Source organism: Oncorhynchus mykiss, chromosome 5, assembly GCF_013265735.2.
Source record: "Oncorhynchus mykiss isolate Arlee chromosome 5, USDA_OmykA_1.1, whole genome shotgun sequence".
Taxonomy (NCBI): Eukaryota; Metazoa; Chordata; class Actinopteri; order Salmoniformes; family Salmonidae; genus Oncorhynchus; species Oncorhynchus mykiss.
Window position 1 is genome coordinate 59,349,126 of NC_048569.1, and position 119,333 is coordinate 59,468,458.

Consider the following 119,333-nt stretch of genomic DNA (forward strand, 5'->3'; position numbering starts at 1 on the left):
AAAGCTTTAATATTTAAGAATTTTAGCCCCCCAAACTCATATTCGTTATATCAATAGGCATGTATAATTTTGTCTGGTGTAGCATTCCAAATAAAATGAAATATTTTTTGCTCCCTAGATTTAAAAAACTAGTCATCTGGAGTGCCATTAGTAAGTAAGTAAACTGGGATAAGACCAGTTAATCAATGTGATTTTTCCATAAATAGACAAGTATTTACCTCTCCATGGTTGCAGAATCTTATCTATTTTTGCCAACTTTCTATTGAAATTAGTTGTGGTAAATTCATTTACATTTTTTGAGATGTGAATACCAAGTATGTCTACTTCACCATCCACCCTTTTTATTGGTAAACTACAAGGTAGTGTAAACACTTTTTTTAATGATCCAATACATAATATGGTACACTTGTCATAATTAGGTTTTAATCCAGAGAGGCTAGAAAAGTGGTCAAGATCTTCAATGAGACTGTGCAGAGATTCCGATTGGGGATTTAAGAAAACAAATAGAGTCATCGGCATACTTTGACACTTGTTTTGTTTTTATCCCCTGGATTCCTAACCCCTTGATATTCTTGTTGGATCTAATTTTAATAGCAAGCATTTCAATGTCCACAATAAATAGATATGGAGACAATGGACAGCCTTGTTTTACTCCTATTTAAAATCTCAATACTTTCTGAGAAGTAACCATTATTTACTATTTTACATCTGGGGTTGCTGTACATACTTTAACGTGAAGTGTTAGAGGCCTCCAGTTTTTTTTAAATGGACTGGATCTTTATACTTACCACCTGGGTCCTGTTTTAATAGTAATGAAATCAGACCTTTTTGTTGAGTACCTGAAAGTCTACCATTTGTATAAGAGTAATTAAAACATGTTTATAATGGATCTATGAGTACATCAAAAAAGGTCTGAAATACCTCTACTGGTATACCATCAAGCTCTGGTGTTTTTCCAGACTGAAAAGATTTTATTGCCTCAAAAAGTTCCACTTCTGTAAATTGGCCTTCCTCTTCCTCTTCTGTTTGTTCCTTTATTAATTTAGTCTGTAAACTGTGATTGACTACACTCCAGTATAGTAGGTGGCGGCATGCACCTCAACGTTTGTTTGCGGACCGCCATAATATCATAGAAGTAGAGGCAGAAGCTAGCGTGGTACTCCTTACTAGCTAACAGTAGCGTCACAGATAGAACAATGAGACAGATATTTCACCGGATGTTTAAATGTGAAGCATCCGCGTGGCATTTCCACTCACTACCAATTATGGATTTTGGCCGATTTTTTGCCAATTTTCTCACCGATGAAACATTTGACCTCAATATAGTTTTCTGTTCCCAAAACTAAACTGTGTTATGAGTTTATTTATTTTTTTATTTAAACAACGCGATTTTCAACGGGTAAAGTGTACAAAACGTAGTAGACTTTACCCGTTGAAAATCGCGTTGTTTAAATAAAAAATAAAATAAACTTATATAGACAATAAAAAAAATAAAGAAACATGTATTTCTTATAAGGAGTGCAAAGGCGAATTGAGTTATTGCATATGTGCACTTCAGAGGTGGCGTTCCGTAACGGAAATATGCAGATGTCCGCTAGAAAGTGCCAATTATCACATCTCGCCAGCTCGTGCTTGGCTCTGCCCAATATGACTCAATTGTTCCCGTTTGAAACGAAAGGCTGTGGTCTATCTTGGTTTAGATATATGCATCTTTGGTAGCGTGCTAATGGCCGTGGGAATTCAATTGTGTAGCATTAGCTAGTGGAAATGATTGTTGTTTGCTTGCTTGACTGCACAATTATATGTTACGTTCTTTAGATGCTAAATTAGTTGGGTTGTTACATCTAGCTAGACGTCTGTGCGTTTCAAATTAACATCTAGTCGTGGAAAATGACGAACGTTATTCAGGTGACAAATGTCTCTCCGAGTACCACCTCCGAACAGATGAGAACTCTCTTCGGGTTTCTTGGAAATATTGAAGAACTGAAGTTATTTCCACCAGAGTGAGTATTATGAATATTAAACAATTAGCTAGCTAGTAGCGACGTACATTTTCCATGAAAATTCTGCCAAATCTGGCCATCACATAGGTTGGGGCCTGTGCGGCCTCAGTCCACCCCTAGCTAGTAGTAATTAGTTAGCACACGCAAGTGTGCGTTTGCTCATGCAACTGATACAGAGGAGCCAAACTCGCGCCTACATGGCTGTGAGCTCGCAATTTAGCTAGATGGTTAACTTGATGGCTAGCTAGTGAACACTGCTTACTGCAAGCTCACGGAGTAGGATATCTGCGAACTCTTGTCCCTCAGTGCCTATATGAAACATCCTAACGTTAACCAGCTAACTGTACTGAGAAACAACTGGCTAGTAAGTTATCTTGTGATATCGAGAAATAAATCAGTCCTGCAGTCAGTAATATAGTAACTAGTTGACAAAACATTCTGTCGCGAATCAAACTGTTTTGAATTACAATGATACTGTGAAAACAAATGGCTCCTTTGAATAACAGGGCAGGGTAGTAGGAGCTAATTAATCTGTTCTGTGCTTTGCTGTTTTTCACCTGTCGAATTACACCTGGCTGCACTGCAGTTAAGGTAGGAATTACAAGACGTCTTGATCATCCCTCTGAAGCTCTCATGGCAAAGACAAGAAAAGACTACAAGAGATGCAACGTTCTTTCATTGCTCTCTCTTCCCAATTGTAACTAAACCAGACATAAAATATGTTTAATTAGAATAGTGAGCATATATGTTTTCAGGAAGAAAGTATACTAACAGTGTCAGTACCATGTTTCTTCTACCATATGTCGAGAATCTTTGTATTTCTTGCACAACAAATGTGTATTTTCTTCCAGTGAATCTTCCTTGCCTGTGACTTCACGTGTCTGTTTTGTAAAGTTCCTTGAACCTGAGTCGGTTGGAGTGTCCCAGCATCTGACCAACACTGTCTTTGTGGACAGAGCCCTGATTGTTGTCCCATTCGCAGAAGGTTGGTCGTCTTTGTCCTATTTCTAATGTTTTCCAACATACAACAAAGCTCAATCAAACCCCATTGATTATCAATATTTTACTTCAAGTAAGATTTAGTACAAAAGTCTTACCAGAGATTGACAATATAATAAGGGGTAAACGGGAATACATGTGTAATTTTGCAGGTCTAGTATAGCCTATTAATACAAAATAATTGTATCTGTAATTTGTGTGTTGTGGTTTTCGAAATGGACAAGGCATCTGCTGAGCCCCTTCCTTGCAGACTGAACAAGGTCCTGAACAAGGTCCTCCATAGCCATCAAGAGATTAGACACACAAATGGCTGCTCGGCTCCTGAGCCCCTTCCCACTGTTGTTCTGCTGCAGAGAAAGAGTTTATTTATATCTCTTTTCATTATAAGGATAATCACTCAATGAACCATAGCAATAGCAGGGGCCAAGGGCCCTCCCTATCCCTCATGTCAACAATCTTAATTCTGGAAACGAGATTAAAGTAATCCAAGTTTAAAGGCCACAATCAGTAGTAGGTATGCGTCTAATAAACTAAAGGAAGCATACAAAAGTAAATTAACTGATTGCGGCATTGCATGCCAGAGTAGATTTGTATAGTACTCGGCCGACATCCATTTAGCTACTTTCAGCTACTGGCCTGAAATTCTGAACATCATTTTAGTTATGATTTACATGCTTATCTGTTGTTTGGACTTAACCCACCCAATTTGAATAGCTTTGTTTCGCAGTCCTTTTATACATATGTGCATTTCCGTCCCCATATATTTTCACTGACTGCAGGTAAAAGTAGGACTGGTTGTTGTAGTGAAATGCTTTATAATGATCCTCTCCACTTGACTCTGAACGGGTTTAGTAAGTCACACATTTAATGGAGGCTTTTGTTGTTGTTTTTCCAGTTGTTTTTCCTGGTTCAGCCCTATACACCAGGCCCTGCTGAAAATACCACCCAACAGTTTTGTCTTCTGCAGCTTATCCTGTTTCTCAAGTGTCTTTATTTATTTTTTTTTTTTTTTTAGAAAAGATGAAACCTGTTTGATTTTAAATTATCTTAATTTTAGATTGCACCCCCATGGACCATCTCATAAGATTTTCGTTTTTATTTCACTATTGTATGTTTTTTTTCTTCAGCATTGGGCACATAGTTGACCTTTTCTGTTTGGGCTTTTGCTGGCATTTTCCCTTTTTTGTCAGAGCCTACTCAATACTCTTTGGCAGGTAGCTTCGAGGTTAGAGTTTGGGCCAGTTCGAATACCAGAGCCGACAAGGTGAAGAAAGAAAATGTTGCTTTGCCCTTGAGCAAGGCACTTAATCGTAATTGCTCCAGGGGTGCTGTACAATTGCGACCCTGACCGTGACCCCACTCTGCAGGTCCTCGGGGAATTGGGATATTTAGAAAAATAAACACATTTCAATTACACACTTGTGAGTAACAGGATAAAATATAAACAACCCCCAAATTATTATATATTATTCTTTCTGCAAGTTAAATTTTACAACACTTTACATGAGTGGTATCCTACGAAGCGCATTTGAGGAGTTGTCAAAGTAACTTTGGTCAACTCAGGATAACCAGTCACAAGAAAGTGGCTCGCCTTTTAGCCAGGTACATTTCTATGGCAACAGATCCTAACCAGCTCCAGGGCAGGTTAACTCCACTTACCCTGAATGAAATGACTGAGCAACGAGTTGAGGACCAATTCAATCAGATTCCCACCCTCTTGCAAAGATTGCATCATCCGCTTCATTTGAGGAAGACAATTGTTTCAGTATTTTGTTAAGGAAATGTTTTTGTGTTAGAAATAGTTATGTTAAAATGTATCACATTACACATTTAGTCATGACAGGATGCACTTAAAAAAAACGTTCAGCGTTTGCTTAGCCATGTGCGACATAAACGCAGATATAGGCCTGCTAGAGTTGGAGGCAGGCTGAAGGGCAATATCCACCGTTGTAGTATGGATGAAGCCGGAGGTGAAATGTGAAACTAACTAATGCTGGTTAGCTGTAGAAAACCCTGAGTAGATCTAGCTTGCTTCGTAGTATACCCCCCTGGTGAATATATTAGCCAATCAACAGTGCTCTAGGCTCTTTGGAAGGAAGAAAAGCCACCAACAAAAGCCCAGAAAACAGAATTTGGTTGAGCCTTTTTCTGTTTGTTTTGTAATGGTAAGTGTTTTTAGGCAAAAGTAGTTACCTTTTCCCTGAACTTTTTTGTGTGTGTGTCTTGATGTTTTTGTGTGCTTTGTAGCGAAGCAGCCGTCACGAGTCGCTTGTTCATAAAACATCTAATGACACTTGAGAGCACATCCCTCTGGACAACCGGCTGTGCTTGCTTACGTTTGGTTCATGACTTAAAAAAACAAGTACAGGTGATACAATCTTGGCAGTGTTGACCATAGTGTGTATTGTGACTTTATTCTCGTAGTAGTATTCTGAAATCATACTTAGCAAATCAGGGACCAACATTTTCCGCCAACACAAAATGGAATGTATGTCTTACTACATATCTATTGTGGTAAGACTAGTTAGGTTGACGTGGTTTGTTTGAGGCTCTGTTTGAGTGTGGGGGTTGTTTGCAAAGACCTGAACTGATTCTGTTGTGTTTTTCTCCAGGAGTGATTCCTGATGAGTCTAAAGCTCTATCACTGCTGGCACCAGCGAACGCCGTGGCAGGATGCATGCCTGGAGGAGGCCTTCTCCCCACTCCGAATCCTTTGGCGTCCGTAAGTGTTATCAATTGGTGTCGAAATGAGACCTATCAACTGTGTAACCAAAGGCCCCATTTTGACAACAAAAAAAAGTAGCTGGAAGGAAGATTTGTCTGACTTGTGTCCCTTGTCCTTGCAGATGGGAGGCGTGCCTCTTTCAGCTCTCGGAAATCCGAACATGGATCACATGGCTGCCATGGGCATGTCTGGCAACATCAACCCCCAGGTTGGACATGGCTACTTTCTATTTCACAACTCTGTACTTTAAAACGGGTGTAGGTTAGAGTTTTAACCTGTATGTAACATAATAAAAAATCCCTGTCTCAATCTGTCAGTTTAAGCTAGACATGTCTGTTTTTTGCATGGGCTGCGTCTCAATCCACCGCATCCGACTATGGCGGCCTTCCGCATCTGGTGGAAAGTGGCCGAGCTACAGTGGTCTTTGTCAGACCATGAGACAAAAATCGGTCTTCTCACAAAGCTTCCGAACTGTTTGGTCTACAAACAAATAATTTTTCCACTCTATGGAATGACTACGAACACGATGGTGTTTTGCACTACGACTGCAGTCGGTAACGGTGATGTGCCAACTTCTGTCTGTAGCATCCAAATTGTTTGGGCTACAAACTAATGACCCCATTGTGGAAAGGGGAGACTCATGAACCCAATTGTGTTCTCCATTTTGCGCTACGCCCCCACAAGTGTCACAGGACCTGGCTAATACAAATGAATGGAAGCATGTGGGTAGTTTTGTGGCAACAAAAATAAGGTGTTAAACGTGTCCAAAAAAAAAAAACATTTCCTGAGCTTTCTTATCTCCTAGATATAGGACAGACACTTCAAAACTATATTCCTTTTGATTTATTTTGTGATTCTTTTTTTTTGCCATTACTGAATGTTATTCAATGCGTTTCTATGAGCTATAGTAGTAAAGGCAAATCATTTTGTAATTAACATGTTTGATTTTTAATTTTTTTTATCTTAAAACAATTGCATATGTTAGCTTAGTAGAACCCCCCCAAACAATAACCTTTTGATCTACTTCTCACATTATAAATGTATATAGCTATGCATTTTCATGTTCCCCTTTTCAGGCCCTCTCTGCTGACTTTCTGAAGCTTATGCAGTCCATGGATCCTACTAAGTAAGTATCACCTCCTATTCTGGCCGGTCTATAAAGAATATCTTAACTATTATTGTGTATGTGGAAAAGTCATCTAATTTTTCTGGGTGACTAACTGGGGTTTGACCATTGCAGGATGAATCCAATGGCTGCTGGTATGATGATTAATCCTGGTATGAAGAATGACTCCAACAAGGAGATAGAGGAGGCCATGAAGAGGGTCAGAGAGGCCCAGTCACTCATATCTGCCGCTATCGAGCCAGGAAGTGAGTTATCACTAATTTAGACCACATTTGCAGTATTACACTTTGTATTATGACTGAATTACTCATTCCTCTTCTATGGCGCTCTTCCTCATGTCTTCAGACATTGACGGCTGTCATGTTAGTCAGTTCGCACAGATTTGTTACGTTGGAGTTTCCCGAGCTTTCGTTCTTCCTCTTTGCAGATAAGAAAGACGACAAGCGCAAACATTCCCGCTCCAGGTCCCGGTCGAGGCGGAGGAGGTCCAGGTCTCGTCACAGGTACGCCGCTGATGAGAAACTGCATACCTTCATTAAATCAGCAGTTTTGGATGTGCTGAAGGTTAGCCCCACTTTACATGCATGTTGGAAAACATCAGCAAATCAGTCACGATGCATCTTGAGTGGTTTGAGTGCATGGATTAGTTGGGACAGCTCTGAGTTCTGGTTTAAAAAAAAAAAACTGTCTAATCTCATTGCAGGCGATCAAAGAGCAGGTCTCGACGGAGGTCCCACTCGAGGAGTAGGAGGCGGTCGAAGAGCCCCCGCAGACGGAAGTCTCACTCCAGAGAGAGGGGTAGACGCAGCAAATCCAGGTGGGTGGCCATCTACAGTGTTATATTCACAGCGGGGATCAGGGGAAATGTGGTGCGTGATGTACCTCTTTCAGGATTCCTTCAAGTCATTGTTTGCCTTCATTGTTTTTCCTGCTTGTAGGGATAGGAGGAAAGAAGATAAATCCAAAAAGCGCTCCAAGACGCCGCCTAAGAGCTACAGCAGCACCAGGAGGTCTCGAAGCATCAATCGGTGAGTGGTTTAAATAAAGGAGGAGTCTAGTTAGCTTGACCAAAATGCATTGATTCTGCTTGATGTTCTAGACCTTTCAGGAACCCGAAGACAACGAGTGGAATGTAGGGTTAAAGGTTTCCCTCCCATCTATAATATCTTGTCTTCAACAGGAGACGTAGAAGAAGCCGCAGCGCCTCTAGGTCACCAAAAAAGTCCAGGTCCCCAAAGAGGAAACTGTCCAGGTCCCCTTCCCCTAGAAGGTGAGTGTGGTCCAAAAGAGGGTCCTCCTAGTTCAGAACCACACTGGGCTTCACAGTGCAGTAGAAGCCGCAGCGCCTCTAGGTAGGTGTACCTGTCTGTATTTAAACTATATTTTTTGTTCCCACAGGCACAAGAAGGACAAAAAGAAAGACAAAGAGCGAGAGAAGGACCGTGACAGGGGGAGGAAAGACGTCAGAGATCGGAGCCAAGACGAAAGAGAACGCTCCACTAGTAAGAAGAGCAAAGACAAGGATAAGGACCGAGACCACAAATCTGACAGTGAGAAAGGAGATGTCAAGGTGCGCAACCACTGACTTTCCCCACATTAACGGCTCATTCTAATCGTATCTGTTAAATGTCCATCTAAATAGCTTTTTAGCCATGACTAGGCTTAATCTGTACAGCGACACTGACCCTGAATGTCTTCATGTCCCGAGTTTGACCTGTTTCATGTGTCATTTATTCCTTTGTTGCTCAGAATGCTTTGCTCTTGAAGGTGACCAGGGATTACGATGAGGAGGAGCAAGGCTATGACAGTGGAAAAGAGGTAGAGGACGAAGAGGAGAGGAAGAGCGACTCTGATTCTGCGTCTCCCCCGAAGCCCCAGGAGTCTGACGAGAAGCTTGCAGGGGAGAGCGGCAAGAAGTCCAAACAGAACGGAGATGACCACCATGATGAGGAAGACATGGAGATGAGCGACTGAGTACACCCAGGGAAACCCAGCCAGATGATGTCACTGAAAACCGACAGGCTCCATTCCCTACCGTTCTCTTTTTAAAGGCGTCTAGATAACGTGTCTGATCTTTTAAATGAATACTTGTGGGAATCTGGTGGGTTGTAGTCCTATTGGGGAGATGTACAGTTTTTAGAGGTATAGAGACACTTTCCATCTCTAGACTGGTTAGGGGAAATATTGTTCCTGTTTGAAATAGCCAGTTTATTTCTGCCTGTGTCTGGTGAGCATGTGTAGGAAATCAAAATATAAAATGTCAAATTGCTGTACTTTTATGTTGAAGGGCCTGTTGAATGTGAGGGATTTTGAAAGTGATTTCCTTTTTGGGCCTCAACGATTTTATTCATCTTGAACATATAGGAACTGTTTTCTCCTAAATGACTCACTGAACTTATGTATACTTAAACCTTTTACAGGACAGGGGTTGGCCCCTCAACTACTCAGACTGTTAAATTGTTTTTAGCCTGGTACCATTCTGGTTTCGGTGTAGCTTTCTATTCTTTGTTGTAATCTTGCCAAATTGACTCAATCTGTAAAGCACTTAATACTGTTGTAGACATACCCTTCCACCCGTGACGATATACTGTAGATCCAAATCAGTGTTTGGATTATTATGATGGAACACCCTGTACTGTCTACATGTTTTACAAAGGAAAGTCTATAATAAAACGTGGTCAAAGTAACTATGGTTTTGTGGTGGGATATGTTTGATAGCCTGCACCATTTTTGAAATGCATGATAAACAAATGGTACACAATTTCATTATGTGTGGACATTTTAGTAAAAAATGTTTTTCATTTGAAAATAGTGTTAGGCTTATACAAGGTTTTGTGTACAACTGGCATGTAGATGAGTGAACTTGTTTACATCAGCTCCTGGCAGCTAAAGCCATGGTAAGGAGTAAAGCAACATTCAGCCCACAACAAAAAGTGAAGAAAACACATTCCCATTTGCAGCACTAACCAGTAGTGTGGCATGGAAGCATGATGGGAAGGTTTATAACTACCGGAGGGGTCAATAGGACCCTGATCAATGTACAAAGGAAATTAGTCGGGAGTACAAAGCATTCTGCTATTTCTATTGCTGCTGGTGCAGTATTGATCACACTGCAGCTCAGCAAACCCTCCCTGTTGTACACAGTACCCAGCAGAACCAAATGAGCACCACTTCAGAGAAGTCCTATTTCATTCCTGAAGCAAGGCATAGCTAAGCTTATTGGATTTGACCTTTTCCTTGAACGTAAAGCTTTGTTTATACCTGGTGCTAACGTGTCATTTGTCCTGATCTTGTCCACATTGATTGCCCACATTTTCAGAAATATGTCTACACGTCATTAAAATGTGTTTAATATCCATCCTTTGTATCTGCATTGTGACCAGAGTTCCAGGTCCCTCCCTATAATATGCAAATGATTTGACAGCTATTCTTTCAAAATATTATTGATTTGTTTTAAGACACATATTGATGCCATAATTCAATGGTGCCACCTGTCAGTGATTTTAGAAGGGATAATGATTTAAATGGTTTCACTGTCCAGAACTGTCTACACTTGTAAGATATCCTACCTCCGGAGGTGGTCAGAAAGATCTGATCACATTGAGTCTTTTAATCGTTTACACTGTCTGAAAATGTGGGCACAATCAGAATGTGAACAAAATCAGGACAAGGATGGATGTTGGAACCAGGTATAAACGGGGCAACATTTTGCAATGTTCAGGAGCAATCGGGACTCAACTGAAACTGTTCTTCTGAAGATGGAAACTCTGCTGAATAACCCAGTCCTTGTAAAACCCAAGGATGTAAGACCCCACAGTGCTTTGTACACTTGGCTCATACATAGGTCTGTAGGGGAGAAGCCAACAAAGAGTTGACATAAGTGTGACAATGAAGACAAAAAACAAAGAAGAATTGGAGACTTTTAACCAGCACAATATTATATGTACAAAAATATCAATTTCCACCACGATACAAACCAATTACCTCTTTGGGTGAACTCACATCAACTAGGCTTGGCATCAAACTTCAGAAACCCTTCTTGTCATAGAAGACATCTACACCCATATTAACACAAAGAAAGTGAGAAAAAAAACACACAAAATAAAACAAACATAAAAGCAGCGGTATTTACACCTTGCGCAAAGGAAAAGGCCTGGTTTTTGCTAGCTTTAAAAATTGCATTTAGGGCTCGATTCAATCCATACCGCTGAAGTTGAACTCTATAGCGTGATTGAAATGTAAAGGTCATTTTGCGATTGAGCCGACATATGCAGTGTTTACCGTGAACACAGTCTCTGCTAACGCGGGCACGTTGACTTTACACTTCTATTTCGCAGTGGCGCTGAACCTCCGTGACTTGGAACGTAATCGAGCCCTTTACGTTGTACTTGAATCGTACCTAATCATCTACAGACAACTTTCACTCCTGGTTCATTTCCATTAACTGAATTGTACAGTTTGTTACATAGTTACAAAAAAAAATGGTAGGATATGAAAGCAATTCTTATATGTAATACTTATAATGCCACACTTTGCTGCCAGTCAAATAGGGTAAGACAACTTCGCTCGGGTACAATTCAATTTCTTAGCATGTCTATCATTGCTTCCAGGTGGAGTACCACAGAGTTGAGTAATCGACTGGCGCAGTAGGTCCTCCCCTCTGCTGCCAAGGCCAACTCAGCCCAGTACTGACTGGCTGTAGTGCATCTAACCAGTGCCCAACGTTCAGTGCAGCTACTCCAAACAAAACGCTGGAGAGTAGCTACATCTTTTCACGTCCATTTTAAAACATTACACATACAATTTCCTTTTCTTGTCTTCTTCTCCTATGACAACTTGATGAAACATCAATGCCCTTTCATAGGTGACCCCTTTCTGGTGTCCACCCAACGGGGTTAAAGGTCAGGGAAGCGGCTGGGGTCCTCGTTGTACTCATTGGGGATGGTGAAGATGGACTCCTCAAACTCGTCGTAGCGCAACTCTTGAAATGTCACCGTGGCCGTAATGGTTGGAAAGACGGGGATATCTTTGTGGAGAGACGACAAATGTAAACATGTTATAACATCAGGGAATATAGCTGGTCAGCCAGTCAGCAGGCGTCCAACTGGATCTCTTATATTTTAGAATATGTTTCCCACTAAGCAGTATACTATACATAGTAATACTATACATAGTACTTACCCAGTTTGACAGGGAAACCAGGAGGGAGTTTCATTTGAACAAACTCTCTGAGTTTATTAAAGTGCTTGAAGGGTGCTATCACCTCCAGAACGTTTAATAACCTGAAAATAAACAACAACAAAAATAACAGTCTTTTATTCTCACTCAATGAAGAATGGATTGCATGCATCACTTCATGCCAGAGAGCACAGCAGGTTACAGTCACTAGCACATTCAATTAGCGATGGGGATAATCGCGAGAAAACGAGGCCTCTGCACACCACAAAAGTGAGGGTTAACATTTTTGTTGTTGGTGTGATTACTGATCAATTAACTTATACATTTATAATTAGTAGGTGTTGTTTGTTTTAACAAACCTTTTTATTTTTTTGTACTTATGTCTTGTATATTTTTTCTGTTGTGTTGTGGTTTTCATGTCAGCCCTTGGGCTTCCAACCACACCTGCACACCGTTTTTTTTAGTATTCATTTGTTTTTTATCTGTATTGTTGTCTATCGTGTGTTTTCTTTGGTGCAAATAAATAAATGCACCGTGTCCACCAACCTCTTAAGCCCATTCATTCACACAAACGTCATCTCAGATTTCAATACTTTATGAAGAAGAAAGAAAATACATTATTAAAATGTATCCCGCCTGGCAACTACTTGTGTCAGTCTAGACTTCCAAGTTCATCTGGGCGTAATAGAAGAGGATGCTTACGATTCAATGCTCAGAGGGAAGTCTTGACTCATGGCTACGGTCGCTTTGAAGTTCTTCTTGCTCTCTTTGCATACCAGGTCTCTTCCTAGATGAGGCGCTCTGAAGGAGGGGAAGAGGGAGAATGCCCAGTCACAAAATGAGGTGAAATTACTTTTTTGAAGGAAAAGAAAGGAAAGAAAGAATCCCCCCTGGGGAGGAGAGCAAGGTGGAGCAAGTTAGAGCAAGGTAGAACAAGTTAGAGCAAGGTAGAGCATGGTAGAGCAAGGTAGAGCAAGGTCTGACTAACTGTGATCCTGAAAGTAAATAACTGATGGGAGAGAGTGAATAGATAGTGGATGATAGGGAGAAATGTGTTGTAATAATGGTATGGAGATGATGCATTTGGGTAATTTTTAAAATAATTTGTCTTACAATAGAATACACATTTTCTGTGAGGAACCACTCACTACTAGGTGGTAGAAGTGGGAAGCAGTAACCAGTTGCTACTGACACCGCATACCCATCAAGTCGATGGGTCAAGTTTCTCCAACAGGAAGTAGAACAGCTCTCCACAGCTTTAATTGATGAGGTAAGAGGGAATCCACCCTGTCACAACTGTACATAAGTGATCTATCAGTCTGTCCATCAATCCCCCTGGCAAGATGGCACTGCAGTGGATAGCAGCCGTCTTACGGGCTCCTGACCTATTTTGAGTGTTTTTTTACGCTGATCGTAACTTTTTTGTACATAATGTTTCCAGCATAATTTCCTATGATGGAAAACAGCTTCAGGGCATCAGAATGGATGGATAATGTTTCCAGCATCATTTCCTATGACCGAAAACAGCTTCAGGGCATCAGAATGGATGAACATTCCAACTTAAACGAGATGGCACCTCTGGACATTCTGCTTCCTCCGGACCAGGAACTAATCCCCGGGACTCAAAAGCGGAAGCGGCAGCGAAAGAGAGACAGGCGAGGCGGCAACCTGACGAGAGTACATTGGCGAGCAAATAGACCACCATTGCCCTCTGTTGTATTGACGAACATGCAGTCACTCGAGAACAAACTGGAAGAGCTCCGCATCCTCTCAACGGTACCTGAAAAACTGTAATATCCTATGTTTCTCAGAGTCTTAGCTGAACAGGGGGAGGAGAGGTGTGTCTCTTTGTTAACAACAGTTGATGCGCAATCTCCAATGTCAAGGAAGTCTCAAGTTAGAATACCTCATGATAAGCTGCAGACCATACTAATTAATCTACATTTTTCGTAGCTGTCTAGTTACCACCACAAACCAATGCTGGCACTAAGACCGCCCTGCCTTTGGAAAATCAGACTGACTAAACTCAGCAAAAAAAGAAACGTCCTCTCTCTGTCAACTGTGATTCTTTTCAGCAAACTTAACATGTGTTTGCATGAACAAATATTTGTATGAACATAAGATTCAACAACTGAGACATAAACTGATCAAGTTCCACAGACATGTGACTAACAGAAATTGAATAATGTGTCCCTGAACAAAGGGGGGGGGGGGGGGGGGGGGGTCAAAATCAAAAGTAACAGTCAGTATCTGGTGTGGCCACCAGCTGCATTAAGTACTGCAGTGCATCTCTTCCTCATGGACTGCACCAGATTTGCCAGTTCTTGCTGTGAGATGTTACCCCACTCTTCCACCAGGGCACCTGCAAGTTCCCGGACATTTCTGGGAGGGGGAACAGTGAGAGGATGTTTTTTTTATCTGTGACCAACAGATGCATATCTGTATTCCCAGTCATGTGAAACACATTGATTAGGGCACAATGCATTTATTTAAATTGTCAGATTTTCTTGTATGAACTGTATCTTAGTAAAATCTTTGAAACTGTTGCATGTTGTGTTTATATTTGTGTTCAATGTAAAAGAGCATATTTTCCATAACCAGTAGGTAGGTAGGTAAGAAGGCAGGAAGGAAGTTAGGTCTGAACATAACCTGTAGGGAAAACAATATATGATCTATACCTGGCATGTAGGTTTGTCACTATATGGAGGAGGGGAATGGGCAAGGTATATGCAAATGAAATACTGTAGTATTTACTACAGTTTTTTGTAAATGTAGTTTTTTTTGTGGACTGTAGAGTTTTTACGGACATTACTGTAGCATTTACTACAGTTATTTTGTGGATAATACTGTAGTATTTACTATAGTAATCTACAGTACACTACCGTTTACTACATAATTCTATAGTACGTACTGTAGTATTCTACAGTAAACCATAGTCTTTTTTCATGTGGGCTGTGACATGCTTAATAGTTGTCAGATGAAGCGAATGCTAAGATACAGGACAGTTTCGTTCCAGCACAGACTGGAATATGTTCTGGGATTCATAGGATATTATTGAGGAGTTTACCACCGTCTTCATTGATAAGTATATTGACGATGTCCTCCCCACAGTGGCCGTACGTACATACCCCAACCAGAATCCATGGATTACAGGCAACAACCCAATGAACTAAAGGCTATAGCTGCCGCTTTCAAGTAGCGGGATACTAATTTAAGGGATGCTTATAAAAAACCCGCCACGACCTCTGACGAGCCATCAAACAGCCAAAGCATCAATAGAGGACTAAGATCGAATTTTACTATGCTGACACTTGACAGATGTATCAAGGCTTGCAAACTATCACAGATTACATAGGGAAACCAAGCCGCGAACTTCCCAGAAATGCAAGCCTACCAGACGAGCTAAATAACCTCTATGCTCGCTTCAAGGCAAGCAACACTGAACCATGTATGAGAGCAATCAGACAACTATGTGATCTCACTCTCCGTAGCCGATGTAAGACCATTAAACAGGTTATTAGCATTTGCAAGGCCGCAGGGCCAGACGGAATACCAGGATGCATACTCACAGCATGCGCTGACAGCTTGCAAGTTTCTTCACCAACATTTTCAACCTATCCCTGAACCGGTCTGTAATACCAACTTGTTTCAACGGCAAGGTAACCTGCCAAGAACGGCAAGGTAACCTGCCTTTATGACTATCGCTCCGTAGCACTCACATCTACAGTATAGCCATGAAATGCTTTGAAAGTCTGATCGTGGCTCACATCAACACCATCATCCCAGACCTACTCCAGTTCGCATACCACTCCAAAAGAATCACATATGACGTATTGTATGAATGCTGTTAATTGACGGCAGCTCATTATTCAACACCATATTCCCCTCCAAGCTCATCACCAAGCTCAGGACCCTAGGACTGAACACCTCTGCAACTGGATCCTGGACTTCCTGACGGGCTGGCCCTAGGCGGTGACTTTGGCAACAAAACATCCGCAATGCTGACCATCAGCATTGTGTGCTTAGTCCCTTACTGTATTCCCTGTTCACCCATGACTGCGTGGCCACGCACGACTGCAACACCATCATCAAGTTTGCTGACAACACGACGGTGGTAGGACTGATCACCGAATACGGTGAGGTAGTCTATAGGGAAGAGGTCAGAGACCCGGCAGTGTGGTGCCAGGACAACAACCTTCCCTGAACGTCAGCAAGATAAAGGAGCTGTTCGTGGACTACAGGAAAAGGAGGGGTGAGCACGCCCCCATCTACATCGATGGGGCTGGCTGTAGTGGAGTGGGTTGAGAGCTTCAAGTTCCTCGGTGTCCACATCACTAAGGAATTAACATGGTCTACGCACACCCACACAGTTGTGAAGAGGGGATGACAATGCCTCTTCCCCCTCAGGAGGCTGAAAAGATTTGGCATAGGCCTCAGATTCTCAAAACTTTTCACAGCTTGGTACGGCAACTACAAGGCGCCACAGAGGGTGGTGAGTACGGCCCAATACATCACTGGGGCCGAGCTCCCTGCCATCCAGGACCTCTATACCAGGCTGTGTCAGAGGAAGGCCCAAAACATTTTCACAGACTCCAGCCACCCAAGCCATAGACTGTTTTTCCTGCTACCGCACGGCAAGCAGTGCTACTTACACTGACAACCCAACTCACACATACACTGTATACGCCCACACACACATAACACGCGCACACATGCATACTGACGCCACACACACACACATACACACACTCTTTCACAGTCACCACATACGCTGCTGCTGCTACTGTCTTATCTATTCTGTTACCTAGTCACTTTACCCCTACCTATATGTGCATAGGTACCTCAATTACCTCATAATATCTCTTCCTTGTTCACATGACTGCCCTTAACCAACACAAAAACATCCTATGGCGTTCTGCATTAGCATCGAACAGCCCCCGTGATATGCAGCTGTTCAGGGAAGCTAGAAACCATTATACACAGGCAGTTAGAAAAGCCAAGGCTAGCTTTTTCAAGCAGAAATTTGCTTCTTGCAACACTAACTCAAAAAAGTTCTGGGACACTGTAAAGTCCATGGAGAATAAGAACACCTCCTCCCAGCTGCCCACTGCACTGAAGATAGGAAACACTGTCACCACTGATAAATCCACCATAATTGAGAATTTCAATAAGCATTTTTCTACGGCTGGCCATGCTTTCCACCTGGCTACTCCTACCCCTGTCAACAGCACTGCACCCCCAACAGCAACTCGCCCAAGCCTTCCCCATTTCTCCTTCTCCCAAATCCATTCAGCTGATGTTCTGAAAGAGCTGCAAAATCTGGACCCCTACAAATCAGCCGGGCTAGACAATCTGGACCATTTCTTTCTAAAATTATCTGCCGAAATTGTTGCCACCCCTATTACTAGCCTGTTCAACCTCTCTTTCGTGTCGTCTGAGATTCCCAAAGATTGGAAAGCAGCTGCGGTCATCCCCCTCTTCAAAGGGGGGGACACTCTTGACCCAAACTGCTACAGACCTATATCTATCCTATCATGCCTTTCTAAGGTCTTCGAAAGCCAAGTCAACAAACAGATTACCGACCATTTCGAATCTCACCATACCTTCTCTGCTATGCAATCTGGTTTCAGAGCTGGTCATGGGTGCACCTCAGCCACGCTCAAGGTCCTAAACGATATCTTAACCGCCATCGATAAGAAACATTACTGTGCAGCCGTATTCATTGATCTGGCCAAGTCTTTCGACTCTGTCAATCACCACATCCTCATCGGCAGACTCAACAGCCTTGGTTTCTCAAATGATTGCCTCGCCTGGTTCACCAACTACTTCTCTGATAGAGTTCAGTGTGTCAAATCGGACGGTCTGTTGTCCGGACCTCTGGCAGTCTCTATGGGGGTGCCACAGGGTTCAATTCTTGGACCGACTCTCTTCTCTGTATACATCAATGAGGTCGCTCTTGCTGCTGGTGAGTCTCTGATCCACCTCTACGCAGACGACACCATTCTGTATACTTCCGGCCCTTCTTTGGACACTGTGTTAACAACCCTCCAGGCAAGCTTCAATGCCATACAACTCTCCTTCCGTGGCCTCCAATTGCTCTTAAATACAAGTAAAACTAAATGCATGCTCTTCAACCGATCGCTACCTGCACCTACCCGCCTGTCCAACATCACTACTCTGACGGCTCTGACTGAGAATACGTGGACAACTTCAAATACTTAGGTGTCTGGTTAGACTGTAAACTCTCCTTCCAGACCCATATCAAACATCTCCAATCCAAAGTTAAATCTAGAATTGGCTTTCTATTTCGCAACAAAGCATCCTTCACTCATGCTGCCAAACATACCCTTGTAAAACTGACCATCCTACCAATCCTCGACTTTGGCGATGTCATTTACAAAATAGCCTCCAATACCCTACTCAACAAATTGGATGCAGTCTATCACAGTGCAATCCGTTTTGTCACCAAAGCCCCATATACTACCCACCATTGCGACCTGTACGATCTCGTTGGCTGGCCCTCGCTTCATACTCGTCGCCAAACCCACTGGCTCCATGTCATCTACAAGACCCTGCTAGGTAAAGTCCCCCCTTATCTCAGCTCGCTGGTCACCATAGCATCTCCCACCTGTAGCACACGCTCCAGCAGGTATATCTCTCTAGTCACCCCCAAAACCAATTATTTCTTTGCCCGCCTCTCTTTCCAGTTCTCTGCTGCCAATGACTGGAACGAACTACAAAAATCTCTGAAACTGGAAACACTTATCTCCCTCACTAGCTTTAAGCACCAACTGTCAGAGCAACTCACAGATTACTGCACCTGTACATAGCCCACCTATAATTTAGCCCAAACAACTACCTCTTTCCCAACTGTATTTAATTTATTTATTTATTTTGCTCCTTTGCACCCCATTATTTTTATTTCTACTTTGCACATTCTTCCATTGCAAAACTACCATTTCAGTGTTTTACTTGCTATATTGTATTTACCTTGCCACCATGGCCTTTTTTGCCTTTACCTCCCTTCTCACCTCATTTGCTCACATTGTATATAGACTTGTTTATACTGTATTATTGACTGTATGTTTGTTTTACTCCATGTGTAACTCTGTGTCGTTGTATCTGTCGAACTGCTTTGCTTTATCTTGGCCAGGTCGCAATTGTAAATGAGAACTTGTTCTCAACTTGCCTACCTGGTTAAATAAAGGTGAAATAAATAAATAAATAAAAACATGCATTGACTCCCGATTCGCCAGTCTCTAATTAACTATGCCCGCTTCTTAAGTAGGTGTCTTCTTAATTTGTTTGTACAGTACTGATGAAGGCATAAGGACTCCATTCCTTGTTTTTTTATAGCACCTTGCACTTCTTTCGAGCGTGGATTCAATGAATGATATTATTTCTGCATCTCGGGCCCCCTTGGGGTTTTCCTCTTCATGGTTTTGAGTGTGTTGAGTACTTTTTCCGAACACTACAGATATTTTCTCTCCCACACACCGGACGCGGTTCATTCTAGCCTGAGCGCTAACCCTCATACTGGCTTTCCCCCTCCCTGTCTATACCCATGTCGTTTTGACTCTTTATTGTTATTCACTGTGTATTTATTCCCTGTGTCACTATATCACATTTGTAACTCTGCACTGTTGGACCTTTAAGTGTGCATTTCACTGTTTGTCTACACCTGTTGTTTACGAAGCGTGTGACAAATAACATTGGATTTGATTCGATGTAACCTTGTATGTAGTCATTTGAGACTAAAGGAAGTGTGTAAGAAGTGTACTTGTGAGAAGGTGATGGTCACACTTACTTTCCGTTTTCTGCGTTGATGTATTCCTCCCAGGAGATATTGTTGGGTGAAGGGGCAGTTAATGACTGTCGCCTCACAGGCTAAAGAGAGAGTGGACATACATATGAGTGGCAAGAACAGACACCTGGCAATAGAAATCTACACCGAGCAAAGTCAATCATCAAACTGAGCACAGAGTACACAAATCTCATAAACAAAGTCACAAAAAAAACAAAAACACATTCAGACATAACAAACAGCACACTAAAAGCATAAAAATCCCAAGCTAATCACTTCAATAAGGATTTCTTTTGCTGAGTTGTTTGTAAGATTTTGCCTACAATCGTGGCCAAAAGTTTTGAGAATGACACAAATATTAATTTCCACAAAGTTTTCTGCTTCAGTGTCTTTAGATATTTTTGTCAGATGTTACTATGGAATACTGAAGTATAATTACAAGCATTTCATAAGTGTCAAATGCTTTTATTGACAATTATATGAAGTTGATGCAAAGAGTCAATATTTGCAGTGTTGACCCTTCTTTTTCAAGACCTCTGCAATCCGCCCTGGAATGCTGTCAATTTACTTCTGGGCCACACACTGATGGCAGCCCATTCTTGCATAATCAAAGCTTGGAGTTTGTCAGAATTTGTGGGGTTTTGTTTGTCCACCCGCCTCTTGAGGATTGACCACAAGTTCTCAATGGGATTAAGGCCTGGGGAGTTTCCTGGCCATAGACCCAAAATATCAATGTTTTGTTCCCCGAGCTACTTAGTTATCACTTTTGCCTTATGGAAAGGTTCTCCATCATGCTGGAAAAGGCATTGTTCGTCACCAAACTGTTCCTGGATGGTTGGGAGAAGTTGCCTGTGAAGCCCTTTTTTTTGCAAAGCAATGATAACGGCCAGTGTTTCCTTGCAGGTAACCATGGTTGACAGAGGAAGAACAATGATTCCAAGCACCACCCTCCTTTTGAAGCTTCCAGTCTGTTATTCAAACTCAATCAGCATGGCAGAGTGATCTCCAGCCTTGTCCTCGTCAACACTCACACCTGTGTTAACGAGAGAATCACTGACATGATGTCAGCTGGTCCTTTTGTGGCAGGGCTGAAATGCAGTGGAAATGTTTTTTTGGGGGGGGATTCCATTAATTTAAATGGCAAAGAGGGACTTTGCAATTAATCTGATCACGCTTCATAACATTCTGGAGTATATGCAAATTGCCATCATACAAACTTAGGCAGCAGACTTTGTGAAAATTAATATTTGTGTCATTCTCAAAACTTTTGGCCACAACTGTATATCCACCTGAGGTGAATGAAATGTAGGATGCACAACCACGTTTGGGTCACTAGAGGGCCCAAATACATCACTAATGCTGAGAGCGGGATTGACCACATGAACAACACAGTGCCAGTGGTAAAACCAACTTGATGATTTTACAGCTGCACACAAACTGCATGAATGAAAATGGGTCATTTCAATACAGCACAGACTCAGTCGTTAATTCTCGACACGTGCCTCGTTACCAGCACCTTGACCTTAGGTTATCATCTCTCTGGACATCAAAGTAGCAACGGCTATCGAAATTGTTAAAAGGTTTTAATAAACGCAACAGTCAGACAATGGACAAAGATACTCCAAACGTTTTGAATTTGTATAATCGATCAGATATTGACTGAGTTATAGCACATAAACGTTTTTACTGGCACGGACAAATAACAAATGGAATTCAGGGACTTTTGTGGGATCTATTGAAACATTCATATTTTTTTCTCTTAGAATACACTCATATATACATTTTCTTACTGTATCAGCAAATCGTTTTTATTCACTGTTAAAATAAAGAAAATGACGTGTCCCTCATTTGCATAATCACCCAAGGTGTGTTTGTATATATGCATACATTACCATAAAGGGGAGGAACAGAGCTGCAACCACCAAACACTTTCTTTGTCTACCCTACCTGCACTCACCTGCTCTGTCCACCCTACCTGCACTCACCAGCTCGGTCTATCCTACCTGCACTCACCAGCATTGTTTACCCTACCTGCACTCACCAGGGCTGTCTACCCTACCTGCACTCACCAGCTCTGTTTACCCTACCTGCACTCACCAGGGCTGTCTACCCTACCTGCACTCACCTGCTCTGTCTACCCTACCTGCACTCACCAGGGCTGTCTACCCTACCTGCATTCACCAGGGCTGTCTACCCTACCTGCACTCACCTGCTCTGTCTACCCTACCTGCACTCACCAGGGCTGTCTACCCTACCTGCACTCACCAGCTCTGTCTACCCTACCTGCACTCACCAGCTCTATCTACCCTACCTGCACTCACCAGCTCTGTCTACCCCACCTGCATTCACCAGGGCTGTCTACCCTACCTGCACTCACCAGCTCTGTGTACCCTACCTGCACTCACCAGGGCTGTCTACCCTAGCAGCACTCACCTGCTCTGTCTACCCTACCTGCACTCACCAGCTCTGTCAACCCTCCTGCACTCACCAGCTCTGTCTACCCTACCTGCACTCACCTGCTCTGTCTACCCTACCTGCCCTCACCAGCTCTGTCTACCCTACCTGCACTCACCTCCTCTGTCTACCCTACCTGCACTCACCAGCTCTGTCTACCCTACCTGCACTTACCTGCTCTATCTACCCTACCTGCACTCACCTGCTCTGTCTACCCTACCTGCACTCACCAGCTCTGTGTACCCTACCTGCACTCACCAGCTCTGTGGACCCTACCTGCACTCACCAGCTCTGTCTACCCTACCTGCACTCACCAGCTCCGTCGAACCTACCTGCACTCACCAGGGCTGTCTACCCTACCTGCACTCACCAGGGCTGTCTACCCTACCTGCACTCACCTGCTCTATCTACCCTACCTGCACTCACGTGCTCTGTCTACCCTACCTGCACTCACCTGCACTATCAACCCTACCTGCACTCACCTGCTCTATCTACCCTACCTCCACTCACCTTCTCTGTCTACCGTACCTGCACTCACCAGCTCTGTCTACCCTACCTGCACTCACCAGGGCTGTCTACCCTACCTGCACTCACCGGGGCTGTCTACCCTACGTGCAGTCACCAGCTCTGTCCACCCTAACTGCACTCACCAGCTCTGTCTACCCTACCAGCACTCACCAGCTCTGTCTACCCTACCTGCACTCACCAGGGCTGTCTACCCTACCTGCACTCACCTGCTCTGTCTACCCTACCTGCACTCACCTGCTCTATCTACCCTACCTGCACTCACCAGCTCTGTCTACCCTACCTGCACTCACCTGCTCTATCTACCCTACCTGCACTCACCAGCTCTGTCTACCCTACCTGCACTCAACAGCTAGGTCTACCCTACCTGCACTCACCTGCTCTATCTACCCTACCTTCACTCACCTGCTCTGTCTACCCTACCTGCACTCACCAGCTCTGTCTACCCTACCTGCACTCACCAGGGCTGTCTACCCTACCTGCACTCACCAGGGCTGTCTAACCTACATGCAGTCACCAGCTCTGTCCACCCTAACTGCACTCACCAGCTCTGTTTACTCTACCTGCACTCACCTGCTCTATCTACCCTACCTGCACTCACCAGCTCTGTCTACCCTACCTGCACTCACCAGCTCTGTCTACCCTACCTGCACACACCTGTTCTGTCTACCCTACCTGCACTCACCAGCTCTGTCTACCCGACCTGCACTTACCTGCTCTATCTACCCTACCTGCACTCATCTGCTCTGTCTACCCTACCTGCACACACCTGCTCTGTCTACCCTACCTGCACTCACCAGCTCTGTCTAACCTACCTGCACTCACCAGCTCTGTTGACCCTACCTGCACTCACCAGGGCTGTCTACCCTACCTGCACTCACCTGCTCTATCTACCCTACCTGCACTCACCTGCTCTGTCTACCCTACCTGCACTCACCTGCTCTATCTACCCTACCTGCACTCACCAGCTCTGTCTACCCTACCTGCACTCACCTGCTCTATCTACCCTACCTCCACTCACCTTCTCTGTCTACCCTACCTGCACTCACCAGCTCTGTCTACACTACCTGCACTCACCAGGGCTGTCTACCCTACCTGCACTCACCAGGGCTGTCTACCCTACCTGCACTCACCAGGGCTGTCTACCCTATGTGCAGTCACCAGCTCTGTCCACCCTAACTGCACTCACCAGCTCTGTTTACCCTACCTGCACTCACCAGCTCTGTCTACCCTACCTGCACTCACCAGCTCTGTCTACCCTACCTGCACTCACCAGGGCTGTCTACCCTACCTGCACTCACCATCTCTGTCTATCCTATCTGCACTCACCAGGGCTGTCTACCCTACCTGCACTAACCAGCTCTGTCGACCCTACCTGCACTAACCAGCTCTGTATACCCTACCTGCACTCACCAGCTCTGTCTACCCTACCTGCACTCACCAGCTCTGTCGACCCTACCTGCACTCACCAGCTCTGTGTACCCTACCTGCACTCACCTGCTCTATCTACCCTACCTGCACTCACCAGCTGTGTCTACCCTACCTGCACTCACCTGCTCTGTCTACCCTACCTGCACTCACCAGGTCTGTCTACCCTACCTGCACTCACCAGCTCTGTCTACCCTACCTGCACTCACCAGGGCTGTCTACCCTACCTGCACTCACCTGCTCTATCTACCCTACCTGCACTCACCAGCTCTGTCTACCCTACCTGCACTCACCTGCTCTATCTACCCTACCTGCACTCACCAGCTCTGTCTACCCTACCTGCACTCACCAGCTCTGTCTACCCTACCTGCACTCACCTGCTCTATCTACCCTACCTCCACTCACCTGCTCTGTATACCCTACCTGCACTCACCAGCTCTGTCTACCCTACCTGCACTCACCTGTTCTGTCTACCCTACCTGCACTCACCAGGTCTGTCTACCCTATCTGCACTCACCAGCTCTGTCTACCCTACCTGCACTCACCAGCTCTGTCTACCCTACCTGCACTCACCTGTTCTGTCTACCCTACCTGCACTCACCTGCTCTGTCTACCCTACCTGCACTCACCAGAGCTGTCTACCCTACCTGCACTCACCAGCTCTGTCTACCCTACCTGCACTCACCAGCTCTGTCTACCCTACCTGTACTCACCTGCTCTGTCTACCCTACCTGTACTCACCAGCTCTGTCTACCCTACCTGCACTCACCTGCTCTGTCGACCCTACCTGCACTCACCTGTCTGTCTACCCTACCTGTACTCACCAGCTCTGTCTACCCTACCTGCACTCACCAGGGCTGCATTCTGTAATTTTTTACGTTCTGTAACGTTGAATTGAACGGAAATTATGCTGTGCTGAACGACCAGTTGAAAAACAAGGTGGGTTGGTTGTGGGTTGGAGAACGCTGTCAGCATGGCCACTGCCCTTTAAAAAATGTCACTCATTGCTTCAAGCCACACCTCGCCACGCCCACCAAACAGAAGCAAACATGCCTCAAAGTCTGTTCAAAAACGTTTTGGGGAAATGTGTCGTTCAGTACAAACTGTTCTGCAACGTAGCAAAGGTTCAATCAAATGGAATGTTTTTATGTTCTGGAGAGTCGAAATGCTGAAATGTGACCAGTACGTTTTTACATTCTCAAACATTAAATTGAACGGAAAAGGTGCTGTACTGAATGAACAGTTGAAAAACGGGGAGGCGTTGGGTTGTGGGTTGGGGAACGCTGTCAGCATGGCAACTGCCCTTTAAAAACGTCACTCATTGCTTCAAGCCACACCTCGTCACACGGGAGAAAACGTACCTCAAAGTCTGTTCAAGAATGTACAAGAACATTTTGGGGAAACGTGTCATTGAACTGAACGCACCTCTGCACTGCTTCATTAATGACTGATGTTGTCACGTTCTCTTGCAACTAGGGTGTCAACAACGGGATACCCTCGGATTAAAAATCAAAACGCTTGGCTCTAGATTACACCTATCTAAACATACTTTACATTGTTTGCGAGATCAAACAATAATGTGATTACAATCCGTGTTCATTTATCAAAAGTTGCTTTCATTTTTCAGCGCATCTAATTTGTAAACATTTCAACTGCATTAAATGGTTACTTTTTCAAATTCCTTCTCTTTCTTGTGATGTAGGTGTCGAAACGGTGTGTTAAAATTCCCAACAAAGCTTTAAAGTTCTTCCAGATTCAACGGAAAGACAGTCTTTTCCATTGAGCCCATTCCAGCCATTACCGGCGTGTTTGACAGGTCATTACAAATGTTAACGGGGGGAAAAAACACTACAGGCACAAGCAAGAGTATGAAAGAGTCACAGGAGTCAAATGAAAGCAATCAATCCAGCCAGATTTATTAAGTGACAAGTGGATTTTGCGCGTTGCTAGCGACTGACCCACCACACAGGCTTACTACCTCACATTGGCCAGGACAACTGGCTCCTCAACAGTAGGCTACTGCCAACACTGAAGACTTGGCAACATCGAGGATACCAATCGACGCACGTCCACAAATACGCACGTATGCACAAAAACACAAGCACACCCACACCAATACTGAACTCTCTCTAACTGACCCCTCACTATGAATGGCTGTGTTTTCTGAGACGTGGATTGAGAAGCATCCACTATAATGTACCTATGGCCTACTTCAAGAGAAGAAAGACGGAACTGGCACCAGATGATACCGTCTGTACCTCATCATTCAAACGTAGGGTTCCCTTTACTTCAAACTGGACAACGTTATTATCCCTATGTGACCCTGAGCGGTGGTGGATCACGGTGTTTTGATGCATTTGCCGCCGCCCCTGTTGTTGTGACGGGGGCAGAGTACACACAGCCTCCAGCCAGTGATCTCCTGGTATGCCAGTCCGTCTGTCGGCCAGTGCCACCCGTCGCTCCGTGGCACCAGGGGTTTTAGCCTTCATCCACCCAATCAATAGTACAGAGCCCTGCTTTAAACCCCCTGCTATCTGTGTCCCCAGGCGCCGCGCTGACCCGCTCTGCTATGCCGCCACCGCCGGGAGTAAACAGAGGGGGACGTCAGTGCTGGGACGAACTTGGAATGTTATTTTTCCCCTCAACCTACTTCTGCGAAACAGTTTACACTGAGCAGGGAAGCACTTATACAAACATGGATGGATGGATGCACAGCGAACTGTGTAAGCAGTTTTTCCCGTTCAATACTGTGCTGACCTGACCTTGACCTCTATGCTCACAGGTTTTAATACCGGTTAAATGCACAGTAAAAAATCTACTTTGGGCAACAGATGAAAAATGCTTAAAAGCATTTACCGTCACAGTACAAGGACAACAATACCACAAGAAGTAAATACCATAGGACACATCGACAACACAAAACCCAGTTCCTGACAGGACAGGACTAACGAAAACAACAGAGCCGTTAAAAAGCATCTATTGAGCATTGTGAGGCAGTGACTTCCCTGTGTGGCAGCTTTATGTACAGTACATAGACAGGGGCTCCCAAAGCAAACTCTCGAATGAGCTAGAGGCCGAAAGAGAGGGAAAGCACTGTTACTGTGTGTAAAGTTCAGCTGTGAGCTTCCATCACTAGAGGGGGGTGTTGTGCCTGATATATTTGCGCAAAGGTGGAGGAAAGGGGTCGGAATGCCACAGACGAGGATTAGGGGGGCGGTTTTCATTCCGACAGACGGTATGTCCATATAAAACTACAAAGAAACCCAAGAGGGGTGTGGAGTCCAATTGAAGTATTTCCAAATAAACCATGCAGACGTGTTTCACATCAAAAGAGCCCGATGCTAAGGGGAAAAATATGACGCTCTCGTGGTCCATGTAGCATTGACATGTTTTGGTAGGAGTGACTGGAGGTGAGAGGAGATCCCATAGGATGGTGATAGGAGAGTGGCAAGCAGTGAGGTCAGAGGGCGTACCCCGAGAGTTTCCGGACTGGACTCGCACTTAGGCTGCAGGTACAAGCAAACAGTATCTTCACTTAACACATAGCAGCCAGCTCACACCCGCAACAGGGGACATCATACCAGTAGGCCCCAGCAGAACGTTCTGGATATGAAAATATGGTTAAGAGTTGGGTGCATGTTTACATTGTGGCCATATTCCCGTCCTCTGCAGCCAGAGGACCTCAACAGCAGAGCTCACCTCGTAGTTCTGCTCAATGAGGTTCCCTCCTTTGCTCAGGCTCTCCATGATGGCCTTGTTCCTCAGGATGTCCTCCTCGCTCAGGTGCTCCCGACGCTTCCGTGACTCCAGCACCAGCCCGTTCACCGAATAGAAATCCGCCAGGAAATTTCCCACGCGCTCCTGGAGCCACAAAGGACAAGAAAATAAAACCTCTGAGTCACCAATTTCCCTTCAATACACCTCAAAGGACCGAGACAGACAGCAATACCCCCCCCCCCCCACACACACACACATGAACTCTCCCCTCAGGTGAACACCTGTGGCTCTCCCAGGAGGCTTATCAAACACGACCACTATGTTTTGGTTACTCTGTAGCCCCTGAACTTTGAGGTGTGAGAAGGACATGGGCGTCCTGTACTGCATGGAATAACAAGGCCATACTGTAGATCAGCAAAGGTCACATTTGGAGATGGAGAGGTAGTATTCGACAAAAGAGATGTATAAAAACCAACCGTTTTGTCCTCTCGGAACAGCCAGCCGGTCTGGGCTCTGGAGAAGGTGATGGACTTGGTGGAGAGAGTGGCAGAGTAAACATCGCTGCTCATAAGGATGTCCACCTCTTCCTCGGTCTCCATCTCTGACTCCTGCAACACAGGGAACACAGCCCTCTGACACACACACACACACTTCACAGACACCGGGGATCATTTTGAAAGGCAAAATACTGAGACATCGAGCGTCACTAGCTCGACCTGCAAGCAGAAATGCACAACGGTATGTTTGCGTGCGCGCGCGTGCGTATTTGTGCGTCTGAGAGCGTGGGTGTATGCGCACGTGTGTTTGTGTGTGCGCGTGCATGTGTCTCACCTCATGGTGTATCCGCTGGTACACCTTCTGTTCATTGTCCAGCACCGCAAAAGACTCAGAGGGGATGGCGTCGCCATTAAAGATGAAACTAAGGTCACCACGCTGGCACTTCATATCTGTGAAGTCTATTAGGGTGGTGTCCAGTCTATGACCAATCAGAAAGAAAGGGAAGGAGGGATAGAATTGAAATTCAAACCACTTCATGAGCCAACATAATGTCAATAGCATCAGCAACAGCACATTAAAACAGCACATATTGCCTCTAGTTCATGTCTACACTAATTGCTTCATCACATCTACATAATCCCTCCACACCCATCAAAAACCAAAAGAAGACTGAAAGAAGCAAGGAGAAATGGAGAAAGAGAGAGTCACAGTGAGGGACACACACACACACACACACACACACACGGAGTATAAGTACACGTTCTTGTTACCAAGCAACATACAGCGTAAAAGTAAAGGTTTTTTCAATAAAACTAAAGAACTCAAACTTGGTCTCTAAAAGCTCGGAGACAGCTTTTGTGTTAATAGTTGCCGTGGGCGACAACCCATTTCTATGTTTTCCGACAAAAGCTAGTTCATTGGAGTCGTGGAGGAATGAGGTGTGACAACAAAGAATATAACGGAACTACTTTATGGGCTGCACATAGACACAAAGTGGAGAGTGAGAGGTATGACAGAGCTGAGAATTTCAACTATTGGAATGTAAATTAAGTTATGCCTAGGTCGGTTTCTTTCCCACCTCGGGAATATCAAACAGACATTATGAAAGTCTATTAGACAGCTTTCAACCCTGGTAAATAAATGACAACCTACGCCCTCACTTCACCACTTTCTCACCACCACACACACACACAGTTTGATATGCCTGAGAATGATTTGCCCTGAATCTCCAGTGTTGGATAGATTCAGAGCATGGTAGAGGGGGTGGGGAGGAGGGGGGCAATTTGTGAGGCAGGTAACCTAGCAACACTTTAAAACTCTTTCATTTGTCTGTGTGTGTGTGTGTGTCATTGCTGAGTGGGGTAAAATAGAGGCCCTTTGAAGAACAAAACAGCCTAAACCTGGCTTCTCACTGAACACTGAAACTCAGCAGATCAACATACATTAACCAGGCTGCTAGCACATCAAAGCCAGACAAGCAAATTGTTTTTCGTTCTTGTTTTTTTTTTCTGTTTGTATTTGACCCTCTTGCCTCATCGCTGCAACTCCCCAACGGACTCGGGAGGCGAAAGTCGAGTCATGCGTCCTCCAAAACATGACCCGCCAAACCACACTTCTTAACACCCGCCCGCTTAACCCAGAAGCCAGCCACACCAATGTGTCGGCGGAAACAACGTTCAACTGACGACCAGGGTCAGCCTGCAGGTGCCCGGCCCGCCACAAGGAGTCGCTATAGCGCGATAAGCCAAGTAAAGCCCTTTTCTGCCAAACCCTCCCCTAACCCGGACAACGCTGGGCCAATTGTGCGCCGCCCTATGTGACCCCCGATCAGGGCCGGTTGTGATACAGCCTGGGATGGAACCTGGGTCTGTAGTGATGCCTCTAGCACTCAGACAAGCAATTCTAACCACACTGTGTATTCAAACTGTGAATAGTGAATCTTGTTTTGTTACTGGATGGGACTACTCGGCGCTGGTTCAATTATAATGGAGCCGGTAGGGGGGTAAAGTTAAGGCAAACGTACGTGCTGATTCTCTCTATCTACGTGTAATTATTTGGAGAGGGGCGCAGAGGTAATAGATCTGCAAACAGATGCCGTGTTACTCAGTCACAGCAGTGCGAGAACGGATTTCACACTCTAGTTAACCAAGCTTGTCGTTAGCCGCCGTGCTGGGGCTGGCACTACAGCTTCCCCTAAGCTGGGAGAGGGTGTAGTGTTCAAAGCCAGGGTTTTCTAATCAACTGAAAAGGGGCCCTAAAAGCCTGAAAGTGCTTCAAAAAAGGGCTTTGTCGAGGCATATTGACTTTTATTATCGTGGGTTTTTACCATATCACATTGTCCTTTTCAGTATAATACGGAAGGCTATGGATATATCACTCCGTAGAGGCGCCTGTCTAGTAAATGTTGTTGGCATGTCAATAGGGCAAGCATCAGTACCTGACACTTTCCCCATCCAATAAGACTGCATCTCTGCTCTGCCAAGACTCTGAACCAGATGGCTGGGGCAGAAACAGACTGGCACACAACCAGGACTAAAGATTGGTGATGATCAGTGTATCAACTCAGCTGAGGAGAACAAGCAACATTGTGTACTGTGTGTGTGTGTGTGTGTGTGTTGTGTGTGTGTGTGTGTGTGTGGGCAAGCTGTACATAGGCTGTAACAGCTGAGAAAAGTCCAGACAGAATGATCTGTCCAAGGCATAGCCAAGGGGTCCGTCGGTGACACTGTGTCGATACTTACGTGTGTGGTTATCTCTCTGACACGCTTATTTCTTACAATGATCTCACCTTACCGGCTTCGCGCTAATTATCGCTTGTTACAACTTCATGAAAACGAGGGGTTATTAAAAAGGATTACTTGACTTACCTGATGTTGATGCCCTGTTTGTAGATCTTACACACGTCAGAGGGCAGGATTCGGGAGAGCAAAGGCACTGCAACATGGGGGGAAAAGACATGGGGATAATCGATAGGCCTAGGCATTGAAACTCCACTTAATAATGAAAATCACCAACCGCTTCAAAGCCCATGCCAGCAACAGAATATGTGGTTCTGCAGTTGAATATGTAATGCTCTTTTTACAAGTACGGTATGAGGGAGGCCAATTCAAACCCTTGGAGGGCACCATCCATGTTCCAATCACCACACTAACATGCTATAATATATTGCTAAATTCTAATGTACAGTATATGTCGGTATGCTAGTGTGGATATTGGAACAGAGCCCGTGAATGCCATGTGTGCACTCAGTGCACCTCTCTGATAGGAAATCTAGTACAGACTGGACAATGTGTCTGTTTTGAGACTGTTCTACCCCCAGCATATTGAATAGGGCTGGTGGAGCCCTGGCTTCTCTCAATGTGAGTGCAGTGCATAACACTTGGGTTGTATTCTGGGAGGTGAAACGTTCAGAACATTGCAGATAGAAATGGAATGAATAGAGCTGGCACAATTCCCTATTATATCTGCTCTGCACTATACATTTCTATGTGAACGTTCTGTAACGTTTCACCCTCCCGAACAGTCCTAATAGAAAGGCATCTATCTCCCAATACAATCTTTGGATTTGAGCCCTTGCCACTCAGGGGCACTACAACCCCTGTCAAATACTACCAAACTAACACTTACACAATCAGCAATCCTTTCTTTACTGGGAAATGTTTAACGAGAAATGTTGACACACTGTTAGCATGCTCTCTGGAGTCCACTAGACATTTAGCCAAAGAAATGTGGGACATTTGTAACAGCATTTCTTCTCTAATTAATTCAGTGAAACGGTAAGAAGTTCAATGGATCTAAAAGATAAGCTTAATTGAAGTAGGCATTCATAGGCCTTAGTAATGCTGGTGGTGTGACATTGTAATTACGTGTAGCCACCACCAGGGGGAGGGTCTGCCTGTGTGGGGAGGCGAGGCCACTCCCTACAGAGGATTACCTCAGTGTTGTAAACAATCTCTCAGTATCACTCTGTCCCCAACCAGCCGGGCAGAGAGCCCTTACTGACACCCACATAATTGGGCTCTCAGAGATGCTACCACCTCTCTCTCTCTCTCTCTCTCTCTCTCACACACACACACACACACACACACAGCGTAACAACACCAACCATTCTGGTAATTCTAAATCAACTTTAATCTGGTTAAATGCACTTTGTGTAGTTGAAAATTGCAAAGAAACTGAACCGTTGTAGTGAGTTGACCTGATCATATACTCATCGTATACCTGTATAGATGCAAAGCAAACTCACCCCAACTTTGAAAGTCCCAGTGAAGCTCAAGATAAAAGTCTCCCAGCTGGAGAAAAAAAGAAGAAGAATTACAATAGGATTAGCAATCAAAATATACCAGAGAGAGTAAACGGGAGGAAAAGTACATAAACATCTCTGTATCAAACATAGATTTTCTCGAATGAGTTTAGGATCCAATATGTAGTTCAAATGCTCTGAAATTACACAACTGGCCCACCTAATCCCAGGGTACTACTGACCGGAAACCAAAAACCTCCAGTGACGTAATATGAATGATTGCGCATCTCTGAGGAGATATAATCCCCTGGAGTCAGGAGAAAAACTATCGGGGACATCTACGCCTGCTTCGTCACAAGAGTTACAGTTAAGAATTCTCGTTGTCTAACACACGACAGGCTCCAAGGCCTAAAGCGGATCTTATTTCCCTTTCATCTCCTTCCTCTTATCGCTCCCCTCGGGGAGTCACAGTTAACCTGGCTGTGGCCTATGCCCAGAGCACCAGATGTTTATGCCCACAGAGAACCCTCAATAACATCATGCCGGCTGCAGCACTGCAATGCTCCCCAAAGCCCAGACTATCAACTGTGTGTGTACATGTGTGTGCGCACATGCGTTCGTGCGCATGCGCGTGTATGTGTGTGGAGTGGAAAGCATCTGCCTTCCCCGGTGTCATGCCATCCAGGGAGGTTTGTGAGAATGTCACCGCTCCTGCAGGTTGACCCTTCCTCCCTCCCCCCCGGAGCCCATGTTGCTGTCTGTTTGCATATTCCTTGAGCGTAGGCCTGGGGGAATACTTACTGCATGCCGAGAGCTGTGCTATGGTGCCGCTTTGTTGTGATGACCATAGATAGTGTGTGACTGAGTGACTGAGAGAGGGTCTGTATGTATGTGTCTGTGTGCGTGCCGGAGAGTGGCATTTCTGACGGGGAGGACTCTGCTGGCAGATGTGGAGTGAGTACACAGCCTGCCCCGCAGCGCATTGGATCATGCTTCATTTTGGGAGAGGAGTAAGATAGGGAGGGGAGAGGTGGAGAGGGTAGAGACGAGGTGGGAATACACAATATATCAGCCTTCATATCGGTTTCAGATATGAGAGATCAGGGATATGAAACTAGAGGAAGGAGGGAGAGAGAGAGAGAGAATGTACCGTACCTCTTTGAGGGCATTCAGTAGCTTTGGCCTCTTGTCCTCCACACTCTCTCTGGACTGCTGTTTGAGCTTCCTTAGCAGCGCTGTGACTGACAGAGAGAAGAGAGGAGGGAGGGAGGGGTGAGACCACAACAACTACATACAATAACATCAAGCATCATTACTGGAATCTCTACACTCTTAGAAAAAAAGGTATGGTTAGGGTACAGTATTGTTCTTGGGGGTACACAAAATGGAAAATGCACATAATGGTTAATATATACACTAGATGACTGACAGGGGTGCTGCTTTGAAGCCACCGCAAATCCATCTTGGTACTCCCCCATCATTGTAAAACATATTTTGTATGAATTCCGTTCATTCCTATGGAGAACTGCTTCTTCTGAGGAGTGCCTATATGGCCAACCGGTGGCTTCAAAGGCTCTTATTGGCCAATAGATAGCATAAGCAAAGGTTTATAGACATCATTGCACAATGCTGTTTGGTACCTTTAAGGGTGTGGATAATTTTTTTTATATAAATGCACAACCATCACAATCTCATACCTCTTCATTATCATATTTCCCAGCATGCCCTATTGCAGGTAGATAAAAAAAAAATGTTTCAATATATGTGTTTTTGCATATACATTGATTAATTGATCTTATGCTACACAAAGATAAATAACATACATCTTTCTAAACTGTTAGTAGTTGGATTTATTGCACCCATTACTGAGATGGTTGTTCCCATTTAGATAGTTTAGGTGGTCTCATTTATCAATTTTCCCTGCCTTGGCAATCATTCTAAGTACAGGTTGCACATGATTAAAAGTAGGATTTACTGTACATATCACTTTGCAAGCCAGCATAATGTTACTTGCCTGATGTGACCTGCAAATCAGGAGTTTCAGACCACTGTATTGGGGTAAAAACTAGGCTGTCAAAGTAGTAGCTTATGATATACAGTGGGGTCTGAAATGATAGAAAATGACTGTATAAAATAAATAATTCAAATACTGAGCTATATTGTATAGGGAAATTGTATGGGGAAATTATATTATTTTATGCTAGTATTCAACTATTCTGCCTTATTATTATTCGACCATGCTGGTCATTTATGAACATTTGAACATCTTGACCATGTTTTGTTATAATCTCCACCCGGCACAGCCAGAAGAGGACTGGCCACCCCACATAGCCTGGTTCCTCTCTAGGTTTCTTCCTAGGTTTTGGCCTTTCTAGGGAGTTTTTCCTAGCCACCGTGCTTCTTCACCTGCATTGCTTGCTGTTTGGGGTTTTAGGCTGGGTTTCTGTACAGCACTTTGAGATATCAGCTGATGTACGAAGGGCTATATAAAATAAATTTGATTGATTGATAGTAGAATTGCTCAGACAAAGATTTTGTGTTTAAAAAGTAATTAAAAAAAATCTCAAATAGGTAGGATTCAAAATGATTGACAAACCTATTTTAAATACTTTTCATTACCTCACCTTGTGAGGATAACGGCACTGCGCCTTTTTCTTGAATGTTTTATGAGTTTGAGAACACATTGGGAGAGATCTTAGACCATTCCTCCATACAGAATCCTTCCAGATCCTTGATGTCCTTCGTCTGCTCTTATCGAATGGCCTCTTCAATTCAAACCACAGGTTTTCAATGGGTTTCAAGTCCGGAGACTGAGATGGCCATTGCAAAATTATGATTTTGCAACCAAATAACAATTTCTTTGTGGATTTTGATGTGTGCTTGGGGTTATTGTCTTGCTGGAAGATCCACTTGCGGCCAAGTTCCAGCCTCCTGGCAGAGGCAACCAGGTTTTTAGGCTAAAATGTCCTGTTACCGGGTAAAGTTCATGATGCTGTTGACCTTAACAAAGGGTCTCAGGACTAGTGTAAGCAAAATAGCCCCATAACATTAAAGATCCACCACAAATATTTTACAGAAGGTATGGGTTTCTTTTCGGCAAATGCATCTTGATGGAAGAAATAAATGAAAGAGTATAGTTTCGATAATAAAATATTCACTTAGGCACTCACTTGGTTTAGGCTACAGGACTGAAAGCCTTTGAATGCAACAACCAACTAGCAAACACAGTCATGGGTGGTATTGGTAACTCAATTCACTTGAAAGGCACCCTGGGAAACATGCAAACAAGGTTTCACACCCTACAGTGTTAAAACAACATCCAAAAACCTTTTTAGAGATACATTTCTGGCACTTAAAGGGAACAAACGGCTTTCTCACAGCGGTGGTTCCCTAAAAAGGCAATTTTTGACCTTTTCCAAAGGTCAGCTTTGTACCTGTACTATCTTGTCCCCTAAGGCAGGTACACTATTGGCTCTTTTAAGGTACGAACTGCAAGGGTACAATTACGTACCTATAACTAAAAGGTACAAAGGACTAAAGGGTACCACTACAGTAAACAGTTTGTACCCCTTTAAGAACAAATCTAAACCTTTATTTCTGAGAGTGTAGGTAAAAGTAATCAAGATAAAGTATCCAATCAACTGCATTGCGTATTGCTAAACAGAGGACCACATTTCACCATGCAACCCCACCTTATACTTTACGTGTGGAAGCTTAGTTGAGATGACTGAATCATTTGGCCGCCGGGTAACTAAATATCACATCATGCAAAACTTGATCACACAGTAGAGTATTCTACAATATTAAAGCACATACAGGACTGTCAATGAATTTCAATAATGGGAGAGGCTCGCCTAGCGTGGTGAGACTGGTATTTCTAGTTCCTTGGCTTCCCGTGGTGAAATGGCATAACAGGACCCCGCCCACTACACCGCCGCTAGGATCACATATTTACCAGGAAGTTCAAAGAGGGGAAGCGTCTGGGAGTAAACAACAAAGTTGACCGTTAATGAGATATGTCTGTAAGCGCTGACGGCCCAGCTTTCCTGACTGGCTGGCTAATACGAGCTCGCTTGTTTTCAAACAAATAAGACCGAGCTGAAACAGCCACGGCTAACTAACGTTTACCCATGTTTTTTTTGAGAGAGGTGGGAACAACAGCTAATTGCAGTTCTGGAGGTGTCAGGGGAATAAACGACAGTGGGGTGATCCGCCTGTAATATGCTTTTAGAAGAAAACACAGCATTTCATTACATCAAAACAACAAACCTGTAATACAAAGTATGGAATTATGACTGATTGTCACAGATCAATCCTAGTGTTTGATATGGTCACTTCAAATGCAGGGGCTGAAGTAGGCCTAACCTACTGTAGCTATTCAATCATACAGGATGTTTTCCTATCACACATACATGCACAATACATCCCACAATAATGAGCTAACTGTAGGCCTACACTGGTAACCTTAATCCTGTGTACCCCCAGTCCACGAACCCAAAGAGGCACACAAAGGGAGCTGGGACCTTGGTGCTGCTAATGAAACTAGGCCACGGAGGACCAGGCTGGGGCCAAACACACACACACAAATGCACAAACAAAGGCTGGGCTGGGCTCCATTCCTTACACACGCTGGGCTATGTTTTGGTGTTTTGGGGGCCAGGCGTCTCTCTCCCTCTCAGGCCTGGCTGTCTAATGAGATTTGACAGCCTCCTGATCCTTACCACCCATCGGCGGGGGAGAACAGAGGGGGAGAGGAGGGAGGACTAACTCACCATCTGCCCACGGACCACCCACCGTATACGGGTGGCCCACCCACCGGACCTCCCCTCGCTACTTAGACTTGGGCCTATTCACCCTCATTCACACATCATGGCTATTTTGCTGCCATAACATTCAGAAAGTGGTCTGAGGAGGCACATACAGTGCATTCTGAAAGTATTCAGACCCCTTGACTTTTTCCACATTTTGTTACTTTACAGCATTACTCTAAAATGTATTAAATATTTTTTTTCCCTCATCAATCTTCACACCCTACCCCATAATAACAAAGCAAAAACATGTTTTTAGACATTTTTGCAAATGTATTAAAAAACTAAACTGATATATTACATTGACATAAGTATTCAGACCCTTTACTCAGTACTTTGTTAAAGCACCTTTGGCAGCGATTACAGCCTTCAGTCTTCTTGGGTATGAGTCTACAAGCTTGGCACACTTGTATTTGGCAAGTTTCTCCCATTCTTCTTTGCAGATCCTCTCAAGCTCTGTCAGGTTGGAGAAGGAGCGTAGCTGTACAGCTATTTTCAGGTCTCTTCAGAGATGTTCGATTGGGTTCAAGTCCGGGCTCTGGCTGGGTCACTCAAGGACATTCAGAGACTTGTCCCGAAGCCACTCCTGCGTTGTCTTGGCTGTGTGCTTAGGGTTGTTGTCCTGTTGGAAGGTGAACCTTCGCCCCAGTCTGAGATCCTGAGCGCTCTGGAGCAGGTTTTCATCCAGGATCTCTCTGTACTTTCCTCCGTTCATCTTTCCCTTGATCTTGTAGATCCACTGAAAAACATGATGCTGCCACCACCATGCTTCACCGTAGGGATGGTGCCAGGTTCCTTCCAGACGTGACACTCAGCACTCAGGCCAAAGAGTTCAATCTTGGTTTCATCAGACCATGTTTCTCAAAATATACATTTGCAAAAATTTCTAAAAACCTGTTTTAGCTTTGTCATTATGGAGTATTGCGTGTAGACTGATGATTTTTTTAAAAGTATTTAATCCATTTTAGAATAAGACTGTGATGTAACAAAATGTGGAACAAGGGGTCTGAATACTTTCCGAATGTACTGTAGATGTAATAGAAGCAATAGAATAGCAACATGTCCTGTCTGAAAGGGGTCTGGAGTGTTAATAATATTAAATCATGTATAATTAATGCTAAATATCACCCACATAACGAAGACATGAAACAGGCAAAAGACCTGCGGCAATATTCTTTATCTAACACTCCTCCAACCCCCACTGGTGAAAAATGTACTACAGCTACCAGCCAGCTTCCGAGTAGCAGAGATAGGACAGTAAATATTGACACAGTGTAGGCAGCACCAGGCTTCACTGCGGGCCAAGGGCCTACTCATTATTGGTTACACAACTGCTAAGATGACAGCTAGCTAGATTACCTCCCAGACCAAGCTAAGCTAGCAGTCAGTCACAGACAGAGCAGGCCAAGGCAGGCCAGGGACCTCCAGTTTTCCAATTCAGCTGCCACATCAGAGGCTATGGGACAAATCCCTTCCATCTCTACTGGGCTTTGATGGATAAAGTCCCCTGTTGGTCTCATCAAAGCACCCAGCAGGGCACCCAGCAGGGCACTGGACAGTAAAATCCCTATAGACAATTAGCCACCATAGACCCCCACCCCGGGGACCAGAGGCTGCTTTTGAAGTATTTCATAGGCTACATGGCGATTGATGTGAGCACAATGTGAGTCATTAACTAACGACTTTCATGCAATTACCATGAGCGGGAACATTATGTTTTGTTAATTATATATTTTTTTCACTTATTAGCAGGACTAAGGGGGCATTTGAAATCAGCAAGGGGGGCACAATTAATTTGAGGACATAGGCTACAAGATAGATAGGGTAATTAACCTATTACAAACAGCCTATGGGAATGAGGCCGTTCACACAGCTGTCTTACCAAAATAATGCAAACTAAATGCTGAAGGTAGTTATGATGAAATATGATGAAACATACCGATACATGGCTATACCCATGGGCACTATTTGAGTTCCTGCATTGGAATTAGATTGAATTCTGCGTGCATCACACTATACCACAATAAACATAAAATGTCCAATGCTGAGACCATTTAGGGCTTTTGAAGAGACAGGTTGGCGCTAAATCTGTATCTCGGCTTGGTTGTATCAGCACCATGGAAAGGGTGTAGTACTGCCTACTCTACTGCTCATAGGCAGGGTGTAGTACTGTCTACTAGAGGTCGACCGATTAATCGGATGGACACACAGATGGACATACTTCTCACCCTGGACCAGGCCCTGATCCCTGAGACTCGGAAGAGGAAAAGACGACGTACAACACTCCGTTCTATTGGTGAACATACAATCACTGGAGAACAAACTGGACAAGCTCCGTTCAAGACTATCCTTTCAGGCCTCCCGGGTGGCGCAGTGGTCTAAGGCACTGCATCGCAGTGCTAGCTGTGCCACCAGAGATTCTGGGTTTGAGCCCAGGCTCTGTCGCACAATTGGCCCAGCGTTGTCCAGGTTAGGGAGGGTTTGGCCAGCAGGGATATCCTTGACTCATCGCGCACTAGAGACTCCTGTGGTGGGCCGGGCACAGTGCACGCTGACCAGGTCGCCAGGTGTAAGATGTTTCCTCCGACACATTGGTGCGGCTGGCTTCCGGGTTGGATGTGCATTGTATCAAGAAGCAGTGCGGGTTGGTTGGGTTGTGTTTCGGAGGACGCATGGCTCTCGACCTTCGCCTCTCCCGTGTCCGTACAGGAGTTGCAGCGATGAGACAAGACTGTAACTACTACCAATTGGATACCACGAAATTGGGGAGAAAAAAGGGGTAAGATTTTTTATATTTTTTAAAGACTATCCTTTCAACGGGACCTGAATAACTATGTTTCTCAGAGTCAAGGCTGAACAAGAACATGGATAATATACATCTAGATGTTTTTTCGACACATCGTCAAGACCATACGACATCGTCGGGTAAGGTTAGGGGGGGAGGGGTGTGTCTCTTTGTTAACAACAGTAACAATCTATGTTAAGGAAGTCTCAAGGTTCCGCTCGCCTGAGTTAGAAGACCTCAAAGTAAGCTGTAGACCATATTATTTAACAAGAGAGTTTTCATCTATATTTTTTGTGACTGTCTATTTACCACCACAAACCAACGCTGGCTCTAAGACAGCACTCAACGAGCTGTGTATGCGTTCAATCTCGGCTTGGATGTCCGGGTTAGTTGTCCCCCCCCCCTCCCCTCAAGTTACCTGTGCAACTACTGTAGAGGAGACAAAACTCTAGATCACCTTTACTCCAAACACAGAATGACATACAAAGCTCTTCCTTGCCCTGCACTGCACACTTCCCTATACCATCTGGACAAGAGGAATACCTCTGTAAGAATGCTATTCATCGACTACAGCTCAGCCTTCAACACCATGGTACCCTCCAAGCTCATCATTAAGCTCGGGGCTGTCGGTCTGAACCCCGCGCTGTGCAGCTGGGTCCTGGACTTCCTGTTTTCCGACCCCAGGTGGTGAAAGTAGGCAACCACACCTCCACAACGCTGATCCTCAACACTGGGGCCCCTCAGGGGTGCGTGCTCAGCCCCATCCTGTACTCCGTTTACCCATGAAGGCGTGGCCAAGTACGTCTCCAACTCAATCATCAAGTTTGCAGACAACACAAGAGTGGTAAGCCCTGATTACCAACAACAACGAGACAGTCTACAGGGAGGAAGTGAGGGCCCTGGCAGAGTGGTGCCAGGAAAATAACCTCTCCCTCAATGTCAACAAAATGACGGCGCTGATTGTGGACTTCAGAAGACAGCAGAGGGAGCACGCCCCCATTCACATCGACAGGGGAGAAGGTAAAAAGCTTCAAGTTCCTCAGTGTGCACATCACTGACAATCTGATATGGTCCACTCACATAGACAGTGTGGTGAAGAAGGCACAACAGCGCCTCTTCAACCTGAGGAGCTGAAAGAATTCAGCTTGGCCAAGACCCTCACAAACTTCTACAGATGCCCAATTGAGAGCATCCTGTTGGGCTGCACCATCCGCAACATCTACAGAACACGGTGTCACAGGAAGGCCAAGAAGATTATTAAGGACATCGGCCACCCGAGCTACGGCCTGCCCACCCCGCTACCATCCAGAAGGTGAGGTCAGAACAAGTGCATCAAAGCTGGGACCAAGAGACTGAAAAACAAAAAGGCTTCTACCTCAAGGCCATCAAACTGTTAAATAGTACCATGCCCTGAACGTTAGTCACTGTCACTAGTTGGTAACCACCCAGTTACTCTACTGTGCACCTTAGAGGCTGCTGCCCTATGTTGTTAGATTTGGAACACTGGCCACTTTAATAATGGAACACTGGTAACTTTAATAATGTTTATATAGTGTTTTACCAACTTCACAAGTACAGTACCAATCAAAGGTTTGGACACACCTACTCATTCAAGGGGTTTTCTTTATTTTTACTATTTTAAACATTGTAGAATAATAGTGAAGACATCAAAACTAGGAAATAACAGGGAAACTGGAGGTGTGTTTGGTCATTGTCCTGTTTGAAAAATATATATATTACCACAAAGCGCAAACCAGATGGGATGGGGTATTTCTGCAGAATGCTGTGGTAGCCATACTGGTTAAGTGTGCCTTGAATTCTAAATATATCACAGTCAGTGTCAGCAGCAAAGCACCATCACACCTCCTCCTCCATGCTTCACTGTGGGAACCACAGATGCGGAGATCATCCGTTCGCCTACTCTGCGTCTCACAAAGACACAGAGGTTAGAACCAACATTTCAAATTTGGACTCATCAGACCAAAGGACAGATTTTCACCGGTCTAATGTCCATTGTTCGTGTTTCTTGGCCCAAGCAAGTCTCTTCTTCTTATTGCTGTCCTTTAGTAGTGGTTTCTTTGCAGCAATTCGACCATGAAGGCCTGATTCACGCAGTCTCCTCTGAACAGTTTATGTTGAGATGTGTCTGTTACTTGAACTCTGTGAAGCATTTATTTGGGCTGCAATTTCTGAGGCTGGTAACTCGAATGAACTTATCCTCTGCAGCAGAGGTAACTCTGGATCTTCCTATGGCAGTCCTCATGAGAGCCAGTTTCATCATAGCGCTTGATGGTTTTTGCGACTGCACTTGAAGAAACTTTCAAAGTTCTTGCAAATGTCCATATTCTCTTGAGCTGTTCTTGCCATAATATGGACTTGGTCTTTTCCCAAATAGGGCTATCTTCTGTATACTAACCTTACCTTGTCACAACACAACTGATTGACTCAAATGCATTAAGAAGGAAAGAAATTCCACAAATGAACTTTTAACAAGGCACACCTGTTAATTGAAATGCATTCCAGGTGTCTACCTCATGATTCTGGTTGAGAGAATGCCAAGAGTGTGCAAAGCTGTCATCAAGGCAAAGGGTAGCTACTTTGAAGAAAATATATTAACTTTTGGCCAGGTAGCAGTTGCAAATGAGAACTTGTTCTCAACTAGCCTACCTGGTTAAATAAAGGTGAAATTAAAAAATTAAAAATTTAAATTTGTGTATTGTTACTGTTGTGCATTGTGCACTGTTGGAGCTAGGAACACAAGCATATGGGTATGCAACCAATAACATTTGATTTGATTTGAAGGCAAAATGCAGTAACTACGCCAACAGTGAAACTGAGAAAAATGGCTTTACATTTTTGGGGTTTGCCAGACAAATATGTTGTAGGTAGACAAGTGATAATTCACTGATGTATCATCTTATTATAAAGTCATTTGTATGCATATAAACCATAAGCACTGATTTAACCTATGGCCCCTAAAATGCAAATACTGCACCTTTTTATGACCTTAAACAACTATATGGGTAATACAAAGGCAAAGTGCAGTATCTACAATCTAAATGTGTTTTTTCAACTGTCTTGTTACTGTCTTGTTGTTTTTCTGTTTGCTGGAAACAGTTTGACAGTTCTAACTATATTCCAACTGTATTTAATGGTTTTATGTAGTTATGTTTTCATGTTTTTATGTTATATTGTAGAAACCCTTAAGCATTTTTCGCCATAAGGTAAGGACTATTTCATGACATAGAATGTTTATACTTATACTACTTTGTGCAGTATTTACAATCTTAATATGTTTTCCCAATTTTCTTGTGTTTTTCTGTTTCACTTATTTATTTTTTTACCTTTATTTAACTAGGCAAATCAGTTAAGAACAAATTCTTATTAACAATGATGGCCTAACCTGGCCAAACACTAATCCAGACGACGCTGGGCCAATTGTACACCGCCCTATGGGATTCCCAATCACGGCCAGTTGTGATACAGCCTGGAATGGTAATTTATTCACTTAGAGGTCAAAGGTCAAATAAGTAGTCATTGTTGATATGCATAAAAATTTACTTCATAATAAGATAATACATCAGTGCATTATCACTTATCTACTTACAACATATTTGGCTGGACAGCTAGTAAACTTTAAATACATTTTTCTCAGTTTCACTGTTTGTGTAGTTACTGCTCATTGCCTTTGTATGGCAGAGCGGATAACGAATTACTTGGATTTTGAAGCTACTGCACATTTTACACTATATTTTCACTGAAACTGAGCATAATTGAACAAGGACACTTTTTCACAAGATAAAACATATACTATAAAGCCTGATATCAGTCTGAAAAATGTAGTTACTGCGTTTTGCCTTTGTAGGGCAGAGTACTGGTCTTGTCTATTTAGAAATCAGAAAGGGCACATTGAATACGGGATTTTAGAACCTCTATAAAGACCAGACCAGTACTTCCTGGAAAAGTGTGATATCAGCATCTTTCAGCGGCCTCATTCACTCAGATGTTTCCATCCTCACACAGACAGCTCCCACTTCCCTACCAGATCCAGAAAAGTGCTGAACCTGCTAATGTTTCAGAAACACTGAGCAGTGCTTTCTTGGCGAACCATGTTAACTACCGACTCCATTTTATATTACTGAATAGGGAAAGCAGCCACTGTTTCCTTCAGTGCTACTCTCCTACCAGGTCATATCACAGGGCCAGCATTATGAGCTACTGTAATCATTTACAATGTGTAACATTCCCAGGAGTCAACTGCCAGGAATGAAAGTGATTCATTTAAGCGAGGATATCAGTGTGATAACAATGCCCCACGATGCCTTGAAAATAGATTGTTAGTGAGTCAGAAGGTGGTGTAAATGAACTAAGTAAAAAATACTTTGAAGTACTACTTAAGTAGTTTTATTTGGGTATCTATACTTTACTATTTATATTTTTTACAACTTTTACTCCACTACATTTCTAAAGAAAATATGTACTTTTTACTCACATACATTCTTCCTGACACCCAAAAGTACTAGTTAAACTTTGAATGCCTAGGCAGGACAGCAATATGGTCAGAAATACGCACCTATCAATATAACGTGTTGTCATCCCTACTGCCTCTGATCTCACTAAACACAAATACTGCGTTTGTAAATGATATCTGAGTGTTGGAGTGTGCCCTGGATGTCCGTAAATAAAAATATCATGCCATCTGGTTTGCGTAACATATGGAATTTGATGTATAGCATTTACTTTAACTTTTCACTTCTACTCAAGTATGACAATGGATGACTTTTTCCACCACTCTACTTAAGTACATTTAAAACCAGATACTTTTAGACTTTTACTCAGGTAGTATTTTACTGGGGGACCTTAACTTTTACTTGAGTCACTTTCTATTAAGGTATCTTTACTTTTAAGTATGACAATTGAGTACTTTTTCCACCACTGGTAGGTGCGTGCATCGACCAACACAAGTCAAAGTGTAGCCGAACATCATAGTAATTTCGAAAAAGATGTGCATTTCTTGCTCCTTTCAAAACTGGTGGACCTAGTTGATTATTTAATTCTAGAATTTATTAAAAAAGTATCCGTTTTTAAAATGAATGAGAGTGCCTCTCCTTTGAAACAGTTACTAAGTCACACAGACCAAATGGATGCTGGGTAGCCATGTTAAATACAGACTACAGAGGTCAGCCATGGTGTACCCTGGTTCATACCACAGGGCATTGGCTGCAGCGCAACCAAAGACCCAAATAAATCCATAAAAGCACACTCCTCCTCTCATAGTTGTACAGTCAGGATCCATGGGGGAAAAAAGAGGGAGAAGTATACAAAACCTCTGGCTTCTTACACACCCAAAAGACATCAAAGCCGGCCATTGAGGGTGTGTTCTTGAAGAGTTAGAAAGGTCAGTCAGAGAGTAAATTGATGCTTCTGCTAACTCAGCTATCATTATTCTGACAAGCAAAAGTTCACAAGGCTAGAGAGACAGTGATGGACAGCCAAATGAAATAAGGGGAAGAAAGAGGAACACCTTCTAAAAGATACATCATTCTAGTCCCTTTTTGAGTGCAATGTTCCATTATGGCCACCTGCCTCTGTCTCTCACTCGCTTTAACACTTCAAAAGCTCCCTTTGTGCTGAGTACGGTCCATAACAGTGGCTGGCGGTTGGCCTCGGTCAGAGTGACAGAATACGGTCAAAGTGACAGAATGCAGTCCCAATCTGTGTCACCCGTGTGAAGCTGAATCAGTTTGGAGAAAGAAAAAAACACTAGTTTTCCCCAGTTTTCCTATTCCCACAGCCAACATGACCAGGGGTGTAAAAGACCTCTTCAAAATGGAAGACCAGTTCAGTTCCTCTCCCCATATAAAGGAATCTACTTTGATTCACAAGCCAAGAGTAGGGCCAGGGTGACAACATGGGGACTTCACTGCTTTGCAACTGGACAGAGGTTAGAAATAAAAATACAAATATGGGGTCAGGATGATGAGACAGAAATATCTCTACAAGCTTGGGGGATTGGCATACAGTGCCATTAGAAAGTATTCACACTTGACTTTTTTAGAAACGCTGTTGGTTTACAACCTGAATTTGAAAATGTATAAAAGTGGGACTTTTGGTCACTGGCCTACCCACAATACCCCATTATGTCAAAGTGGAATTATGTTAAGAAATGAAAAGCGGAAATGTCTCGATTCAAGTTTTCAACCCCTTTGAAAATATGCAAGCCTAAATAAACAAGTTCAGGAGTAAAAATGTGCTTAACAAATCACATAATAAGTTGTATGGACTCACTCTATGTGCAATAATAGTGTTTAACATGATTTTTGAATGACTACCTCATCTCTGTACCCCACAAATACAATTACAGTATGTATAAGAACCCTCAACCGAGCAGTGAATTTCAAAAACAGATTCAACCACAAAGACCAGAGAGGTTTCCCAATGCCTCGTAAAGAAAGGCTCCTATTGGTAGATGGGTAAAAAGTAAAACATACATTGAATATCCCTTTGAGCATGGTGAAGTTATTAATTACACTTTGGATGGTGCAGCCATACACCCAGTCACTACGACGATACAGGCGTCCTTCCTAACTCAGTTGCCGGAGAGGAAGGAAACCACTTAGGGATTTCACCATGAGGCCAATGGTGACTTTAAAACAGTTACAGAGTTTAATGGCTGTGATAGGAGAAAACTGAGAACTGATCAAAAACATTGTAATTACTCCACAACACTAGCCTAATTGACAGAGTGAAAAGAAGGAAGCCTATGGAGAATAGAAAAGTCCCAAAACATGTATCCTGTTTGCAACAAGGCTCTAAAGTAGTACTGCAAAAAATATGGCAAAGCAATTAACTTTTGGTCCTGAATACAAAGTGTTATGTTTGGAGCAAATCCACTTCTAGTCTAGTGGTGGCTGCATCATGTTATGGATATGCTTATAATTGTTAAGGACTGGGGAGATTTTCTGGGTAAAAAATAAATGGAATGGAGCTAAGCACATGCAAAAACCTAGAGGAAAACCTGGTTCAGTCTGCTTTCCTCCAGACACTGGGAGATGAATTTACCTTTCAGCAGTACAATAACCTAATACACAAGGCCAAATCTACACTGGAGTTGCTTACCAATAAGACAGTAAATTTTCCTGAGTGGCCAAGTTACAGTTTTGACTTAAATTTACTTGAAAATCTAAGGCAAGACCTGAAAAGTGTTGTCTAGCAATGATCAACAGCCAATTTGACAGAGCTGGAAGAATTTTTAAAATAATAATGGACAAATGTTGCACAATCCAGGTGTGGAAAGTTCTTAGAGACTTACCCAGAAAGACTCACAGCTGTAATCGCTGCCAAAGGTGCTTCTACAAAGTATTGACTCAGGGGTGTGAATATTCATGTAAATTATATTTCTGTATTTCATTTCCATACATTTGCAAAAAATGGTCATTATGGGGTATTGTGTGTAGATGGGTGAGAAACATTCAGGCTGTAACACAACCAAATGTGGAATAAGTCAAGGTGTATGAATACTTTCTGCAGGCACTGTAACACTGCCAGGTCATGCCTGTGGGACACACAGGGCAGAGAGAGAGGCTTGCATTTTCGAATGTATTATTTTTCATCTGAACACAAAAGCCTGAGATCCTTGAGGAATGTCCGCCTCTCTGACAGACAAAGAGGACGGCTTGGTGCCCACTCTGAGAGCCATGTGGAGGAAAGCACAAAGCATCTGTTGATCGGAAGTGGCACAGTGTTTCCCCCTACTTGTTGTTTTCTTTCCCACACAGGTGGGGCCCTCAAGAAAAGATGCACGTCTGATACCAAAATCCCTCATGGAAACCAATTGAGGCCAAATACTTTTCATTAGGAAGGCAATATACATTGGTGTGTTGGCTAGGCCCACCCACCCCCTTCTATGATAGGGGGAACAATTCTGGTCAGGATTTATGGTCTCAGTACAGTGACAATAGTGGCAGTATAAGAGTCAGGGAGTAGTTGCTTACTCATTTGTCGCTCTCCGTAGCTGATGGCTTCGGCGAGGGGACTCCATCCCTGAGCGTTCTTCACCTTCACTGGTGCATTGTGGGCCAGCAGCAGATGGGCACACTCTGTGGGAAAAAGAGACAAGAGGAAACAGTCATTTACTTATTACAGAGAAAGAGACAGAGCTAGTGGGAGAGAGCACTGCCTACAATTTGTCAATGGTTAATCTGATTTGCGCTGCTACATGACCCAGTGTGGACCGACTAGAGGGGACAAGGGTCAAGCATGGAAAATACACTAAATTATTGACCTCCAAAATCTTCAACAACTGTGTTCTGTGTAACGGTTTCTTCATAGCCTGAAGCCTGAAACGAGCAAAGAATGACAAGTCAACAGTACACCATGTTTCCCACCAAAAACACTCCACCAGCCCTCTGCTGTGAAGTATTTCATTCAAACTCCACTGAGCTTTCCCACCAAACAGACAAAAGAGGCCCTGGAAGCTAATTTTATCTCCAACCTGACACCATGCCCATGTCGGAACAGGCTCTAATTTAGACTTTTAACTTCCCTTCTCCAGGGAAAGCTTCCAGAAATGGAATTTTGCAATGAAGTGAGACATTGTGTATGCTTCACTTCAAATATAATTATCTTCAAATTCATATATTTACTGACAAAATGCAACATTTTGGTCACATAGACCTACAAAAAGGCCTCATTGGATTGTATCCCAATCCGACTATTTCATTCTGATTTTATAAAGGGGATGTACTGTCATACATTCCACTGTGAGGCTCTCTCTTTCTGTGTACCAGTTTTCATGTCGAATAATAAAGGAGACAAATGCTTTGTAGCAGTAGAGAATCTTTCATCTAAACCTAAGAATAGTGGGGGGTCAGATAGGGAGTAAGAATGGGATGGAAATAGGAGGGTCGTTCCACGAAATGAGTACGTTTTGAGTCCCTTTGGTATTTTAAGTAGAAATTGTGCACCAATATCGAATTTTAAAAGCCTGTATATTTAATGAAGTGCTATTTAATGTAGAGACCACATTGACAATTCAATACATCATGTTTATATTAATAAAGACTTGGTAATGTGTCAGAATTCAGCATGTCCCTCTGTGCAGTCTTTGTAACTTCTTGGAAGAGTTTAATCCACTTAACCCCAAAGTTTCTCCAGGTTTTCACCATCACTGTGAAGCCCTAGTTATTTTGTTGCTTCGACAAAGTCATTTCTGAAGATCAAAATAGATGCTCTACACATACAGAGACAGAGGGGGCGCTGTTTTGCTCGCTCGGATGCTGTCTCCGGTGAGATACATTCAGCCTATTGCGAATTGAAAGAAATTTATGAAACACTGAGAGATGAAAGATAAATTATTTCAAATGTTTAAAAAACATTTTTCCTGCTAAATTTTTTTTTGGGGGGGAAGTCCGGCTTTCCTTGGCATCCATGAATACACGCCACCGGTGAAACTATTCATTTTTTTATTATAATTATCAAAATAAACATTGCACATCTAATAGTCAAATCATAGCATAAAAGCAGGTGAGTTGGTTCTACTCTTTTTGGCAATTTTCTGGTGTTTTGTGGTGGCAAATTGAGTGGGTCGAACAGAACACGAACACCTCAATACTGTTACCCATAGATAGACATGCTAGAAATGTTTTAACATTTTTGTGAAGCATGCATTCAATTGCCCTTCCCTGTTGCATACAACAAGGGTCCACTCCCCCTATCACAAGGGGATTTATGGCTGATTTAAGATGAACTTGTCAACCCTGTTACAGTCAACCCTGCTACTTTATTTGGCACTTAAAGAGGAATAATTGCATATTTCGGAAATTTGTCTAAGTGCCTAAACCTTCTTGACTTACTATTGGACAGTCTATCACAGTACGCACCTCTGTCACTCAGAGAGAGCTGGGGCAGAGCTAGAGCCCTCCCCTTATAGCTTTTGAGCAATATATTCAAACATTAGAACAAAAAAACAGCAACACCACTTAGGAGATAAAGATTGCTAGTACAGTGTTTCTGATCAGATCGACAATGATCTTTTAATGTATTTGTGTGTCTACAATGCCATCTTTAGCGCACAGGATTTCTGCTTGGTTTCCAGATAAATGCATTGAAAGAGAAAAATGAAATAGGCTACTACCAACATTCTGATGGTGCTTCTGACAATATAGTAAAAGGCGTGTTGTGTTGGGTGATGTGCTAAAGTCTGATGCATTTTGAAAACTTCCTAGTGTGTTGTGTTTATGAGGAGTTCCCTCGTGTGTATGTTGTCGCATGAGCGGTAAGCCTGTGGGCTGCTGTTTCCTCCGTGCTTGGCACAGATCTCACAAAAGTTCAAATTGTGACATGTATCACATAAAATGCATATGCCATATCTCACAACCGATTGGGCTTCCAGAATTGAGTATGATCGCTGTGACAACATTTTCCCGTAGATTTGCATTATTCCACAAAGTTCTACCTAGCGTTGCAGTTACATAACCTTGTGACATAGTAGGCTCTAGCTCTGCCTCCACTCTCCCTGAGTGAGAGAGGTGCGCACTGTGACAGACAGTCCAACAATGAGTCAAAGAGGTTTAGACACATAGACAAATTTCCGGAATTTATTCCCCTTTAATAGGCACTTACTATAATCCATTCTTTATTTAACCTCTTAAAATGGGAAAACATGTTTTTTTATTAAGTAGAACGTGTTCGTCGTGAAAAATGTTAAAATTAAGTGAATGTTTTTTTTTTATACCAAGTTGAACTACCCTAAAGGGACTCATTTTGTGGGATGACCCAGAACTGTTCCGTTAAACCACATGACCTCATGCTTTCATACGGGCTTAGAACTTTAAAGCTAGGATCCCTTCCGATGAGCCATACACAAACAACATATGCAACGTCAAACAACCATCCCACTGGGCACAGACGTCAGTTCAGCGTCTAGTTTTGATTTGCATTTGCTTGGGTTTACAACTAATGTGAATTCAACGTGAAATCAACAACAACAAAAAGAGCTCTCCTTGTCATTGTATTCAGGTTCAACGTTAGGCGGAATAAAGACAAGATCCCTTTACATGAATGACTTTCTGCAAATCCAGTCAGTTTTCCATGTTGATTCAACATCATCACATAGATTTTTTTTGGCATTGAAATAACATGGAAACAATGTTGATTCAACCAGTTTTTGCCCAGCAGGATGAAGTCTGTAGGAAATTAGATTTTTGATCTCTGGCTTGACCAGAACATATCCTAGGCCAGGAAATAAACAGACATCAGTTAATGTGTACTCTGATGGGACGATACAACAGCCCAAACCCCCAGGCCTTGCCTATATTTATACAGGAAGCAGCACAGCAGCATGTGAATAACATAAGTTCTCTACTTCCTGGGTTGGGCAACTTGTCAACAACAATAGAGAGAGAAAATGGAGCCCGTTGTTCCGACTGTCAATATAGCAGTGACACCTCTAATTAAAATGGTGGCTTCTATGCAACTATGTTTTTTGGCTAATGTCATTTATAGCACCAAACAAGCAGGTCAAATGCGGAAATTGTCAACAATCCGCTGAATGGAAAATATATAGGCCAGGTGTTTCATGGGCAGGAACTGGGACTTTCATCACTCCTTGTTTGGCAACCTGCTACAATGGATGACTCTAATAATTGAAGAAAGGTCACATGGATGCTCTTCTGTGTGGAACAATAATATCATTGGCACGTGTGTCAACCAGACAAACCTGTTACTCAACTAATTGAACCCAAGTCCAATCTCTTTCAATCAAGTCTTAACGTATTGTTCTGCCTTGTTACTCTGCCAAATGTCACAGAAAATGCCCAAGACATTCCTCCCTTAGTCATGAGAACGGGGAATTCTCCTCCTCGGCACAACCGTCAAACACACAGTTTGTATTTCTGGAGGTTGTGTCTTCCACACAATTTTTATATATATTTTTTATTTAAATGTAACTTTTTTTTTTAACTAGGCAAGTCAGTTAAGAACAAATTCTTGTTTACAATGACGGCCTACCCCGGGCCAAACCCAGGTGATGACAATGAGATGGCAGAGAAAAAAACATCGTACTGATGCACACAAAGCGAATGCCTCTGATTTACAGTTAATTGCCAAAATAAAAGAAACACCAACATAAAGTGTCTTAATAGGATGTTGGGCCACCACAACCCAGAAAAACTTAAATGCGCCTTGTCATAGATTCTACAAGTGTCTGGAACTCTACTGGGGGGATGCGACACCATTCTTCCACAAGAAATTCCACAATTTGGTGCTTTGTTGATGATGGTGGAAAACACCGTCTCAGGCACCACTCCAGAATCTCCCATAAGTGTTCAATTGGGTTGAGATCTGGTGATGGCCATGGCATATGGTTCACATTGTTTTCATGCTCATCAAACCATTCAGGGATCACTCATGCTCTGTGGATGGAGGCATTGTCATCCTATGGGGTCCTTGCCACTCCTTGTCATTGCCAACATTCTATAATTAATGAGATCGAGGAAAACAGAGGGGTTGATCCTAATTCGATAACCCTCACAACGTATCCTCCAATCACAACAATTATCCAAATATTGGAACTCTATAACTTTTTTTCTCCCCACAGAACAGTTGGTATCTGGTTGCTAAGCACACATTAAGCACACGTTTTTTGTTTTTTCCCGACAAAACCAGTGGTGCACGACTCCAGGATTTTTGGAGTAGACTCCGACTCCTGTGGTTGGAGTTGCTAGCTCGCTCTTTCTTTGCTGTGAAAGATGTGAGAGTTTGTGTTCTCGAAGTCGACTACAGCAACTAGTCTCCTCCATTGCAAAAATACTGAATCTTAGGAGAAGGTTGACACCCAGAAATGGGAGTTGAAGGGCAAGGAGTCGCGGAATCAAATATTTTGAAGTAGACTCCCCACCACTAGTCTACATTCTCAAACAAAATACATACTGCAATTCCAACCACAAAACCTCTTTGCTTTGATTTTAAGTCTCAAAATACAATAGCTTGCTTAGCTAATTGTTTGTTTTTGAGGCTCCACATGTTGTAATGAAAAATATTAATGCTATTTTCAAGAACCATTGAGCAACTCCACTGTAAATCCAGCTGCATTTTAATCATTGAGTTTGCCGAAAGGCCAGTCTCTTTGGCAATGACATAGAGTGGCAAGGAGTGGAATGTTAGCCAAAAAGACTGGTACCCAGACTAGAGAAATTCAAACCCCTGCTAGATCAAGATCCCTGTTCCCTAAATTGTTTGGTGCATCAAAAATAAAAAGAGATGGACGCCTCGCTTCGCGTTCTTAGGAAACTATGCAGTATTTAGTTTTTTACATATTATTTCTTACACCGTTACCCCAGGAAATCTTAAGTCTTATTACATACAGCCTGGAGGAACTATTGGATATAAGAGCTATGTCAACTTACCAACATTACGACCAGGAATACGACTTTCCCGAAGCGGATCCTCTGTTTGGACCACCACCCAGGACAATGGATCGGATCCCAGTAGGCGACCCAAAACAACGACGCCGCAGAAGGGGCAGACGGAGCAGTCTTCCGCCCACCGCTCCCGAGTATACTATTCACCAATGTCCAGTCTCTTGACAACAAAGGTATACGAAATTCGAGCAAGGGTTGCTTTCCAGAGAGACATCAGAGATTGTAACATTCTTTGTTTCATGGAAACATGGCTCACTCGGGATATGTTATCAGAGTTGGTACAGCCACCAGTTTTCTTCTGAAAACAAGGCTCCCTAAATTTTATCAGCATATCGAATGCGTGACCCGGGCTGGCAACACTCTGGATCATTGCTACTCTAATTTCTGCGACACATACAAACCCTCCCTCGCCCTCCTTTCGGTAAATCTGACCACGACTCAATTTTGTTGCTCCCAGCCTATAGACAGAAATTAAAACAGGAAACGCCCATGCTCAGGTCTGTTCAACGCTGGTCCGACCAATCTGATTCCACGCTTCAAGATTGCTTCGATCACGTGGACTGGGATATGTTCCGGATAGCATCGGACAATAACATTGATGTATACGCTGATTCGGTGAGCGAGTTTATTAGCAAGTGCATCGGTGATGTGGTACCCACGGTGACTATTAAATCCTTCCCCAACCAGAAACCATGGATTGATGGCAGCATTCGTGCAAAACTGAAAGCGCAAACCACTGCTTTTAATCTTGGCAAGGCGACCGGAAACATGACCGAATACAAACAGTATAGCTATTCCCTCCGCAAGGCAATCGAGCAAGCTAAGCGTCAGTATAGAGACAAAGTAGAGTCGCAATTCAACGGTTCAGACGCAAGATGTATGTGGCAGGTTCTACAGTCAATCACGGACTACAAAAAGAAAACCAGCCCCGTCGTGTACACCGATGTCTTGCTCCCAGACAAACTAAACCACTTCTTTGCTTGCTTTGAGGACAATACAGTGCCACTGACACGGCCCACTACCAAAACATGCGGGCTCTCCTTCACCGCAGCCAACGTGAGTAAAACATTTAAACGTGTTAACCCTCGCAAGGTTGCTGGCACAGACGGCATCCCTAGCCACGCGCTGACCAGCTGGCTGGTGTGTTTACGGACATATTCAATCAATCCCTATTCCAGTCTGCTGTTCCCACATGCTTCAAGAGGGCCACCATTGTTCCTGTTCCCAAGATAGCTAAGGTAACTTAGCTAAACGACTATCGCCCCGTAGCACTCACTTCCGTCATCATGAAGTGCTTTGAGAGACTAGTCAAGGATCATATCACCTCCACCCTACCTGACACCCTAGACCCACTCCAATTTGTAGTGAGGACTGCAAAACGCATCACCGGGGGGCAAACTACCTGCCCTCCAGGACACCTACATCACCCAATGTCACAGGAAGGCCAAAAAGATCATCAAGGACAACCACCCGAGCCACTGCCTGCTCACCCCGCTATCATCCAGAAGGCGAGGTCAGTACAGGTGCATCAAAGCTGGGACCGAGAGACTGAAAAACAGCTTCTATCTCAAGGCCATCAGACTGTTAAACAGCCATCACTAACATTGAGTGGTTTCTGCCAACATATAGACTCAATCTCTAGCCCCTTTTATAATTAACATTTGGATGTAATAAATGTATCACTAGTCACTTAAACAATGCAACTTTATATAATGTTCACATACCCTACATTACTCATCTCATATGTATATACCATCTACTGCATCTAGCCAATCTAGCTAATATTTATTTTATTTGAAAACAAATAGTGCCGATTGAGTGCACTTCCAGTAATACCGTATACCCTGGTAAGGTACCGCCCAACCCTATTTCTGGGTCAGCCTATAAGAGCTTTGCACACCTGGATTGTGCAACATGTGCCATTATTCTTTTCAACATTCTTCAAGCTCTGTCAAATTGCGCATTCCTTTTCTTTTTTATCCTGAACCCCCCCTCCCCCCCAGTCCTTAACAATTACAAGCATAACCATAACATGATGCAGCCACCACTATGCTTGAAAATATGTAGAGTGGTACTCAGTAATGTGTTGTATTGGATTTGCCCCAAACATAACACTTTGAATTCAGGACAAAAAGTAAATTGCTTTGACATATTTTTGCAGTATTACTTTAGTGCCTTGTGCATGTCTTAGAATATGTTTTATTTTGTACATGCTTCCTTCTTTTCACATTGTCAATTAGGTTAGTTTTGTGGAGTAACTACCATGTTTTTGATCCAGCCTCAGTTTTTCTCCTATCACAGCCATTAAACTTTGTAACTATTTTAAAGTCACCATTGGCCTCCTCTTGATATTCCTGAGCGGTTTAGTTCCTCTCCTGCAACTGAGTTATGAAGAGCGCCTGTATCTTTGTAGTGACTGGGTGTATTGATACACCCTCCAAAGTGTAATTAATAACTTCACCGTGCTCAAAGAGATATTCAATGTCTGCTTTCTTTCTTTTTACCCATCTACCAATAGGTGCCCATCTTTGTGAGGCATTGGAAAACTTCCCTGGTCTTTGTTGTTGAATCTGTGTTTGAAATTCACTGCTTGACTGAGGAACATTACAACTAATTGTATGTGTGGCGTACAGAGGTGAGGTAGTCATTGAAAAATTATGTTAAACACTATTATTGCACACAGAGTGAGTCCATGCAACTTATGTGACTTGTTAAGCACACCAACAGAATGCTCTCAATGGTGCATCTACAGAAGTTTGCGAGAGTCTTAGGGGCCATGCCGAATTTCTTCAGCCGCCTGAGGTTGTAGAGGCGCTGTTGCGCCTTCTTCCCCACAGTGTTGGTGTGGTGGCCATTTCAGGTCCTCAGTGATGTGCATGCCAAGAAACTTGAAGCTTTTGACCCTCTCCACTGCAACCCCGTCGTTGTGGATGGGGGCATGTTGCCTCCTCTCTCTCCTGTAGTCCTCCTTTGTTATTTGATGTTGAGGGACAGGTTATTTTCCTGGCATCACTCCGCCAGGGCTCTAACCTCCTCCCTGTAGGCTGTCTCGTCATTATTGGTAATCAGGCCTACCAATGTCGTGTCTTCAGCTAACTTGATGATTGAGTTGGGAGTAGTGCGTAGCCACACAGTAATGGGTAAACAGGGAGTACAGGAGGGGGCTGAGCACACACCCCTGGGGGGTTCCGTGTTGAGGATTAGCATGGCAAAGATGTTGTTGCCTACCCTCACCACTTGGGGTTAACCCAACAGGAAGTCTAGGACCTAGTTGCACAGGGAGGGGTTCAGAAGACTGAGCTTACTAACAAGCTTGGTGGGCACTATGGTGTTGAAAGCAGAGCTCTAGTTGATGAACAGCATCCTCACATAGGTATTCCTATTGTCTAGGTGGAATAGGGTAATGTGCAGTGCAATGGCGAATGCGTCGCCCTTGGATTTGTTGGGGAGGTATGCAAAATGTAGTGGGTCTAAGATGTCGGGCAAGGTAGAGGTGATATGGTCCTTGACCAGCCTCTCAAAGCACTTCATGATAACAGAGGTGAGTGCTACGGGGCGATTTAAATAAAATGCAGACCTTAAAGTGAAATGCTTACTTACGAGCCCCTAACCAACAATGCAGTTTCAAAAAATACGGATAAGAATAAGAGATAAAGGTAACAAGTAATTAAAGAGCAGCAGTAAAATAACAATAGCGAGACTATATACAGGGGGGTACCGATACAGAGTCAATGTGCGGGGGCACCTGTTAGTTGAGGTAGTATGTACATGTAGGTATTAAAGTGTAAAGAGGGGTTGGGGGGGGGGTACACTGCAAACAGTCTGGATAGCCATTTGACTAGATGTTCAGGAGTCTTATGGCTTGGGGGTAGAAGCTGTTTAGAAGCCTCTTGGACCTAGACTTGGTGCTCCGGTACCGCTTGTAGTAGAGAGGTAGCAGAGAGAACAGTCTATGACTAGGGTGGCTGGAGTCTTTGACCATTTTTAGGGCCTTCCTCTGAAACTGCCTGGTATAGAGGTCCTGCATGGCAGGAAGCTTGGCCCCAGTGATGTACTGGGCCGTTCTCACTACCCTTTGCAGTGCCGTGCGGTCGGAGGCCGAGCAGTTGCCATACCAGGCAGTGATGCAACCAGTCAGAATGCTCTCAATGGTGCAGCTATAGAACCTTTTGAGGATCTGAGGACCCATGACAAATCTTTTCAGTCTCCTGGGGGGAATAGGTTTTGTTGTACCCTCTTCACGACTGTCATGGTGTGCTTGGACCATGTTAGTTTGTTGGTGATGTAAACACTAAGGAACTTGAAGCTCCCAACCTGCTCCACTGCAGCCCCGTCGATGGGAATGGGGGTGTGCTCGGTTATCTTTTTGCTGTAGTACACAATCATCTCCTTTGTCTTGATCACGTTGAGAGAGAGGTTGTTGTCCTGGCACCACACGGCCAGGTCTCTGACCTCCTCCATATAGGCTGTCTCGTTGTTGACGGTGATCAGGCCTACCACTGTGGTGTCATTGGCAAATGATGGTATTGGAGTCGTGTCTGGCCGTGCAGTCATGAGTGAACAGGGAATACAGGAGGGGACTGAGCACGCACCCGAGGGGCCCCTGTGTTGAGGATCAGCGTGGCGGGTATGTTGTCACCTACCCTTACCACCTGGGGGCGGCCCATCAGGAAGTCCAGGATCCAGTTGCAGAGGGAGGTGTTTAGTCCCAGGGTCCTTAGCTTATTGATGAGCTTTGAGGGCACTATGGTGTTGAACGCTGAGCTGTAGTCAATGAATAGCATTCTCACATAGTTTAGTTACCTTAGCTTGCTTGGGTACATGAAAAATGCTGGACATCTTGAAGTAAGAGGGGACAACAGACTGGTATAGGGATAGGTTGAATATGTCCGTAAACACTCCAGCCAGCTGGCCTGCATCATGCACTGGGGACACAGCTTGGTATGCTGTCCGGGCTGGCAGCCATGCTTGAAAGTCCTATAATCGGGAAGCCGTAGTCCTCTTGAGCAGCGGGGGCCCACGATGGTGGCTCTGTGTTGTTTTCCTTGAAGCTGGCAAAGAATATGTTAAGTTTGCATGGGAGTGAGGCATCGGTGTCCGCGACATAGCTGGTTTCCTCTTTATTGTCTGTTATAGTCCCTGCCACATGTATTGTGTCTGAGCCACTGAATTGTGACTGCACATTGCCCCGTTAATATATTTTTGCCGCTTTGATTGACTTACAGAGGTTGTAGCTGGTCTGTTTGTACTCGTCCATGTTCCCAGTCACCTTGCCGTGTTTAAATGGGCTGGTTACGCTTTTATTTTTGCTCGAAAGCTGCCAATTACCACGTTTTTTTGGTTTGGATACGCTTTAATCGTCACTGTAGGAACAACATCCTCTATGCACTTGATGATGAAACCAGTGACAGAGATAGTGTAGACGTCAATGATATTCCAGAGGCGCCTCGCAACATATCCCAGGAGTGATCTGATTTGCTGTAGGGCGGGCGGGGGTGGGCCTTGTAACCATCACAGAATGGGGAGAATAACATTGTTCAAGCGTCTTCTCTCCCCGTTTGGCACAGGAGATTTCGGGAAAACTTTCCTAAGATTTCCTTTATTAATAATATCCCCAGCTACAACAAATGTCAGGATCAGGATGTGCGGTTTCCAGTTTGCTCAAAGTCCCGTAAAATCACTGTGAAATATATTTTATAGCTGTTTGAAGCTGGTTGACCAAAACAAAAGTTTGGTTTTGCTCCACCAGCTTCAAACAGCTAGCAATGTTATAATGTTTACAGAACGTTATTTAATTACCTCCATATAACCTATAATTTCCAAGTATGCACATTATCAAACAAAACATACATGTATTGTGTAACATGAAGTCCTATGAGTGCCATCTGATGAAGATCATCAAAGGTTAGTGATTAATTTTATCTCAATTTCTGATTTTTCTGACTCCTCTCTTTGGCTGGAAAATGGCTATATGTTTTTTTGTGACTAGGCTCTGACCTAACATAATCATATGGTGTGCTTTCGTTGTAAAGCCTTTTTGAAATCGGACACGATGGGTAGATTAACCTCTTAGAGCTCTAGGGGCGCTATTTCATTTTTGGATAAAAAACGTTCCCGTTTTAAGCGCGATATTTTGTCACGAAAAGATGCTCGACTATGCATATTCATGACAGTTTTGGAAAGAAAACACTCTGAAGTTTCAGAATCTGCAAAGATTTTGTCTGTAAGTGCCCCAGAACTCATTCTACAGGCGAAACCAAGATGATGCATCACCCAGGAATTAGCAGAATTTCTGAAGCTCTGTTTTCCATTCTCTCCTTATATGGCTGTGATTGCGCAACGAATGAGCCTACACTTTCTGTCGTTCGCCCAAGGTCTTAGCAGCATTGTGACGTATTTGTAGGCATATCATTGGAAGATTGACCATAAGAGACTACATTTCCCAAGTGTCCGCCTGGTGTCCTGCGTCGAATTCGGTGCGCAATTGCCAGCTGCTTCCACTTTACCATTTGATTCAGGGGAGAAAGCATGTGTCCAAGAACGATGTATCAATGAAGAGATATGTGAAAAACACCTTGATGATTGATTCTAAACAACGTTTGCCATGTTTTCAGTCGATATTATGGAGTTAATTTGGAAAAAAGTTTGCGTTTTGAGGACTGAATTTATGGATTTTTTTTGGTGGCCAAATGTGATGTATAAAACAGAGCTATTTCTAATACACAAGGAATCTTTTTGGAAAAACTGAGCATCTGCTATCTAACTGAGAGTATCCTCATTGAAAACATCAGAAGTTCTTCAAAGGTAAATGATTTTATTTGAAGGCTTTTATGTTTTTGTTAATGTTGCGTGCTGGATGCTAACGCTAATGCTAACGCTAAATGCTAACGCGAAATGCTAACTCTAGCTAGCTACTTTTACACAAATTATTGTTTTCCTATGGTTGAGAAGCATATTTTGAAAATCTGAGATGACAGTGTTGTTTACAAAAGGCTAAGCTTGAGAGATGGCATATTTATTTCATTTCATTTGCGATTTTCATAAATAGTTAACGTTGTGTTATGCTAATGAGCTTGCTGATAGATTTACACAATCCTGGATACAGGGTTTTTTTCATAGCTAAACGTGACGCAGAAAACGGAGCGATTTGTCCTAAACAAATAATCTTTCAGGAAAAACTGAACATTTGCTATCTGAGAGTCTCCTCATTGAAAACATCTGAAGTTCTTCAAAGGTAAATGATTTTTTTGAATGCTTTTCTGTTTTTTTGTGTAAATGTTGCCAGCTGAATGTTAATGCTAAATGCTACGTTAGCCATCAATACTGTTACACAAATGCTTGTTTTGCAATGGTTGAGAAGCATATTTTGAAAATCTGAGATGACAGTGTTGTTAACAAAAGGCTAAGCTTGAGAGCTAGCATATTTATTTCATTTCATTTGCGATTTTCATGAATAGTTAACGTTGCGTTATGGTAATGAGCTTGAGTCTGTATTCACGAACCCGGATCCGGGATGGGGAGATCAGAAAGGTTAACAAAAAGTTAAGCTTTAATATGGTGTATTGCCCTTGTGAATGTATGAAAGTTAAATATTTCAAAAAAATATTTTTGAATTTTGCGCTCTGCCTTTTCAGCAAATGTTGTCGAGAGGTTCCGCTAGCGGAACCCCTGGCCTTAAGAAGTTTTTAACCGACTCTTTGGAATTACTTCAATAGCAACAGTGAATCTATTAAGTGGACATTTCAGTGACAAATATCAAAGCTATGCAGGGCTTGATTAAAACCCTGGATCGGAGACCGAAGAGATAGCTGTAGCTATATCAACTCTACAGTAGGATGTGAGGTGCTGCCCAGTCTATTGTTTTTTTATAGTGGATATTATGTTGAAAATCTGACGTTGTTTCAAAGGCAAAAATTCAATTGGTCTTTTGTTGAAAATTGGTTACCATAATGATGATGATTTTACCTTCAAAACAACAGTTGCTTTGACTTTTTCAAATCCAATGTGTTTTCCACAGTGATTCAATCTCACAACATATTGACAGATTAAGTTGAAACCACATTGATTTAATCAGTTTGTGCCCAGTGGGTTGGGTGTCCCCCTTGAGTGCAATTACAACCTAATAAAGTAATAAGATGGGTTGGATGACTACTGAATGTCGGCTAGAGTGTGGAAGAAGGAAAATGGACATGATAAATTCAGAATAATTGGACAAATGGGAGGTATTAGGTACAGAGGACAGTTGGGAGCTCAGCTTCCACATACTTAGAGAGAATTAGATAAGTATTTCTAGTCAATTCCTCTTGAAGAGGTCGGGAACTGTGAGGAAAGAGCATAAAATGAGAACGGAAGAAAACTTTTTAATGAGAAGGGGAACATACTACCCGTTTCCGTATACCCATACTAGCGTACTACATACTTAAACCGCATACCATTTACCCATCGTTAAATACTATTTAGCACATACTGTTTAGTAAAAAGTATGCAGTATGCCACGGTCGTAACGCAGTAGAAGCTTCTGATTGGCTATGTAGGTTGGGCGGGGCCCAGTGCTGGTGGATTCTTCCAAATTCAACAGACTGGCAAATCATTAACCAACCTGATAATAGCTCATTTTCATTTCCAAATCTGAACATGGTTTAGTATTTAGTTAAAAGGCTATGACGAAGCCCATGAGAACAATAAAAACGTTTCAATGAGATAACAGAAATCCACTTTGGGTAAAACATTTTTTTTTAAAGACTGTTTTCAGAAATTATTTTCGAAATGTTGCATACTATTAAAAATTATATTTTCGCATGCTGAGAACGGGTCACACGTGATTCTGTTGCTTCCAGCTATTTGTTGATCGAACTGATTAGCTGTTGTCAAAGCAGAAATTAGTATTACATCCAGGCATTTAAAGTATACTTGATTTTCGAAATGTTGCATACTATTAAACTTGATTTATTCCGCATACTCAAACAACCTAATATTTAGGATGCAAATATAGGTATTCGGACAGGGCCAGTGTTAATATGAAAGTGGGTAATATAGCCTATTGCATGAGTAAATCAAACGAATCATAATAATAAAGTTGTCCTCCGCTTGTTGGGTCACAAAAGGTCTTGCATCCATCTCCGAACTGAAAAGCAAAATGCTCACATGTCAGTGAGTGTTGCATCAGCATGATCTGTGCTTAGCCTCTTCTTGGCCCAGCGCCAGCTGATAAGACTGGTTAATGTAGAGCACGTGTCAAACTCATTCCACGGAGGGCCAAGTGTCTGCGGGTTTTCACTCCACCCTTGTAATTGACTGATGAATTAAGGTCACTAATTAGTAAGGAACTCCGCTCACCTGGTTATCTAGGTCTTAATTGAATGGAAAAAATGAAAACCCGCAGACACTCAGCCCTCCGTGGAATGAGTTTGACACCCCCGATGTAGAGGAAACAGAGTTCCCCTGTACGGCCACCGTGGTCCAGGCGGTTGAGTGCACGACTAGCATCCTCCCGGGTGACATAAGCCAGCCAGCACTCACCCCCCTGGCCTATATTTCCCTGCCTATTCCCTGGTTGTGTAATAAGCACAGCATTTAGCAGAAATGCTTTATGTAAGCCTGAGCAAGCAAGCAGAACGGCTAGGCTAGGCAGGACAGGGCACGGCAGGGCATGTCTCTCTGGCACGGCCCCAAGAGCAGGGCTGGGCATTTCAGAGAATAGGAGCACTAGGCTAGGGTGGGCTAGTCCTAATGAGTGGACCACTGCTGTACAACCTCATTGGTAAGATAAGCAATCTTAACGCAATCTCTACAGCACAGGTGTCAAAATCAATCCACATAGGGCCGAGTGTCTGCGGGTTTTTGCTCCTCCCTTGTACTTGATTGATGAATTAAGGTCACTAATTAGTAAGGAACCCACACCTGGTTGTCTAGGGCTTAACTGAAAGGAAAAACCAAAAACCTGCAGACACTAGGCCCTCCACGTTTGTCACCCCTACTCTACAACATTTAATCAAGAATGAAATATATATGGCTTTCTCATTCATTCTCTTCTGTCTTATTTTCATTTTTTCCATAATCTCTAATAAATAAATAAATATCTCAATTTATTGGTTGCACTCCTCAATAATTAGCCTAACTTATACGTATTTGGGCTTTCGGCCTTCTCATCTATCTTCTAAATAGATACTGTCCTTCCTGATGTTGAAGGCATTTCTCTGATTTGTGAAAAGTGTCCTTTTTATTGTGCCAACTGCCTATGATTTGATGCACTTGAATGTCAGATTTTGCTGTCTGTCGACAAGTTCCATCTCGTAGCTTGGTACCAAACACGCAACTCGTTATCCTGGATCTTATGAATCCATTTGAGATGGCCTATCATTTTGTCTCTCTGTGCAAGCACAACAGGACATGAGGCACTACAGGACATGAGGCACAACAGGAAATGAGGCACTATAGGACATGAGGCACTACAGGACATGAGGCACAACAGGACATGAGGCACTACAGGACATGAGGCACTACAGGACACGAGGCACAACAGGACATGAGGCACTACAGGACATGAGGCACTACAGGACATGAGGCCAAAGAAACACCATCCTAACAACTATGTCAGATATAGGCAGCTCAGTGATGTTCTGTTACTATACGCCAAATACTGGAATCCTCTAACACTTCCAGTATAATACTGCATTCAGCCCATAGCATTGTGCTGAGTGGAGACACAGACTTATCAGCTATACAGATATGCACTTAAATGATCTGACTCCCCAGATAATACATCATCTTCAGTACTAAACGTGTCTCCTACAGTCCCTCTCACCCACTGACTTTCATTAGTATTCATTATGATTTTACCGTGCAGGGAGAAGAGAGGTCAGGGCAATTCCACATTTAACGGAATTCACTTAATGTATGCCAAACAAAAACTTTCAAAGATTAACAAACCACACCCCAGCTAGCACATTTGGTTCCTTGGAAGTTGTGGGAATGTATGTTTTGGTTTCTGTTGAAGGATTTTTATCAATAATGACTAACTAATGTATACATTTGGCGTAGAGTTATAACTCAGAGTTATCTGTTGTCTGTTGAAGAATATGTTGGTACATAAGCCAAGAGGAAGGGTCAACAGACAACTCGTGATCACAGTGAAACTAACAACAGGAAAGATGTCTGGTCCCCAACCAGGGAGGGGAGAAACAATTGGGCGTGCAGTAGATTGTGTAACATATGGTAGCAGAAGATAAGCAATGTGTATGTGTTAGAATTGAATTGAAAAGCAGCTTTGTCATTGTCCAAGAGGAGGAGGGACATTTCGTACGACATGACGCTATGTGTGATATATAAACTAATGTACATGTGATTATGTTCCGAGCTCTTGGGAATAAACGCTATTGATTAATTTTGAGACTGATGTTTGTCTATTTTATGCAAATATGAACCCCTACAAATTCTTAGAAACAGACAGTGTTTTGCTTTGTTATAAATGAATTGGTTAATGAACATATAGGAGTTAAATTCCTCTAACAGGTTCCCATTAGCTCTGGGAACAAAGCCATAAGTTTCCTTGCCGGTAGAATGGAAAGTTTTCAAAACGTTCTAAGAACAGAAGTGAAAATTTAGCCTGTTCTGGGAACCTACATTTTTAGATTGCATGGAGGTTCTATTAACTTTCTGAGAATAGAAATTATAGGTTATTTGAAGGTAATTAAATAACATTCTGAGAACATTTTCTAAATGCTGTGAATGTTTTGATTGCAATGTAAGGCTTTCACAACATTTTTTAATAAGACTTTTAATAACACTGCTAGCTTAGTTTTGGGTTGACGACACTGAACAAAAATATAAACCCAACATGTAACAATTTCAAAGATTTCACTGAATGACAGTTCATATAAGAAAATCTGTAAATTTAAATGAACGCATTGGGCCCTAATCTATGGTTTTCAAATGACTGGGAATACAGATATGCATCTGTTGGTCACAGATATCTTATTAAAAAAAGAGGTACGGTAGGGGCGTGGATAAGACAACCAGTCAGCATCTGGTGTGACCACCATTTTCCTCATACAGCGCGACACATCTCCTTCGCATAGAGTTGATCAGGCTGATTGTGGCATTTGGAATGTTGTCCCACTCCTTTTCAATGGCTGTGTGAAGTTGCTGCATATTGGCGGGAACTGGAACACACTGTCGTACACGTCAATCCAGAGCATCCCACACATGCTCAATGGGTGACATGTTTGGTGAGTATGCAGGCCATGGAATAACTTGGACATTTTCAGCTACCAGGCATTGAGTACAGATCCTTGCGACATGGAGCCATGCATTATCATGCTGAAACTTGATATGATGGTGGCGGATAAATGGCATGACAATAGGCCCCAGGATCTCGTCACAGTATCTCTGTGCATTCAAATTGCAATCAATAAAATGCAATTGTGTTGTCCATGGCTTGTGCCTGCCCATACCATAACCTCACCACCATCATGGGGCACTGTTCACAAAGTTAATGGGGCAAACCGCTTTCCCACACAACGCCATACATGCTGTCTGCCATCTACCCGGTACAGTTGAACCCGGGATTTATCCATTAACTTCTTTGGGATAGGGGGAAGCATTTTCACTTTTGGATGAATAGCGTGCCCAGAGTAAACTTCCTCCTACTCAGTCCCAGATGCTAATATATGCATATTATTAGTATTGGATAGATAACACTATGAAAACACTTCTAAAACTGTTTGAATGATGTCTGTGAGTATAACAGAACTCATATTGCAGGCAAAAACGTGAGAAAAAATCCTAACAGGAAGTGGGAAACCTGAGGTTTGTCGTTTTTGAACTCGGCGCCTATCGAATTCGCAGTGGGATATGGGTTATTTTCCACTTCCTAAGGCTTCCACTAGATGTCAACCGTCTTCAGAATGTTGTTTCAGGCTTCTACTGTGAAGTGGGAGCGAATGAGAGCTGTTTGACTAAGGGGTCTGGCAGCAGCCTCGTTCTCAGTCATGTGCGTTCACATGAGAGGTATCTCATGTGATTGCTTTTCAGACAATGGAATTCTCCGGTTGGAACATTATTGAACATTTATGATAAAAACATCCTAAAGATTGTTTGACAAGTTTCCTCAATCTGTAATATAACCTTTTGAACTTTTCGTCCAACTGGACCTGAGTGCGCGTTTGGATTTGTTTACCAAACGCCCTAACAAAAGAAGCTATTTGGACATAAATTATGGACATTATCGAACAAAACAAACATTTATTGTGGAACTGCGATTCCTGGGAGTGCATTCTGATGAAGATCATCAAAGGTAAGTGAATATTTATAATGCTATTTATGACTAATGTTGACTGCGCAACATGGCAGATATTTCTTTTGGCTCGTTTGGGCTCTGAGCGCCGTACTCAGACTATGCTTTTTCCGTAAAGTTTTTTTTAAATCTGACACAGCGGTTGCATTAAAGAGAAGTGTATCTAAATTTCCCTGCATAACACTTGAATTTTCATGAACATTTATAATGAGTATTTCTGTGAATTCATGTGGCTCTCTGCAAAATCATAGCATGTTTTTGAACTACTGAACATAACACACCAATGTAAAATGAGATTTTTGGATATAAATATGCACTTTATCGAACAAAACATACATGTATTGTGTAACATGAAGTCCTATGAGTGTCATCTGATGAAAATCATCAAAGGTTAGTGATTAATTTTATCTCTATTTCTGCTTTTTGTGACTCCTCTCTTTGGCTGGAAAAATGGCTGGGTTTTTCTGTGGCTTGGTGGTGACCTAACATAATCGTTTGTGGCGCTTTCGCTGTAAAGCATTTTTTTAAATCAGACACTGTGGCTGGATTAACGAGAATGTTATCTTTAAAATGGTGCCTAATACTTGTATGTTTGAAAAATTTGATTCATGACATTTCTGTTGATTTGTATTTGGCGCCCTGCAATTTCATTGGCTGTTGGCGAGGGGTTCCGCTAGCGGAACGGGGTTTAAAGCACACTTCTCCAGTGTGCCAGTGGCCATCGAAGGTGAGCGTCTGCCTACTGAAGTTGGTTAGGACGCCGAACTGCAGTCATGTTAAGACCCCAGTGAGGATGATGAGCACGGAGATGAGCTTCCCTGAGACGGTTTCTGACAGTTTGTGCAGAAATTCTTCAGTTGCAAACCCCCAGTTTTATCAGCTGTCAAGGTGGCTGGTCTCAGATTATCCCACAGGTGAAGAAGCCGGATGTTAGAGATCCTGGGCTGGCGTGGTTATATGTGGTCTGTGGTTGGGAGGCTGGTTGGACAAACTGCCAAAAATTATAAAATTATCTTATGGTAGAGAAATTAACATTAAATTCTCTGACAACAGCTCTGGTGGACATTCCTGCAGTCAGCATGCCAATTGCAGGCTCCCTCAAAACTTGAGACATCTGTGGCATTGCGTAGTGTGACAAAACTGCACATTTTTAGTGTTTTTTTTTATTGTCCCCAACACAAGGTGCATCTGTAATGATTATGCTGTTTAATCAGCTTATTGATATGCCACAACTGTCAGGTGGATGGATGAGCAAAGGAGAAATGCTCAATAACAGGGATTAAAGAAATGTGTGCGCAAGCTTTTTGTGCGTATGGAACAGTTCTGTGAACTTTCATTATCCTGCGTCCTTAAGAGGGAGAGAAATTAGAAAAATCTTAAATATATGTGGGTTTTTGGTAATGGAATTAATTCCAAGGCACAGGGCAATGTTTCTTAAACTTCCAAAAGGAAAATTATTTAAATATATGTTGCAATATTAGTTGGCATTGGTCTTTACTTCAAAATGATTGTGTTTTGATGTATTTCTAATTCCTTTTAAAACCTTTTCCATCTGTTAAACCAGAAATCAAAGCACGCAAAGAAATGGTTGAAAAATGTATATGCCTTCATTTCAACAACAAAAATATAGACTCTTAGCTTTCATTTCACACCAAATTTGACATGTTCCTATGAACTTCACATGTTGGTGCTCATGGGTCCTTTACATGGAAATGCCCATTACTCATTAGCTGCTATCAAGGCAGCAGCTACTCTTCCTGGGGTCCAGCAATATTAAGGCAATTTACATTCAGCTAAAACATTACACTTCAAAACACATTATCACATACTTCTACAACATATCTACAGAACCAAATCCATATGTACGTGTGTGTAGAGTGTGTGTATTAGTGTCAGTATCCAGCACCTAATCACAAACGAGACACATCCCTCACTGTATGCTACAGGGGCAATCATACATTAAACACATACACACAAAGCAGTGCAGTGTCTCCTTCCAAACAGAAATCCCAATAGGAGGACCACACCCACAACATGAGATGTTGTTGCTATCGCCTGTCTAGCCAGGGAATCTCCAGAGGAATCTCCAGAGAATAGGGTAGTGTCATTAGCTTGGGCTAGGCTCATTACAACAATCAATTCAACCACTATACACACGTATTTGGCTAGAAAGCACTAAGCAATATCTAACCTGCCTTCAGAAAGTATTCACTATCCTTGACTTTTTACACATTTTGTTGTGTTAGTCTGAATTTAACATGGATTAAATTGAGATTTTGTGTCACTGGCCTACACACAATACCCCATAATGTAAAAGTGGAAATTAATTTTTAAAAATGAATAGCTGAAATGTCTTGAGACAATGAGTATTCATCCATTGTTATGGCAAGCCTAAATAAGTTCAGGAGTAGACATTTGCTTAACAAGTCATATAATAAGTAGTGTCATGACGTTGGCCTTGGGCCCTTTTTCCTCTCTCTACCCTACTGAGGTTACATTTGCAAAACCCTTGGTTAACATAGAGATTCTGGGAACGTTAGAAGGTGGGGGGAAATGAACTATATTCTGGTAATCCAACCAATTGAACATATGCTGTGGTACTTAATGAATATGATGTCAGTTCGATTGTCATCTGAGACATTCTCATCAATGACATAAACTCTACAGTGGAAAGTCTACACATCAGAGTTATCGGATTCACATGGAATTGTTGTTCAATTTAAATGTTTGAATATTAAATGATTCGTGATGGGATGAAATGTGATTTTAGCTTCTAAAATGTGAGATTTGGGTTTTTATAAGATTGCTCAATCAGTGGCCCGTCCCTGTGAAGGGACATGGGCTATAAAAGCTTTCAAACACGCCCTCCTCTCCCTACCTATATAAAGCCTTGACGACAATATAACCTCCTGTTCCGAGGACGTGAGGACGACGGTCCGATGTCAGAATGGTTCAGATAATAACTACAGAACGAAGCCAACATCAGCGTGAGCTTTGGTTGCGAATGGTGTGAACGTTGAACTCTTATTCACTACAGAAATTATACCTCCTAGCCGTTGAGTTAGCAACAGCAGATGCAACGAGGGTTAGGAAGGAACAGACAGAGTACCCCGTCTATCACCCAACAACGTTACTACAATGTTTCCAATTGACAACCAGAGACATTCTTCAAAGGACTCGGTTGGGCAACACGGCCTTCCATCTACCACCAACCTACCGAAGCGCAGCTCAGAGTAAATATTTATTGCATTTTCCTTTTCCAAATGGCCGGTAATTTAGAATGCATAAGATACTGTATTTACGATAGCACAGCTTCGCCTTTGTTCCTCAGTCTTCCCGCTCCTTCACTCAAACCCGACCCCTTTTCTTTTGTGTAACAAGTTGTCGTATTTGTTCCACCCGCTAGGGACGTTTTCCTTCATGACGTAATTTGTAATCAAGTTATGATTTAATTATGTGTACGTGTAATTCTGTGTGATTAGAAAAGAATAATGGGAAAATGTTGCACAATCCAGGTGTGGAATATTCTTAGAGATTTATAGCCTATTTATGCTTATTCTGGAAAGCCTGTCTGGAGGCTCCGTATGGAGGGTGTGACGCAATTGCGGAGGCCCCGGAGGCACGCAAATGCCAAATCAAGCTCCGACCGCATTGCTGTGTGCCTCTCAAGTTTTTTAGTGATGGGGAGAGCGCCATATACAGTTCAAGTCAGAAGTTTACACACACCTTAGCCAAATACATTTAACTCAGTTTATCACAATTCCTGACATTTAATCCTAGAAAACAATTCCCTGTCTTAGGTCAGTTAGGATCACCACTTTATTTTAAGAATGTAAGAATAATAGTAGAGAATTATTTATTTCATCACATTCCCAGTGGGTCAGAAGTTTACATACACTTAATGTCATGTATTGTCATGTTGTGTCTTTCTGTCCTTTCCTTTCACCCTGTCTCCCTCTGCTGGTCGTATTAGGTTACCTTTTCTCCCCCGCTTTCCCCCAGCTGTTCCTTGTCTCCTCTGACTACCCATTCACCCCGTTTCCCACCTGTTCCCTTTTTCCCTCTGATTAGGTCCCTATATCTCTCTCTGTTTCTGTTCCTGTCCTTGTCGGATTCTTGTTTGTTGTGTTTCATGCCTGAACCAGACTATCGTCATGTTTGCTGTAACCTTGTCCTGTCCTGTCGGAATCTGCCGGTCTATCTGAGCCTACCTATGTTTGGTTATTAAAGAAGCTCTGTTTAAGTTAATTCGCTTTTGGGTCCTCATTCACTCACCGTAACAGAAGAATCCGACCAAGAATGGACCCAGCGACTTCGGATCCTCTCCACTCAGCCGTCGGGATCCAGGGAGCGATGCTAGGCAGACACGAGCAGGAATTGTCTGCTGCTCGACATGCCGTTGAGACCCTGGCCACCCAAGTCTCCAACCTCACAGAACAGGTTCACCATCTCCGCCTCGATCCACCGGCCACTTCCAGGGCTTTCGAATCTCCGGAGCCCAGAATCAATAACCCGCCGTGTTACTCTGGGGAGCCCACTGAATGCCGCTCGTTCCTCACCCAGTGTGATATTGTGTTTTCTCTCCAGCCCAACACTTACGCCAGGAGCACTGCTCGTGTCGCCTACGTCATATCTCTCCTTACTGGACGGGCTCGTGAGTGGGGCACGGCAATCTGGGAGGCAAGGGCTGAGTGTACTAACCAGTATCAGGACTTTAAGGAGGAGATGATACGGGTTTTTGATCGATCTGTTTTTGGGGAGGAGGCTTCCAGGGCCCTGTCTTCCCTATGTCAAGGCAATCGATCCATAACAGACTACTCTATTGAGTTTCGCACTCTTGCTGTCTCCAGTGGCTGGAACGAGCCGGCCTTGCTCGCTCGTCTTCTGGAGGGTCTCCGCGCAGAGGTAAAGGATGAGATTCTCTCCCGGGAGGTTCCTTCCAGCGTGGATTCCTTGATTGAACTCGCTATTCGCATTGAGCGACGGGTTGATCTTCGTCACCGAGCTCGTGGAAAGGAGCTCGCGCTCTCCGTCGCCCCCCCTCTCCGCATCACTACCATCTTCCTCTGCCGGCTCGGGAGCTGAGCCTATGCAGCTGGGAGGTATCCGCATCTCGACTAAGGAGAGGGAACGGAGAATCACCAACCGCCTCTGTCTCTATTGCGGTTCTGCTGGTCATTTTGTCACTTCATGTCCAGTAAAAGCCAGAGCTCATCAGTAAGCGGAGGGCTACTGGTGAGCGCTACTACTCCTGTCTCTCCTTCAAGATCCTGCACTACCTTGTCGGTCCATCTACGCTGGACCGGTTCGTCAGCTTCCTGCAGTGCCTTAATAGACTCTGGGGCGGAGGGCTGTTTTATGGACGAGACCTGGGCTCGGGAACATGACATTCCTCTCAGACAGTTAAGGGAGTCCACGGCCTTGTTCGCCCTGGATGGTAGTCCTCTCCCCAGGATTCAGCGTGAGACGCTACCTTTAACCCTCACTGTTTCTGGTAATCATAGCGAAACCATTTCTTTTTTAATTTTTCGTTCACCTTTTACACCTGTTGTTTTGGGCCATCCCTGGCTAGTTTGTCATAATCCTTCCATTAATTGGTCTAGTAATTCTATCCTCTCCTGGAACGTCTCTTGTCATGTGAAATGTTTAATGTCTGCTATCCCTCCTGTTTCCTCTGTCTCTTCTTCACAGGAGGAGCCTGGTGATTTGACAGGGGTGCCGGAGGAATATCACGATCTGCGCACGGTGTTCAGTCGGTCCAGGGCCACCTCTCTTCCTCCACACCGGTCGTATGATTGTAGTATTGATCTCCTTCCGGGAACCACTCCCCCCCGGGGTAGACTATACTCTCTGTCGGCTCCCGAACGTAAGGCTCTCGAGGATTATTTGTCTGTAGCTCTTGACGCCGGTACCATAGTCCCCTCCTCCTCTCCCGCCGGAGCGGGGTTTTTTTTTGTCAAGAAGAAGGACGGGTCTCTGCGCCCCTGCATAGATTATCGAGGGCTGAATGACATAACAGTGAAGAATCGTTATCCGCTTCCTCTTATGTCTTCAGCCTTCGAGATCCTGCAGGGAGCCAGGTTTTTCACTAAGTTGGACCTTCGTAACGCTTACCATCTCGTGCGCATCAGGGAGGGGGACGAGTGGAAGACGGCGTTTAACACTCCGTTAGGGCACTTTGAATACCGGGTTCTTCCTTTCGGCCTCGCTAACGCTCCAGCTGTCTTTCAGGCATTAGTCAATGATGTCCTGAGAGACATGCTGAACATCTTTGTTTTCGTTTACCTTGACGATATCCTGATTTTTTCACCGTCACTCCAGATTCATGTTCAGCACGTTCGACGTGTCCTCCAGCGCCTTTTAGAGAATTGTCTTTTTGTGAAGGCTGAGAAGTGCACTTTTCATGCCTCCTCCGTCACATTTCTCGGTTCTGTTATTTCCGCTGAAGGCATTAAGATGGATCCCGCTAAGGTCCAAGCTGTCATTGATTGGCCCGCCCCTAAGTCACGCATCGAGCTGCAGCGCTTTCTCGGCTTCGCGAACTTCTATCGTCGTTTCATCCGTAATTTCGGTCAGGTGGCAGCTCCTCTCACAGCCCTTACTTCTGTCAAGACGTGCTTTAAGTGGTCCGTTTCCGCCCAGGGAGCTTTTGATCTCCTCAAGAATCGTTTTACATCCGCTCCTATCCTTGTTACACCTGACGTCTCTAGACAGTTCGTTGTCGAGGTTGACGCGTCAGAGGTGGGCGTGGGAGCCATTCTTTCTCAGCGCTCCCTCTCTGACGACAAGGTCCACCCATGCGCGTATTTTTCTCATCGCCTGTCGCCGTCGGAACGTAACTATGATGTGGGAAACCGCGAACTGCTCGCCATCCGGTTAGCCCTAGGCGAATGGCGACAGTGGTTGGAGGGGGCGACCGTTCCTTTTGTCGTTTGGACTGACCATAGGAACCTTGAGTACATCCGTTCTGCCAAACGACTTAATGCGCGTCAGGCGCGTTGGGCGCTGTTTTTCGCTCGTTTCGAGTTCGTGATTTCTTATCGTCCGGGCTCTAAGAACACCAAGCCTGATGCTTTATCTCGTCTCTTCAGTTCTTCAGTAGCCTCCACTGACCCCGAGGGGATTCTCCCTGAGGGGCGTGTTGTCGGGTTGACTGTCTGGGGAATTGAGAGGCAGGTAAAGCAAGCGCTCACTCACACTCCGTCGCCGCACGCTTGTCCTAGGAACCTTCTTTTCGTTCCCGTTCCTACTCGTCTGGCCGTTCTTCAGTGGGCTCACTCTGCCAAGTTAGCCGGCCACCCTGGCGTTCGGGGTACGCTTGCTTCCATTCGCCAGCGTTTTTGGTGGCCCACCCGGGAGCATGACACGCGTCGTTTCGTGGCTGCTTGTTCGGTCTGCGCGCAGACTAAGTCCGGTAACTCTCCTCCTGCCGGCCGTCTCAGGCCGCTTCCCATTCCCTCTCGACCGTGGTCTCACATCGCCTTAGATTTTGTCACCGGACTGCCTTCGTCAGCGGGGAAGACTGTTATTCTTACGGTTGTCGATAGGTTCTCTAAGGCGGCTCATTTCATTCCCCTTGCTAAGCTTCCTTCTGCTAAAGAGACGGCACAAATCATCATCGAGAATGTTTTCAGAATTCATGGCCTTCCGTCAGACGTCGTTTCGGACAGAGGTCCGCAATTCACGTCTCAATTTTGGAGGGAGTTTTGCCGTTTGATTGGGGCTTCCGTCAGTCTCTCTTCCGGCTTTCACCCCCAGTCTAACGGTCAAGCAGAACGGGCCAATCAGACTATTGGTCGCATCTTACGCAGTCTTTCTTTTCGCAACCCTGCGTCTTGGTCAGAACAGCTCCCCTGGGCAGAATACGCCCACAACTCGCTTCCTTCGTCTGCGACCGGGCTATCTCCTTTTCAGAGTAGCCTCGGGTACCAGCCTCCGCTGTTCTCATCTCAGTTCGCCGAGTCCAGCGTCCCCTCCGCTCAGGCTTTTGTCCAACGTTGCGAGCGCACCTGGAAGAGGGTCAGGTCTGCACTTTGCCGTTATAGGACGCAGACTGTGAGGGCTGCTAATAAGCGTAGAACTAAGAGTCCTAGATATTGTCGCGGTCAGAGAGTTTGGCTCTCCACTCAGAACCTTCCCCTTAAGACGGCTTCTCGCAAGTTGACCCCGCGGTTCATTGGTCCGTTCCGTATTTCTCGGGTCATTAATCCTGTCGCAGTTCGACTTCTTCTTCCGCGATACCTTCGTCGCGTCCACCCGGTCTTCCATGTCTCCTGTATCAAGCCCGTTCTTCGCGCCCCCGCTCGTCTTCCCCCCCCCCCCCCCCATCCTTGTCGAGGGCGCACCCATCTACAGGGTCCGCAGGATTTTGGACATGCGTCCTCGGGGCCGTGGTCACCAGTACCTCGTAGATTGGGAGGGGTACGGTCCTGAGGAGAGGAGTTGGGTTCCCTCTCGGGACGTGCTGGACCGTGCGCTGATCGAGGATTTCCTCCGTTGCCGCCAGGTTTCCTCCTCAAGTGCGCCAGGAGGCGCTCGGTGAGTGGGGGGGTACTGTCATGTATTGTCATGTTGTGTCTTTCTGTCCTTTCCTTTCACCCTGTCTCCCTCTGCTGGTCGTATTAGGTTACCTTTTCTCCCCCGCTTTCCCCCAGCTGTTCCTTGTCTCCTCTGACTACCCATTCACCCCGTTTCCCACCTGTTCCCTTTTTCCCTCTGATTAGGTCCCTATATCTCTCTCTGTTTCTGTTCCTGTCCTTGTCGGATTCTTGTTTGTTGTGTTTCATGCCTGAACCAGACTATCGTCATGTTTGCTGTAACCTTGTCCTGTCCTGTCGGAATCTGCCGGTCTATCTGAGCCTACCTATGTTTGGTTATTAAAGAAGCTCTGTTTAAGTTAATTCGCTTTTGGGTCCTCATTCACTCACCGTAACACTTAATTAGTATTTGGTAGCATTGTCTTTAAATTGTTCAACTTGGGTCAAACGTTTCGGGTAGCCTTCCACAAGCTTCCCACAATAAGTTGGGTGAATTTTGGATCATTCCTCCTGACAGAGCGGGTGTAACTGAGTCAGGTTTGTTGGCCTCCTTGCTCGCACACGCTTTTTCAGTTCTGCCCACACATTTTCTATAGGATTGAGGTCAGGGCTTTGTGATGGCCATTCCAATACCTTGACTTTGTTGTCCTTACGCCATTTTGCCCCAACATTGGAAGTATGCTTGGGGTCATTGTCCAGTTGGAAGACCCATTTGTGACCAAGCTTTAACATCTTGACTGATGTCTTGAGATGTTGCTTCAATATATCCACATAATTTTCCTTCCTCGTGAATTCATCTATTTTGTGAAGTGCACCAGTCCCTGCTGCAGCAAAGCACCCCCACAACATGATGCTGCCACCCCCGTGCTTCACGTGTTCTTCGGCTTGCAAGCCTCCGCCGTTTTCCTCCAAACACAACGATGGTCATTATGGCCAAACAGTTATATTTTTGTTTTATCAGACCAGAGGACATTTCTCCAAAAAGTATGATCTTTGTCCCCATGTGCAGTTGCAAACCGTAGTCTGGCTTTTTTATGGCGGTTTTGGAGCAATGGCTTCTTCCTTGCTGAGCGGCCTTTTAGGTTATGTCGATATAGGACTCGTTTTACTGTGGCTATAGATACTTTTGTTCCTCCAGTATCTTCACAAGGTTCTTTGCTGTTGTTCTGGGATTGATTTGCACTTTTCGCACCAAAGTACTTCATCTCTAGGAGACAGAACGCGTCTCCTTCCTGAGCGGTATGACGGCTGATTGGTCCCATGGTGTTTATACTTGCACACTATTGTTTGTACAGATGCACCGGAAGGCAACGTGTTCCCATTTTGAACCATTTATTGTTTCTGAAGGTAGAACTCTGCCTACCCGGCAGGCCCACGGAGAGCAATTTAAGTGCACCTATAGGCCTACCGCTGGCCAATCAGAGAGCTCAGATCACTGTGTCTGCACAGTTTCCTCAAGTCATACTGTAAAAATAAACCTCAAACTAAAAGCAAAGTTGATAATGCGAGATTTCAAAACTTTCAAAACAATGACTAGAGAGACTCAACGAATACAGCACAGGGCTGATGTTTTTATGAATAAGTTAATGTTTACGTTGATATTCAGCACTGTCAACACTTTGTTCAACACTTCTATAAGCCATAAAATGCACATTCTGCCTACAGCCAGCACTGTAGCTGCAATTAATGAGTATAGCAAAGGGTTCCGATAAGCTTGCGTTGTTATTATTTGCAGCATGAATCCTTTTAATATCAAGGAATATTTCACTTTCTCTGGTCATAGGAGTAACAACATGAATTGGTGTATGAGGCAGAAATAATGCAGTGCGACTTGAGTTTCTCCATCAGCTGGAAGACTGTGTCCCATTTTCTCAGTGGAGGCACGGAGGGAGAGTGGAGGGACGGTGTCAGCCTCACCGTTGCACCCTCTCTCCCCTCAGACTGACCATCAGATGCAGGCCTTCAGTCCAGTAAGACTCATAGCTGATTTTATCATCATCGGGTTGAATACTTCTCTAATATAAATATTTATTTGTGTTTTATTTTTCATTAATTCCCATAGAGTATTTTGTGTTGGTCGTTGACAAAAAATGACAACGAAATCAATTTTAATCACACTTTGTAACACAACAAAGTGTGGAAAAAGTCAAGGAGTGTGAATACTTTCTGAAGGCACTGTATACTGTAATAGGAATGAGAGTTCCATGTAAATTCAATCCAGTTGTGTTTAGATCTGACAAACACAAAGCAATGAACAAGGAAAATAATGTCATGCCCTGATCTGTTTCACCTGTCTTTGTGATTGTCTCCACCCACCTCCAGGTGTCTCCTGTTTTACCCATTAGTCCCCGGTGTATTTATCCCGGTGTTTCCTGTCTCTCTGTGCCAGTTAGTCTTGTTTTGCCAAGTCAACCAGAGGTTTGCCTAGGTCCTATTTTTCCCAGTCTCTGTTTTTTCCTAGCCCTCCTGGTTTTGACTCTTGCCTGTCCTGACGCCATATCCGCCTGCCTGACCACTCTGCCTGTTCTGACCTCAAGCCTGCTTATCGGCTGGTACTGTTTGGACTCTGACCTGGTTTAAGAACTCTTGTCTGTCACTGACCTGCCTTTTTACCCCTTTTGGTATTATAAATATCGGAGCTCAAACATCTGCCTCCTGTGTCTGCATTTGGGTCTCACCTTGTGCCCTTGAGAATTTCAATAAGCATTTTTCTACGGCTTGCCAACTGGCTATCCAAACCCCAGTCAACTGCCCGGCATCCCACAGCAACTGGCCCAAGCCTCCCCATTTCTCCTTCACCCAAGTCCAGACATCTGATGTTCTGAAAGTGCTGCAAAATCTGGACCCCTACAAATCAGCCGGGCTAGACATTCTTGAACCTCTCTTTCTAAAATTATCTGCCGAAATTGTTGCAACCCCTATTACTAGCCTGTTCAACCTCTCTTTCGTATCGTCTGAGATTCCCAAAGATTGGAAAGCTGCCGCGATCATCCCCCTCTTCAAAGGGGGAGACACACTAGGCCCAAACTGCTACAGACCTATATCTATCCTACCCTGCCTTTTTAAGGTCTTCGAAAGCCAAGTTAACAAACAGATTAGCGACCATTTCGAATCCCACCATACCTTCTCGCTATGCAATCTGGTTTCAGAGCTGGTCCTGGGTGCACCTCAGCCATGCTCAAGGTCCTAAACTACATAACTGCCATCAATAAGAGACATTACTGTGCAGCTGTATTCATCGACCTGGCCAAGGCTTTCGACTCTGTCAATCACCACATTCTTATCGGCAGATTAAACAACCTTGATTTCTCAAATGACTGCCTCGCCTGGTTCACCAACTACTTCTCTGATAGAGTTTAGTATGTCACTGTTGTCTGGACCTCTGGCAGTCTCTAAAGGGGTGCCACAGGGTTCAATTCTCGGGCCGACTCTCTTCTCTGTATACATCAATGATGTCGCTCTTGCTGCTGGTGATTCTCTGATCCACCTCTACACAGACGACACCATTCTGTATACTTCTGGCCCCTCTATGGACACTGTTAACTAACCTCCAGACGAGCTTCAATGCCATACACCTCTCCCGCCGTTGCCTCCAACTGCTCTCAAATGCAATAACTAAATGCATGCTCTTCAACCGATCGCTGCCAGCACCTGCCTGCCCGACCAGCATCACTACTCTGGACGGTTCTGACTTAGATTATGTGGACAACTACAAATACCTAGGTGTCTGGTTAGACTGTAAACTCTCCTTCCAGACTCACATTAAGCATCTCCAATCCAAAATTAAATCTAGAATCGGCTTCCTATTTCGCAACAAAGCATCCTTCACTCATGCTGCCAAACATACCCTCGTAAAACTGGCCATCCTACCGATCCGCAACTTCGGCGATGTCATTTACAAAATAGCCTCCAACACTCTACTCAACAAATTGGATGCAGTCTATCACAGTGCCATCCGTTTTGTCACCAAAGCCCCATATATTACCCACCACTGTGACCTGTACGCTCTCGTTGGCTGACCCTCGCTTCATACTCGTTGCCAAACCCACTGGCTCCAGGTCATCTACAAGTCTCTGCTAGGTAAAGCCCCACCTTATCTCAGCTCACTGGTCACCATTGCAGCACCCACCTGTAGCACGCACTCCAGCAGGTATATCTCACTAGTCACCCCCAAAGCCAATTCCTCCTTTGGCCGCCTTTCCTTCCAGTTCTCTGCTGCCAATGACTGGAACGAACTGCAAAAATCACTGAAGCTGGAGACTCATATCTCCCTCACTAGCTTTAAGCACCAGCTGTCAGAGCAGCTCACAGATCACTGCACCTGTACATAGCCCATCTGTAATATAGCCCATCCAACTACCTCATCCCGATCCTGTTATTTAGTTATTGATCTTGCTCCTTTGCACCCCAGTATCCCTACTTGCACATTCATCTTCTGCACATCAATCACTCCAGTGTTTAATTGGTATATTGTAATTACTTCGCCACCATGGCCTATTTATTGCCTTATCTCCCTTATCTTACCTCATTTGCACACACTGTATATAGATTTATTTCTACTGTATTATTGACTGTATGTTTGTTTATTCCATGTGTAACTCTGTGTTGTATGTGTCGAACTGCTTTGCTTTATTCTTGGCCAGGTCGCAGATGTAAATGAGAACTTGTTCTCAACTAGCCTACCTGGTTAAATAAAGGTGAAATACTGTATATATATATATATATATATATATATATATATATATATATATACAGTGCCTTGCGAAACTATTCGGCCCCCTTGAACTTTGTGACCGTTTGCCACATTCCAGGCTTCAAACATAAAGATATAAAACTGTATTTTTTTGTGAAGAATCAACAACAAGTGGGACACAATCATGAAGTGGAACGACATTTATTGGATATTTCAAACTTTTTTAACAAATCAAAAACTGAAAAATTGGGCGTGCAAAATTATTCAGCCCCTTTACTTTCAGTGCAGCAAACACTCTCCAGAAGTTCAGTGAGGATCTCTGAATGATCCAATGTTGACCTAAATGACTAATGATTATAAATACAATCCACCTGTGTGTAATCAAGTCTCTGTAAAAATGCACCTGCACTGTGATAGTCTCAGAGGTCCGTTAAAAGCGCAGAGAGCATCATGAAGAACAAGGAACACACCAGGCAGGTCCGAGATACTGTTGTGAAGAAGTTTAAAGCCGGATTTGGATACAAAAAGATTTCCCAAGCTTTAAACATCCCAAGGAGCACTGTGCAAGCGATAATATTGAAATGGAAGGAGTATCAGACCACTGCAAATCTACTAAAACCTGGCCGTCCCTCTAAACTTTCAGCTCATACAAGGAGAAGACTGATCAGAGATGCAGCCAAGAGGCCCATGATCACTCTGGATGAACTGCAGAGATCTACAGCTGAGGTGGGAGACTCTGTCCATAGGATAACAATCAGTCGTATATTGCACAAATCTGGCCTTTATGGAAGAGTGGCAAGAAGAAAGCCATTTCTTAAAGATATCCATAAAAAGTGTTGTTTAAAGTTTGCCACAAGCCACCTGGGAGACACACCAAACATGTGGAAGAAGGTGCTCTGGTCAGATGAAACCAAAATTGAACTTTTTGGCAACAATGCAAGACGTTATGTTTGGCGTAAAAGCAACACAGCTCATCACCCTGAACACACCATCCCCACTGTCAAACATGGTGGTGGCAGCATCATGGTTTGGGCCTGCTTTTCTTCAGCAGGGACAGGGAAGATGGTTAAAATTGATGGGAAGATGGATGGAGCCAAATACAGGACCATTCTGGAAGAAAACCTGATGGAGTCTGCAAAAGACCTGAGACTGGGACGGAGATTTGTCTTCCAACAAGACAATGATCCAAAACATAAAGCAAAATCTACAATGGAATGGTTCAAAAATAAACATATCCAGGTGATAACCTGGATGGCCAAGTCAAAGTCCAGACCTGAATCCAATCGAGAATCTGTGGAAAGAACTGAAAACTGCTGTTCACAAATGCTCTCCATCCAACCTCACTGAGCTCGAGCTGTTTTGCAGGGAGGAATGGGAAAAAATGTCAGTCTCTCGATGTGCAAAACTGATAGAGACATACCCCAAGCGACTTACAGCTGCAATCACAGCAAAAGGTGGCACTACAAAGTATTAACTTAATTGGGCTGAATAATTTTGCCCGATTTTTCAGTTTTTGATTTGTTAAAAAAGTTTGAAATATCCAATAAATGTCGTTCCACTTCATGATTGTGTCCCACTTGTTGTTGATTCTTCACAAAAAAATACAGTTTTATATCTTTATGTTTGAAGCCTGAAATGTGGCAAAAGATCGCAAAGTTCAAGGGGGCTGAATACTTTCGCAAGGCACTGTATATATATATATTTAAATACATAAACCTAGATCGTGCACTGAAAGTCCCCTGCAAAAATGCATAAATCTTTCACTAGCATGTACTTTAGTCTCCCAGTGAAATTACATGTAGGCATCTAGTAAAGGGGTATTCCATTAATATTTTACTCAGAAGTATGTTTCCGGTCGAGCCAATATAACTCAACACAAAAATGTATGTACTAATGGATTCCACAAAGCCTTATAGCAGTTGTGGGGATAGTTATTTGTGTCAAACTACCCACATAGGCTATATATTATTCCACTGTATAAATAAAATAAAAAAATATGTAACATGCCAGAACTGATGAGACAGGGTATGGTCTCTGCCTAGATATTTCTGGGATGAGAACAATGACGTGTATATACTGTATAAACCATTGGATGAGACTAGCTACCTTTTTGAACAGTCTGACTTTGAACAAAATCCCTTTATCAAACCATCTCGGTATCTTCCTTGATCCAGAGAGATGATCACTAACATGAATGATCTGCAACAGTCATAGCAGAGTACATTTAGGAGATACAAATCTCTAGTCATTTGTACAGCTAGGCTCATCATCATCACTGCCAAGTTCCATCGGTCAGGGTATGTGTGTGCCAAATGTGCCACATTTACCAATCTCAATCATAGACAAGCGGCAATGGAGAGTCTCTGTTTTGTGCAGCCTTAGATTCAATAGTAGGCTAGTAATGCAATCTTCACTATTCTCGAGACAGTCCGTTCTAGCACGGGAGTCCACTCTAGAGGTTTTAGTCTGTTGGCAAGTCCATTAAAAAGGGGTTGCCAGTGCAAACTTATTTTGGTCAGTTATAAATCCATAAGATCAACCTGTTAAGCATCCTGCCTTTTAGAGTTTGCCTCGGAGAGCTGTGATCTGTGACACAAGTCTGGCACTTTACCCTCCGCATATGGACATACCAGGCACACACATGCCAGACACAACACACACACACACCCTCAGAAACACACACCCACAGACACACACACACACAGAGGCACACACACACAGAGACACACACACACACACACACATGGAGACACACACACACACACACACACACACACAGAGACACACACACACACACACACACACACACAGAGACACACACACACACACAAACACCCTAATGAACTCAGTGCACTACTCACCTTTGTGACCCATCATGACAGCGAGGTGTAGAGGTGTGTTTCCTGAAGAGGATAAATACAATAGAGAGTTTAGACTGTGCATTACAGTTAGGCCTGCATACAGACACCCATTTTGGGCTGCCATTAAGGCAGTGCTAGTGTCAAACGCAAGTTAGCTTGCAATTTCGTCATGTAAAAACTGGCGCACTGGCATTTTCCAGCACTAACGCAGTGTTCGGCAATGTACCTGTCTAACATCAGCACGCTTGTGTTCAGATGGGAGGGGTGGAAATAATTGAGGTGTGTTTAAAAACATTATCCAAAGTGCTAATTTTAGGCAGCGCTAGTAGGGATATTTAAGACCAACCAAAAGCTGGTTTTAGCGGTAAGGCAGTTGGTTATGACATGAATTTTGACAGCGGAAATGCAGCCTATATAGCGGTGGTGCACACTGCCGATATGTGCATGGGACAAGATGTGACATCCCATTTTTATCTATGTATTGTAGGCAGGCCTACATTATTTTAGCCATGCTTTGGACGTGCATAAAACCCCCTCCGTGATGTAGGCTACGTGTCCATGAACATCATGAAACGAGAGATGAGAACCTCGATGTATATCGGTGAACTTCGTATTTAGAAGCTTTTTTTCCTGTAACTATGGTTTGTTTTACATGTCATATTTAAAAAATCAAGCCCCCCATAGGCTACCCTTACCCTAAGCCTACTACAGTTGAAGTCAGAAGTTTACATACCTTAGACAAATACATTTACATTTTTCACAATTCCTGACATTTAATCCTAGCAAATTTTCCGTCTTAGGTCAGTTCGGATCACCACTTTATTTTAAGAATGTAAAAAGTCAGAATAATAGTAGAGAGAATGATTTATTTCAACTTTTATTTCTTTCATCACATTCCCAGTGGGTCAGACGTTTACATACACTCAGTTAGTATTTGGTAGCATTGCCTTTAAATTGTTCAACTTGGGTCAAACGTTTCGGGGAGCATTCCACAAGCTTCCCACAACAAGTTGGGTGAATATTGGCCCATTCCTCCTGACAGAGCGGGTGTAACTGAGTCAGGTTTGTTGGCCTCCTTGCTCGCACACGCTTTTTCAGTTCTGCCCACAAATATTCTATACTATTGAGGTCAGGGCTTTGCGATGGCCAATCCAATACCTTGACTTTGTTGTCCTTAAGCCATTTTGCCACAACTTTGGAAGTATGCTTGGTGTCATTGTCCATTTGGAAGACCCATTTGCGACCAAGCTTTAACTTCTTGACTGATGTCTTGAGATGTTGCTTCAATATATCCACATCATTTTACTACCTCATGATGCCATCTATTTTGTGAAGTGCACCCGTCCCTCTTGCAGCAAAGCACCCCCACAACATGATGCTGCCACACCCGTGCTTCACAGTTGGGATGGTGTCCTTTGGCTTACAAGCCTCCCCTTTTTCCTCCAAACACAACGATGGTCATTATGGCCAAACAATTCTATTTTTGTTTCATCAGACCAGAGGACATTTCTCCAAAAAGTACGATCTGTGTCCCCATGTGCAGTTGCAAACCATAGTCTGGCTTTTTTATGGCGGTTTTGGAGCAGTGGCTTCTTCCTTGCTGAGTAACCTTTCAGGTTATGTCGATATAGGACTCGTTTTACTGTGGATATAGATACTTTTGTACCTGTTTCCTCCAGCATCTTCACAAGGTTCTTTGCTCTTGTTCTGGGATTGATTTGATTTCACAGGTACACCTCCAATTGACTCAAATGATGTCAATTAGCCTATCAGAAGTTTCTAAAGCCATGACATCATTTTCTGGAATTTTCCAAGCTGTTTAAAGGCACAGTTAACTTAGTGTATGTAAACTTCTGACCCACTCGAATTGCGATACAGTGAAATAATCTGTCTGTAAACAGTTGTTGGAAGAATTACTTGTATCATGCACAAAGTAGATGTCCTAACTGACTTGCCAAAACTATAGTTTGTTTACAAGACATTTGTGGATTGGTTGAAAAACAAGTTTTAATGACTCCAACCTAGGTGTATGTAAAGTTCCGACTTCAACTGTAACGAAGACTGGTTCAACAGCAATGCGTCAAGTAATTTTTTTATACTGCTGATTTTATGATGTCATTAGATTTTACATGTATTTGTTGTTGTTTAAAAAACAAATAAATTGCTTGTTTTTGATTTAATTTGATTAAAACCAAACGTATTAGAATGATTCACTGTCCTGGGTTTCTGGTGAAAATGTCCGTGGCACGCATGCAATGCAACTTCTGGAGAAGTGTAAATGTGATCTGTAAGATGGTTCCAATGTGTATATAAAACATAGGCCTATTTGAGAGCATCATAACAGTGAGTGGACATTCTCCTCTTCTCTTTATATTGGATTTTGTCCAGCTAATGTGAAAAGTTTGGATGTGCATAAAACCATTCATAGTTTGTGTTGTTGCAATATTATATGCCCACTGGAAGCAATTATGGTGCCTGTCAGTCTGTTTAGCCAATTTAAAACAAGTTGTTGTTAGAATTTGATTAAAAAACAGTCAGTATCTGGTGTGACCACCATTTCCCTCATGCAGCTCAAACACATCTCCTTTGCATAGAGTTGATCAGGCTGTTGATTGTGGCCTGTGGAATGTTTTGGCGGGAACTGGAACATGCTGTCATACACGTCGATCCAGAGCATCCCAAACATGGTCAACAGGTGACCTGTCTGGTGAGTATGCAGGCCATGGAAGAACTGTGCTATTTTCAGCCTCCAGGAATTGTGTACAGATCCGTGCGATATGGGGTCGTGCATTATCATGCTGAAACATGAGGTGATGGCAGCGGATGAATGGCATGACAATGGGCCTCAGAATCTCGTCACGGTATCTCTGTTTGATGCCCTTCTATTTGCTCTGTTCCGGACATTATTATGAGCCGTTCTCCCATCAGCAGCCTCCACTGCTGTGTATTCAAATTGTTATCGATAAAATGTAATTGTGTTCCTGGACTGCCGATACCATAACCCCAACGCCACCATGGGGCACTCTGTTCACAACGTCGACATCCACAAACGTCGCCTCACACAACGCCATACATTCATCCATGAACAACACACTACTCCATCATGCCAGTGGCCATCGAGGGTTAGCATTTGCCTACCGAAGTCAGTTACAAAGCAAACCTGCAGTGAGGTCAAGACCCTGGTGAGGATGAAGAGCATGCAGATGAGCTTCCCTGAGACGGTTTCTGACAAACCCACAGTTTCATTAGCTGTCCGGGAGGCTCGTCTCAGACCATCCCGCAGGTGAAGATGCCGGATGTGGAGGTCCTGGGCATGGTTACACATTGTCTGCGGTTCTGAGGCTGGTTGGACGTACTGCCAAATTCTCTAAAATGATGTTGGAGGCTGCTTATGGCAGAGAAATGAACATTCAATTATCTGGAAATGGCTCTGGTGGACATTCCTGCAGTCAGCATGCCAATTGCACACTCCCTCAAAATGGGTGATGTCTGTGGCATTGTGTTGTGTGACAAAACTGTACATTTTAGAGTTGCCTTTTTATTGTCCCCAGCACAAGGTGCACCTGTGTAATAATCATGCTGTAATCAGCTTCTTGATATGCCACAGCTGTCAGGTGGATGGATTATCTGGGCAAAGGAGAACTGCTCACTGACAGGGATGTAAACAAATTTGTACACAACATTTGAGAGAAATAATATTTTTATATTTTTTTTATGGAACATTTCTGGGATTTTTTATTTCAGCTCATGAAACATGGGACCAACACTTTACATGTTGCGTTTTATATTTTAATACGTTTCTTACTTATTTTTTCTCTGATTGTGTCACGCCCTGGTCGAAGTATTTTGTGTTTATTTTCATTTATTTGGTCAGGCCAGGGTGTGGCATGGGTTTTTGTATGTGGTGTGTTGGGTTTGTAGCTTAGTGGGGTGTTCTAGTGAAGTCTATGGCTGTCTGAAGTGGTTCTCAATCAGAGGCAGGTGTTTATCGTTGTCTCTGATTGGGAACCATATTTAGGCAGCCATATTCTTTGGGTGTTTCGTGGGTGATTGTCCTTAGTGTCCTTGTTCTGTGTGTTTGTGCACCAGTATTAGGCTGTTTCGGTTTTCGTTACGTTTATTGTTTTTGTACAGTTCGTGTTTCTTCATTATTAAATAAACATGGATTGCAATAGCCACGCTGCATTTTGGTCCGACTCTACTTCTACCGAAGAAAGCCGTTACAGAATCACCCACCACAACAGGACCAAGCGGCGTGGTGACAGGCAGGAGCAGCAGCAGCAGTGGGAGAGGCTGCACTACTTGGAGAAATGGACTTGGGAGGACGAATTAGACGGAAGAGGACCCTGGGTTCAGCCAGGAGAATATTGCCGCCCCAAAGAGGAGCTGGAGGCGGTGAAAGCGGAGAGGCGCCGGTATGAGGAGGCAGCACGGCGAAGCGGATGGAAGCCTGAGAGTCAGCCCCAAAAATTTATTGGGGGGGGCTAACAGGGAGTATGGCTACGCCAGGTAGGAGACCTGCGCAAACTCCCTGTGCTTACCGGGGGGCTAGAGAGACCGGGCAGGCACCGTGTTATGCTGTGGTGCGCACGGTGTCTCCAGTGCGGGTGCATAGCCCGGTGCGGTACATTCCAGCTCCGCGTATCGGCCGGGCTAGAGTGAGCGTCGAGCCAAGTGCCATGAAGCCGGCTCTACGCATCTGGTCCCCAGTGCGTCTCCTTGGGCCGGCTTACATGGCACCAGCCTTGCGCTCGGTGTCTCCGGTTCGCCTGCATAGCCCAGTGCGGGCTATTCCACCTCGCCGCACTGGCAGGGCGACCGTGAGCATTCAACCAGGTAAGGTTGGGCAGGCTCGGTGCTCAAGAGCTCCAGTGCGCCTGCACGGTCCGGTCTACCCAGTACCACCTCCACACCCCAGCCCTCCGGTAGCAGCTCCCCGCACCAGGCTTCCTGTGCGTGTCCTCGGCCCAGTACCACCAGTGCCAGCACCACGCATCAGGTCTACAGTGCGCCTCGCCTGTCCAGCGCTGCCAGAGCCTTCCTCTTCAGCGCTGCCGGAGTCTCCCGCCTGTTCAGAGCTGCCAGTCTGCAAGGAGCTGCCAGTCTGCAAGGAGCCGCCAGTCTGCAAGGAGCCGCCAGAGCCGCCAGTCTGCAAGGAGCCGCCAGAGCCGCCAGTCTGCAAGGAGCCGCCAGAGCCGCCAGTCTGCAAGGAGCCGCCAGAGCCGCCAGTCTGCAAGGAGCCGCCAGAGCCGCCAGTCTGCAAGGAGCCGCCAGAGCCGCCAGTCTGCAAGGAGCCGCCAGAGCCGCCAGTCTGCAAGGAGCTGCCAGAGCCGCCAGTCTGCATGGAGCCGCCAGAGCCGCCAGTCAGCATGGAGCAGCCAGAGCCGCCAGTCAGCATGGAGCAGCCAGAGTCGCCAGTCAGCATGGAGCAGCCAGAGTCGCCAGTCAGCATGGAGCAGCCAGAGTCGCCAGTCAGCATGGAGCAGCCAGAGTCGCCAGTCAGCATGGAGCAGCCAGAGTCGCCAGTCAGCATGGAGCAGCCAGAGTCGCCAGTCAGCATGGAGCAGCCAGGGCCGCCAGTCAGCATGGAGCAGCCAGAGTCGCCAGTCAGCATGGAGCAGCCAGAGTCGCCAGTCAGCATGGAGCAGCCAGAGTCGCCAGTCAGCATGGAGCAGCCAGAGTCGCCAGTCAGCATGGAGCAGCCAGAGTCGCCAGTCAGCATGGAGCAGCCAGAGTCGCCAGTCAGCATGGAGCAGCCAGAGTCGCCAGTCAGCATGGAGCAGCCAGAGTCGCCAGTCAGCATGGAGCAGCCAGAGTCGCCAGTCAGCATGGAGCAGCCAGAGTCGCCAGTCAGCATGGAGCAGCCAGAGTCGCCAGTCAGCATGGAGCAGCCAGAGTCGCCAGTCAGCATGGAGCAGCCAGAGCCGCCAGTCAGCATGGAGCAGCCAGAGCCGCCAGTCAGCATGGAGCAGCCAGAGCCGCCAGTCTGCATGGAGCCGCCAGAGCCGCCAGTCTGCATGGAGCAGCCAGAGCCGCCAGTCAGCATGGAGCAGCCAGAGTCGCCAGTCAGCATGGAGCAGCCAGAGTCGCCAGTCAGCATGGAGCAGCCAGAGTCGCCAGTCAGCATGGAGCAGCCAGAGTCGCCAGTCAGCATGGAGCAGCCAGGGCCGCCAGTCAGCATGGAGCAGCCAGAGTCGCCAGTCAGCATGGAGCAGCCAGAGTCGCCAGTCAGCATGGAGCAGCCAGAGTCGCCAGTCAGCATGGAGCAGCCAGAGTCGCCAGTCAGCATGGAGCAGCCAGAGTCGCCAGTCAGCATGGAGCAGCCAGAGTCGCCAGTCAGCATGGAGCAGCCAGAGTCGCCAGTCAGCATGGAGCAGCCAGAGTCGCCAGTCAGCATGGAGCAGCCAGAGTCGCCAGTCAGCATGGAGCAGCCAGAGTCGCCAGTCAGCATGGAGCAGCCAGAGTCGCCAGTCAGCATGGAGCAGCCAGAGTCGCCAGTCAGCATGGAGCAGCCAGAGTCGCCAGTCAGCATGGAGCAGCCAGAGTCGCCAGTCAGCATGGAGCAGCCAGAGTCGCCAGTCAGCATGGAGCAGCCAGAGTCGCCAGTCAGCATGGAGCAGCCAGAGTCGCCAGTCAGCATGGAGCAGCCAGAGTCGCCAGTCAGCCAGACTCTTCCAGATCCGCCAGTCAACCAGACTCTTCCAGATCCGCCAGTCAGCCAGGATCTGCCAGATCCGCCAGTCAGCCAGGATCTGCCAGAACCGCCAGCCAGCCAGGATCTGCCGGATCCAACTACCTGCCTGAGCTTCCTCTCAGTGCTGAGCTTCTTCTCAGTCCCGAGCTATCCCTCAGTCCCGAGCTGCCCCTCAGTCCAGTGGGGTTCTGGCTGAGGACTACTAGGCCATGGTCGGCGGCGAGGGTGGACTATCCAGGGACGTGAGGAGGAGGGACTAAGACTTTGATAGAGTGGGGTCCACGTCCCGCGCCGGAGCCACCACCATGGACAGATGCCCACCCGGACCCTCCCCTATGGTTTTTGGTGTGCGTCCGGGAGTCCGCACCTTGGGGGGGGGTTCTGTCATGCCCTGGTCAAAGTATTTTGTGTTTATTTTCATTTATTTGGTCAGGCCAAGGTGTGGAATGGGTTTTTGTATGTGGTGTGTTGGGTTTGTAGCTTAGTGGGGTGTTCTAGTGAAGTCTATGGCTGTCTGAAGTGGTTCTCAATCAGAGGCAGGTGTTTATCGTTGTCTCTGATTGGGAACCATATTTAGGCAGCCATATTCTTTGGGTGTTTCGTGGGTGATTGTCCTTAGTGTCCTTGTTCTGTGTGTTTGTGCACCAGTATTAGGCTGTTTCGGTTTTCGTTACGTTTATTGTTTTTGTACAGTTCGTGTTTCTTCATTATTAAATAAACATGGATTGCAATAGCCACGCTGCATTTTGGTCCGACTCTACTTCTATCGAAGAAAGCCGTTACAGATTGAAAAGTTCTGTTACCGAAATCTTTCATTTGTTAAGGAAAAGCATTCCTGATTCCCTCAGCCCTCACTCTTATTACGTGACACTTATGCATCGCATGCACGTGACCAATAAGGCCTGACCTATAGCATATCATAATCACATCAATAACAAACTCTGAACACAGTAAAACATGTGAAATTTGAAAAATGGTGCCGATAGATAGGGCAGCCGAGCTTCTAGCCCCTAGGCAACTTTGCAGTATTTTGTTTTTATAATGTGTTATTTCTTACATTATTAGACCAGACATTTTTTGGTGTTATTACATATAGCCGGGAAGAACATTTGGATATCAGAGCAGCGGTAACTCACCAGCATTTCCTGAATTGGATCCCTTGTTCGAACCCCCCAGGGAAATTGAACTGATTACAGAGGCTGACCCAAAACATCGCCGGTGGAGAAGAGGTACCCGGAGGCGCGCACACCACCCATTGCTTCTGAGTATATTACTCTCTAGTGTTCAATCTCTGGATAATAAAGTTGATGAGCTGAGGGTGAGGATTTCCTTCCAGAGGGACATCCGGGGTTGTAACATACTCTGTTTCACGGAAACATGGCTCTCTCAGGATATACTGTCTGAGTCCATACAGCCAGTTGGGTTCTAAGTTCATCGCGCAAAAAGGAATAAATATCTCTCCGGGAAGAAGAAGGGCGGTGGTGTATGTTTCAAGATTAACTACTCATGGTGTGATTGTGATAACATACAAGTCCTTTTGTTCACACAACCTAAAATACCTCACAATCAAATACCGACCGTATTACCTCCCAAGAGAATAATCTTCGGTTATAGTCACAGCCGTGTATATTCCCCCTCAAGCCGATACCATGACGGCCCTCAAAGAACTTCACTGGACTTTATGCAAACTGTAAATCACATATCCTGATTCCGCATTTATTGTAGCTGGGGATTTTAACAAAGCAAATTTGAGAAAACACTACCGAAGTTCTACCAACATATTGACTGCAGTAATCGCGCTGCTAAAACACTCGACCACTGCTACACCAACTTCCGGGATGCCTCAAACAGGAAGTACATGTGCTAAGGACTATTCAGCGCTGGTTTGACCAATCGAAATCCACGCTTCAAGATTGTTTTGATCACACGTACTGGGATATGTTCCAGGTAGCTGGAATAACATTGACAAATTTACTGATACGGTGACTGAGTATATTAGGAAGTGTATAGGAGATGTTGTACCTGCTGTGACTATTAAAACCTACCCTAACCTAACCAGAAACCGTGGATAGATGGCAGCAGTCACTCAAAACTGAAAGCGTGAACCACCGCATTTAACCATGGCAGGGTTACTGGGAATATGGCAGAATACAAACAGTGTAGTTATTCCCTCCGTAAGACAATCAGACAGGAAAAACTTCAGTACTGAGACAAAGTGGAGTTGCAAATCAATGACTCAGACACAAGACTAATGTGGCAGGGTCTACAGACAATCACGGACTACAAAAGGAAAACCAGCCACGTCGCGGACACCGATGTCTTGCTTACCGACAAGCTAAACAACTTCTTCGCCCGCTTTGAGGATAACACAATGCCACTGACGCGGCCCTCTACCAAGGACTGTGGGCTCTCTTTCTCCGTAGCTGACGTGAGTAAGACATTAAAGCTTGTTAACACTTACAAGGGTTCCGACCCAGATGGCATCCTTAGCCATGTCCTCAGAGCATGCGCAGACCAGCTGGCCGGTGTGTTTACAGACATATTCAATCTCTCCCTATCCCAGTCTGCTGTCCCCACATGCTTCAAGATGGCCACCATTGTTCCTGTACCCAAGAAAGCAAAGGTAACTGAACTAAGTGACTATCTCCCCATAGCACTCACTTCTGTCATCACCAATTGCTTTGAGAGACTAGTCAAGGATCATATCACCTCTACCTTACCTGACATCTTAGACCCACTTCAATTTGCTTACCGCATCAATAGATCCACAGATGATGCAATCGCCATCGCACTGCGCACTGCCCTATTCCATCTGGACAAGAGAAATACCTATGTAAGAATCCTGTTCATTGACTATAGCTCAGCATTCAACACCAAAGTACCCTCCAAGCTCATCATTAAATTCGAAGCCCTGGGTCTGAACCCCGCCCTATGCAAGTGGGTCCTGGACTTCCTGAAAGCCACCCCCAGGTGGTGAAGGTAGGAAGCAACACCTCCACTTCACTGATCCTCAACACTGGGGCCCTTGCTCAGCCCCCTCCTGTAGTCCCTGTTCACCCATGACTGCCGGGCCATGCACGCCTCCAACTCAATCATCAAGTTTGCAGACAACACTAGTAGGCTTGATTACCAACAATGACGAGACAGCCTACAGGAAGGATGTGAGGTCTCTGGGAGTGTGGTGACAGGAACGTCAACAAAACAAAGGAGATGATAGTGGACTTCAGGAAACATCAGAGGGAGCAGTCCCCTATCCACATTGACGGGACCACAGTGGAGAAGTTGGAAATCTTTAAGTTCCTCTGCATACACGTCACTGACAAACTGAAATGGTCCACCCACCCCTCCTTCAACCTACGAGGAGGCTGAAGAAATTTGGCTTGGCACATAAAACCCTCACAAGCTTTTACAGATGCACAATTGAGAGAATCCTGTCGGGCTGTATCACCGCCATGTACGGAAATTGCACCGCCCGCAACCGCAGGGCTCTCCAGAGGGTGGTGCGGTCTGCCCAACGCATCACCGGGGGAAAACAACCTGCCATCCAGGTCAACTACAGCACCTGATGTCAAAGGAAGGCCAAAAAGATCATCAAGGACAACAACCAACCGAGCCACTGCCTGTTCATTCCGCTATCATCCAGAAGGCGAGGTCAGTACAGGTGCATCAAAGCTTGGACCAAGAGACTGAAAAACAGCTTCTATCTCAAGGCCATCAGACTGTTCAATAGCCATCACTACCACATTAGAGGCTGCTGCCTATAGTCATAGACTTAAAATCACTGGCCACTTGAATAAATGGAACACTAGTCACTTTAATAATGTTTACATATTTTGCATTACTCATCTCATATGTACAGTGGCTTGCGAAAGTATTCACCCCCCTTGGAATTTTTCCTATTTTGTTGCCTTACAACCTGGAATTAAAATGGATTTTTGGGGGGTTTGTATCATTTGACTTACACAACATGCCTACCACTTTAAAGATGCAAAATATTTTTTATTGTAAAACAAACTTGAGCATACATAACTATTCAACCCCCCCCACCCAAAGTCAATACTTTGTAGAGCCAACCTTTTGCAGCAATTACAGCTGCAAGTCTCTTGGGGTATGTCTCTACAAGCTTGGCACATCTAGCCACTGGGAGTTTTGGCCATTCTTCAAGGGAAATCTGCTCCAGCTCCTTCAAGTTGGATGGGTTCCGCTGGTGTACAGCAATCTTTAAGTCACACCACAGATTCTCAATTGGACTGAGGTCTGGGCTTTGTCTAGGCCATTCCAAGACATTTAAATGTTTTGGACCACTCGAGTGTTGCTTTAGCAGTATGCTTAGGGTCATTGTCCTGCTGGAAGGTGAACTTCCGTCCTAGTGTCAAATCTCTGGAAGACTGAAACAGGTTTCCCTCAAGAATTTCCCTGTATTTAGTGCCATCCATCATTCCTTCAATTCTGACCAGTTTCCCAGTCCCTGCCGATGAAAAACATCCCCACAGCATGATGCTGCCACCACCATTCTTCACTGGGATGGTGTTCTCAGAGTGATAAGAGGTGTTGGGTTTGTGCCAGACATAGCGTTTTTCTTGATGGCCAAAAAGCTACATTTTAGTCTCATCTGACCAGAGAACCTTCTTCCATATGTTCGGGGAGTATCCCAAACTTAACATGTGTACATATTTGTATGAACAAAACAAGATTCAACAACTGAGACATAATCTGAACAAGTTCCACAGACATGTGACTAAGAGAAATGGAAGAATATGTCTCTGAACAAAGGGTAGGTCAAATCAAAAGTAACAATCAGTATCTGGTGTGGCCACTAGCTGCAGTGGTGTACAGGCCTCGGTGTAACACTCATTCCTTCGACGGTAAACACGAATCCGACCATCACCCTGGTGAGACAAAACCACGACTCGTCAGTGAAGAGCACTTTTTGCCAGTCCTGTCTGGTCCAGCGACGGTGAATTTGTGCCCATAGGCGACATTGTTGCCGGTAATGTCTGGTGAGGACCTGTCTTACAACAGGCCTACAAGCCCTCAGTCCATCCTCTCTCAGTCTATTGCGGACAGTCTGAGCACTGACGGAGGGATTGTGCGTTCCTGGTGTAACTCGGGCAGTTGTTGTTGCCATCCTGTACCTGTCCCGCAGGTGTGATGTTCAGATGTACCGATCCTGTGCAGGTGTTGTTACACGTGGTCTGCCACTGCGAGGACGATCAGCTGTCCTTCCTGTCTACCTGTAGTGCTGTCTTAGGCGCCTCACAGTACAGACATTGCAATTTATTTCCCTGTCCACATCTGCAGTCTTCATGCCTCCTTGCAGCAGGCGTGAGGCACGTTCACGCAGATGAGCAGGGACCCTGCGCATCTTTCTTTTGGTGTTTTTCAGAGTCACTGGAAAGGCCTCTTTAGTGTCCTAAGTTTTCATAACTGTGACCTTAATTGCCTACCATCTGTAAGCTGTTAGTGTCTTAACGACCGTTACACAGGTGCATGTTCATGAATTGTTTATGGTTCATTGAACAAGCATGGGAAACAGTGTTTAAACCATTTACAATGAAGATCTGTGAAGTTGTTTGGATTTGTATGACTTATCTTTGAAAGACAGGGTCCTGAAAAAGGTATGTTTCTTTTTTGCTGAGTTTATATACTGAGATCATGTGACACTTAGATTGCACACAGGTGGGCTTTATTTAACTAATTATGTGTCTTCTGAAGGTAATTGGTTACACCAGATCTTATTTATGGTCTTCATAGCAAAGGGGGTGAATACATATGAACGCACCCCTTTTCCGTTTAAATTTTTTTATTTAAAAAGAAAAAGGTACTATATTTCATTTCACTTCACCAATTTGGACTATTTTGTGTATGTCCATTACATGAAATCCAAATAAAAATCAATTTAAATTACAGGTTGTAATGCAACAAAATAGGAAAAATGCCAAGGGGGTGAATAATTTTGCAAGGCACTGTATATACTGTAATCCATTATATTCTACTGTATCTTAGTCTATGCCGCTCTGACATTGCTCATCCATATATTTATATATTCTTAATTCCATTCCTTTACTTAGATGTGTGTGTATTGTCGTGAAATTGTTAGATATTACTACACTGTTGGAGCTAGAAACACAAGCATTTCGCTACACCCGCAATAACATCAGCTAAACAAGTGTATGTGACCAATAAATCTAATTTTATGTGCCCACTCTGGTATTGGCACATGCACGCTAGCCAACAGCTTGCAGATACAGCGCAGATATAGCCTATTACATGATGAGATTATGGAGAAAAGTGCAAGAATTTTTGTTGGTCAAATGGCAGCCAAGCATTGATCGTCATGTCACCAAAATAAGACCCTCGATATTTATTGTATAGGAGTATAAAGCGCATCACTGTGCACTTTCACCACCCTGTGAAGTTCATCATAACTTATTTCATTTGTAGCCTAATAAACTGCATGCTTTGTCATGATGTTATGAAAAAAACATCTGACATGTAGGCTACTTTACTCGCATAAAAAGGTTGAATGGTAACCTGGTTAATGTCAAGCCATTTTGAGGATGCTGGAATTATATTTTGGATGAACATGTGCATGCCTACAGGAGACTTTTGAAGTGGCCGAATCAGATTGTTTCTGCCACATATAAAAGTCATACAATTTAAAAGTTAAATTATAAATATTAAGGCTATATTGAAGCTTTTCAGAGTAGTTCCACAACTGATCCAAATCTTATTAAATAGTCAAATCAGGGCTTTTGAGATGTTATTCAAATGACATTTTCACTGCAGCCTAGAATAGAATTGTATTGTCCCTAAACATGATCAATAGGGGGAGCTTTTTGAGCTGTGTGTCATGTCTTCACTGTTCACTCACACAGTACCTGGCCTCTCTGCTGCCTATCAGATATTCCTATTTGTTCTTGTGGGTTAATATTCAAAATTGATGCAGCTTTGAATGCTTTTATGTGTGGTATGATTGTTACCCTATTGCAGATCTGGACAAACTATCCAACAAGCACTATTGTCACAATGAATGGTGGATGGAGGGAAGGATGAACCGTTAGACTGGTAGGCTATACTGACCTGTGGTATAGTTAAGCAATAAGGTCAGCTAAAGGTTGTTCTTAGGCACGACGCAACGTGGACTGCCTGGATACAGCCCTTAGTCGTGGTATTTTGGCAACATCACTGCACTCTATACTCCTCTGTAAACTGATCATCTCTGTATGCCCATCGCAAGACCCACTGGTTGATACTTATTTATAAAACCCTCTTAGGCCTCACTCCCCCCTACCTGAGATATCTACTGCAGCCCTCATCCTCCACATACAACACCCATTCTGCAAGTCACATTCTGTTAAAGGTCCCCAAAGCACACACATCCCTGGGTCACTCGTCTTTTCAGTTTGCTGCAGCTAGCGACTGGAACGAGCTGCAATAAACACTCAAACTGGACAGTTTTATCTCACTCTCTTCATTCAAAGACTAAATCATGGACACTCTTGCTGACAGTTGTGGCTGCTTTGCTTGATGTATTGTGGTCTCTACCTTCTTGCCCTTTGTGCTGTTGTCTGTGCCCAATAATGTTTGTACCCTGTTTTGTGCTGCTATCATGTTGTGCTGCTGCCATGTTGTGTTGCTACCATGTTGTTGTTATGTGTGGCTGCCATGCTATTTGTTGTCTTAGGTCTCTCTTTATGTAGTGTTGTGTTGTCTTTCTTGTCGTGATGTGTGTTTTGTCCTATATTTTTATTGTATTTATTTAATCCCAGCCTACATCCCCGCAGGAGGCCTTTTGCCTTTTGGTAGGCCGTCATTGTAAATAAGAATTTGTTCTTAACTGACTTGCCTAGTTAAATAAATATTATTATATTCCACAAACCCATGAGGTGCCTTATTTTTATTATAAACTGGTTACCAATGTAATTATAGCTGTATAAATAAATGTTTTGTCATACTCGTGGTATATGGTCTGATATACCACGGCTTTCAGACAATCAGCATTCAGGGCTCAAACCACCCAGTTTACAATAAAAGTTAGCACACTGAAAAGGAAAAGCATAGTGCATATGGGAAGTACCAAAACACCTTAATTTAGGGGAGGCGCATGCTAGCAGATTAAGAAATTTGGCTAGGATGGAAGAAATTATATAGTAAAACCTGCAACTAGCGAATGTAACTAGGGGGAAAATACACTACCCTTCCCTGTGTCCAATAAAGAAAACACACAACCCTCCCCAAAGCAACAAAAAAAAAAGTCTGCCAAACCCACCTTCCCCAGTAAATTGTGATGTGTCCCTAAATTCCCTGTTGAAAAAAGATTGCTGTCTGAGTGCAGTATAACTGCAGTACACTGTAGTATAACTGTCGTTAGAATGCCGTAAAACTGCAGTATGCTGCAAATACTGCATCCAAAATAACACAGTTATTTTTACTGCAGACATTTAGCATTGTAACAGCAGTTACAGAGTAGTATAACTGCATCTCAACTGCAGTACACAGCTGAAAAGTTCAAACAAAACGATATTAGCGACGGTATCGGTATCAACCGGGTCAAGTATCCTAGTTTGGAACATGGAGATAAAGAGCAATTCGATTCTTACCATGGATATCTTTCTGAGCGATATTCTGAGTTCGAATGAGCGAGGACAAGCGTCGGACATCCCCCTTGAATACACATTCATGGACTGGAAATTCTTCGCGGGTTCGTATGATAGGGTTTTTGTTGTTATCATCGATTACGTCCGCCGTTGATAATGTGTTAGTGTTTGCATTTATCTGCGATTGCTGATTCTGATGTTGTTGCTGTGCCGATGGAGATTTGACCAACTTGTGATTGCTAAAGATTTTACTTGCTTTGCCTTTATTATTAGTCTTGGTTAAAGTAAATGTCCCAGTTGCAGCCTCCTCGTCCGGTTCCAGTAAATCCTCTTCTTTGCTCGGTTTATGATCCTTGCGCAGGGAGCGGATCTTTTCTCCGGTCATTTTCTAAACAATTGACAGCAGAACTGAGGGTGCCGTTGACGATGACCCTCTGGGCAAATAGATGTATTTCGTTGGCAAGAATGCAAATGGTAGTTCACCCAAAAACTGTAGATTGCATAACATGAAAACCACAAATTCTTCAATGAATACAATTAAATAATAATGCAATTTAAATCGGTAGCAAATACTCCACAATAACTAAGTAACTACCAGAACTCTGTCCCCTTCTTCTCATTGACGAAACTGTCCCTGCATAAGCGGCTCCAACAGAGCGCATCTGCCATCTTCCGCCAGTAGTATCGCGAGAGTTTACAACGGTTACAGATTTTACATGATTTATTATCTGGTGGTTACATTGTATCAGGGGATATTACAAACCAATGTGGTTACAATATTACAACCCAAAAGCTAGTGTTCAGGCCTACTCATAATGAAATGCATTGGCTACTATTATGCACACTAAGCATCAATAAGTTATTAATATTAGTTTAAAAAAAATATATGTTGCAAAGCAAACTAGGACACTAGCGACTACAAGTTAAATTCTAGTGTTCTCAAAAAAGTTAATGGTTACAACACTTGACTGACAGACACGCACAGTCAGTGGAATTCTATGCATTTTATGAACGCTTTGACAATAACAACATCGTGTTGGTTGTGAGGGCCCCCACCGACCCAGAAGATTGGGTGATTTCGCTCTTCAAGGCCAATGTCAGTAAAGTCTTTAATCGGGTCAATACCGCAAGGCCGCGGGGCCGATGGTATTCCAGGGTGCATTCTCAGAGCATGTGCAGAACAGCTGGAAGGTATGCTCACGGTAATTTTCAACCTCTCCTTGTCCCAGTCTGCAATTCCCACGTTTTAAGATGACCACCATCATTCCTGTTCCCAAGAAAATGACACACTGCTCAACTCATCTCAACCATAGACCGATATAGCATCCACAGTTACAACTCATAGGTGACACTTAAGCCTTGTTCACACTGAAGGCCTTAATGCTTGTTTTTCACATCTGTTTTGGAATGATGATGGTCCAAACAGCATGTTAGAAGTAACTAAATCAGATTTATGTTCAGACAGCAGTCATTTGCATCTGGGTCATACCTGAAATTGTGATAGTACGAACTGGCCATGACTGACCCAGCAGACTCAGACCAGCTCTGCCACGTCAACTCCTCTTAAGGAGCCACAATTGGAGGAGTTTCTTCGTGGTCTCATGGAAGGGTTCCAGACCTTGGCCGAACGCCACGACCAAGCATTGAACACATTGCTAGAGCAATTCCGTGGGTTGTCTACTATGCAGCCTACCACGACGGTAACCTCCCAGCCCCTCAGTTACCCGGCTGGTAGCAGCGCAGTCACCATTGTTTCCCGGCAACCCCACTTACCTCCCCCGGGGGAGCATTTAAATGGAGAGTTGGGCACCTGTGTTCACTCATCATCGAGCTGCAGCCCTCATCCTTTCCCTCAGACTGCTCTAAGATAGCATACCTCATCACGCTGATGTCTGGGAGGGCTCTCGCCTGGGCTACAGCAATATGGGAACAACAGTCGGCCATATGCTGCAGTCTGGAGGAGTTTGTGGCAGAGGTAAAGAAGGTTTTTGATGCTCCATTGTATGGGAGAGAGGTTGCCCGGAAGTTACTACAGCTTCGGCAAGGCTCCCACAGTGTAGCAGACTACGCAGTGTATATCTGCACTTTGGCAGCTGAGAGTGCCTGGAATCCGGAAGCACTGTTCGACATGTTCCTGCACAGAGTTTCGGAGTAAGTAAGGGACGAGCTTGCTGCCCAGGAACTACCGACGGATCTTGACTCGCTCATCGCCTTGACCATTCGGATCAATGGGCGATGACGAGAACGAAGGAAGGAGATTCGATTTCACTCGCCCGTCCAAGGATTCCACCTCGCCTCTAAGGTATCCTGGAAGTCCCCGATGGCTCCGTTGCCGAGAGAACCCAAGGCTTTCAGAGTTTCCCCGGGAGACTCCAAAGACTGCTGATCCACCTCTTCCCCAAACCCATGCAACTAGGCAGAGCTAGGCTGTCTCCAGCTGAACGGCTATACAGGCTTCACACTAAGAGCTATCTGTATTGCAGGACTACTGGTCATTTTGTCTCCACCTGTCCACTAAAAGACCAGGCTCACTGGTAGGAACGGGTACTCTGGTGGGCCATACGGATAATTTTTCTTCTCCCCTTACTCGCATCCCTTTTCATGCCATGTTGCTGTGGGGGAACCAGTCGCAATCTCTCCGGGTACTCATTGACTCTGGGGCCGATGAGAGCTTTATGGACGCTACCCTGGACATTAGAGCACTGGACGGGCGCTCTATAGGCCAGGTCACCCACAATTACCACCCATCAATCTACATGTATCAGGGAACCACAGCATGACGATCCAGCAACTGCTCTTTAAGTCTCCTAAGGTTCACGTGGTATTGGGATTCTCCTTGCTCCAGCGACACAATCCCTTATTCACTGGTCTGCCGGTGCTATCATGGGCTAGAGCCCGTTCTGCCACGCCTATTGCCTGAAGTTAGTGCAGCCTGCCCCGGGACATCTTCCTGGGGCCTCAGAAGTTGCCCCGGACCTCTCCACCATGCCCGCGGAGTACCAAGACCTCCTTCTGTAACGTCCAGACCACTTCACTGCCGCCACACCAACCATATGACTACAGGATTGTTCTTCTTCCAGGCATCACTCCGCTACGGGGACAACTGTACTCTCTGTCGGGTCCAGAGACCAAGGCTATGGAGACCTACATAGAGGACTCCCTAGCTGCTGGGTTCATCCGTCCTTCTGCCGGTGCAGTGTTCTTCGTGGAGAAGGACAAATCGCTGCGCCCGTGCATCAACTACCAATGTCTCAACGACATCACGGTGAAGAATCGCTAACCGCTACCTCTCATCTCCTCGGCCTTCGAGCCGCTCCAGGGGGCCACTGTGTTATCCAAGCTGGGCCTACGGAACACCTACCACTTGGTGCGGATACGGAAAGGGGACGAGTGGAAGACTGCCTTCAACACAGCCAGCTGCTACTACGAGAACCTGGTCATGCCCTTTGGCCTTACCAACGGCACTGCTGTGTTCCAGGCTCTGGTTAATGATGTTCTCCGTGACATGTTGAACCGGTTCGTCTTCATCTACCTCGATGACACCCTCGTCTTCTCCCGCTCCACCCAAGAACATGCGCTCCGACAGATTCTCCAATGCCTTCTGAAGAACCAGCTTTTTGTAAAAGCAGAGAAGTGCACATTCCATCACTCCACCAACCCTTTTCTGGGTTACATCATCACTCCAGGGAGTGTACAGATGGATCCCGGGAAGGTAAGAGTGGTGGTGGATTGGCCCAAGCCTACGTCCAGAGTATAGCTGCAGCGTTTCCTGGGTTTCGCCAACTTTTATCACTGCTTTATCTGGGGCTACAGCACACTGGCTTTCCCCTTGTCTGCACATACCTCTCCCAAGGTTCCGTTCATGTGGTCCCCAGCTGCTGACTGGGCGTTCCGGGATCTCAAACACCGCTTCACCACAGCTCTCATCTTGGTTCATCCTGACCCGTCCCGCCAGTTTGTAGTGGAGACCGATGCTTCGGGAGTCAGAGTGGGGGCTGTTCTGTCCCAGCGGTCTGCCCTGGACCTCAAGTTGCATCCCTGCACCTTCTTCTCCCACCGCCTCAACGCCACGGAGAGGAAATACGATGTGGGGAATCGTGAGCTTCTTGCGGTGAAGATGGCATTGGAGAAGTGGAGGAACTGGCTGGAGGGGGCAGAACATCCATTCATTGTGTGGACCGACCACAAGAACCTGGAATATCTCTGCACCACTAAGCGCCTCAATTCCAGGCAGGCTAGGTGGAACCTACTGTTCATCCGGTTCAACTTCTCCCTCTGGCGATGGCACTCAGCTGGGGAATAGGGAACCATGTTCGCGAGGCGCAACGTTCCCAGCCAAACCCCTGGGGGGAGGGTCCAGATAACCAGATGTCCGTGCCTGACGTGGGCCCACTCCTCTAGGCTAGCCTGCCACCCGGGCTGACGTTTCTGACGTCTCCGCATTTGTTGCCGCTTGCACGGTCTGTGCACAGAACAAGACTCCTCAGCAAGCTCCGGCTGGATTCTTCCAACCTCTGCCTGTCCTTCACCATCCCTGGACTTTGTCACCGCCACCTTGACCGTTGTGGATCGGTTTTCCACTTCATTCCTCTTCCCAAGTTACCCTCTGCCAAAGTGATGGCCCAGCCCATGGTGCTGCACGTCTTCCGGATCCATGGACTGCCAGCCGACATGGTCTCCGACCGGGGTCCTCAGTTCTAGTCCCGGTTCTGGAAGGCGTTCTGCACCCTCATTGGGTCGTTGGCTAGCCTGTCCTCCGGGTTCCACCACCAATCCAATGGCCAGTCGGAGCGAGCCAACCAGGACCTTGAGACTACTCAATGTCTGCCATGACCCCCCAGGGGGCAAATCTGTGGTGGCTCTATAGCTAATTATCTGCCCTTCCGGGTGGAATCCCTCAAACTCTTCCCCTGTTTTACCGGCCCATTTCCCATCTCCAAAATCATTAGCCCCTCTGCTGTTCATCTTCTGTTGCCCCATACCCTTCATATACTTCCCACCTTTCATGTGTCTAGAGTTAAACTCATGTCCCACAGCCCTTTGTCTCCTGTTGGTTCAACCTTGGGGCAAGGGGGTTCCAGTACCTTGTTGACTGGGAGGGTTATGGCCCGGAGGAGATGTGCTGGGTCCCCACCAGAGACATTCTGGACCCAGGCCTCATTGCAGATTTCCAACACCGGCACCCCGGTCAACCAGGTATGCACCCAGGTAGGATGCCAGGTGGCGCCCCTAGGAGGGGTGGTACTGTCACACCCTGATCTGTTTCACCTGTCTTTGTGCTTGTCTCCACCCCCCTCCAGGTGTTGCCCATCTTCCCCGTTATCCCCTGTGTAATTATACCTGTGTTCTCTGTTTATCTGTTGCCAGTTCGTTTAGTGAAACCTTCCAGCGTTTGTCCCCATGCTCCTGTCTGTTTGTTGCTCCTGTTTCCTAGTCCTTCCCAGTTTTGACCCTTCTGCCTGCCCTGACCCCGAGACCGCCTGCCATTCTGGACCCTTTGCACCCTCTCTGGATTACTGCCCTCTGCCTGCCTTTGACCTGTCGTTTGCCTGCCCCTGTATTCAAAATAAACTTTTGTTTCTTTGACACTGTCTGCATCTGGGTCATACCTGAAACGTGATAATTGGACATGATTTGGAAAGGCACACACCTGTCTACATAAGGTCCCACAGTTGACAGTGCATGTCCGAGCAAAAACCAAGCAATGAGATTGAAGGAATTATCTATGGAGCTCCGATACAGGATTGTGTTGAGGCACAGGTCTTGGGAATATTGAGTTTGGGTGGTGGACCATTCTTGATACACACAGGAATCTGTTGAGTGTGAAAAACCCAGCAGCTTGCAGTTCTTGACACAAAGCGGTGCACCTGGCACCTACTACCATACCCCGTTCAAAGACACTTAAATATTTTGTCTTGCCGATTCACCTTCTGAGTGGTACATGTACACAATCCATGTCTCAATAGTCTTAAGGCTTAAAAATATATTTTTTTTACCTGTCTCCTTCCCTTTATCTACACTGATTGAAATGGATTTAACAAGTGACATCAATAAGGGATCACCTGGATTGACCTTGTTAGTCTGTCATGGAAAGAGCGGGTGATGTTAATGTTTTGTACACTCAGTGTACCAGTCAAAAGTTTGGACTCACCTACTCATTCAAGGGTTTTTCTTTATTTTTGACTATTTACTACATTGTAGAATAATAGTGAAGACATCAAAACTATGAAATAACATATATGGAATCATGTAGTAACCAAAAAAGTGTTAAACAAACTAAATATATTTTAGATTCTTCAAAGTAGCCACCCTTTGCCTTGTCTTTGCACACTCTTGGCATTGTCTCAACCAGCTTCATGAGGAATTATTTTCTGCAGTGGGAACCACACATGCGTTCACCTACTCAGCGTCTCACAAAGACATGTCAGTTGGAACCAAACATTTAAAATTTGGACTCATCAGACGAAAGGACAGATTTCCATCAGTCTAATGTCCATTGCTCGTGTTTTTTGGCCCAAGCAATCTCTTATTATTATTGGTGTCCTTTAGTAGTGGTTTCTTTGCAGCAATTGAACCATGAAGGCCTGCTTCACAGTCTCCTCTGAACAGTTTATGTTGAGATGTGTCTGTTACTTGAACTCTGTGAAGCATTTATTTGGGGTGCAATTTCTGAGGCTGGTAACTCTAATGAACTTATCCTCTGCAGCAGAGGTAACTCTGGGTCTTCCTTTCCTGTGGTGGTCCTCATGAGAGCCAGTTTCATTGTAGAGCGTAATGGTTTTTGTGACTGCACTTGAAGAAACTTTCAAAGTTCTTGAAATATTCTGTATTGACTGACCTTCTTGTCAGTAATGATGGACTGTCATTTCTCTTTGCTTATTTGAGCTGTTCTTGCCCTAATATGGACTTTGTCTTTTACCAAATAGGGCTATCTTCATATATACCAACCCTACCTTGTCACAACACAACTGATTGGCTCAAATGCATTAAGAAGAAAATAAATTCCACAAATTTACTTTTAACAAGGCACACCTGTTAACTGAAATGCATTCCAGGTGACTACCTCAGGAAGCTGGTTATTGGGGTCAAAGGCATTTTGTAACACGGCATCTACGGCCCCCAAGGGCCAAATCTGTGGTGGCGCCGTCTCTCCATTTTGCATACATCTACCTCTGTGCCAGATTTGACTATCTCAAAATAGTCCTTCTGAATTGTACAACTGTGTTAGCACCGGAGCAGCACCGGAGCAGCACCGGAGCAGCACTGAGCAGCACTGGAGCAGCAGCGGAGCAGCACAGGAGCCATCACGTCATCAAGAATCATGACAGAAATTGGATGAATATAAAATATGAATATCTGCAGTGTGAGTGATGGAGAAAAAAAATTGGCCTCGAAGACGAAAAGTGTAATTTTAGGACTTTTCTAAATGGACTTCTCTATGGGGCCATCTATGAGAAATGTATTTTTGGGTATGACTTTAGCTAAACTGCAATAACGAAATTGTCCTATGAGCACATTGAAAAGTGTACTTCTAGAACGGAACCCTGGGGTCCTAGCTACAGCCCCCAAGGGCGAAATCTGTGGTGGCTCCATAATGAAACCTTTCCAAGGTATATAAATGTGCCTCTCTGACAAACTTACTTTTATATAAAAATAGTCCTTCTGAATTGTAAAACCGTTTTACCGTTGGGGGCCATTTTGTAAAATGTCTGCCATGACCCCCCAGGGGGCAAATCTGTGGTGGCTCTATAGCTAATTATTTTCAGGGTACATGAACCTACCTCCGGACCAAATGTAGGTGCTGTTATATCAAAACAGTCCTTCTGAATTGTAAAAGTGATACGTTTTTTATTGATGGATAGCCAGGGGCACGCTCCAACACTCAAACATAATTTACAAACAATGTATTTGTGTTTCTCTTGATAAGTGTGTGAATTGGACCATTTTCCTGTCAAAATGTAACAAGCACTTTTGGGTGTCAGAGAATTTTTAAAAAGTACATCATTTTATTTAGGAATGTAGTGAAGTAAAAGTAAAAGTTGCCACTAATATAAATAGTAAAGTACAGATACCAAAAAAAACTACTTAAGTAGTACTTTAAAGTATTTTTACACCACTGTATAACTCCGGTAAAGAAATATTCTGCCAGGTGCATAGTCTGTGATTATAGAGTAAGACCCTAGAAGGACTGTCGATCTATAAACTTTAAAATGTTACTTTACAGTCAAACTGTCTTCTGCCTGAAACACTCAACAACATAGCACACCAGCTCCCCCCTGTGGTACAGGACTGGAAATAGTGTGATAGAGAAAAAGTGTACTGCTTTTTATCACAGCAATAACTTGACTCTCCTCCGTAGCATCAATGGGAGTGTTGTTGTTGTTGTTTTACAACATTTACATTATTATGTACTAAGAATAAAAATACAAATGTGTTATAATAACTCTCTGTGTATATGTTTATGAATGTGGAAAAAATACACTAAACTGTCTTCAACAAATTAGTGGTATAAATGTGTCTTAGATTACTTTGAAACTAAGAACAAACAATATGATTTGTATGTAATCAGGGGCGGACTGGGACCAGAAAACTGCACTGGCATTGCTAACACACCGGCCCATTTTTCCCTTCCCTTGAGGCCCCCACACCGGCCCATTTTTTCCCCCCTCAAGGCTCCAAAACCGGGCCATTTTTTTCTGGAGGCCCCCATTGCTAACCAGATAATTCAAATTTTGGACAGGCCCACTGGGCTAAAAATGGACCAGCCCACCAAAATGCCAGATAGCCAGTCCGCCCCGGCGCGGATGTAAATATATAATGCCGCATACTCTTCCTCCTATTGGCTTAAACCATGCATCATACCATCATTGCTGTGGAAAAAATAAACCATGCAAGCAAGCATAGCAAACAAGCCACGAGCTAACTCGGGTTACGGGAAGTCCCTGAAATACCAATCGGTGCCATCCTCCCGTTGTAGAGAAGTGGTGATTGGGTTAGAAAGGATTTGGGCGTTACACGTCGCCGTTAAATTCACAATTTACTTTTCATTATGAGTATTCAACGGTAAAACATAGCGACACATCACTCTCAGGGAACCGGACTGGATTTGCAACACATGGCTTCTTCACACCATCAAAACGACTTGTCCACCGGTTTCCACCCGCAGTTCAAATCTTTCGCAACAGAGGCGATCCACGTTGGGCAAGAACCGGAGCAATGGAAATCTATGGCCGTAGTGCCACCTATTTCTCTGTCCACCACGTTCAAGCAGTATAGACCTGGAGATCATGCTGTAAGTTGCCTGATGCAATAACCTTGGTGTCTGTTATCGAAGGCTGTTAGTTCCGTATGGGGTGTCTTTATACCAATCCGGTATACTGAACCGGTCCCGTTCAACGAATTTTCAGGGAAAATGTTGATGTTAATATTATTATGTATGAAAGTATGGTTGCTAGTCTTTCCCTGCCTAGCACATACGTTACCCATTTTATTACACAGTCAGAACGTTGTCTGCGCAACCTCTGACAGTGATGGGAAATTAGCTTTTTTTTGTGACGAATATCGAAAAGTGAAAGTGAACAATTTATTAGATTTTACCGAATCATTAATGACCAGGTGATCATCAGTACCAGCATCTGTTTATCCATAGAAGCTGTGGCAAATGTGTGCTCTCTACATGTATCTTCTCATCAGGGTTTTGAGTACAGTCGGAGTGGAAACCCGACCAGAAACTGCCTGGAGAAAGCTGTTGCTGCTCTGGATGGAGCAAAACACTGTATGTGTTCATGTTAGACACCATTACCTCGTGAATTTGTATCTAATCAAATTGAACAAGTTAGAGAATGTATAGTCTAAAAGGTCGAAAATAGACTTAACTAGCCTCGTGACGATAATGTGTTCTTTGAACTATCGTTAACTGAATTTCCTGTGTAGGTCTTGCTCTTGCCTCTGGGCTGGCTGCGACTATGACCATCTCTCACATGCTGAAAGCTGGAGATGGCATTGTCTGCATGAACGATGTGTATGGAGGTAAGACATGGCCCACAGTGTCTACTACTGTCTAGAGAACCACCGAAATGGTAGACAACGTTGTGGGTGAAAGACCACACACATCTAAGTGTTTATATTTGATGCATATGACCATGAAGCAGTAATAGATTATGATTTTTCTCTCCAGGTACCAATCGTTATTTCCGAAAGATTGCTGCAGAAGTTGGCTTGGTTGTGTCCTTTGCTGATTGCACCAAAATCGAGTTGCTCCAGGCTGCTCTTAAGCCAAACACAAAAGTGAGTGGAATTCTAAGTCTACTTAATGACCTTATTTCACTATTTATTTTTTACCTAAATCAACCCAGGTTTCAGGTTTCTTATTCGTACAAGAATAGACGTCATCCAGCATCAGCGCTATTTCCCCCCCCCCCCCCCCCCCCCATTTTGTTCTTTGTTAAGTGCTCCATCCTGAGCTTTGTCGTTAGTCATCGGACTCCATTTGAGAATTCAATAAGAGGCGCTTCACTCTCCCTGTGACTTGTCTCTCCAGTCCCTACATGACTATAGTTTATGACCTACATGTTATAGCTGAGAGTTTTTGGTTGGGAGCCAAACTATGAAACCCAAACACCTGTTGAACTTCTATTTAAACAAAAATGCTCTTTTATTTTCTCTTTATGTAGTTGGTATGGATCGAGACCCCCACCAACCCCACCATGAAAGTGGTGGATATCCAGGCCTGTGCAGATGTAGTCCACCAACACAACACTGATACCGTGGTGGTTGTGGACAACACTTTCATGTCAGCCTACTTCCAGGTTTGTTTTAAACAGTACCAGTCAAAAGTTTGGACACACTTACTCATTCCAGGGTTTTTCTTTATTTTGTACTATTTTCTACATTGTATGACATTTTCTACAAAGTATGAAATAATACATGGAATCATGTAGTAACCAAAAAGGTGTTAAACAAAAATACGTTTTAGGTTCTTCAAAGTAGCCACCCTTTGCCTTGATGACAGCTTTGCACACTCTTTGAGGTATTCTCCTGGAATGCATTTCAGTTAAAAGGTGTGCCTTGTTAATTTGTGGAATTTATTTCCTTGATGCGTTTGAGCCAATCAGTTGTGTTGTGACAAGGTAGGGGTGGTAAGACTATATTATGGCAAGAACAGCTCAAATAAGCAATGAGAAACAATAGTCCATCATTACTTTAAGACACGAAGGTCAGTCAATCTTGAAAATTTCAAGAACTTTAAGTGTCTTCAAGTGCGGTCGCAAAAACCATCAAGCGCTATGATGAAGATGGAGCTCATGACGGCCGCCACAAGATTTGCAGCCCAAATAAATGCTTCCGAGTTCAAGTAACAGACACGTCTCAACATCAACTGTTCAGAGGAGACTGCGTGAAGCAGGCCTTCAGGGTGGAATTGTTGCAAATAAACCTCTACTAAAGGACATAAGAGACTTGCTTGAATCAAGAAACTCGAGCAATAGACATTAAACTGGTGTAATTCTGTCTACATTTTTTATATTTGGTTTCCATGTCTTTTGTGAGACTGAGTAGTTGAGCGGATGATCTCCGCATGTGTGGTTCCCACTGTGAAGCATGGAGGTGGTGGTGTGGGGGTGCTTTGCTGGTGACATTGTCAGTTATTTATTTAGAATTCAATGCACACTAAACCAGCATGGCTACCACAGCATTCTGCAGCAAAACACCATCCCATCTGGTTTGTGCTTAGTGGGACTCATTTGTTTTACAACAGGACAATGACCCAACACACCTCCAGGCTGTGTAAGGGCTATTTGACCAAGAAGGAGAGTGATGGAGTTCTACATCAGATGACCTGGCCTCCACCCAATTAAGATGGTTTGGGATGAGTTGGACTGCAGAGTGAAGCAGCCAACAAGTGCTCAGCACATGTGGAAACTCCTTCAAGACTGTTGGAAAAGCATTACAGGTGAAGCTGGTTGAGAGAATGCCAAGAGTGTGCAAAGATGTCAAAGGCAAAGGGTAGCTACTTTGAAGAATATAAAATATATTTTGACTTGTTTAACACTTTTTTTGGGGGGGGGGGGGGGTTACTACATGATTCCATATGTGTGATTTAATAGTTTGTTACAATGTAGAAAATAGTAAAAATAAATAAAAACCCTTTAATCAGTGGATGTTTTCCAAACCTTTGACAGGTACTGTATTATGTTTGTTATGCATTGCTACATTCAGCCCAGTGGCCGTTGGAGATTAATTAAGCTTAATGATTTGAAGTGGATGTTCAGTCATTTCACGCTCTCTTAAGTTTCCCAACACACCCAGTCATTTCCTCTCCTCATAGACCGGCTCAAACCGAGTCATTGATTAACCCAAATGTACTCTGCTTGTCTCCTGCTCTTTAGCGCCCCTTGGCCCTCGGCGCGGACATATGCATGTATTCAGCTACTAAGTACATGAATGGTAGGTACACCGTTTGTACATTGATGTTGACTGAAGAGACTTCCCATTGGGTTTGATCAAATCTGAGTTTAAATATTTGATTGACAGGTCACAGTGACGTTGTAATGGGCCTGGTGTCTGTGAACCGTGAGGACCTGTATGACCGACTGAGGTTTCTACAGAATGGTGAGAGATGAATGAATAGCAACTGGCAAAAAGCCATGTATGTTTAGGTGATAAACCATCACATTTTTACCCTACTATGATTTGAAGCACTCATCGACGCAGTTGCTCAACTCTTGTGACCTACTTTCGCTCATCAAACATCCGCACATGCTCGTGATGCCAGGGCTTTCCAATTCTAAACCGCCGATAAAGAAAGCTTTGTGTAGCACTCTTGTTGGTTGTTTGTCTGAGGGGCTGATTGGTAGGTTTTGTAAGACTTTGTTCTTCCTTATTGTGCCTTAATCCTGATCCTAAAGCCCTCGGAGCGGTACCGTCCCCCTTTGACTGCTACCTGTGTAACCGCGGCCTGAAAACCCTGCACCTGCGCATGCGGCAGCACTTCAAGAACGCCCTGGCAGTGGCCAAGTTCCTGGAGGCCGACCCCAGGGTGGACCGTGTCATCTTCCCAGGTGACGGGGGGTGGGGTCTCTGGATATCAAACTAGTATTTCTGTATGTTGAATAAAACACATGTAACATTGTCATGACCTGCTTTCTGGATGATATAAAAAAATATCAATGTAGTCACTCTGGTAATTCCCTGGGCCAGTATAAACACAGTTCATGCATCTCCAGTTACCCTCATTCTCTGATTGAAATGGACCGAACCTTGGTCATTGAATCTAACAGTTGACCGATTGGTTTTCCTCTTATTCCCTCTCCACTCTACAGGCTTGCCCTCCCACCCCCAGCACGAGCTGATGAAGAAACAGTGCACAGGCTGCCCAGGGATGATCACCTTCTACATAAAGGGAAAACTGGAGAACGCCACCATGTTCCTCAGCAACTTAAAGGTAATTACAAAATTGAGACGCTCATGTGTGATTGACACGACAATGCCAAGACGAGCTGCACTGGGCTGATATGGTTATGCATACAGCGTAGTTGCTGGAAGTGACTGCAAGGATCGGCTCTATAGTATGAATCGGGCATCATTGTATTTTACTACAGTATGTGTTGATTCAATCACAGATGGACACTGCAATAACATTTTGTGCCGTTTTTTTTATTTCAAGTTATTTGCACTTGCTGAGAGCCTCGGTGGTTATGAAAGCTTGGCAGAGCATCCGTAAGTATACCCAAATATCATCAATAAACCTTAACATTAAACTGCTACAATATTACAATTCATTCACTATTCCACTAGTCTTGTTAATTACAATGTTTCAGCTGAACCAATTAATATGCTGTGGTATGAAAATGTGCAGTATTTTAATTGCTTAACTTAACAAAATGCCATAAGGGGGCAGCAGTGGTTAAGATAATTGTATTTATTTTGAACCAACTTGAATCAGACAAAATACATTTAACCTGTTTAATAGTGAAGAAATGGAGACCTGCACACTGTCAAAAATAAATGGATCCAAAACGGAGGCTTGAATGCAAAATAAAGATAGATGTTTAATGGAAACATCATGGTGCCCAAAGAATATCAATGCAAGAAAGGGAATAAATAAAAGGTGAAAACAAACGTTGTGGCCTCACACCATCAGTGTAAATTGTTGGTGCACACACCTGCTTCTTAGATTGCATCCTACCTGGCAGGCCGCTCCTACCTGGTGACGTGGAGAAGATCTGTCTGCACCACGTACACTCATTACTGGTGTCCCCCAGGGCTTGGTTCTAGTCCCTCTTCTCTCGATAAACCAAGTCACTCAGGAGACCATGTGAGGATATGACGGAGCTATCATTGCTATACGGATGACACTCAAACATTCAACCTCCAGCTGCGTACCCCCTCTAGCACCAGGGTCAGCGCACTCAAATGTTTTTTTGCCATCATTGTTAGCCTGCCACACACACCGTATACAATAAATTTTATTAAAACACAAGAATGAGTGAGTTATCACAACCTGGTTCGTGGGAAGTGACAAAGAGCTCTTACAGGACCAGGGCACAAATAATATAATCAATTATTTTGCCATCTTACATATTAAACTGTATGTGAATAACTCCCCACAGGTTAAGCCCAGTCCAAGCTCTTCTCTGTCCTGACACCCCAATAGTGGAACCAGCTCCCCCCCCCCCCAAGCTAGGACAGCAGAGTCCTTATCCATCTTCTGAAAACATCAAACCCTACCTCTTCAAAAAGTATCTTAAATAATCCCCCTTCTAGCCCTCTCTACTGATGATAGCTACGATAGATGAATAATGTACTTTTTATGCCTGTGTAATGTGGTTGTCCCACCTGGCACTCTTAAGATGAATTCACTAAGTCGCTCTGGATAAGAGTGTCTCCTAAATGATGTAAATGTATTTGGCATTCAAGCCTCAGTTTTGTATCTATACCCTTTGACAGTGTGCGGGTCTCCTTCCAGTATTCTTATTTTGACTCCTATGCACCTGGAACAGACACTTTTCAGTAGTAAGGACCTTTTTAAAAGAGCGCCGACGGCCTCTGATCATACCTGTTCAATAGTCATGATAAAATGTCTAAGTGCTTTCAAGATACTCTGAGGCACAACATTACACACACCCCTGCATAACTTGGCCTTTAATCAGAAATGCACTTTTTTTTTTGCTTGAATAGTGAGTTATTACCCTCTTCGTTCCCTCTCTCAGGGCGATAATGACCCATGCGTCTGTTCCTGAGAGTGATAGGGCGGCCCTTGGGATCAGTGACACAATGGTCCGTCTGTCTGTGGGGCTGGAGGACGAGCAGGACATCATCGAGGACCTGGAACAAGCCCTGAACGCCGCTGTAAGTACACTACACTCCCTAAAAACAGGTCTCAATTCAGCTAGCCTAACACCATAAACCACAGATGTCTGCCCAGCGCGAAGTACAGTATCTATGCCAAGTCCAGACAAATGGGTCCTGGTCAAGAAGTGATAATTATCCCTGGAATATTTTTGCCCCCCCACATCTGTAGCAGATCTACTGAATATCCTGACCACACACACAGTTGTTTCCATCTGTTGATTTATTCCCTCCTTATTTTGAGCAGCATCCAAAGAAGTAATATCTTCAGGACGTCCCATGACCAGAGGTGGTCTGTCGTCAGCGGGACGGAGCGACGCTTTAGCACAACGCACACAAACAATGATGAAATCATCATCAGGGAACAACCTGCTCTTTAAACACGACTCCTTAATTATTTAATTGATTCTTTGGATGCTGTTTTTATCAGGAGCACTTCCAAGGACTTTTTAATCCATTTGGCTGCTTTTGCATTATTTTAATGTTATCTTTTGTTTGGAGGGTGTTGACAGGGCATTGTGAATTAGGTTCTTATTCAATCTAAACTGGTATCCGGGACACTAGAGTAAGGCAAAACATTTGAGTTACTTTCTGCTTCATTTAGTTAACTTGAGAACTAATGAACTGGAAATGTCTGGATATCAGTTTTGATTAAATATAACTGTCTGGCTCTATCAAATGTATGCCTAGTAAAGGGAGCGTGGGGAAGTTTGTCTTAAAGTTGGCCAGTGAAGGAGTGCCAGATTGTCCTTGCCGAGCAGTTTTATATTTTTAATGGAATGTCAAACTAGTGCTGTGGTAGGATTATTCTTTGAGCTATGTGGTGTTGCTGATCTCGACTCCGTTCACTAACGGGCTTGTCACTGTTTTGATCAGAGAACATCTGGGTTTTCTGAGGAGAACCTGTTGGAGCTCTCATCTGACGGTGTAATCACATACTGCATCTGCCTGCTACTCAATGAATGTGCTTTGTTTGGGAAAGACCTTGTTTGATCATGTGACCATTACCGAACTCAATAAAATCAGTTTGCAGTACATTAACCTGTGACTTTCACTTCCTGAAACATACTGTAGAATGTGGCCTAGCCGGCAACTTTGTCTTTTAATATAAACAACCTTGTTTTGGCAGCTACGCAACATCCGGGTCTAGCGTTAGCCAGTAGCAGGACCAGGGTTGGTTACAACAAAAACCCACAGTAAGGTAGCTCTCCAGGGTTGGTTACAACAAAAACCCACAGTAGGGTAGCTCACAACAAAAACCCAGTTAGGTAGCTCTCCAGGACTGGTTACAACAAAACCCACAGTAAGGTAGCTCACAACAAAAACCCACAGTAAGGTAGCTCTCCAGGACTGGTTACAACAAAACCCCACAGTAAGGTAGCTCTCCAGGACTGGTTACAACAAAAACCCACAGTAAGGTAGCTCTCCAGGACTGGTTACAACAAAACCCCACAGTAGGGTAGCTCACAACAAAAACCCACAGTAAGGTAGCTCTCCAGGACTGGTTACAACAAAACCCCACAGTAAGGTAGCTCTCCGGGACTGGTTACAACAAAACCCCACAGTAAGGTAGCTCTCCAGGACTGGTTACAACAAAAACCCACAGTAAGGTAGCTCTCCAGGACTGGTTACAACAAAAACCCACAGTAAGGTAGCTCTCCAGGACTGGTTACAACAAAAACCCACAGTAAGGTAGCTCTCCAGGACTGGTTACAACAAAAACCCACAGTAAGGTAGCTCTCCAGGACTGGTTACAACAAAACCCCACAGTAAGGTAGCTCTCCAGGACTGGTTACAACAAAACCCCACAGTAAGGTAGCTCTCCAGGACTGGTTACAACAAAACCCCACAGTAAGGTAGCTCTCCAGGACTGGTTACAACAAAACCCCACAGTAAGGTAGCTCTCCAGGACTGGTTACAACAAAACCCCACAGTAAGGTAGCTCTCCAGGACTGGTTACAACAAAAACCCACAGTAAGGTAGCTCTCCAGGACCAGGGTTGGTTACAACAAAAACCCACAGTAAGGTAGCTCTCCAGGACTGGTTACAACAAAAACCCACAGTAAGGTAGCTCTCCAGGACTGGTTACAACAAAAACCCACAGTAAGGTAGCTCTCCAGGACTGGTTACAACTAAAACCCACAGTAAGGTAGCTCTCCAGGACCAGGGTTGGTTACAACAAAAACCCACAGTAAGGTAGCTCTCCAGGACCAGGGTTCAGACTCAACACAAGGATAATATTTTAGCCATAGTGTACTTACAGTGCCTTGCGAAAGTATTCGGCCCCCTTGAACTTTGCGACCTTTTGCCACATTTCAGGCTTCAAACAAAGATATAAAACTGTATTTTTTTGTGAAGAATCAACAAGTGGGACACAATCATGAAGTGGAATGACATTTATTGGATATTTCAAACTTTTTTAACAAATCAAAAACTGAAAAATTGGGCGTGTAAAATTATTCAGCCCCCTTAAGTTAATACTTTGTAGCGCCACATTTTGCTGCGATTACAGCTGTAAGTCGCTTGGGGTATGTCTATCAGTTTTGCACATCGAGAGACTGACATTTTTTCCCATTCCTCCTTGCAAAACAGCTCGAGCTCAGTGAGGTTGGATGGAGAGCATTTGTGAACAGCAGTTTTCAGTTCTTTCCACAGATTCTCGATTGGATTCAGGTCTGGACTTTGACTTGGCCATTCTAACACCTGGATATGTTTATTTTTTGACCATTTCATTGTAGATTTTGCTTTATGTTTTGGATCACTGTCTTGTTGGAAGACAAATCTCCGTCCCAGTCTCAGGTCTTTTGCAGACTCCATCAGGTTTTTCTTCCAGAATGGTCCTGTATTTGGCTCCATCCATCTTCCCATCAATTTGAACCATCTTCCCTGTCCCTGCTGAAGAAAAGCAGGTCCAAACCATGATGCTGCCACCACCATGTTTGACAGTGGGGATGGTGTGTTCAGCTGTGTTGCTTTTACGCCAAACATAACGTTTTGCATTGTTGCCAAAAAGTTCAATTTTGGTTTCATCTGACCTGAGCACCGTCTTCCACATGTTTGGTGTGTCTCCCAGGTGGCTTGTGGCAAACTTTAAACAACACTTTTTATGGATATCTTTAAGAAATGGCTTTCTTCTTGCCACTCTTCCATAAAGGCCAGATTTGTGCAATATACGACTGATTGTTGTCCTATGGACAGAGTCTTCCACCTCAGCTGTAGATCTCTGCAGTTCATCCAGAGTGATCATGGGCCTCTTGGCTGCATCTCTGATCAGTCTTCTCCTTGTATGAGCTGAAAGTTTAGAGGGACGGCCAGGTCTTGGTAGATTTGCAGTGGTCTGATACTCCTTCCATTTCAATATTATCGCTTGCACAGTGCTCCTTGGGAGGTTTAAAGCTTGGGAAATCTTTTTGTATCCAAATCCGGCTTTAAACTTCTTCACAACAGTATCTCGGACCTGCCTGGTGTGTTCCTTGTTCTTCATGATGCTCTCTGCGCTTTTAACGGACCTCTGAGACTATCACAGTGCAGGTGCATTTATACAGAGACTTGATTAGACACAGGGGGATTGTATTTATCATCATGAGTCATTTAGGTCAACATTGGATCATTCAGAGATCCTCACTGAACTTCTGGAGAGAGTTTGCTGCACTGAAAGTAAAGGGGCTGAATAATTTTGCACGCCCAATTTTTCAGTTTTTGATTTGTTAAAAAAGTTTGAAATATCCAATAAATGTCGTTCCACTTCATGATTGTGTCCCACTTGTTGATTCTTCACAAAAAAAATAGTTTTATATCTTTATGTTTGAAGCCTGAAATGTGGCAAAAGGTCGCAAAGTTCAAGGGGGCCGAATACTTTCGCAAGGCACTGTATGTCACCTGTTTTGTACATTTCTCAATACTACTGCATATGATTTTACAATTAAAAGACCCTTGTAAAATCTGTATTCAAACATGGATTTGATACACATATCCCTCAAGCTTCTACAGTAGGGCTGTTTGATGCAACCCCCCCCTCCCCCTCCCTAGGTTTGGAGCACTTCCAAATACACACTGCTATCTGTCACATATTGACAGTGGTTCCCTGGCTCACTATTTGGTGAAACGCACTAATGGGTTTAAGGTTCAAAATGCCTGCCAGGGTGGATATCTTTCAGATCAAGACTGTCACACTGCTGTATGGTCTAAGTGTAGAAGTTGAGCTGTTAGGAAACAACGCTTTGACACCCTCTTTTTCAGATGTGCTCCACAATTCGAATTGTGACTTGTTTGAGTGGTGGCGGTAATGCCCTTTGGCACAATGCTGCCCACCACTGTCACTCCCCCAAGTCTGTTCCTTTGCTGCAGCAGATGAGACTATAGGTAAAAATCAAAGCACCCTCAATGTGTGCATGAATACATGTGCATATTTTTTGGGTCCTTGTCAGATCTTGTCCATGTGTTAGTACATTTTCTCTATATTCGAAGCCTAGCAGCAGTTGGTACTTCTTACAGTGATCACCAACCTTTGAGTCAAAAAGCAAGCCAAGATCTACATTTTTTTTTTTTTAACATGACTTAAATGTAACAATATAAACAGTTCTGTAGGAATGTTTGTGCAGTAGCCTAATACATTCACACCATTGGCTATATGCCTGGCATGCCAATATTGTTCTCAGACCGTATATTTCAAAACAAGCTTTGATAAAATAGGTCAGTTGGTGTAGCACTTGAGGCACAGCTGAGCATACATTTTAATAATTAGTCTTTATTTTACTGGCCTGATAATAACTGCATCTGATGGTCATGGTGCTTTCAAGACAAAAGTGAACTCCAAAAGAAACTGTCAAATGACGTCAGTGATCTTCAGGTCGGAAAGTTGGAGCTCTAGAAAGATGCCCGAGTTACGAACTTTGAATTCTGAGGTGGATGATCGTTCAAAACTAATTTTTTCCCAGTCAGATCTTGTTTTGTTTTTTTTAGCTCCCAGTTGTCTAGAACGCACTGAAGTCTGAGATCTCAGTTTTGAACACAGCATTAGTCTCAGTGGAGGGAGAGAGCAGCCTCTTTCTTTCCTCCAGAGGGGACACCTCTAACTAAAGTCGCACCGCTTCCACATCTGCCTCATGCACAAATGTTGTTCCTATGACCAGAGATTGAAATATTCCATGATATTAAAACAAACAAGATGCTAATAAATAAAATGCAGGGCTATCGATACACTTGGCTATTCATTCATTGCAGCTGCAGCATGAGTGAAAGTAGGGAGAAGCGCATTGTTTAATAGTGTTGAATAAAAACGTATTTACAAAAACAGCACTCTTGCTGGTCATGGTTTTATAATAGTGTTAAATAAACTTATTTACAAAAACAGCACTCTTGCTGGTCATGGTTTTATAATAGTGTTTTATAATAGTGTTGAATAAAAACTTATTTACAAAAACAGCACTCTTGCTGGTCATGGGTTTATAAAAGTTATGAAATCTCACGTACACTAGTATCAAAGTTTGCTGTGGCCAGTGTTGTGGAAACTATAGACAGCGCAATACGGGGAAAAGGGAGTGCAAGCCTTTATCGTTGGAGTAAATGATTAACAGGCCCTGTTGTCATCTT

General features: G+C 44.2%; 3 protein-coding genes across 6 annotated transcripts; 2 read left to right on the top strand and 1 right to left on the bottom strand.

Moving 5' to 3' along the window:
- Positions 1 to 1,653: 1,653 nt before the first annotated feature.
- On the top strand, positions 1,654 to 9,540 carry srsf11 (serine and arginine rich splicing factor 11). 4 transcript variants are annotated; one of them, XM_021603578.2, is made up of 13 exons: positions 1,667 to 2,003; positions 2,590 to 2,700; positions 2,855 to 2,988; positions 5,615 to 5,724; positions 5,849 to 5,935; positions 6,804 to 6,853; positions 6,968 to 7,098; positions 7,281 to 7,356; positions 7,557 to 7,670; positions 7,792 to 7,881; positions 8,034 to 8,123; positions 8,252 to 8,423; positions 8,603 to 9,540. In XM_021603578.2, exons 2-13 carry the CDS (start codon positions 2,666 to 2,668, stop codon positions 8,825 to 8,827), a joined length of 1,314 nt encoding a protein of 437 aa, XP_021459253.1. In that variant the 5' UTR covers positions 1,667 to 2,003; positions 2,590 to 2,665; the 3' UTR covers positions 8,828 to 9,540. The 4 variants fall into 4 exon arrangements, with proteins under 4 accessions (XP_021459251.1, XP_021459250.1, XP_021459253.1 ...); XM_021603580.2 differs by having other exon boundaries at positions 2,590 to 2,594; XM_021603576.2 differs by lacking the exon at positions 2,590 to 2,700 and having other exon boundaries at positions 1,654 to 2,003; positions 8,621 to 9,540.
- Positions 9,541 to 10,760: 1,220 nt separating this feature from the next.
- LOC110524182 (ankyrin repeat domain-containing protein 13C) lies at positions 10,761 to 99,072 on the bottom strand. Its single transcript, XM_036977978.1, has 13 exons — positions 98,397 to 99,072; positions 83,100 to 83,141; positions 48,288 to 48,392; positions 33,856 to 33,941; positions 32,704 to 32,749; positions 31,325 to 31,391; positions 28,791 to 28,935; positions 28,436 to 28,567; positions 27,942 to 28,103; positions 19,839 to 19,918; positions 12,734 to 12,832; positions 12,035 to 12,135; positions 10,761 to 11,879 (listed from the first exon to the last, which is right to left on the bottom strand). The coding sequence occupies exons 1-13, from the start codon at positions 98,776 to 98,778 to the stop codon at positions 11,749 to 11,751; spliced, it is 1,578 nt and encodes a 525-aa protein (XP_036833873.1). The 5' UTR covers positions 98,779 to 99,072; the 3' UTR covers positions 10,761 to 11,748.
- Positions 99,073 to 107,238: 8,166 nt separating this feature from the next.
- On the top strand, positions 107,239 to 114,782 carry LOC110524183 (cystathionine gamma-lyase). The gene is made up of 12 exons (XM_036977979.1): positions 107,239 to 107,685; positions 108,087 to 108,168; positions 108,327 to 108,422; positions 108,571 to 108,680; positions 109,067 to 109,201; positions 110,780 to 110,837; positions 110,925 to 111,002; positions 111,299 to 111,451; positions 111,713 to 111,834; positions 112,057 to 112,109; positions 113,603 to 113,741; positions 113,989 to 114,782. Exons 1-12 carry the CDS (start codon positions 107,509 to 107,511, stop codon positions 114,001 to 114,003), a joined length of 1,218 nt encoding a protein of 405 aa, XP_036833874.1. The 5' UTR covers positions 107,239 to 107,508; the 3' UTR covers positions 114,004 to 114,782.
- Positions 114,783 to 119,333: the final 4,551 nt, after the last annotated feature.

Coding starts and splice junctions, on each gene's coding strand:
- srsf11 (XM_021603575.2), top strand. CDS start 1,891: ATGACGAACGTTATTCAGGTGACAAATGTCTCTCCGAGTACCACCTCC. Junction 6,854..6,967: donor CAGTCCATGGATCCTACTAA/GTAAGTATCACC, acceptor TGACCATTGCAG/GATGAATCCAATGGCTGCTG. Junction 7,882..8,033: donor AGGTCTCGAAGCATCAATCG/GTGAGTGGTTTA, acceptor TGTCTTCAACAG/GAGACGTAGAAGAAGCCGCA.
- LOC110524183 (XM_036977979.1), top strand. CDS start 107,509: ATGGCTTCTTCACACCATCAAAACGACTTGTCCACCGGTTTCCACCCG. Junction 110,838..110,924: donor AGCTACTAAGTACATGAATG/GTAGGTACACCG, acceptor TTTGATTGACAG/GTCACAGTGACGTTGTAATG. Junction 112,110..113,602: donor GAAAGCTTGGCAGAGCATCC/GTAAGTATACCC, acceptor TCCCTCTCTCAG/GGCGATAATGACCCATGCGT.
- LOC110524182 (XM_036977978.1), bottom strand. CDS start 98,778: ATGACCGGAGAAAAGATCCGCTCCCTGCGCAAGGATCATAAACCGAGC. Junction 33,942..48,287: donor CTACGGAGAGCGACAAATGA/GTAAGCAACTAC, acceptor TCTCTCTGTCAG/TCACAGCGCTGCTAAGGAAG. Junction 31,392..32,703: donor CTGGGACTTTCAAAGTTGGG/GTGAGTTTGCTT, acceptor CCCATGTTGCAG/TGCCTTTGCTCTCCCGAATC.